The following is a 132,328-nucleotide window of genomic DNA, read 5'->3' as shown; positions in this document are numbered from 1 at the left end:
ACAGGAAATGTGAATTATTATGTGGATTATAAATAATGGTAATTACAAACTTTAAAGCCATTTTAAAACTCAAATACAGTATAAGTTTGCATTTTCTGCTGGAAAAATCTGATCAACAAAATAGTGATCAAATTAAGATCCTACATCTGTATGCACCTTTTATGTTGAGGTGAAAAAAGGAACATGTAATTGTGGAAATGTCTAGCTATTTAAAGCTGTTTCAGTCATTTGTTGTAGTTAATTTGATGGAACTGTTTGATAGAGATGTGTCTGTTGTGGGTGAGTGATCATTCTAGACACTCTGTATCAGAGGGATCTGGTGATGTGGCTGCAACCATTAACCATAGTTTTCTCTTTCTCTCTTTGTAGGATCCCTCCCTCCCAGAAGGCAAGTCTCCTATCTCCCAGCACGCAGCCACCCTACAACAACAAGGGAATGGGTTTGTGGGAGTTGATGAGGCAGACCCCTCTATCTTCACCCTACATCACACGGATACAGGTACCCGTGGCAGCAATTCCCCCTATACAGTCACTGCCTTGGATGAGAACATCACCACAGATGCAGAAGACAGACCACAACATGACATCATCAACCTGGACTCCACCGGCCCCTCCCCCAGTTTCCAAAGGAAAGGCTCTGACCAGAAGAGCCCATCCCAGTCTGGTCACCCTGACCCCAGTGTGCTCTTGGAGGAGAACCTGTTGCCTCCTGCAGGGTCAGCAGTGGAGCAGGGAAGGATTAGTAGTGGCTCTCACACACAGAAGGGCCAGGGGAACAGTGAGGGGGTCGGACAGGCTGGTTCTGATCACACAGGCTTGCTGACAGTGGCACCCAGTGAGGGTGATGTCATAGTCGGATCTGACAACAAGATTTACAGGCTCCTGAGTGGCCCTCCAGGGCCAGTTGGCCCTCCAGGAGAACAAGTAAGAATCTCTTAGGGACCGTTTTTAGAGTTAGAAATGCTCATAGAGATATTTGTTTTCAAAACTCAGATCCTTTAAATATCACCAGGACTTACACGCCACATAGAATCAAAGTCAGTGATTTCATAAAACCAAAGTGATTTTCTGAACACATGATTTTACAGAGACAGGTAGCAGAATAAACTGACATATCAGTGCGTGTCTTAGAATAGAGAATAGTCATCCATTTGTTCCTCATGGGAAGTACTGTATGTCTTCACGGGTTTATTCAGCTATGGTTTTCTTGTAAAACAATGATATCTTTGTCTCTATTGGAAAATGAAAACATCAGTGGTTTAATAACTGTCTTTAATTTGAATTCAAATATTCCCCACTGCAGCTCACTTAATGCAAAAAAACCTCCCTTTAATCTTTTGATTTTTTATTGCTTATAAGTACAGGTTACGGAAATACTGTACAAACGCTGTGGTTAAATCTACCCATATGACATGGACACAGACTGATTCATATGCATTCTACAAAATTACAGGAGAGAAAATAAACATCTCAAAAAGATGTGGCAGTAATATGCTACTGCAGACCAAAATGTACACTTTGCCACTCTGTTGCATCATCTTTAAGTTCTATTGCCAAACTGTGATCTTTGCCTGTTGTTCCAGTATCTTTATAACTTCCTGTAAATATCTGTCCCTATGTTCACCACATTTTCATGTTTACAGGGATGTGCTGGCAAAGAAGGCTATATTGGGTTCAAGGGAGACATGGTAAGGGAATAGATAGATCACTGGTGAAATAATTGTTTTTAAAATGTTTCAGTAATGCTGCTGAATGATGAGTAAACCCCAAATGACTTATGGATGTCATTTTTTTGGTAAGTACAGTATGTGAATTAGTTTTTTCAGTGTGTGTGTTGGTTCTATACAGATTAAGGATCTTAATTTCAGCCCTTTTTCTACAGCAGTAAAATAATCCTGCAGCAACAGGAAATTTGAATTATTATGTGGATTATAATTAATTAAGATTTTTGTAGGGGTTGATACGTTTTTCATAAGGGAACATTGTCTGAAGTTTCAAAGTGGAAATTACAAACTTCAGAAGCCTTTTTGAACCTCAAATACACAGTTTTATATTTCCTGCATTGCAGAACAGTTCTGCAACAGGGTGATCAAATTAAGATGCTACATCTGTGTACCTGTTGGGACTTGTACTTTGTTGATCACAGTGGTGTAAAGTACTAAAGTAAAAAATACTTTAAAGTTCTACTTAAGTCGTTTTTTGGGGTGTCTGTACATTACTTTATTATTTATATATTTGAAAACTTTTACTTTTACTTCACTAGTTACCTAAGGAAAATAATGTACTTTTTACTCCATACATTTTACCTGACACCCAAAAGTACTCATTACATTTTGCATGGCTAGCAGGACAGGAAAATGGTCCAATTCACGCACTTATCAAGAGAACACCCCATGTCATCTCTACTGCCTCTGATCTGGCGGACTCACTAAACACAAATGCTTTGTTTGTAAATTATGTCTGAGTGTTGGTGTGTGCCCCTGGCTATCCATAAAAAAATATATAAAAGAAAATTATGCCGTCGGGTTTGTTTAACATAAGGAATTTTAAATGATTTATACGTTTACTTTCAATACTTAAGTATATTTTAGCAATTACATTGACTTTTGATACTTAAGTACATTTAAAACCAAACACTATTAGACTTTTTCTCCAATAGTATTTCACTGTGTGACTTTCACTTTTACTTGAGTAATAATCTATTAAAGGTATCTTTACTTTTGCTCAAGTATTACAATTGGGTACTTTTTCCACCACTGGTTGACCATCACTCACTGTCATAGACTGCTCTCTTATCTCTGCTTTCCTAGGGATCTCAGGGTGTCAGAGGGCAGGAGGGCAGGAGAGGTGAGACAGGCCTCCCAGGTCCTCCAGGCCTACCCACCCTCTACCTGTGGAGGAACTCCCAGGAGGATTGGACTGACTTCAGGGTGAGATTCGTTCTGTCTGTCCAGTGTCCACCCATATCACAGCAGCCTGCCTAGGAGTATTATAAAACTTATTGTAACAATGCAGTTTTTGTGTATGTGCTGTGTTGTCAAAGAATAACTTGATCTCCCAGTTCACCTGGCTATGCTTTTGGAGGCTATACAGTAGAGCAGCAGCCACCACCGCCCACTGCCTCGGTTCAAATCAAATCAAATCAAATTGTATTTGTCGCATGCGCCGGATACAACAGATATATTACTGTGAAATGCTTACATACAAGCCCTTAACCAACAATGCAGTTCAAGAAATAGAGTTAATAAAATATTTACTAAATAAACTAAAGTTAAAATAAAAATAAAATCAATCAAAAAGTAACATAAGAAATGTACATAACAATAACAGGGGGTACCAGTACTGAGTCAATGTGCAGGGGTACAGGTCGGTCGAGGTCATTTGTAAAGTGACTATGCATAGAAAATAATCAGCGAGTAGCAGCAGTGTAAAAACAAAGGAGGGGGGGCTTGGGCTTGGGGGTAGAAGCTGTTAAGGAGCCTTTTTGGACGTAGACTTGGCGCTCCGGTACCGCTTGCCGTGCAGTAGCAGAGAGAACGGTCAATAACTGGGGTGAATGGAGTCTTTGACATTTTTTCGGGACTTCCTCTGACACCACCATATACTGTAGGTCCTGGATGTCAGGAAGCTTGGCCCCAGTGATGTACTGGGCCGTTTGCACTACCCTCTGTAGCGCCTTACGGTCAGATGCCGAGCAGTTGCCATACCAGGCAGTGATGCAACTGGCCAAGACGCTCTCGATGGTGCAGCTGTAGAACTTTTTGAGGATCTGAGGACCCATTTCAAATCTTTTCAGTCTCCTGGGGGGGAGGTGTTGTCATGCCTCTTCACAACTGTCTTGGTGTGTTTGGACCAGTATAGTTTGTTGGTGATGTGGACACCAAGGAACTTGAAACTCTCGACCCGCTCCACTTCAGTCCCATCGATGTTAACGGGGGCCTGTTCGGTCCTCCTTTGTCTTGCTCACATTGAGAGAGAGGTTGTTGTCCTGGCACCACACTGCCAGGTCTCTGACCTTGTAGGCTGTCTCATCATTATCGGTGATCAGACCTACCATTGTTGTGTCGTCAGCAGATTGAATGATGGTGTTGGAGTCGTGCTTGGCCACACAGTTGTGGGTGAACAGGGAGTACAGGAGGGGGCTAAGCATTCACCCCTGAGGGGCCCCGTGTTGAGGATCAGCGTGGCAGATGTGTTGTTACCTACACTTACCACCTGGGGGCGGCCCATCAGGAAGACCAGGATCCAGTTGCAGAGGGAGGTGTTTAGTCCCAGGGTCCTTAGTTTAGTGATGAGCTTTGAGGGCACTATGCTGTTGAACACAGAGCTGTTGTCAATGAACAGCATTCTCACATAGGTGCTCCTTTTGTCCAGGTGGGAAAGGGCAGCGTGGAGTGCAATTGAGATTGTGTGATCTGTGGATCTGTTGGGGCAGTATGCGAATTGGAGTGGGTCTAGGGTTTCTGGGATGATGGTGTTGATGTGAGTCATGACCAGCCTTTCAAAGCACTTCATGGCTACAGACGTGAGTACCACGGGGCGGTAATCATTTAGGCAGGTTACCTTCACTTTCTTGGGCATAGGGACTATGGTGGTCTGTTTGAAATTACAGACTCGGCCAGGGAGAGATTGAAAATGTCAGTAAAGACACTTGCCAGTTGGTCAGCGCATGCTTTGAATACACGTCCTTGTAATCCGTCTGACCCTGTGGCTTTGTAAATGTTGACCTGTTTAAAGGTCTTGCTCACATCGGCTACAGAGAGCGTGATCACACAAATAAACCAAATCATTTTTATTTTGATAAACATTTGGTTTTCAGTGTTTGAATAGTGTGGATCTGACAGTGAAATGCTTTTGTGGGTGATGGTGTGTTTGCTCTGTGTCTTTTCCCTACAACATTTATCACTCCAGATTTGATATCTTCTATACAATATTTAGTCGCAAAGGTTCAGTTTGATGACATTATTTACATCAAATAATTCAATGCTTTGTTTCTTGAATTAAGTTGATTGCTGCAATTTTGTAAGTGCATCAGCGTGGCAGATAAGTTACTGGAAGTATATTTTAAGGATCAATGAATTTGTGACACAGCATAAAAGTTGTATCTTATCATACACACATACACAAGACTAGTATGGATTTTATACACAAGAGCCACCTGTATCTCATATTCAAATGGATACGTTGTATTCAAACTTTACTTTCTCGAGTCGTGTTTATCTCCCACATAAACATCTTGATGTGTGATTAGATTAGGCAAGGGCATATTTTTCCATATGTAATGAAAATGTAAACCTAGGCAGGTTTTTATAGACTCAAGGCCCTCTGTGATCCTTTGGGGGTAAAACCTGCTTCCATTTCAAGGCTGGCTTGTTTAGTCCTTTCCCCCAGTGTTTTCTAGCTACAGCCTTATAGCCTGTTTGGATGGCCACAGCTGAATGAGACTGAAGCAGGTCTCCAGCTCCATCAGGAACACTCTGATGTAGCTAACTACAGTAATGAGGCTTGATGTGTCAGCGGAGGGAGTATTGTAACTGAAACGGCCAGTAGGATGCAACGGTCAGCCCATCTGCTCTGGATTCCCCCTCTCTCTCCAGTGATTAAAGGCCCTGAGCTGTGTGAATGGTCTACAGTGTTGCTGGCAGCTGGGAGCACACTGGTGGCTCTGACAGCCTATTAACCCCCCACTCACCCTCAGTTTAGCTAGGCCAGTCTATGGAGACCCAGGTTTAGGGGAGGTCCAGGCCTCTCATCCTTTCTGAGCTTCACCTTAACTGGGCATGCAAGGCAAGCCTTCTGCCCTGGGGAGCAGAACCTGAACCGGAGCTCTGGGCCAAGACAAACATTACCCAAGCGGTGGCAGCTAAGGCGGTTTCATATAACCAGCGGCCCTATGTGTAATTCTGTGGGAGTCAGTTGCCTCTAACTTCCCCAGCCCACAGCGTACAGTGACAGCATGCTCTGTGCCAATGCCACATCCCTTATCTACCATCTGAGCAAGCAGAGAGACTGCATGGGGCTCTCAACACTTTGCCCTTATTTCATTTGGCTGCATCTCAATGTAACGACCTTAAGTGTTACAAGAAATTATGGTTGAGATTTGACCTTGAGCAAACAGTTGCGTGTTTCCCTCTCAGCAGTATCTGGGTGAAGTAGCTGGCAGTTATTCCATATAATGTAATCGGGTTGCAGTAGAGCCTGTATGAGCCCAAATCTACCTTGGAGCTTAACACATCTGTTCTCTGTAAAAAAAAAAAAACTACATTACCGTTCCTGCCATTATATACAGGACAGCAGAGTCTGCATTACAATGTAGTTTTAACACGCTGTTGTTAGCTAGACATGGGGAAGTTGTGTTATTGTCGTAAGACAGGTTTCGTTCCCATGATGTAACTACTCTCCGTCCTATATTATGCCAATGACTTCTGCTTGTTTTTTCCAGCGATCATCCTTCTTCCATTTGCTGCGTGCAGGCTGGCCTGTAAGTATCACAACTCAGCGATGTGTGCCAACTGCACTACAGTGGGTCAAAGATGCTGTGTGTGCCTGAGTGTGTTACTGATGGACCTCTTCCTATTAAATCCTCAGACAGAACAGGGACCTACTGGACCGATAGGGGAAATGGGCAAACCTGGCCTACCAGTGAGTGATATATCCATTTACTGTACACTAATCACAAATAAACTATGGTCATATGCCCTTGCATGAATTTATCAATGCAAAGACATTCATGTAAGTGTAGGTGACGTTGGGCTAATAACTGAAAGGTTGCTGGTTCGAATACCTGAGCCAGGGAGAAAAACCTGTCGATGTTTCACTGTACCTATCCGGTGTATGTGACAATAAAACATGTTTTTATTTTTTTCTGCAGGGCATTCCTGGAGATCCTGGACACAGACGAATGCCAGGACACAGGGGAGACATGGTAATCTTAACAATACAACTAGCAACTTGTTATACAAATGTTCTCCTAGTGGTTAATGCACATTCAAGGCTCAGTATTGTCTACCATCTGAGATCTCCTAGTCTTCTCTGAAGTTTTATTCTAAGCAGCTAAATGTATGAATCATGCCTGGTGTTATGTCTGTGCCAGGGTAACCCTGGGCCGAAGGGTGTGTCAGGTCGAGGAGGGACCTGGGGCAGAGATGGTGAGCATGGCCTGGATGGACAGCCAGGGCCACCGGGATTGCCTGGGCTTCAGGTAACACCAAAGACATTCACAAACATTATTTACAGTCAATCTATACATTTTAACTGAGTAAAATCAACTCATACAATACAAGATTTTATTAGAATGAAACAAGAAAGAAAGTATGGACCTCTATAACTGTAATGGCATGGCGGTGGTTTCTATTTCAGGGTCCTACAGGCTATAAGGGAGAGAATGCTCCTCCAGGGGAGAGAGGAGATGAGGTGAGAATACCAGTGTAAGGTACACTGTATGGAAAAATGCCAGATTAGTGCAGGGAAGTGGCTGTCAAACAAGCACCCTTCTCCAAACTGTGCCTATGGTCAGATCTCACAGTTCATACACTATACCGAGTCAGTGGAAACAACCAGCATGACTGTAGGTACAGGAGCTTTTCCTGACCACAGAACCTGGAAAACCATCCGACAGGCTCTAGTAATAAGCAGTCATCATCTAGAGTCTGTTAGTTACTGTGATCTATTCCCCTTTTATGATGATGACCGATTCCACATTTGTGTGTGAAGCTGCCTGGATCCCAAACATGCCACCAGTCACCAGCTGGTGGCATTAGGGGACACCACAAACCCCATGGTTATACATGTTGGTTTATAGCAGGGGTCTTCAACCCTGTTCCTGGAGAGCTGGCCTCTTGTAGGTTTTCACTCCAAACCGAGTTGTAACTAAACTGGTTCAGTTTATCAACCAGATAATTATTAGGACTAGGTGTTCTAGATTAGGGTTGCAGAGAAAACCTACAGGACGGTAGCTCTCCAGGAAAAGGGCTGAAGAGCCCTGGTTTATAGTAACATCACTGGCATGTCTCCTGTGTCTCTCTCCTCACTGAACTACAGGGTTTCACTGGCAAGACAGGTCCATGTGGAGACAGAGGGAAGACTGGAGAGAAGGTAACTTTTTAAATATCAAAATTGCTACTCTTTAAACCTTTTTTATTCTTAAAGTGGGAAGTAGGCTGATGTTGTTCTGCACATGTCCACAAAGTGTTATTGCACTGCTCTCTAGTGGATGGAAACATCAATGGCTGCTTTGCTCAACACCAGACCTGGTTTATTTTCAACTCATCCAAGCCTGTTTGGAACATGCTTGTATTTTTTTTGCACTTTCACTATCAAGGGCACACTTAGAATATTTGTATATATTATATTAAATATATGAATTCACTTTTCACGATCATCATCATCTGTAGCCTATGCTTATTAATGTAGTTTTCCCCAAGTGTAGACATATTTCTTGCTATGTTCTCCAGGGTTCTAAAGGAGAGCCAGGGGAACCAGGTTCTGTTGGCCCACTTGTGAGTAGAACACTTTTATCCTCTGGCCCTAATTCAGCTCTCAAATGCTGATAAGTGCTGATGTTTTGACTGTACTGTGGGTAATACAGATGTGGTTTATTAAGCTTGTGCATCATACAATAGCTATTTTAATTTCAGGGGCCGGTTGGTAAAAGAGGAGTCCAAGGATTTTCAGGGTCACTTGGGCCTCAGGTAAGACTTTGAATAACAATCAATAATCCTAATGGAACACAACTGTGTTACAATCCATGCAGCCACACTATTTGATGGTGGGGTGTTCTAGATCAGTGGTTTCCAACTCCAGTCCTCCAGTACCCTCAACAGCACACATGTTTGTTGTTGCTCTGAACAAAAAACAACTGGTGCAGGTGTCCCTATCTCTTCTGTTTTTCAGGGTGATTCTGGGTATGATGGCGCCCAAGGTCCATTTGGGCCAATGGTGAGTGTAGGAGTATCATGCAAGCTCTTACGGTTACTATCACATCTACCTACTTTACTGCTGCAGTCAGAACGCACTTGACAAATCAGTGCAGACGTACCACTTGCACAGGAAAACAATGGACGTTGTTTTTTTTGTGTTTGCCTATTCACATATGTACTGTATGTGCCCAAACAGGGGGCTCCAGGTGTTACTGGTATGATTGGAGCACAGGGGGTGAACGGCTCAAGGGTCAGTATACTGTATTTACCAATGCATAGTGGGCAGTGGATTGATGATTGATTGGCACAGACCAAAATTGTGTAGCTGGTCTGCACTCAAAATGGAGATTCAAGGTTTCTATTTCATTCAGGAGTGGGTAGATCAACAAACATTTTGGCCTAAGCCTTCAACAGTGTCATCCTCCTAAGGTGAGATTCTTTAGTGTGAGCTCATTACAGGTAATGACCAACAGGTGCATTCATGTGTGCTCTCCTGGAACAGACACACATTTTTTATTTCACCAGTCAAGTCCGTTAAGCTCCAATTCTTATTTTCAATGACAGCTTTATTCAGGGGTAGAACGACAGATTTTTACCTTGTCAGCTCAGGGATTCGACCTTGCAAACTCTCAATTACTAGTCCAACGCTCTAACCACTAGGCTACCTGCCGCCCCTCAATAAGCCATCTCAATATACAATACATAATCTAATATTGAAACAAGTAACTTTCTTTAATGCATTGGAAAAATAATGTCTATAAATAGTTACAGGAAAATAGGAATTAACATTAGAAGCTAGGTTCAGAACACCCCTGCAACAAGCAGCAGTAGTCACAAAAAAGGCACCAAATCCAACTCCACATTAAGTCCACCTGGGTGTAGTGTGCGTAATGTGAAAATCCAAAAGGACTCTCTCTGCAGGAAAGTTCTTTCAATATTGCCACCTCTACGTGTAGCCCAAACCTTTTCTATACCAATACACTGTCAGTTCTATGGCCCACTTCCATAAAATGTCTGGCAACAGGAGAGTGCGGACCAGCTACACAATTTTGGAATTCTATTGCATTTTGGTCAACGCACCTGAGCGCAGTGCTCACAACAACTTTGATTGACATAGACTGCATGGTATTTCATTTTATTTGACAATTAATGAAAAACAGCCATGTACAGTAACAGTCATCCTGTGTAAGGGTTTGTCCTTCTGCTGTGTTCCTCACAGGGAGAAGCAGGGCCAGATGGACCAGTTGGCCGTAAAGGGCCTCCAGTATGTGTCTTTGTTATATTCCTGTCATCGAGACTTCCTTTTTTCTTTCAGATATTTGTTCAAACTGAACTGTCATTCTTTTGTGCACTGTTTTTCTCATAGGGTCCCATAGGATTGTCAGGACAGAGAGGCTCTCCTGCACTTCGAGGAATCCAAGTAAGCAGGGGAGGAGTTGGCCCCCACACCAGACAATTTTAGTCCTTGAGGCCCACATTATTAGACAGATAAAGATAATTTTGCGCAAAAATAAAACTAATTATAAAGGCCCACTAGGCTAAACATTTGTGATGGAAAAATAAAAATATCACAATATTATTTGTTGACGATATTATATTGATATTTGACTCCAAGTATAAATTTGTAAAAAAAAAAAAAAAAAGTATATATATTTGTTTCTGTAGGTAGCATTAGCTAGCGCCAGTCGGCTGTACCTACGCCAAAATTCCAGTATATCAAAAGCTTGTTCTCCATTGTCTTTTCGCACTGAACACAAATACAAACTCAACATGTAAAGTGTTGGTCCCATGTTTCATGAGCTAAAATAAAAGATCCCAGACATTTTCCACACACACAAAAAGCTTATTTCTCTCAAAGTTTGTGCACACATGTGTTTACATCCCTGTTAGTGAGCATTTCTCCTTTGCCAAGATATTCCATCCACCTGACAGGTGTGGAATATTATATCACAACACAATGCTACAGATGTCTCAAGTTTTGAGGGAGCATGCAATGGCATGCTTACTGCAGGAATGTCCACCAGAGCTGCTGCTGCTGCCAGAGAATTTAATGTTAATTTCTCTACCATAATCCGCCTCCAACGTAGTTTTAGAGAATTTGGCAGTATGTCCAACCAGCCACACAACTGCAGACCACATGTATGGCATCATGTGGGAGAGTGGTTTGCTGATGTCAATATTGTGAAAAGAGTGCCCCATGGTGGCGGTGGGGTTATGGTATGGGCATAAGCTATGGACAATGAACACGATTGCACTTTTTTTTCTCCTCTTTTTTTTCTGAATTTTACCCTCTTTTTCTCCCCAATTTCGTGGTTACCAATTGTTAGTAGTTACTATCTTGTCTCATCGCTACAACGGGCTCGGGAGAGACGAAGGTCGAAAGCCATGCGTCCTCCAAAATACAACCCAACCAAGCCGCACTGCTTCTTAACACAGCGCGCATCCAAACCGGAAGCCAGCCGCACCAATGTGTCGGAGGAAACACTGTGCACCTGGCGACCTTGTCAGCGTGCACTGCGCCCGGGCCGCCACAGGAGTTGCTAATGCGCGATGAGACAAGGATTTCCCTACTCGCCAAACCCTCCCTAACCCGGACGACGTTAGGCCAATTGTGCGTCGCCCCATGGACCTCCCGGTCGCGGCCGGCTGCGACAGAGCCTGGGCTCGAACCCAAAGTCTCAGCACAGCTAGCACTGCGTCACCCGGGAGGCCTCACAATTGCACTTTATCAATTGTAGTTTGAGTGCACAGAGATACCATGACAAGATTCTGAGGCCCATTGTTGTGCCATTTATCCGCCGTCATCTCATGTTTCAGCATGATAATGCACGGCCCCATGTCACAAGGGTCTGTACACAATTCCTAGAAGCTGAAAATGTACCAGTTCTTCCAATGTCACACCTTGAACATATTTGAGATGCTCTGGATCGACGTGTATGACAGCGTGTTCCAGTTCCCACCAATATCCAGCAACTTTGTACAGCCATTGAAGAGGTGTGGGACAACATTCCACAGGCCACAATCAACAGCCTGATCAACTCTATGTGAGGGAGAACTGTCACGCTGCATGTGGCAAATGGTGGTCACACCAGATACTGACCGGTTTTCTGATCCATGCCCCTACCTTTTTTTAAAGGTATCTGGGACCAACAGATGCACATTTGTATTCCCAGTTATGTAAAATCCATAGATTAGGGACAAATGTATTTATTTAAATTGACTGATTTCCTTATATGAACTATGACTCAGTAAAAAAATTAATTGGTTGCATGTTGCGTTTATATTTTTGTTCAGTATAAATAGTGAGCCAACATATTTTTCGCAATAAATATTGTATCGGCACCTAAGTATCGTGATATTATCAGATTATGAGGTCCCTGGCAAATCCCAGGTCTACTAAAAATGGACCAGCCCATCTGTCATTTGCCTGAAATTCCAGATGGCCAGTCCGCCACTGCAAGTAAGATATGCCAGCTAATTTGCACAACAAATACACAGGCTCTGTGGTTATAATATTCCACTTGATCCTTATGCGTTTTGATATACTGTGGCAGCAAAATTGGTGAAATTATATGATTATAGATACTCATTTTCAGTTCATACAATAATAGCACTGGTGGAAATCTCAATGTTCTTGCCAGCTACAGTAGATCTAGGAGATGACTTGTTTTCCTGGTATTCTCTCAGTAAATGTCCAGTTGAGTTTGGGGCTACCTGTTTAGTTTTTGGCATGGTCTAGTCCTAATGACTGCTCCTGCACACCAAACGCTGGCTCCTGGCAAGCAGAGCAGACAATGGGGCTCTCCCTGAAGCCTAGTAAGACAGTGGTGTAGATATGAAAACCTACTTTTTAAATATCCATCTCCTGGCTAGTCTCAGTCTAGTGAAATATTAGCCATATCCAGATGGCCTCATAACCATGTGATTCAGATCCTGGCACAGGCCGTATAATCATATTGTTCATTATTGCAATCATACTGTATGATGACTTAGATGTACTTTATGACCTATTAATAAACAGGCTCTGACATACACAATGTGTATGCATACAACTGGTCTACTTGCATATAGCCTCATCATACGTCAACATTTTATTTTGCTGAAACAGTATTGAATGTTCTCATTTATTTTGTTGTCAGGGACATCCAGGGATGTATGGTCTTCCAGGTCAAAAAGGTGACATAGTAAGTTTAGTCACGTTCATCTTCTGTTTAATAAAATTCATCTCTTGTCAAAACCCACATAGGCCCAGTCATAAATCAACCCCTGCCTCTATCCCCTAGACACTTGCTGATGGCACCTGGTAGGAGTTGGTTTAGTCTATTTGATTATGTTTGTCTATTTCTGATTCTCTAAAGGGTGAAGTCGGGCCAATGGGCATGAAGGGTTTATCAGGCCTTGAAGGGCCCATGGTGAGTTCTTTGTGGATGAGCTGCACATTACTCTACATTTTTATTTGGATAGACATGTGGCTGCAAACACGTTTTGGGTTAAACATAAACAGCATTCTGCATGGCATAATCAACATGCCAACATAGACTATTGTGAAAACTGCTTCTAAAAGCTGTTTTAAAACTGGGTCATCAGAATAAAAAAGGTTTATTCGCCAGCTTTGTTGTTTGACTTATGGCCTCACTGCAGCAATACAGTTCTTTAAAATCACAAATCTCCATGTGTCTTGCATCTCAGAGCTGACTGGCTTTTATACAGAAACATATGAGTTGACTTCTCACTCATTTTACAACTCTGCCAGCTGGTATTTCACTCACATGTTTTAGCTCCTGGTTTTAGTTCAAGCTCTAAAACAACAGAAATGGAAAACATATTTTGGATATGGCAATCTGTTTTACAGGGGTTTCCTTATTGGGATGAGGGCATACCTATATTTACCCTTAACATGGTATATAGTAAAAGGGTCCCCACTTAATCTCACCAAACAATGGGCCTGACATCCGATCTCGCTAGATACCCTGGGATACACTGTAGTGTAGAGAATCTAAATCATCTGTGTGACTTTATGAGTTAAACAAATCCACGCCACTGTCTCTCTACCTCCTCTCCTCTCTCTGACGAAGTATCTGTCTGTCTTTTAGGGGACTGCTGGAATTCCAGGTCTGAAGGGGGCTCCAGGTGGCACAGTAAGATGTATATAATTATTCTCTTGTTTATTAAACAGGAGTGACATCTTTAGAGAGGAGTGAGGCTCTATTCTATGAATCCTATCTGAGCAGATCTGACTTTTCCTATAGGGCTTCAGAGGACTAGATGGAGACAAAGGAGATGCTGGATCCAAAGGAGACAGGGTAGAGACTTGATTATGGGTTTGGATGCAGTAGTACAAGAATCATGACTATCACAAAGGCCATGTTCATGAAGATCTCGTTAAAATAAAAATGAAAAGCTTCATATTATATGGTGTTTTGATACCATTAGTATTTTTTTCCTCAGGGTTCTGTTGGTGCATCAGGGATCCTAGGCCGTCAGGGTGAGAGGGGTCAGAGTGGCCTCTCAGGCCTTCCTGGTGTCAGAGGTCAGGCTGGCCCCCAAGGCATTCCGGTAAACATCAGGATGACACCTGCTATTCACAGCCTTTATTACTGTAACATACATTAATAACACTCCTCATCTTCCTACTGTACCTCTTCTGCTGTTACATACTGATACATGATTCATGTAAAATGTATGAAGGATTATGTTGGATACCTGTAGTTTGTGTTTATGAAATGGCACGGCTCATTTGAACCTTTGATGAGAGGGCTCTGATCCCTTTCTCTCCCATGCAGGGTGAAGACGGAGAGGTAGGCCTCCAGGGAGTGGTTGGAAAGGAGGGGTCAAAGGTCAGCAGAGTTTATCACTGTCTGGTGGAGTGATTACAACACACTAGACTTAGACTTAGAATTACTTTATTTTTCCTGAGGGAACTTCATGTCCTGAGGGAACAACTAGAGCTCTTCTGTTAGACCTCTCCTTTGTTCTAGTCTACATGCAGCTGCATTCAATGAGCCAATATTGAATGGCCAGCTTCCCAAAGATGTCAAAGTCTTATAACCTGAGTTTCAATACAATACAATATAATACTGACAGAGTTATGTCATGCCATATTCTTGTATCACATGCCATAATACAGACTCAAAATCTTAATTTTGAATGTCTCTCTTTGTTTCCACCTAAGGGCCACAGGGGAACTCCAGGCCATAATGGGAAATCAGGACCTAAAGGACCCAGGGTAACTGTCTCCTCAAATACAGTGTTTCCCAACTCCAGTCCTCGAGTACCCCCAATAGTAATAATTTTAGTTGTAGCCCCTGATAAAGTCACCTGATTCAACTCATTGAGGGCTCAATGATTAGTTGACAAGTTGAATGAGGTATGCTTGTTCGGGGCTACAACAGAAATGTGGGGTACTGGAGGACTGGAGTTTGGAAACACTGCTGTAATAGATCCTATTTGTAGATACATTACTATACCCTCTGCTGGTAGATGTTGTTGGGACTGGGGGAATAATCACATTCTCCCTCTGATATCTTCTATTTCCAGGGTCGTACTGGACAGCCTGGTCTTTTTGGTATACCTGGAATCCTGGTAAGAGAACAGTATTCATTCTCATATGAGTATTACTTGACAGACAATCCTTGATGGATAATGTAGCTATAGTAACAATCAGCTGTCCTTGTTGTGTGTGGTATGTATGCCAGACGTGTTTGTGTCTATGTCTGTGTGTTATGTTGCAGGGTTTTAGAGGCCTCATTGGGACTGAGGGTGCAGAAGGAAAGCCTGGTACACAGGTTCCCATTTTATAACTTTTAATTTTTTAAATATCACTTATTAGAATTTTCTACTGACTCCTTATTGTCTATTGTGCATTGTCAATGCAGTTCCTTGAACAGGTACTAACCCAGCGGTTTCAATCATTATTGATAAGTAGGTTTCAGGATAAGTTGATAAGTAGGTTTCAGGATAAGTTCTGTGTACAGATAGATAGATAGATAGATAGATAGATAGATAGATAGATAGATAGATAGATAGATAGATAGATAGATAGATAGATAGATAGATAGATAGTAGGATCTTAATTTGTTCATTCTTTTGTTGCAGAGAACTTTCCTGCACAACAGGAAATGCAAAATTGTAGTGTATTTGAGTTTTAAAATGTCCACTTTGAAATGTCAGACTTGATTTGCCCCTACAAAAATGTCCATTAATTATAATCCACATAATAATTCAAATTTCCCTTTGCTGCAGGATTATTTTCCTGCTGTAGAAAACTGACTAAAATTAAGATCCTACATCTGTACAGAAAATAAATGTATGGCATGATAAAAACAATATGTGTAATGTTTGTGTTGTTGTGTGTGATTGTAGGGTGAGCTTGGTTCTTCTGGTATTCCTGGAACTAAAGGACACAGAGTGAGTCAAACCCCTTTAACCAATCAGCTCTAAACAAGTAAAAGTCAACAGTAAAAAGAAAAGAAACACAAATGGCTCAATCATTGCTGAACTCTCATAAACCATATCAATAAAGAGAGGTGTGATTGGTTGTTTTTCAGATGATCCTCCTTAGACACAGATATAACAGCTTGCCTGTGGGCCTGTGGTGGCTATTGCTGTCCCAGCTCTCCTGTTTATATGAGCACCTACATGTCAGACAGATAAGACTAGATAGTGTACCAGTAAAGAGGTTTACAAGGCCCTGATCATCCCCAGGGGTTTGTAGGCTCAGTCAGTCAGTGTCTTTGTAAGACACATTCAACATGGCACAGCCAGGGATGATCTGAGGTCCTCAACACTGCTTTGTAAAGTCTTGATACGTGATGCTGGTAGGGCACATTGAATTGGGGTATACATTTGTTGCTACAGTACATGGTCGTATATTCACGAGTCAATGTGTGTTTAACCTCTCTGTCATAAATCCAGGGATTTTCAGGTCTGGGGGGAGCACCAGGACGAGCAGGTCCCCCAGGTGCTCAGGTATGTCCAACAATAAATGTCGCTCACCTATCATTGCTGGACCTGCACATTCTGTCACCCTCCTCAACCTACCCATTCTTACCCTTTATGTTTATATATATTTCATGATTTCAACAGGGTCCTCCAGGAAAGTCTGGACAAGACGTCAGTCCTGGGCCACCTGGTGATAGGGTGAGTACTGTAGGCCAAGAGCCTCTGTCTCAAACCGAAATATTACAGACATTTCTCGTTAATGAGTCTCTCTGTTCTCTAGGGCTTCACAGGGAAAGATGGCGTGGAGGGTCGCCAGGGGCCAGTGGGCATGTATGTAAGTGTTGCCTGTCCAACCCCAACAAGGTGTTAGAGTGGGCTAGTGGCCATAACCAGTCTACATTTAATTTATCTTAATGTGTTTAGAAAAGTATTTTTATAATCCCGCTGTGAGAGTTCATGCTCTGTAGGTGTTACTGTAATCTGTTCTTTTTTCTAAGAAAAGTGTAAAAGATAGATGTTTAAACCAATTATTATCATCTTAGTGCAGTGGTACCTACTACTGCCAACAACCAACTTTGTGTGGAACAACCAACTGTAACCGTAACTGTGAAAACCCATTCCTTGTACAGGGCTACCCAGGAGCAGTGGGTTTAACTGGGAGACCTGGTCATTTTGGAGAGAGGGTAAGAAAATACCCCATACAGTTCAACCACATGTTAGTGTTAGTATAGTTGTTGATTTCATTGAATGCCACCTGTCTGTCTGTCTAACCTCAGGGGGAACCTGGTGTGAGAGGTCCCGCTGGTATCCCTGGGAAGAGTGGACCACCAGTGAGTACACTGTACTGACACTCACATTATGGAAAGAATAGTGTAAACTAATATTGGTGGAAATATTAAACATTGATACCTTTTATTACCACGTTGATGTTTTTGATCTGTCCTATAGGGGTTAAAGGGATCTCATGGAGAGAGAGGGCCGGCTGGACCTCAGGTAAGGAAGCTCACTCTTTAAGACCATTTGACTAATACAGACTAGCTTTAGACACACTGGATGAGGTTTCCCCCTGGGGTTACAGCCTGACTCTGCCATGATGTTTTTCTGGTTTATCCACCTCAGGGTCGTCAAGGAGACAATGGACTCAATGGCATACAGGGGTCACCAGTGAGTAGCACTTTTAAATCATGTCCTTGTCCTCTTGTTTGGTTAGATGGCACTTTGATGATTTGGTCATTTTGTTTTCTAGAGACAGATTAAGTTATGAGGTCCATGGTTGGCTGATGTGAATGTACTATGGTCCATATTTGTCTTCTGGTTGAATCAGAAGATAATAAAAAAATAGGTTTTTATTGTTACATACATCAGATAGGTGCAATGCAATGTGTTTTTTACAGGGGCAGCCCTGGAGCAAATTAAGGTTAAGTGCCTTGCTCAAGGGCACTGGTATTCGAATCAGTGACATTTTGTTTACTGGCCCAACGCTTTAACCGCTATGTACCTGGTTTTAGGGTCCTCCAGGCCTACCAGGGCCAGAGGGCAGGACAGGAAAGCCAGGCCCCCCAGGAAGCCAGGGGCCTCTGGGGCCTCAGGTGCTAGCCGGACCCACCGGGTTTCCAGTGAGTGGGTACTTTTCATCTTTCTCATTGTTTCATTCCAATAAAAAAATGGCATCAGAGGCCTATCTGTATATTAGTATTATATTAGTATATTATATTATATTTGTATTATTATATATTCTGTTGATTAAATATTTTAATGAACATTACAGATATTAACATGTATTATCAATACATGTATAGTCACTCTTGAGTCTGATAATGTATTTTATCTACTGTATCCAGGGCACTCCTGGGATAGATGGAGTAACGGGGCAGGTTGGAGAAAATGGAGTGCAGGTGAGTTCAATGCCAGCCCTAGCTCTTGTCTTTTTCTATTTTCCAATGATAGATTGAAAGGAATAAGCATAAATCATGACAGTCAGTAATGCATTGAGTGATGTACTGTACTGTTGTGTCTGTTTAGGGAGCAGCAGGGCCTGTTGGGGACAGTGGGCCATCTGGACTGGATGGACAGCAGGTGTGTGTCTGTTCTTAGACAGTCGTATACCCATCCACCTCCATTAGGACTGATGTTGTGTTTTTTTGCTATTTCTTGTTTTCATGGTGTAAAGTGTGGTATATCATACAATACCTTTGCAATAGTGCTATCATGGCTGACATTGATGACCCTGTACTGTATTCTCCTGCCTCCCAGGGTCCCCCAGGAACAGTTGGTGAGGAGGGGCCATCTGGCAGGAAGGGGAAACCGGTCAGTGACATCATCACAATAGGATTTCCTCCCCTTTTCAGTAGTTCAGTTCAAATGTGTTAATTAGATCGCTCACTACTCTATCCCCACCTCTCTGACTCCATCTATGTTGCTGTGAGACAGGGAGCTCCAGGTCCCTTTGGAAAGGCAGGGCCGAATGGACTACAGGGGGAGCCAGGGCCACAGGGCTCCCAGGGGATACAGGGTGAGCCTGGGCCAAGGGGCAAAGAGGTCAGTTGTATTACCCTTTCTACCAAGCTCATCTACAGACACAGGCTGTCATCATTATCAGCTTGGGATGTGGTTTCATGGTTTTCTGTGATTGTCTGTTGCAGGGAGAGATGGGAGGTTTCGGCAACAGAGGATATCCTGGTCCTAAAGGACAAAAGGTAATGGAATTAACAGGATAAAGAAGGCCTACTTAATATATGCTTTATGTGTGGTTCTATATGTATGATACAATGCCTGTTAAGATTTTCAGAAGTCTTTGAAAAATGTTTTCTTGCTCCTCTGCCATACAAATCCCAATCTGATACTTTCCATATTGTTGTTTTTCCCCTCCAGGGGGACATAGGACCTCGTGGATTTTCTTGGTCGGAGGGGCCCCCAGGAGCTCTTGGGGACAATGGGAAAAGAGGAGTGAAGGGAGAGAAGGGCTACGTAGGACTACGAGTGAGTGACTGATAAGGTGTATTCTATACTAATGTTTGATGGTTTAATAGAGGTGATGTGTGTGTGTGTGACATGTAGATTTGGCGCTTCAACGGTGTTCTGTTTCTGTTCATCAGGGCCAGGTGGGGTTGATGGGGGAAGCTGGACCATCGGGCTTGTCTGGACTGGAAGTAGGTTTGAAGTAGACTGGAGTGTATTGATAGTTAGAACATCTGTTATTACTCAGTAATGGCAATGTCTCTAATGGCTTTGTCGAATACTCTGCCTCACAACCTGTTATTGTTCCAGGGTGTTCCAGGACCTTTTGGATTGGCTGGGGCTGATGGACCACAAGGGCAGAAGGTACAGTATGATGATGAAATTCTCTAATCACAATCGGGACAAAGATGCCATATAGCTGTACAGTAACATGGAGTTGTAATTTCTCTAGGGGGACAAAGGCCCTTATGGTATGGCTGGGAACCCTGGAAACTCAGGCCTTAAGGTATGTATTGCCAGCAAAATGGTTGTTCATTTTCATGTATGAATTATAGAGAGTAATGTAACTGTAGGCTTGATTGGTTTTATTGAGCTGTTGTCTTCTAATGACAGGGGATGTCAGGCATCAGTGGAGTGAATGGTGACATGGGGAAACATGGACCAAAGGTACCTAGTATCCAAATCTGCCAATTTATATTGATAAGATTGTAATTCAAACCATATGCACAGCATCATTGATTGCACTTGCATGGTCAATTTCTGTCATAATTCAATTTTGTTGGTTTATCGTAGGGAGTGCGGGGAGGCATGGGGAGACAGGGAGAGATTGGTCCAAAGGGTTTCCCGGGACTTAAGGGGCCCAAAGACGAGCCTGGAGATAAAGGAGAACCAGGAGAGCAGGTGAGGCTGATTGATATCTTTCTTTCTAGAGAACATCTAAATTGTTCATTAAGATGACGGTCTGAATGTCTCTGTCGGGTCCAGGGGCCAGAGGGTCTTCCAGGCGACAGGGGGCCCCAAGCGTCTCCTGGATTGAAGGTAGGAACACAGACACGTGAACTGTGGTGTTGATATGTCTTTGGCAACATGACATAAGTTGGTAAACATTTTGGTTGATGTTTTTTTTTACTCATCCCTACTCTTAGGGTTTGCCTGGTGAGGTGGGGCCTCAGGGAACTGTTGGCCCACCAGGACCTTTGGTAAGTGCTACAATAACGTTTTAGACCTTATATACAAATGAAACACACATATTCCAATATCTTCACCAGAAATAAATGTCTACTGATGACGTTTTAGGATAAGTCAACATTACCTTTTTGCTCTTCAGGGACCAAAAGGTCAAACAGGCCCTGAGGGGAGACTAGGCCAGAAAGGTCAAAAGGTCAGGTTAAGCTTCACCTTTCACCTGTCTTTACATCTACATATTTAGTACTCTGTCCCATTCTCACATCCTACCTGTATCAAAGGCCATATCATAATGTCCACTTAGTGTAGTATGTGATTGTAGGTCTTTCTTTTTGTCAGGGTTATGATGGTCGAAATGGGTATCCAGGAAAGACCGGACACATTGGAAGGAGGGTGAGAATTACACCATTGCTTATTCAGTCTCTTTTTCATATGGTAAAAATGTATCGTTCCAACTAATATGGATCTTGATTCTTCATTTGATTCTAAAAGCTTTTTTTGTTTCCATGTAAGGGGAATAGAGGAAAAACTGGAAGCAAAGGCTTAGGTGGAGAGAGAGGAGAAAAGGTCAGTAATCACTATTGACCGTGAGAAACTCTGGCCCGATTTTGCATTCGCCATAACATACCGTATAATGTTTCTTCACCTTGATAATATTTTGCAGGGGTGAGAGTTTGTGTAAGGTCAATGGGGCATCAGATTTTAATCAGGATTTGACCTTTCTTTGGCCTACAGGGAAAGAGGGGAGATTTTGGTTCAACCGGGCCTCCAGGAAGACAAGGGCCTTATGTAAGTTATTTGATCTGTTTTGGAAAGGCTGTGTGCACTTTTCAATGCCAGGAGGATTAGCTGTATAACTCAATCACTGGGTCCCCAAAACTCAGCAAATAACGTCCCTTGTTTCTCTCAAAGGGGACACCTGGCTTACAAGGAGAGAAGGGTCTAATGGGTGGACCAGGTATAGAGGTAAGACCTTGACTGAAGCCTCAACAGGATTATGATATGATTGAAGAAGTACAGCACTTTGAGCTCATTTTATGTGACACTAATTTATTTCCCCTAAATTTACAGGGAGAGAAGGGGAAGATGGGATTAACAGGTCCTCCTGGGGGTCAGGGGTTGAAGGTACTTTTGAGCTCATTTATCCCAAGAAGCGTATTACACTTGAGTCAGATGTACTAAAAATGTTAATGTAGATTCACTATGGATGCATTTTGCCTCCATCATTCCCATGTTCATATCCCTATACATTTCCTGTATGTAATAATGGACCCAGTTCCATTATGTATTGAGTCAGTTGAGTGTCTGTTTCAGGGGACACAAGGCCCTTTGGGTCAGACAGGGAGGGCTGGCCTAAAAGGAGAACAAGTAAGATGCACCTTCTAGTATCTGTCCGTCTAGTGTGTTCTGACTCAGTGTTCTGTTAAGTATTCATCATTAATCGTGGCATTGCTATTGAGTTGTATTAACAGTGATTTATGTGTTCTGTCTTTGTAGGGAGACATTGGTCCTCATGGGGAATGGGGGACCCCAGGTCTACCTGGACTGCCTGTAAGTTGTCCTTTTTCAGAAATATGGTACTGTTATTACCCATGTATTTCTGAAAATATAGTAAACATACTTTTACAGGAAAAAAGTAAATGCTAATGTGATGAATTTTCTCTTTCTATAGGGTTTGTTTGGAGAAAAGGTATGTGTATAACAATTCTCTAAATACAAATACACACATTTGTTCGGTTTTTATGCATACCTTTGTGTCTTGTCAATTAATTATTTGGAGATTGGGGGATTGACTGAGGGCACTGACTAAATTTGCCTAATTGTCAGGGTCTAAAAGGATTTGCTGGAACAGCAGGTCCTGTTGGAGTGAGAGGCCTGCCTGTGAGTATGACCCTACTCACATCACAAAACATTACAGTAGCAGACACTTTACATCTGTTTAATGAAATCAAAATAATTCCTGACCCAATCTGGCAACCCAGGGCAATGAGATTAATTTAGATATTGTGTTTGTTTTTCCTTATTTATGTCAGGGCCTCCCTGGACCTCCTGGCCCCCCTGGAACCTCTCTGAATCTCTCTCTGGCACAACTCAAGGCAAGTCGTTGGTAATCTATCCAAGCACATACAAATACTTCCATTTTGAAACTAAAGCCATTTCAGCAAATTTAGCCATAACTATTTTTATTACAACACTTCCTTGTTTCACCCCCTGTCTGATCAGGACCTCATGTACCTGTCAGACAAGCCCAACTACCTCCTGATCCAGACTCTGCTGGATTTATTGCACCAAGAACTGCACTTGCTCATAGATCCACCAGACGGCACCAAAGAACACCCGGCTACCACCTGCTTGGAGCTCTGGCTCTCCCAGCCCAACTTCACTAACGGTATGGGCTTCTTCCACAATGTGAAGACTTCTCTGTTATATGCTAATACCACAATATTGGTATCAGATATTTCAAAGCATCTTAAATGTACAATATGCATATTGGATTTGTGTGGGAGCGGTTGTACAGCAGCAGAGAGATGGAACCCTGCTCAGTTTCTGATGTAAAGGTTGTTACATGTTCCAGGGATGTATTACATTGATCCTAACCAAGGCAGCCCAGCTGATGCCCTTCTGGTGTACTGTGACTTCACTGCAGCACCAAAGACCTGTCTGTCTCCGCTCCAGCCTCAGGTACTTGCACACACACTTCTGGCTCTGGGACCCACTGAACCATAGATCTTATATAATATGGTAATAACATATGCTAAATGTTTGTAATAACATATGAAATACATTCGAACTTCAGGTGCCAGTAAAAGCATGGCTGAAGGATTCTGGGACAAATAACTCCTTTCATTGGTTGAGTTCAAAGGAAAAAGGCTTTCAGGTAAGCCTCAAATCCAATCATGATTCTCAAATCGAATCAAATCAAAGTTTATTTGTCATATGCAAAGGATACATGTGGTGTACACAGTACAATGAAATGCTTTTGTGTTTCTGGTTTGATTTCCTTCCTTCCATGCCCTCTCCCAGTTTGAGTATCTAGGACCCGACGTGGTGCAGATGAGATTCCTGAGGTTGAACAGCAGGCTCACCAGTCAGAACATCACCTACTCCTGCCAGCCTGGGAACATACAGGGACCAGGCGAAAGAGAGGTGAAGTTCCTGGCAGACACACAAAGACAGAGTTACCTGGGGACATTACAAGATTGTGTGGTATGTTTTTACACTACCCTATAATGATTACCATGTACTGTATTAGATTATGGTGGTGGTGGTGGTGGTGGTGGTGAGGAGGGAAGGCTGTTGAGAGATGGTGAAGAGAGTCACTTCAATACTTAATGTCCTTTGTGTTTCTCTTGTCAGCCCTCTGAGGAGCTGCATTCCGGAGGCCGTCGTGAGGCGGTGTTCCAGTTTGAGAGTGAGGACTTGGATCTGCTTCCCCTGAGAGATCTGGCAGTGTTCGGCAGCAGTGACCTCACACAGGAGTTTGGATTCACTGTTGGGCCTGTGTGCTTCAGCTAAAGGAAGAGAGACACTCTCTAAGGACTGATAAAAGCAGAGACAACAATGAGACAACCACCAGCCAGTGGGGGGAAATGACCCAGAGAAACAGATACAGAGAAAGACATCAGCATCTCTCCTCTTCTCATGACATTCTTGTTTATTGCTAAGACAAAGTAGACGTACCAACCAACAGGAAAAAGTGTCTCTTCTCTATCCAAAGGTTGACCAGTTACACATATGAACTGGTTAGTCTATCCATTTTCAGAGGCCAGTGATATTCTTGAGAGAAATTATCTTTGTATTTTTGTTTACACTGATTTCACTGGTGATATTGAAACATGCTTATTTATGTAATTGGTTTAAATGACCAAGGTTTCTTTAAATGCTAAAGGTTGCTATAATTATTTTTTCACGTTACCCATACTTAATTCAGGTATGTTCTTGATGAAGAGCACTGTGGTTTACACATTAACCTTCACTGCTGCAATTTAACAATGTGTCCCAAATTGGAGACATAGCTAAAATCTCTATTTTATGAGCTCCGTGCTCACTCTTATATACACACTATACCCTTACATCTGCAGTTAGAAACTAAGAAACATTCCAATATTGATCCCTTGGTTTTGACTATTATTAGGAACTATGACAATGAATTCTGTCTGGTGATAATATTGTATGCATTATTGCATCACCTGATAGATGCAGTAACCTAATCACCATTTCTACCATTTGTGAAATTGTGATGTTTTGATTTCTGTTGATACAGAGGAACAATGCAGTACTGTAAAAAAAATAATGTGTTTTTACATTTTTTCTTCAGTTTCATCTTTGTTTCAAGATATGTATTTAATTGTGTGATTTACTTAATTTATATGCTGGCCATTTTCTTTGTTGTTTTTCTTTTTAAGTTTGAATAAATAGCAATCATTCATATTCTCATGTTTTGTATTGTGCCCCCGAGATAATAGTACTTTTGTTGTTAGACGGAAATGTATGAATAAATGAAGGGACTGTACTAATTCATTCCTAATGAATTGGTATTGTCATATGGAATATTACACATTTACATTTATTGAGCACCCAAACCATTTGAAAATAAGCTATTTTATTTTCAGTAAAACTTGAAACAATTGAAAACGATGTGATTTGACTAGATTCGAATGAAAATTAACTACTGATGTTTCATTAAAAGTAATCGGACGAAGTGTTGATTTGAGAGAAAGGCGTGTATTTACAATGTATCATCCTCAGATTTGTATCAACGAATGTATTTTGTTGCTTCCGCTCTGTTCGGTCAGGTTACTTTTTCTAGCACTGAGCGCGTGGCATGTATAAATATTGCATTGCTGCTCTTGGGTAGAGAATTGTTCTCTTCAAGGTATGCAATCATTTTAAACGAACACTTGCCGTTTTCCTGTTAGACATGCTCATCGTTTGTAGTAAATTAACTTTACTCGTGTAACTGCTTGTTTTTAGGCTGTAGGCCTCGTAATGCCTCGGCCTATAGTCGCTTTGTGAATCGGTCAAGCTTCGCTCAAGATCCAGGACATTGGAATTGTGAGCTCTGAAGAGCACGAGATACCATACACTGTTGAATAAAAGGTAAAGTACATTTATTTCTAAATTCAACGTCTTATTTTAGTATACGTTTTGATTGTGTTAGCTTGCACATTGTTTTTGTTAGCGAGGATGTTTTCAGTCGTAATTATCAGGGGCGTATTCATTACGCAGATTCTGTTGGATAACGTTTCTTAAACGGAACGAAACGGGGAGGGACCTGCCTGAATTTGTCCAATAGAAACTCTTGTTTTGCTCCCGTTTGGTTCTTACACGGTAAACGGTTTCCGTAATGAATACATCCCAGCTGTTGCGAGTAGACATAGTCTCCTCTAGCTAGCAGATTGTAACGGGCTAATGTGACGCTCCAGTAGCGGTTACAGGATAGGTACTGTTTGGAGAAGCACAGAGCATTTTCGACCAGCCTTTTTTGGGGCCAAACATGTATCTTCTAAAATTCCCGTGTCCAGTTGCAAGTGGTTTGTTTGAATTTATAAAATGCTCCGATATTAAAATACATGTTTTGTGCCAAGTGCTCCAACAATGTGTACGCAGCCATCTTGTCTAATTCAAATGTTCTCATTGATCAAAACAACCGTGTCATCATGGCATGCAGCACTTTGGGGTGGTCATCCACCTGTCTCAATGAGGGGATTTGATTAATCTGAACCGTGTATGCGTTTTGCACCGGGTGAAAGTTGATTGCGTTCATTTTGGAACCGGGCTGCTCCCTGGCATGAACAAGGTGCACTGTTCAAAGCCCACAGTCTGCTCCGCACAAACGTGACGTAATGAGTAGTATTTTGTGTTTTCTCATGCAAAAGTGATTTGCTTTTGAAAAGAAACACTTGATCTGCCTTCCCAATGAATGGATGTTCCCCAATGCTGAAAGGGGGCCCGAGTGAAAAAAAGTTTGGGAACCAGTGGAGGCTGCTGAGGGGAACGAGGTGGCTGTTGATTTCAGCGCACATATGGGTGCACACAGTGTTGAGAACCAGCTGAGCACTCGTTTATGTCCGGATTACGAAATGTATACAACACACCACTAAAGCTATAGAATACAGGTAAACTAAGCCTAACTACAGTAATAGATGCATGAAGAGTGTGTCCCTACGCCAAACAGTACCTACCCTGAGCATCACATTAGCCTGTGACAATTTATTTTTTGTATTTATTTATTTTACCTTTATTTAACCAGGTAGGCAAGTTGAGAACAAGTTCTCATTTACAATTGCGACCTGGCCAAGATAAAGCAAAGCAGTTCGACAGATACAACGACACAGAGTTACACATGGAGTAAAACAAACATACAGTCAATAATACAGTATAAACAAGTCTATATACAATGTGAGCAAATGAGGTGAGAAGGGAGGTAAAGGCAAAAAAGGCCATGGTGGCAAGGTAAATACAATATAGCAAGTAAAACACTGGAATGGTAGTTTTGCAATGGAAGAATGTGCAAAGTAGAAATAAAAATAATGGGGAGCTAAATAAATAAATAAATTAAATACAGTTGGGAAAGAGGTAGTTGTTTGGGCTAAATTATAGGTGGGCTATGTACAGGTGCAGTAATCTGTGAGCTGCTCTGACAGTTGGTGCTTAAAGCTAGTGAGGGAGATAAGTGTTTCCAGTTTCAGAGATTTTTGTAGTTCGTTCCAGTCATTGGCAGCAGAGAACTGGAAAGAGAGGCGGCCAAAGAAATAATTGGTTTTGGGGGTGACTAGAGAGATAATCTGACAATCTGCTAGCTACCTCTCGTCAGCTGGCATACAGTATCTTAAAAGTCATTTCTTTATTTTCAAAGCTAATTTGACCTGTTTGGGAACAAATGTAAGCAATATTTTCAATAGTTAGGTCAATTGGCAGGCTGCAAATAAGGAAAGACCGTGACAATAATGTAAATATAACAATAATATATGCCATTTAGCGGACATTTTTATCCAAAGCGTCTTACCAAAGCGTTGTGACATTTTACGTATGGGTGGTCCCGGAAATCAAACCCGCTACCCTGACATTACAAGTGCCATGCTCTACCAACTGAGCAAAAAAGGACCAGTCAAGTACTAACTAACCATAATTGGCTGTGATTGACAGGAATATTTTCAAACATGTCATTATTATCAATAAAAGGTTTGTAAATGAAACTGCATTGCTTTGTTTTCAAGAATATTATGCTTTATTTGTCAATTGAAACAATCATAATTGTATGCTATATCCTACAAACATTTAGTCCTATTTATGTGTCCTCAATATTGAAAGTCATTTGGTCTAATAAAGCACAGTTCTCTACAGTTGAGTTTGTATAATTAGAGAAGGGAGTTTGTGTTGCCTCTGCTGTCATTTCTAATTTGCAGCCTACTTTCCTCCTCTAGCATAGAGTCTATGACTTCACTGTGGGGTAGGCTGGAGACATGCACTCACCATCAAGGAAGGAATTTGTGTCTTTAACCTTCACTGGAAGTGGCAACTATAACAACAAACAGTGGAGAAGACAGTCCTGCTGGAGGGTGAGTGAGTGCTGAAGGAAGTCAACCAACCTACTTATCTTAATCACAAACTCTGATCTGATGACTTACTATGTATGCTTTGCAGTTGATTGATAGGCTATACTATATATCCCACTGAATGTTTTATACCGCAAATATAGCATGACATTTGTAATGGTTTACTAACTTGAATGGAAAAAATGCCCCGAGACACAATTATCATCATATCCATAATATCATGTGATTGTCACTCCAACAGAAAATGACTAGCTCAGACCTGTCACTGTCAATCTGTGGAGATATGACACCAGGATGGTGATGTTTATCCGAAGAATATGACAATGCAGTGCCTCTGTATAGTACGTAGCAGCATGGTACTGACAGTTGATCAGACATGTTGCACTGTGTGACATACAGTGGTTCTTCTGGATTTCTTTCTTCGTGTGACTCTCTCCTGACAGACAAGCTGGTGCAATCAATTGTAGCTGAGTTTTGGTGTTATTTACTCTGCTTACTGCTTTGTCATTTTCTAATTCATCCAATTTGCACCCATTTCTCCACAGAAATGGAAACAGTTATCCAGATTGCAGCGCAACCTCATCCTCTTCACCGTGGCTCTCATGTTAGTTTGTGGGATTGCCACTTACCCCACTGTCACAGAACACTTCAGAGGTAAGGCCAGCAAAAAAATCTAATTGTTATGGTGGTGGGGACTCTGTTTTTGAGGCACCAGAGACTGAACATCCTTCCCTATGTACCTCCCAGGCCTTACTGTTGTTGTGAAGGAAGATGAGGGCCATGTTCTGAAACTGGTCATCCCTGAGGTCCTACCTGAGTCGGATAAACAGAACCAACCACTAGTACCAGAGCCACCTTCAGAGGTTGGTACATTCCACTCCTCTAATACTAAAGCTAGCCTTTGGCTGTGAGAGATATGTGCAGTGATACATTCAGTAAGCAGTGTTTTTGAAGCATTTCCCTTAACATGTCTTGTCCTTCAGAAGCAGAAGAGGCCACCCCACAAGCGGGGGCCACCCGGCCTGCAGAACCGTCTGCAAAAGAAAGGCACCGGGGCAGCCATCCAGGTGGAGGAGAATCCAATTCAAGAAGCAAAGAAAGCTGACAAAGAAAAGGGAGAGAAGCCACTTGTTAAGTAAGACTAGTCTCTAATCAGAGGAGATGACTAATGGATAATGAAAGTCAATTTATCTCTGATACATAAGCCTTTATTGCATGCATGGGTTAGGGAAGCGATGGTGAGGAGTACTCTGAATAGAAACTAAAACTCTGTTCCAAACATATAAACATGTTTTCTGGTCTTCTCATCTTGACCGGCACCTATGTGTGTTTAATAGGCGTGGGGCCTTGATTGAGGCTGACCAAGCCACTGAAGGAGGAACTGCCAAGGAAGCAGAGAACAAGGTGGCAGTCCCAGCGGTTGAGCAAGGGGACCATTCACACGAGCCAGGTCTGTACTGTGTGTGTGTGTGTGTGTGTGTGCAAACCCTCCATAGCCCACCCTTCATGACCATTAACAAGAGTTTGATAGAGGGCAACTAGTGCTTTGAGAGGAAATGTGCATGGTCTGAAAGAGATTTAGTTATTTGAAATAGAAGTCATTAATTTACAATTCTTTAGATGGTAGTTAATTATCTTGGCGTGTGTGTTTCAGAATTCGATAGGCTTGAGGCAGTACGAGATGCTTTCAGACATGCGTGGAAGGGATACAAAGAGTTTGCCTGGGGCCAAGATGAGCTGAGGCCCATCTCTAAGTCTTATGGAGAGTGGTTTGGCCTGGGCTTGACCCTGATTGATGCACTGGACACCATGTGGATCCTCAACCTCAGAGAAGGTACTTCAGTGTTTCCCCTAGGATTTTTTTACAGCAGCGATGGCAAAGTTAGATGTTTTTAAAGCTAATTTCCTGCAATTCTACACATTTTGCCATGGAGCAGAGAGAACATTTGACCATTTTAAAGCTAATTTCCTGCAATTCTACACATTTTGCCATGGGGCTGACAGAAATGTGATCAAAGATATGTATCTCCATTATCTTTTCAACATACTTTATATCTGGTTTTAGTCGTTTTAAGTTGACACTGATTTTTTTTACGACCCCTAAAATTACCCCTCCCCCCCAAAATAAAATATATACAGTATATTATTATTTAAATCATATATTACAGTATATTACATTATAATTATATACCGTATATTATTATATAAATAGTTTATTTAATTTGGCAGCGCCACTGCTGAATGCATATAGGGAAAATGCTACTTATATTCATGATCCAACTCTTCTTTGTATCTGCTATATCATAGAGTTTACATGGAGTTAGACCACTAAAGTTGTGGTTGGTCTCTTTTGGACAGAGTTTGAGGAGGCTAAGACCTGGGTGTCAACGGAGCTCTCCTTCAATAAGAACGTTGATGTGAACCTTTTTGAGAGCACCATCCGTATCCTGGGCGGCTTGCTGAGCACTTACCATCTGACTGGAGACGCTCTGTTCCTGGACAAGGCTGTGAGTCACATGCAGACAAAGCGACATGCAGACAGAGAGACATGCAGACAGAGAGCTGGCTGTTACTGTTACTGCTGCTGGGCCTCTGACATTTCCTCTTCCACTCCTTCTGCCTCTGAGACCTTTTCATGGGATACTGCTAGGTCTTATGAGTTCTTTCGTGAAATAACTTGTTTTTCTGTGGGAGGGGGTCTGGCTAGGGAATGATATTGATATTGTTCTGTTGTTCTTTTGATGACCTTGCAGAAAGATATAGGAACGAGGTTAATGCCTGCCTTCAACACCCCGTCCAAGATCCCCTACTCAGATGTGAACATTGGGAAGGGTACGGCCCACCCCCCTCGATGGACGTCGGACAGCACTGTTGCTGAGGTCACCAGCATCCAGCTAGAGTTTAGGGAGCTGAGTCGCCTCACTCAGGACACACGCTACCGGGTAATATTCACAAGCAATGTTCTAGTGAAAGGACTCAATTAATGTCAGCCTTCTGGACAACGTTTGATTCCACAGAACTTTATCAATAATCTCTGACAACACTTTAAGATAGAATCCTTAGTTGCTACATCAATTTCTGGACTTATAGATTAATGATGTATACGTAATTTGATTATTGAAAAAGATAACTTATAAATGTCTTACTTATTATTCCATCAGAACCCCCAAATATAAGCTTGTTTTACTCCAATGTTTGTACATAAAGAAGTAAACAAACACTGTATATCCTCAACATGATTAAAACAATTTTCCTTGCATCCATAGCTCTGTCTATGAATTTGAGTGGTTACATTTACCTAGGTGCATTCCTCAGCTTTGTACCAAAACAGAAGCAGGGTGACTGCTTCGTTAGTGATTCATTTACGGATTCTAGCTTTAACTTACATATCCCCCCCCCCCCCCCCCACCTCCTTTCTCATCCAGGCTGCAGTGGATAAGGTCATGCAAAAAGTCCACAAGCTGGAAGGGAAGCAGGACGGCCTCGTCCCCATGTTCATCAACACCAACAGCGGCCAGTTCACCCATCTGGGGGTCTTCACCCTGGGCGCACGAGCAGATAGCTACTACGAATACCTCCTTAAACAGTGGATACAGGGAGGCCAGAAAGAGACAGAGTGAGTTGGAGTGGGTTTTCTAAACACTTTTCCTGTCTACTTTTCTCGAGGCTGTCATGGGGTTGAGGCTGACACTAATTCACAGAGTCAGGTCTAGCCACTAGATTCCTACTCATCTTGTCTAGGCTCCCTGCTAAGTACTGGAGGCAGGCAGCAGAGTTGTCGCTGTTTTAGCTTGCTGTCATGGTTGACAGTCCTAAGCTTGATCTCCTCAGCTCCCTTGATGTAACTGACATGACTTAAACAGCCCATCTCTCTGTTACCTGCAATTCTGTGTGGATGTGGCTGAATGGCTGTATGCCGTATCAGGCTGTGCACAAGACTATTCATGACTGTCTGGTAATATTTGCTTAACTTCATGCACAACTAGGTCTTCAGAGCTACTTTATAAAACATTTATCCTCTGTTGGAACAGCTCTCACAGACCCAGTGCAGCTTGAGGACTTTGATGCTTGAGGACAGATTTGGTTCTTGTGCTATGTTTAAAGTACTTGTTTGAAATTGTATTTTTATTTCATTGGCTCAGTGCTCTATCAGTTGGCGTTGACACTAGATTCTATGGGACACTTATCAAACAATAATAGTAAAAGTACCATTCAGCTGATGTTTCTCAGTATTTGTACAGTTATTAGCCATATTCCTTTGTCAAGCCAGTAGTGTTTTTATACAGAGCAGTACACATGGACTGGTGGAGGTACTGGTCCAAGTGTTTGGCTGTAATGCTGTGTCTGTACGTGTGTTTGGCTGTAATGCTGTGTCTGTACGTGTGTTTGGCTGTAATGCTGTGTCTGTATGTGTGTTTGGCTGTAACCTTGCTTGACAACAAGGTTGATGAAATCCGAGCAAGGGTAGCATTCCAGAGGGACATCAGAGACTGTAACGTTCTTTGCTTCACGGAAACGTGGCTTACTGGAGAGACGCAATCCGAAGCGGTGCAGCCAACAGGTTTCTCCACGCATCGCGCAGACAGGAAAAAACATCTTTCTGGTAAAAAGAGGGGCGGGGGCGTATGCCTTATGACTAACGTGACATGGTGCGATGAAAGAAACATACAGGAACTCAAATCCTTCTGTTCACCTGATTTAGAATTCCTCACAATCAAATGTAGACCGCATTATCTACCAAGAGAATTCTCTTCGATTATAATCACAGCCGTATATATCCCCCCCCAAGCAGACACATCGATGGCTCTGAACGAACTTTATTTAACTCTCTGCAAACTGGAAACAATTTATCCGGAGGCTGCATTCATTGTAGCTGGGGATTTTAACAAGGCTAATCTGAAAACAAGACTCCCCAAATTTTATCAGCATATCGATTGCGCAACCAGGGGAGGAAAGACCTTGGACCATTGTTACTCTAACTTCCGCGACGCATATAAGGCCCTGCCCCGCCCCCCTTTCGGAAAAGCTGACCACGACTCCATTTTGTTGATCCCTGCCTACAGACAGAAACTAAAACAAGAGGCTCCCACGCTGAGGTCTGTCCAACGCTGGTCCGACCAAGCTGACTCCACACTCCAAGACTGCTTCCATCACGTGGACTGGGAGATGTTTCGTATTGCGTCAGATAACAACATTGACGAATACGCTGATTCGGTGTGCGAGTTCATTAGAACGTGCGTTGAAGATGTCGTTCCCATAGCAACGATTAAAACATTCCCTAACCAGAAACCGTGGATTGATGGCAGCATTCGTGTGAAACTGAAAGCGAGAACCACTGCTTTTAATCAGGGCAAGGTGTCTGGTAACATGACCGAATACAAACAGTGCAGCTATTCCCTCCGCAAGGCTATCAAACAAGCTAAGCGCCAGTACAGAGACAAAGTAGAATCTCAATTCAACGGCTCAGACACAAGAGGCATGTGGCAGGGTCTACAGTCAATCACGGACTACAGGAAGAAACCCAGCCCAGTCACGGACCAGGATGTCTTGCTCCCAGGCAGACTAAATAACTTTTTTGCCCGCTTTGAGGACAATACAGTGCCACTGACACGGCCTGCAACGAAAACATGCGGTCTCTCCTTCACTGCAGCCGAGGTGAGTAAGACATTTAAACGTGTTAACCCTCGCAAGGCTGCAGGCCCAGATGGCATCCCCAGCCGCGCCCTCAGAGCATGCGCAGACCAGCTGGCCGGTGTGTTTACGGACATATTCAATCAATCCCTATACCAGTCTGCTGTTCCCACATGCTTCAAGAGGGCCACCATTGTTCCTGTTCCCAAGAAAGCTAAGGTAACTGAGCTAAATGACTACCGCCCCGTAGCACTCACATCCGTCATCATGAAGTGCTTTGAGAGACTAGTCAAGGACCATATCACCTCCACCCTACCTGACACCCTAGACCCACTCCAATTTGCTTACCGCCCTAATAGGTCCACAGACGATGCAATCTCAACCACACTGCACACTGCCCTAACCCATCTGGACAAGAGGAATACCTATGTGAGAATGCTGTTCATCGACTACAGCTCGGCATTCAACACCATAGTACCCTCCAAGCTCGTCATCAAGCTCGAGACCCTGGGTCTCGACCCCGCCCTGTGCAACTGGGTACTGGACTTCCTGACGGGCCGCCCCCAGGTGGTGAGGGTAGGCAACAACATCTCCTCCCCGCTGATCCTCAACACTGGGGCCCCACAAGGTTGCGTTCTGAGCCCTCTCCTGTACTCCCTGTTCACCCACGACTGCGTGGCCACGCACGCCTCCAACTCAATCATCAAGTTTGCGGACGACACAACAGTGGTAGGCTTGATTACCAACAACGATGAGACGGCCTACAGGGAGGAGGTGAGGGCCCTCGGAGTGTGGTGTCAGGAAAACAACCTCACACTCAACGTCAACAAAACTAAGGAGATGATTGTGGACTTCAGGAAACAGCAGAGGGAACACCCCCCTATCCACATCGATGGAACAGTAGTGGAGAGGGTAGCAAGTTTTAAGTTCCTCGGCATACACATCACAGACAAACTGAATTGGTCCACTCACACAGACAGCATCGTGAAGAAGGCGCAGCAGCGCCTCTTCAACCTCAGGAGGCTGAAGAAATTCGGCTTGTCACCAAAAGCACTCACAAACTTCTACAGATGCACAATCGAGAGCATCCTGGCGGGCTGTATCACCGCCTGGTATGGCAACTGCACCGCCCTCAACCGTAAGGCTCTCCAGAGGGTAGTGAGGTCTGCACAACGCATCACCGGGGGCAAACTACCTGCCCTCCAGGACACCTACACCACCCGATGTCACAGGAAGGCCATAAAGATCATCAAGGACATCAACCACCCGAGCCACTGCCTGTTCACCCCGCTATCATCCAGAAGGCGAGGTCAGTACAGGTGCATCAAAGCTGGGACCGAGAGACTGAAAAACAGCTTCTATCTCAAGGCCATCAGACTGTTAAACAGCCACCACTAACACTGAGTGGCTGCTGCCAACACACTGACACTGACTCAACTCCAGCCACTTTAATAATGGGAATTGATGGGAAATGATGTAAATATATCACTAGCCACTTTAAACAATGCTACCTTATATAAATGTTACTTACCCTACATTATTCATCTCATACGCATACGTATATACTGTACTCTATATCATCGACGGTATCCTTATGTAATACATGTATCACTAGCCACTTTATACTATACTATGCCACTTGGTTTACATACTCATCTCATTTGTACATACTGTACCCGATACCATCTACTGTATCTTGCCTATGCTGCTCTGTATCATCACTCATTCATATATCCTTATGTACATATTCTTTATCCCCTTACACTGTGTACAAGACAGTAGTTTTGGAATTGTTAGTTAGATTACTTGTTATTACTGCATTGTCGGAACTAGAAGCACAAGCATTTCGCTACACTCGCATTAACATCTGCTAACCATGTGTATGTGACAAATGAAATTTGATTTGATTTGATGCTGTGTCTGTACGTGTGTTTGGCTGTAATGCTGTGTCTGTACGTGTGTTTGGCTGTAATGCTGTGTCTGTACGTGTGTTTGGCTGTAATGCTGTGTCTGTACGTGTGTTTGGCTGTAATGCTGTGTCTGTACGTGTGTTTGGCTGTAATGCTGTGTCTGTACGTGTGTTTGGCTGTAATGCTGTGTCTGTACGTGTGTTTGGCTGTAATGCTGTGTCTGTACGTGTGTTTGGCTGTAATGCTGTGTCTGTACGTGTGTTTGGCTGTAATGCTGTGTCTGTACGTGTGTTTGGCTGTAATGCTGTGTCTGTACGTGTGTTTGGCTGTAATGCTGTGTCTGTACGTGTGTTTGGCTGTAATGCTGTGTCTGTACGTGTGTTTGGCTGTAATGCTGTGTCTGTACGTGTGTTTGGCTGTAATGCTGTGTCTGTACGTGTGTTTGGCTGTAATGCTGTGTCTGTACGTGTGTTTGGCTGTAATGCTGTGTCTGTACGTGTGTTTGGCTGTAATGCTGTGTCTGTACGTGTGTTTGGCTGTAATGCTGTGTCTGTACGTGTGTTTGGCTGTAATGCTGTGTCTGTACGTGTGTTTGGCTGTAATGCTGTGTCTGTACGTGTGTTTGGCTGTAATGCTGTGTCTGTGCGTGTTTTTGGCTGTAATGCTGTGTCTGTACGTGTGTTTGGCTGTAATGCTGTGTCTGTGCGTGTTTTTGGCTGTAATGCTGTGTCTGTACGTGTGTTTGGCTGTGTCTGTACGTGTGTTTGGCTGTAATGCTGTGTCTGTGCGTGTTTTTGGCTGTAATGCTGTGTCTGTACGTGTGTTTGGCTGTGTCTGTACGTGTGTTTGGCTGTAATGCTGTGTCTGTACGTGTGTTTGGCTGTAATGCTGTGTCTGTACGTGTGTTTGGCTGTAATGCTGTGTCTGTACGTGTGTTTGGCTGTAATGCTGTGTCTGTACGTGTGTTTGGCTGTAATGCTGTGTCTGTACGTGTGTTTGGCTGTAATGCTGTGTCTGTACGTGTGTTTGGCTGTAATGCTGTGTCTGTACGTGTGTTTGGCTGTAATGCTGTGTCTGTACGTGTGTTTGGCTGTAATGCTGTGTCTGTACGTGTGTTTGGCTGTAATGCTGTGTCTGTACGTGTGTTTGGCTGTAATGCTGTGTCTGTACGTGTGTTTGGCTGTAATGCTGTGTCTGTGCGTGTGTTTGGCTGTAATGCTGTGTCTGTGCGTGTGTTTGGCTGTAATGCTGTGTCTGTATGTGTGTTTGGCTGTAATGCTGTGTCTGTACGTGTGTTTGGCTATAATGCTGTGTCTGTGCGTGTGTTCTCCAGTGTTTGGCTTGTAATGCTGTCTGTGCATGTGTTTGGCTGTAATGCTGTGTCTGTACGTGTGTTTGGCTGTAATGCTGTGTCTGTGCGTGTGTTTGGCTGTAATGCTGTGTCTGTGCGTGTGTTTGGCTGTAATGCTGTGTCTGTGCGTGTGTTTGGCTGTAATTCTGTGTCTGTGCGTGTGTTTGGCTGTAATGCTGTGTCTGTGCGTGTGTTTGGCTGTAATGCTGTGTCTGTACGTGTTTTTGGCTGTAATGCTGTGTCTGTACGTGTGTTCTCCAGTGCTTGGCTGTAAAGCTGTGTCTGTGCGTGTGTTTGGCTATAATGCTGTGTCTGTACGTGTGTTTGCCTGTAATGCTGTGTCTGTACGTGTGTTTGCCTGTAATGCTGTGTCTGTACGTGTGTTTTCCAGTGCTTGGCTGTAAAGCTGTGACTGTGTTCTTCAGATTGCTGGAGGATTACCTGCAGGCCCTAGAGGGAGTGAAGAAGAACCTGCTTAAGAAGTCATCTCCTAACAGTCTGACCTTCGTAGGGGAGCTGTCCCATGGTCAGTTCAGCCCCAAAATGGTTAGTATACGAACTATGCACACCAGATGAGTGTGGGTGAAAGAGCTGATGTTTTCTCTAAATCAACAGAACCTCAAGATTTTCTTTGAGGGAGGTTTGCACCCTGTTTAAGGTTGGGCATTTGAAGCCCAGTTTCACCCAATACTTAAATATTATCGCTTTGATGAGTCAAGCAAGGCTGTCAACCCCTAACCAGCTGTAGTTCCAGTCTTTTCCATTAAAAGATTGTGGGCTCTATTCTGCAACATGGACATTCTATTGCTCCACTGACTCCCCAACCCTGTATGTCAGGACCACCTCGTGTGTTTCCTCCCTGGGACCCTGGCTCTAGGGGCCCACCACGGCCTGCCAGCCGACCACATGGAGCTGGCCAAGCAGCTGATGGAGACCTGCTACCAGATGTATGCCCAGATGGAGACTGGCTTGAGCCCTGAGATCGTCCACTTCAACATGCACGAGGGAAGCATCAGAGATGTAGACGTCAAGGTGGGTATACAGGGGTGTGCACTTACCCTGCAGAGATATTATTAAACAATATACTACTGAAGTATAGTTGGGTTTCTGACCCTTTTATTTTACTGCTGTGAAATCTTTCATGGATATGGTCAATTTCCTATGTGATTGTTTCTTGTGTGTGTCTATCTGTCCTCTTCTCAGCTTGCAGACAGACACAACCTCCTTCGCCCTGAGACGGTGGAGAGCTTGTTTTATCTGTACAGGTTCACTAAGGACAGGAAGTACAGAGACTGGGGCTGGGAGATCCTCCAGAACTTCAACAAGTACACCAAGGTGAGAGAACACAGTCACTACCCAGCCTAGACTACTGTTAGTAAATTAACCAGCCTGGTCTCAGATCTGTTTGACGTGACAAGGACCATAGGAGTTGGCAAGACGGCACAAACTGATCTGAAACCAGGCTACAGAGAAATGCAATGAGATATTCAGTCTGTGGTTATTGAGTGAGTATTTCCCCAGAGATTACAGATCCTTCTCTTCTAGCGTGTGTTATATTGGTCTGTCTCCCTTCAGGTTTCTACTGGTGGCTACACATCCATCAACAACGTCCGGGACCCAGAGTACCCCAGCCCCCGGGACAAGATGGAGAGTTTCTTCCTGGGGGAGACTCTCAAGTACTTCTACCTGCTGTTCTCAGATGACCCGGAGCTGGTCAGTCTGGACAAGTATGTGTTCAACACAGAGGCCCACCCCCTGCCCATCTGGCCTTCTGCTGAGTGAGCGATACACCAGCCAAGTCAACGGGATACATGCACTACCGTTCAGAAGTCTGGGGTCACTTAGAAATGTCCTTGTTTTAAGGAAAAGCTTTTTTTGTCCATTTAAATTAACATCAAATTGATCAGAAATACAGTGTAGACATTGTTAATGTTGTAAATGACTATTGTAGCTGGAAACGGCCAATTTATTTTTATGGAATATCTACATTTTTTATTTTTATTTCACCTTTATTTAACCAGGTAGGCTAGTTGAGAACAAGTTCTCATTTACAACTGCGACCTGGCCAAGATAAAGCATAGCAGTGTGAACAGACAACAACAGAGTTCCACATGGAGTAAACAATAAACAAGTCAATAACACAGTAGAAAAAAATAGAGTCTATTTACATTGTGTGCAAAAGGCATGAGGTAGGCAAATAATTACAATTTAGCAGATTAACACTGGTGTGATAAATTATCAGATGGTAATGTGCAGGTAGAGATACTGGTGTGCAAAAGAGCAGAAAAGTAAATAAATAAAAACAGTATGGGGATGAGGTAGGTAAATTGGGTGGGCTATTTACAGATGGACTATGTACAGCTGCATAGGTGTACAACAGTGAAGAGGCGACTCCGGGATGAAGGCCTTTATAGGCAGAGTTGCAAAGAAAAAGACGTATCTCAGACTGGCCAATAAAAATAAAAGATTAAGATGGGCAAAAGAACACAGACACTGGACAGAGGACCTCCTCCTAGTAGGCCAGCATCCCGGAGTTGCCTCTTCACTGTTGCCGTTAAGACTGGTGTTTTGCGGGTACTATTTAATGAAGCTGCCAGTTGAGGACTTGAGGCGTCTATTTCTCAAACTAGACACTCTAATGTACTTGTCCTCTTGCTCAGTTGTGCAACGGGGCCTCCCACTCCTCTTTCTTTTCTGGTTAGAGCCAGTTTGCGCTGTTCTGTGAAGATGGTAGTAGTACACAGCGTTGTGTTAGATCTTCAGTTTCTTGGCAGTTTCTCGCATGGAATAGCCTTCATTTCTCAGAACAAGAATGGACTGATGAGTTTCAGAAAGTGTTTTGTTTCTGGCCATTTTGCGCCTGTAATCGAACCAGGAATGCTCAACTAGTCTAAAGAAGGCCAGGTTTATTGCTTCTTTTAATAAGCACAACATTTTTATAGCTGTGCTAACATAATTGCATAAGAGTTTTTTTTAAACTTGGCACGTTGTGTTAGCTAATCCATTGGAACACAGGAGTGATGGTTGCTGATAATGGGCCTCTGTACACTTATGTAGATATTTCATAAAGAATCAGCCATTTCCAGCTACAATAGTAATTTACAACATTAACAATGTCTACACTGTACTTCTGATCAATTTGTTATTTTAATGGACAAAAAAATGTGCTGTTATTTAAAAAAAAAAAAAAAAACAAGGACATTTCTAAGTGACCCCAACCTTTTGAACAGTAGTGTAGATACAGAAATACATCACAGCTCAGGGCTTGGCTAACACCAAGATATCTCATTGCTCATTTTGATATATCTGTGACTCAAGTTTGGGTTGGTTTACCCTCTCCCAACTCCAAAACTCTGCAAATTTAAAATAAAAAGGCTGTAATTCATTGTTCGTTAAATGATTGTAATAGCCATGGTGGAATGACAGCAGTGCTAGGGTGAGATAGAGGCACGGTAGCCTTGATATTTATTTAAAATGTTCTCTGTTCTCACCACATTGCTGGTGCGGAGTCTGTCTGTCCTCTGATAATGGGTTGTTTACTCTGAAGGAAGAGTGGAAATCATGAGCCAGCCAACCTGTGTAGTTGGCTCATTGTGGTTATTTCATCCACCAACACTAGAGAATGGGATGAGTGTGACTGAACTCCAAGCTGTCTTAGGCAGAAGCCCAAGAGGAAGTGGAGGTGACACATTAATGGGCTTTACAGGAAATGACATAGCATTGGGATGAAACTTCCTGTGTCATGTCACTCTCCAGTTTCTCAATCACATTCTTAAGAAATTATTTATATAAAAAAATATTTAATGTTAAAATCATGTCAGGCATAGAACAATCTAGTTTACTTGCATACTGTGCACCTTTTTGTGTATGGGGACAACAAGCACTTATTGTTGAATTTCCTTGAGTTTGACTGACTGCTGCTATTATCTTTAAAGAATGTCAGTTTTCCTATTTTTTTCCTTATCATTTGTCATCATTCCTGTTGTATGGCATCAAATTAGGGCAAGCTAGTGTGAACACTTGGGTAGTTTAGTTATACAAATATATTTGTGAGATTAAGCTGAATTTAGTCCATATAATTTGAATTGATTTGTAGTGTGTTATACTATATCTGGATAGACTGAATTGTAAATGTGGATTATGCCACAAACTGGAGTAGCAGTAGAACTGGTCCTGGTTTCCTAATAGCATGTTAAGTTCGTTAAAACCATAGGATCCTAACGATGAATTTAGCCTTAACATGCTTTTGGGAAAAAGGGCCCTGGGCTGTAGATCCTATACTTCACCATCATTCCTCTAAATAGCTATATTGAATGTTATGATGTACACTTTCACTCAGATTCTATTGAGACCAAACTCAACATCTTAAGTGTGAAATGTAGTTTTCTTCCCTATTTCAATGTTCAGCTCTCCCCTCCTTTAGTGTTGTTTCACTTGTGCCTTCAACGTTGCTCTGGACAACATTATGAAACTCTTTGGACATATTCATGTTTTGTTATTGAAATGTACATAGTTGATGTGAATAGTTGTGCAAATATGTGTATTTGTTACATAATCATGGTGTGATTTTGAAATAAGGAAGGTCATTTTACAACCATTTGCTGGGTATACTTCCATAACTCTCACTGTGTATAGACTTACAGTATATATCATGAAACTAAGGGCTCTGCTTCCGATCCCTTTTTCACATCTCTGATCAGTTAATATACTGCTGCTCATTTCTGATTCCTTTTTTTTAAATCCTTCAGCTGGATCCTAAACTTTTCTACACCAAAGATATCCTAGTTATTAAAATAACTGGAATCTGGAATTATTCTACATTCATCATTCTGTTAAGAATGACAATAAGCCATTTCCCTATTTTATAACAATGTAAATGAAATGCTATTGGGAGATTTTGATACAGCATCTGAAGTCAGCTGCTGCCTGATCTCTGCTAACCAAGGTCAGAGATATTGTCAGGGCTGGATTCAATCCGTATCGTGGAAGATCCGTCTTATAGCACAATAGAAATTTAAAGGCAATGTTACCATATTCGTGGAGACCGCATTCACGTAATCGCTGCATGTCGGCTCAATCACAAATGACCTTTACATTTTAGCACGAATCTGCCACGATATGGATTAAATCCAGCTGCTCTGACTCACTCAGCCCACAAGCTGTGGAGAACTTTTATTTCAAACCACTAATACCATATGAAATAAGCCTACCCAACTGGAACCTCAAGGGAAAATAAGGCCTAGATTAAATCAGATTGTGTTAACCGGCGATAGCTGATGTTTTGGCATGTCCGAGGTGTCAAATTGGTGAGCAGTTGCCTTGATCATTCACAAAGCCACACCCGTCCTACTCCTGTTAGAAATTCAGACCGAGAAAGTGTAGGCTATAAAGAAACACTCCAATTGAAAATCATTCAACAAAATTAGGATTTTTAGCAGCCTGTTGGAGGTGTAGATTACATCTCACATGCCTGTGTTTCAACTTGTAAACAAGGCTGTATGGGCTTTCACTTAATGCGACGTCCGATTTAGGCAATGCCAGGAGCCGCTTGTGGATTTGACAGCTCTAGTGCAGTTCCACCTGACACCACCAAGACAACACCTATGCTGATGTCAACCAAAGCGGATCTGATTTAATCATTTTTATTGCAATATTGTAGACATTTGCAATCAATATCAAATTGGTGAGAATCTGCATTTCAATGAAACTATGCGCCTGTGTCATTTGCAATACTGTGTATTTTGGGATACCTTGTTATGACCCTGCAACATCAGTGACTCAGCTGGAAAGTAGTACACCCATGTCGACTGAACTGTTTTTCAACTTGGGAATGAATATGCTAAACCAAGAGCTGGGGGCTAATGGGACCAGTGTTTGGTTCTGGGTCTACAAAACTGTCTAAATCATGAACTTACAAAATGTGCCACAATGTCACTTGGTTTACAATAAAACTATGGACCTGCTTTAAATTTGTATAAATGTCAAGATTAAAATACTTTATTGAACAACCTTTTACAACTGTCAATCATTAAAATCCACGTTGAAGGCATTTCCTCTCCTCCATTTTCACCCACTGAGCGATGGTGTCGGACTCCATCTTACGGGCCTTTATAACTGATGCCGGATCAGCATCATTGGCCTCTCTGGGAAATAACATTAGCATTGAAATGCAGCCATTCCCATGTGGTGATACTGTATAAGAGACTAATATTATAGCACAAATAATTGTATACTGTGTGAATTTACAGTAGTTGAGTGGAAGAAAGTCAAGTGAAATTTCTAATCATAAATTCTCTCACCTCAGGTCCAAATGGTGAGCCCCCTCTGAGATGTTGATTGCAATCAGTGATGAGCTCAAGGACTTTCTCACCTACAGAACATTAATCTTACAAGTGAGACAGACTGAATGTATCACTGGTTATGTTTAGACAGGCAGCCAATTATGATAATTGTTTGCACTTATTGGTCTTTTGACCAATCAGATAAGAAAAAGATCTGATGTGATTGGTCAAAAGACCAACTAGTTGCAAAAATATCAGAATTAGGCTGCCTGTGTAAACACAGCCACTGATGAATAGCATTTAAAATGTGAGGGTTTAGAAAAGTAGCATTCAAATACATTTGATTCAGATTAGAGGTCGACTGATGATTTTTCAACGCCGATACCGATTATTGGAAGACCAAAAAAGTCTATACCGATTATAATCTGCCAATTTTTTTTATTTTATTTATAATAATGACAATTACAACAATACTGAATTAACACTTATTTTAACATAATATAATACATAAATTTAGCCTCAAATAAATAATGCAAAAACAAAGTGTTGGCGAAGAAAGTAATATGTGCCATGTAAAAAAGCTAACAATTAAGTTCCTTGCTCAGAACATGAGAAAGTTGGTGGTTACTTTTAACATGAGACTTCAATATTCCAAGGTAAGAGGTTTTAGGTTGAAGTTAATATAGTATTTATAGGACTATTTGTATTTCATATACCTTTGACTATTGAATGTTCTTATAGGCACTATAGTATTGCCAGTGTAACAGTATAGCTTCCGTCCCCCTGGGCTCGAACCAGGAACACATCGACAACAGCCACACTCGAAGCATCGTTACTCATCGCTCCACAAAAGCAGCGCAAGGGGAATAACTGCTCCAAATCTAAAAGCGAGTGACGTTTGAAACGGTATTAGCGCACACCCAGCTAACTAGCTAGCTAGTTCACATTGGTTACACCAGCCATTAGGCTGATAGGCTTGAAGTCATAAACAGCGCTGTGCTTGTGAAGAGCTGCTGACAAAACACACAAAAGTTATGTTTGAATGAATGAGGACGGGCCTGCTGCTGCTCAGTCAGACTGCTCTATCAAATCAGACTTAATTATAACATAATAACACACAGAAATACGAGCTTTTGGTCATTCATATGGTCGAATCCGGAAACTATCATTTCGAAAACAAAACGTTTATTATTTCAGTGAAATACGGAACCATTCGGTATTTTATCTAACGGGTGGCATCCCTAAGTCTAAATATTCTTGTTACATTGTACAACCTTCAATGTTATGTCATAATTACATAAAATTCTTGCAAATTAGTTCGCAGGCAGCCCAAACTGTTGCATATACCCTGACTCTGCGTGCAATGAACGCAAGAGAAATTACAATTTCACCTGGTTAATATTGCCTGCTAAACTGGATTAGTAGTTATAACTAGTGATTATGATTAATTGTTTTTATAAGATAAGTTTAATGCTAGCTAGCAATTTACCTTGCTGCATTCGCGTAACAGGCAGGCTACTCGTGGAGTGCAATGGTTAGAGCGTTGGACTAGTTAACTGTACGGTTGCAAGATTGAATCCCCTGAGCTGACAAGGTGAAAATCTGTCGTTCTGCCCCTGAACAAGGCAGTTAACCCACCGTTCCTAAACCGTTATTGAAAATAAGAATTTGTTCTTAACTGACTTGCCTAGTTAAATAAAGGTTTTAATGACGGTTAAATAAAGGTTTTAATCGGAAATCGGCGCCCCAAAAAAATCGGCCATTCCGATTAATCGGTAGACCTATAATTCAGATCTTACCCCTCCATTTGCCCATGGGTCCAGATCTCCATTGGAGAAAATGATGTTGCTGGCTGTGGAGAGGGCTGATCGAGACAACCAGAAACATAAAGAACAAAACATCACTGAGGAAACTATGGAAATATCAAGCAGAGAAGGGTGGCCCTAGAGAGAAGTGGCCCTGTATGGCTACATTGATAGAGCTTGTAATGCCAGGATTGTATGGTTTGATTCCCGCTGGGGCCACTCATACAACAAATGTATGCATGCATAATTAAGTCACTTTGGATAAAAGCATCTGCTAAATGGTAATAAGGGTTCAAGAAACAAGCCCTGTGTACTGTATGGGAATTTCAGATGAGCAGAGCAGCACACTAACAAAGTCAATTATTTAAGGTGTACATAGTTAGCATCTGTAGCTGTGGTGATTAGGGGGGCAGCTCTTACCATCACCCCAAAACTGGGTTTTGAGCCAGCCAGGTCGGGGGATCACCCCCCAGCGCTTGGAGCAGTATTGTTCCCTCTGTTTCTCAGTGAAGGGCATAAGAGGGAACATGTCACTTACATTGTTGCTCTCAAAGCACATCTCAATCTCTGTGCAGGCCTGAAAGAGAAGACATCAGTCTTTGTGAAAACATTTCCAGAATTATTCCATTTTCAGTAGCTCTGCTTAGTTTTCCAACTTGATGAGCAAAGAACAAATGGTAATAGCTTGGTGATGTATACTGTACCTGGTAGTCCCAGGCCAGGCTATTGAAGCCCAGTCCACAGCCAGTTGGGTCAGCACATTCCACATACAGGGTGTAGAGGTCAAAGCAGGTCAGATCTCCTGTAGAGTTGTACACTATTCCTGTAGATTTGGCATTACGTCAACAACATATTACAACATGCCAGTTGCTGGTAGACCTAACATTGCATCTTCATATGGAAATATGAGCACCTGCTATACAGAGCATCAATAATAAAGGGATTTCTGGGTTGATTGGGAACATGGTTTATAATGATTCTGCCTGAGGAGCAGCTGGGGGATGTGTAGGTGGAGCACCCTCTAGTGGAAACTGATATGAAATGCCTCAATGATACAAAAGTCAACTGGCAGAACCCCAGGACTCATGGAGAACTCACTGGGCAGCACTCTCACCTACTTACCTGCAGTGTCTTTTAGGGCATGCAGCAAATCAGCTCCACCCAACATGGTGTCACAAGCCACCTACAAGCACAGAGTTCTCTTCTTAGTTCATCACAAACATAGTATGGGTTGAACAGCATAGAAGAGGTGAAATCCCAGAGTTGTTATCTGTGAGCAACAGTACCTTGACTGGGTTGGCAGGCATGCTACCCATGAAGTGGGTGCTGTAGGGGTAGTCCAGCATGGCCATGAGTGTGAAGGCATTACGTAAGAGCCCATTCAGCTGGTGGATGTCCTTATATGAGGATGGAGTCTTGCACAGGGAGAACGCTGACTGGATACGGCCATAGTCTGATGTCGGACAAACATGCAAAGGAGACGACGAGCATTACTGTAATGATGGAAAATCACAGTGCTTTTACAGTGACATACAACCCTATACGTATCAGTGATGACAGTAATACTTTGTAAAGGCACATTCAAATGATGAACCCATTTCTACGGAGGCTTATCAAATTCTATTTGTTACATGTGCCAAATACAACAGGTGTAGTAGTCCTTACAGTGAAATGCTCACTTACAAGCGCTTAACCAACAATGCAGTTAAGAAAAAAATATGTGTTAAGTAAAACATAAGAAATAAAAATAAAAGTAACAAATCATTTCAAGAGCAGCAGTAAAATAACAATAGCCCATCTAAAGCATATTAAGTCGTGCCACAGAAAAGCTAGCTTTTCAGCAGCGCAAGTAGAGACACTTCAGGCTGAGGAGTGAGTTTCACAGATCCCTATTTGCTACACATGCAGACTTTACCTTCTATTTGAGCCAAGTCTTGCAGCCTCTGGAACGCCCCTCTTACAGCATCCCTACACTCTGGGGCATAGTTCTCAAAATCCTACACACACACACACACACACACACGCACACACACACGCACACACACAATTTGGTAATGTTAACAGAGAAATGTAAAAATCAAGAATGTAGAAAATGCAGAAAACCTAGAACGTTGGTCACTACAATCAAGGGACAAAATAGACCAGCTAATGTGAGACTATCTACTGTAAATCTGAACTTACGGATGTGACATCCTGGAAAAACTGTTTTGATTCCCCCATCCCTGCAGTAGACAGGATGGGAGCGCTGGCAGCCAGAGCCCCTGCTACAATGTTTGGGTACCTCAGTCTCATGTAGACTGACAAGATTCCTCCATAACTGAAGGCGAGAGAGAGAAGACAACCTTTGTATGAGAGACTGGCCTCTTATCTCTACTGAAGTTGATGATGTCATTGTCTCATTGAGATTCTGTCTGATACTTTGGAAGAACAGAATTGGGAATCAATTGGATATGTAAAGAAAATATTATGCCTTCATTGTGGGAAAATACATTTGGAACCGCAATTATTTTTTATCTAAAAGCATAGAGTTTGCTTTGTAACATTTTTCATGAAACAAATTGGAACTTGCATTTAGCTACAAATAATACAAATGACAGATTTCAGATCACTGAAACCAATACTGAAATCATTCAATAGACATTTGGTTTCCAATTGCCTGTAATAAAGCTCTTACCTTCCACCAAAGACAATGACTGGACATGCGGAGGCTCCTAGCTGCTGTTTCAGTTCTGTGATCATGATAGCATAGTCTGCTAGGGCCTGTTCTACCGTCAGTAACCCAACCTCTGGGATGTTGAACGAGTCCTGGCCAAATGGGAGTGATTTGCCATAGTATCTCTGTGGAGAGAAAAGTGGAACATGAATCAAACATTCAAGGTAACTGTATGCATCATGTTATAGCTAAAAGCTCTACTTGAGTGTTTGACTGCCCTGTTCAAGGACATTATGTAGTCTGGTATGAAAACAACCATAACAGAGAACTGATCTGAGCCTAGTGTCTGTATCCATAAAGAGTCTCAAAGTAGGAGTGCTGATCTAGGATCTGTCCATACAATATTATCCTAGATCAGCAATCCTACTGAGACACTTTGTGGATACGAGGCCAGCCTATTTCTGTGATACGGTTGAGTAACTTCCCCAGTTCTGTCATGATCACAAGCTTCAACATGAACATGTGACACATTATGGCCTCTTCTTACATGCTCAGCAAATATGACCAGGGCTCTTTGCTGTGCTGCCAGCTCTGTGATGAATCCAGAGTTCAGGGCAAACTCCCAGATGTCTCCCTCATTTCCCGTGTAGAAGAAGATGGGCCCAGAACCTCTCTTCCAGTACTCATCTAGAAGGACACAGAGTATGGCAACAGTCAAAAGTGAGCATGCAAGTTGGACTGAATAAGAGAGACCAGCACAAAGTGTGCAAAATAGCAATGGATGTTCACCTGTGATTAGGTACCGTTGCTCATAGGTTCCATTGCCCATACTGTTGAAGTTGAAGTGGTCCATTATTTGGGGAAAGTATTTCTCTTTAAACTGGGGTTTTGGGTCAGTGCTGTACCCATGATTCTTGACCTAAAAATAATGTAAAAGCATGAAATGTTCGGAGAAACAAACCTGATATGCCTATAATGTAACATCTGAGATCATAAACATGCTAGAGTGAATGAAATATCAGCAGTCTCTCTAGTCTTAGCCATTATGAACAGTCTTAGCCATAACTATGAACACGTGTACTACGAATATAATTTGGTAACTATGAACATCGTTTAAGAAATGCAATGGTTGCTCTTGCATAACATAACTATAGTTAGCTAGACATACTACCAGCCATGAAACAGACATGAGTAAACCCCAGTAACAGTGAACACTTGAACGTCTGGGTAAAAAGATTACCTGAAAACGGCTGTGTGTAAGCCCCTGCGTCTCAGAGTAGAGGGAGAGCAAGACAACAACGCAAATAAAACCCCAATTTGTCATATTCAAAAGGCTGTTGGTGAAAGCTTCTGTAAATAACTGTTTCGAAATGTTAATTGTATAAATCACATGACATAGCTTCCTCACAGCTGATTTTGTTTATTGACCTCTGAACCCAGGCAACGTTTTGGCCATGTGCATAGTGGAAGTTGTAGTTCTTTCAATCGACTCAGCTGTGAAGTCCTAAAAGACACTAGAGGGGAAAAACTACTAAATATTGTTGGTAAAGGCATCGCATTATGGAATCTAGAGCATCAGCTTCTCATGGGGAATAAAATACAATATAACTGTTGACTAATTTGTGTAATTCATTAGATATTAATATTGAGTATGAAAACTCTACTAATAACATTCAATATCAAGTTGGAGGCATGTCTTGATTGTTTCTCTCTCTCTCACACACACACACACACACAAACGCACACACACAAACGCACACACACATGTACTCTTACTCTCGCTCACTTTTTGTTTCTCTGTATCAGATATCATCACCTGAGTTTGATTGTACTTGTATGGTTTCTGAGTCCATATTGTTCAACTACAACAGACTGGATTTTGTAGACCAAACTTATATCTTGAAATTAAGAACTGTAAGACTTTGTATACTTTACAAGATGGGGCTACTAACTCCAGTCAATTGATATTCAGACAGCAAAGACCACGGAAGAAATCAAGACACACATTGGTATCTTTTATTATAGAAAGTTTTTTGTTTTTTTTTACAGATTGACAGTCAGGTAGTGGAAGAAAAATACATTTTATGCAAATTGAAACTTTGCAGGAAGGTAACATTTTATCACAGATACTACAGCCTTGGGTTTGAATGAAACAAATTGAGAACTTATACCATTCACAGCATCTCACAAAGCATCAGGCGAGGACACACTATAGAAACAGGACACCCCACAGTCTTCCTTTTTACATCGAGTAAAAAAAATCATCCAACATTCATCCAAATAATCATCTGTGGATTATTCTGTATCACAGAAACAGTCAATAAATAATAATTGTAGAACTCCTCAATATTTCTGTTATTATTTATCTGTAAGGGCTTAAAACATCTCTTATATGTATGTTGTTTGTATAAACCTTTCAGATCTCTTCCTCAGTGATACAGTGTAAAATATATGTTTAGTATGTTTTACTGTGGATCATTGTGAAACCTCTTAACCAAGTGGAATTCTTAAGATTTAAGATTTCTGAAACAAAATCCTGCTTACAAAGGAAATGCATATTCATATTTACATTGAAACAAAACCAGCCAAAGGCTCAAACAATTGGAGGGAAATAATCATTTAGAATAACATCTTGACCATTTCTTGAACGACTAAAATTAACAAGGGACACATAGAATCAAGCCTGTTCTATTAACTGTCAATCTCCAAGCTGGCGTTATACTGTACATTACCTTACCATTCCCCCAACACATATAAACGCAGCGCCACACAGACACATACAGACAATCCAATCAAGAGGCTTATGCTGCATTGATCCAAGAACTACTTATAACTCTAGTACTTTATTTAGCAGATTCTTGCTTTTGGTCATAGGACCTGTTTGAAATGTGAACATGGAAACTGCGTACTGTAATAAGATCATTTATTCTTACAGCATCCCTGACCACAGCTGAGAAAAATACAACTATTTTTTATGACCGTTTGCTCTGTCAGCAAATAAATGCAATGTTCTTGAATATTTAACAACACTCAAAACACAAATTGAAATAACACTGGATTTAAGATTTAAAAAATATAAACAAGAGCTTGAGGAAAAATCTGGCGAAAATGAAAAGGCAAAATTTCTAAACAAATAAATACCCAGTGTACATCTGAATAACTCAGTATACTGCAGACAAAAGCACTACATATAAAAATAAACAAAGCTACAGTATCCCTACAAGTTTCACCTTTGCCCCGACTATGGCCTGACACCTTGGATCCCACATTTCTGTAAGCAGGCGGAAGAAAAGGAATAAATAAGACATGAATAAATAATAAGTGAAGGAATAAAACATAGGAAATTCTTACTGTTAGTACAAAAGCATATAAAAAGAGCTTTGGGTCAAATCAGTCCATAGCTCTGTCTTTTTGTTTTGTTTTCTCAAGAGTGCCTTTTCATACAAAAATATCCATCAGTCCATTTGGCAAAGCAATGCAAACTCTCTACTTGAACTGGTCGGGGATATGTCCCATCTGAGACTGCATGCTGCTGGTTGGTGGACTTGAGATGCCCTCCGACCAGTCAGACATGTTAGAATGCGGGGATGAGCTGGACCATTGGTCGGGAGACCCGGGGGAGGGGGTCAGAAAGGGGTGGTCGGGGACTTGTAGCTGGTGGTTGGGGGTGTTGTCCATGGGGCCGGAGTAGCTGTGCTGGGAGGGAGGGGTGAGGTACTGGGTGCTGGGCAGGTTCTGGCTCATGATCTGGGTCTCCTGGGGCAGGATGGTGTGGATGGGTATGGAGCCCTGGTTCCCTGTGCCCTGCTGGATCTCTGAGCCACTCAGCTCGGTGCTGATGAAGTTCTGGTTGCTGGCATGGCCACTGCTGCCAGTGCTAGAGTTCTGGTGCTGAAGCTGGATGCTCTGTTGCTGCTGTTGGAGCTGTTGTTGTAGGTTCTGTTGGTGCTGCATCTGCATCTGCTGTTGGACCTGCTGCATGGGGTGCGGCTGCGAGGCCAGCCGGGTGTTCTGCAGGCCCTGGTAGCTCAACATCTGGGACAGGCTGGTGGTGGGAAGCCCGGTGTGGAGAGAGGTCATCATGCCGTGCTGCCCGCCTCCCTGGTGCAGACTGCCCTGCCCCCCGACAGGACCAACCCTCATGGGGTTGAACTGTCCGGACTGGCCCATGCTGGCGTGCATCCTGGAGAGCCAATCACACTGGCCATTCATGCCCACAGAGCCGTTGGAGCCTGACAACGGAAGGTGAGTGAGACGGGGCGGAAGCGGGTCAAACTGCATGCGCGCTAGCTCCTGCTTGTTGGGCATACCCATGTGGTTGACCCCCATATGGGGGTCGGACATCCCCTGGAGGTGGTTGAGTGACATGGACGGGGACTGCTGGAAGGGGGACGTCATCATGGAAGGGGACGCCACGTCAGAGATATACCCGTGTGGAGACTCCAGGGAGTCCACGGGGGACAGAACAGCTGAGCTGTCCAACAGACCTCCTCCCTTCCCATCCTGGGAGGTTTTCTTCTTGTTCTTCATGTCCTTGCCGTCCTTGTAGCCGATGCCCTTGGCGCTGTGCTTGCGGGCCTTCTTGCTCTGGACTAAGGGCTTCATGCTGCCCAAGTAGCTGTTGGGGGAGCAGAGAGAGGGCGACAGAGTGGTGCCCATGGAGCCTCCGTGGCTGTGCATGGGCGGGCTGCGGACCAGGTTGTACTCGTCCATGAGACGGACAATGTCGTGGTGCATCCTCTCTTGCGCTATGTCTCGGGGCAGCCGGTCCATGTGATCAGTTATCTCGCGGTTAGCAAAGTGCTCCAGCAGGACCTTGGCCGTCTCGTAGCTTCCTTCCCTGGCAGCAAGGAACAGAGGGGTCTCCTCCTGAGGCAGACACACAGACACACAGAGAGAAATGTGTTTACAGTGGACCACAGAAGAGACAGCTCTCTCTTGCTAAAGATATTTTATCTCAGTGACAATAACCTGTATGAATAAAGCTTAAATGTTAAAGGAATGTAGCTTACAGAAATATTGTATTATTTTATGTTCCATCAGGCAGCAAAGATTCCTTACCTTGTTGTTCTGCATGTCCTTGTTGGCTCCATTCTTCAGTAGTACGGTAGCTGCTTCAACGTTGTTCACTGCTGCTGCCCAGTGCAGAGCAGATTTGCCTGGTGAGAGCGAGGCAGGCAGAAAAACACGTTCAGTACACAACCCATGCCTGTCTAAAATGACCTAAAGAAACCTGACTATAACAATTTTCAACCTCCACGTTATTTCTAAGTAAGAAAGCATTTTGTAAAAGGACATGGACTTTATCTTATATTCTGCCCATTTCCAATGACAAATTCCTTGTTTGATTTAATTAATGGATTGAATGTGCTTCACCTCTAGCTCTGATTGAAAGAATACGATGAGACCATGAAGCCCATAGAGATTCAGCATTGAGATATGAGCCCTACCAAAGTCATCAATAGTGTTGACGTCAGCATGGCAGTTGATGAGCTCCTCCACCATGCCCTCCACTGCCAGGCGAGCTGCCAGGATCAGAGGGGTGGTGCCATCGTGCATGCGGGCATCCAGGTCTGTGGCACGATTCCGGATCAAAATCTACAAAAATATACAATGAGTTGGTTAACCTTGTATGACAGGATTACCCAACTTGAGGCCCGCTGTGGTTTTAATTGGACCAACAAGTTTTCTGAGCAAAAAAATGAAGTCTGTAAAAACACCAGGAAATCAGTGATTTTAATTTTGTTCCCAAGTATTCCCACGCATAATAGAGATAAACATGATCATATACAAATACAAGGAAATCTTGAAATTATTATGTTTTATTCAAATAATGTATCTGTTTGGGCTTCTTGCTGTCAATTTGCAATCCACAAATTATTAGTAATTATGTTCCGGCCCCCCGACCATCTGCTCTAGAAATCTAGTTGATGATCCCTGTCGTATGAGATTATCTTTAGAGACACTAAGGAAGCAAGGGCACATTACCAATCCAATACAGTTGGTCTCTTTGCTACACAAGAACAAAAATGTATCTGACCCCATACCTGGAAGACACCCTGCGCATCAGCGGCCACGGCAGCATGTAACGGGGTCTTGCCCATGTTGTCCTGGATGTTGGCATCTGCACTGGCCTCCAGAAGACGCTTGGCAGCATCAGAGCGGGCGTAGCGGGCAGCGAGATGAAGGGCGGTCTCCCCTGTGCGGTCTGTCTGACTGTGGAGGTTAGCACCCTGGTAAATGAAATCACTGATCACGTTGGCAGAGGCGTCTTCCTCCTCCTCGCTGTTACCTGTTTCCAGACCTCCACCGCTACAGGAGGCGATCATCAGGGGGGTGAAGCCATCTGGAGGGAGAGGAGAGAGGGAGGGAGAGACCATACTTTAGTACCAGGGGAGTTGACCACACCTCAGCATTGACAGTCCAGTGCACTAGCGCAGGGTCAGCATAAGACAAAACAAAGCAACAAACAAATCGAATGAGGATTTGATGCTTTTGCCTTGGTGAATCATCACAGCTCTCTTTTCGATAACGGATTCTGATCAAGCCAGGCATTGGGGAGCTGCAGGAAGACACAGAGCTTTGGTAAACCTAGGCAGATGGAAAACTGAGCATTATCATCTCTGAGAGGAGGCTCAGACAGTCGACTTGGATGGGTTTCTCCTCTTCAAAAGAATAGCAAGCCCCCAGATCTCACAGATTTGGTTGATTCAGGCTCATTGATTGGTGAAGGAGAGAAACAGTCTGTGTGTTGTGCTCTACTGTTGAAGAGTGCCTTACTTTAGATTTCTTAAACACTCTTCAGGGGGTTTGGCTTTCAATAAAAGCGTGTTCTTTATTTTTGTTCTGTTATTGGTTTTATTAATAAAGCATATGACAAGAAAGACCCATTAATGGTCCAATGATGAATGTAAGCATTAATCTGGAAGGGAGTTTTCCCCTGGGCTCAGGGCTTCTAGCTGCATGCTTTGATCTGGATCCCCTTACCCTGAGGACACAAGGCTTTAGCTACTCCCACACACATGCTCTCTCTGTCTCTCCCCCTTGCTATTGCTCACTCAGATAAGGTGTAAACCAAACAGCTAATATTTGAGGAGGCAGAAAAATACCTTAAAACATGATGTTAAGACAGTTTTGTTTAACTTCTTTACAAAGCAAGATGTTAGGTAATACAATGAAATAGGAATAACTATGTTAATTACTTAATTGAATGAGTAATTAAAAGTATGAGTTATGCTAATATGTGAATCATTATAAAATAATTGTTTATCTTTTTATCTAAATGTACCCTGCCACTTCCAATGACTCATAATTACGTACACCTCTCATCTTTCTAAATCTACACCAGTATTGATAACTGAAATGTGCTGTTCAAAAAATATTTAGACTTGACCTGTGCACTGCAGCTGGGGCAGAATTCACCAATTCCACATAAACATTTTACAAGTCCTACACACCAGGCAACTGATTAAATGGTACAATATTCTACAAGTTAAATGGTCAAACATTCTGTATTCACCACAAATATTGTCATGTCATTTCATGACATTTAATAATAAATGTCAGAAGGGAAATAGGAGGGGTATGAAGTTCACCGTTAAAATCAGTCCTAATTTCCCTAACAACGAACCGAGCGGTTGTGTACACACCTGGTCCCCGTACGTTGACGTCCATGCAGTCGTTCTCGATCTCGCCCTGAGGGGGTGTGGGGGCGATGGAGGGGATACGGAGATCAGCCGCGTCCAGGTGCTGCTGGGTCCACTGGCGGTGGTCTGTCTGGCCGTCCAGGTCCAGTATCGCCTGCTCCTCAAACTGCTGGAACCAGATCAGGGGCAGATGGACAGTCAATTAGCTCAAACCGCAACCAAAGCATTTCAGCTCAAAGCTATTTGCAACCTAACGTTTAACTAACCAACTTTTACTTACTAAAATGCTGACATTCAGGACAATAAAACCAAAAACCAACACAAAGGAGACTATGTTTTCTATATCTAAACATTGGTGATTATTAAATTAAAGCTAATTAAATAGCCTATGTAAATGCACAAATATTTAAACAAAAACTTGAATCTAGTGATATTTGAAGACTATTATCAATGATGATAAAGAGAAAATCCCTGACTGAAGATCTTTTCTTATTATTTCTCTATAGGTATTTCTTTATAAATCCATGTTCTACTCTTATTCCCGCCTTTCTCTCCAAATGCCAGTATGTGATGTAGTTATCCTCCTTACCCTAAAGCGCTTGGCGTCCGAAGGCTCCTCTTCTCCCCATTCATTCTGGTTGTCGTCCATCAGTGATATGTCCGAGAGGTTTTTCAGTGGCCTGTGATCAGAGAGAAATCCCATTGAAAATCCTGATACAGCAAAAGTGAGCTAGCTAACTATCCCAGCTGAGCACTCTTTCTCAGTGGTAGTGCACCAACACCGAAATAAAAGCATTGATTGCCCCCCCCCCCCAACCCCTATCGCTCCGATAAGTCAATTAATGCGCCCGTTACCTATACCTGATGTATTATTATCATGAATGATCCAAACAAACCCTGTCCCCCCTCTTTCTCATCGCCAGCTACATCACTTCACCGTTCCACACCCTGCTATGACCAAACCCACGACAAACAAACCCTGTCCCCCCTCTTTCTCATCGCCAGCTACATCACTCAGTCCCATAGACTCTCTTCACCGTTCCACACCCTGCTATGACCAAACCCACGACAAACAAACCCTGTCCCCCCTCTTTCTCATCGCCAGCTACATCACTCAGTCCCATAGACTCTCTTCACCGTTCCACACCCTGCTATGACCAAACCCACGACAAACAAACTGGCAAAACAATGTGGTGGCGCATGGAAACCTGGGACACTTACTTCAATCCCACTGAATCCTCCCCCACCGGCTCCCTCCTCTTCTTCTTGTTGGGCTCACTGATCTTGAAGCCCTCCGGGAACCACAACTGGCCGTGCTCGCGACGACGCTTCCGTGAGGCGACCATCCCCACACCCACGAAAGCCAGGAGGGCCAGCCCAGCCAGGACTGCGTAGATGGGGTAAAGCTCAGACGGAGGCTGGGGGTCAACCTCACCTGGAGGGGGAAAGGACAACATAGTAAGGGGGACAGCGGCGCAGCCTGAGAACCCAGCCAGGCAGGCAGGCGCTGGGTTGGTCTGAGGAGGACTGATAGTCCAGCTCCTCTAGTCTAGAAAAACCCCTCCTGGAGCCCAGTATTCCACGGCCAGAGCTACAACAGGAATGATGAGCGCCGTTTGTAAAACAAGGTTGTTCCTATTCTGTAATAATCAGAATTGCTAACCACTTTTCATCAAATAGAGCTAGAGATAAAAAAAAAAATCTAAAACCACCACCACCTCCTCTCCCCTCTCAGCCCAGGGTACCAGGAGACAACTCTACCATTTCTACTTTAAGGGGAAAAAAGGGAGGGATTAATGAACTTCAAATTACTGCACGCGCTTTAAGCTGTAAAGACTAAGGATTTATTAGGATTTTCAAGATAACAAAGACTCCCAACTTCTAGCACACTCCCGATCAATTTTTCTTCTCTTTTTTTTTACTAACGATTTTGAAATGATAAACTCTCCCGACCCAAACCCTTAGAGATGCATAAAGTCCTGGTATTACATTCAGAAAGCTGAAGGTTGCAGCAGCCTTACACTGTGGGATGAAGTGTGTGTGTGTGTGTGTGTGTGTGTGTGTGTGTGTGTGTGTGTGTGTGTGTGTGTGTGTGTGTGTGTGTGTGTGTGTGTGTGTGTGTGTGTGTGTGTGTGTGTTAGAATGGTATGTGGATTGGGTAGGGGGCTGGATGAGTTGATTTACGGCAATTAACCATTTTGGAGCCTGAAGCCATTGGATTTACACACAGACTGCTGCATTGATTGTTTAGTCCATGTGATTCACTAGTACATTTGTTCCATTGTTGAATGAAATACACACTCAAAGAACACCATATCACCCTTTTGTGGTGTTGGAGGGTTAAGACCTAGGGGATGAATACCTTCTGTGTGTGTGTGTGTGTGTGTGTGTGTGTGTGTGTGTGTGTGTGTGTGTGTGTGTGTGTGTGTGTGTGTGTGTGTGTGTGTGTGTGTGTGTGTGTGTGTGTGTGTGTGTGTGTGTAGGGCTGAGGTATGATTAAAGGGGCATTTTAGGGGTGCAAACCTTGGGTGTTGCAGCAGTACCCTGTTAGTGACTGTTAGCATGGAAGAAGATAGAAACTCACTGTGAACAGCCTCTATGATGTAGGGAATATTGAGGTTTCCACTGGAGGCCAGGGCCCCCAGGAAGGCTGCTACATCAGTGGCACTCTGGAAGCACTCTGTGGACTGCTGAAAGCACTGGCGGTTGTCAATCTCCAGGTACACTATGGAGCTGTGGAGGACAGAGTCATATTATACACATTAGACCTGATCTAAAGCCCAGAGAGAAGGTTGTAGAGCACAATAGTTTCAGTTCACAGAACAAACAGAAGTTCTTAGAAAGCCAGACACTGATATATTTGTTATATAATCATCTATTGTGATGGAAAACTAATGATATGGAAGGCCAGTTTTCTTACCACAACAAATAGCTTAGTCCTTGCTTGACTTTCACATTTTAGATTCATGACAATGTGAGGTTTGCATGAAAATTCAGCTGAAATCCAGATTCAGAGGATCGTTTCCAGAACATTTCTCTAATCCTTACCCTTTGATCAGCATGGGGTCCAGCTCCCTGCGTCTGCGGCTGTTTTCACTGGCTATAGTATACAGGCTATTCCTCATGGAGCTGAGCATGGTGCCAGGGATCTCTGTCCAACCCACTGAGCGCTTTATGTTGTGTTTGTTCAGCTCCTGCTCACTGCCGTAGTACGGGTAGATCATCATCTCTCCCTTGGAGTCCTGCCGGAACACCACGTTAGTGTGGAGTACGCGGCTCAGCTCGCGCAGGAAGCCAAGCGAGTTGTTCCGGAGCTGGTCGGGCATGATGTGGACCAAGATGACCAGACGGCCCACCGCCAGCTTCTCTGGCATGTTGTTGGCACAGTCCAGACCATCCCACTCACACTCAGCGTTGTTGCAGCCCTGGTCACAGTGGCCGTCCGCATAGTGGTCTTTACAGTACTGGTCGTACAGAGGGCTGGAGAGACAAGAGATTAGAGTATCATTCAGTATGACTTTTAATGGAATGTATAATGATGAAAGAAAAGCTTGTATCTCTGCTCAGCCTTTATTCATCCTCTATTCTCTACAGCATTAGCTGAATCAGGTGAGTTATAGAATGTCTGGAGCTGAACCCTGCATAACCAGTAGCTCTCCATGTGGACTGGCCTCGCCTTAGCTACTATTCAGTGTTTAGACCCTGATGACACTCACTTGCACTGGCCCTCCAGGTTCTGACAGTCAAAGCCATCGTAGAGACAGCCGGCGTTGTTGCACTGCTCGTCACACTTCCCGTCGTTGAAGTAGCGCCAGCACTGCAGGGACATCGTGCAGTTCTTCCACGGGTCGTTGAAGTTGAGCGAGCAGTCGCCCCCGTCCCAGCCACATGCGTGGTTGTTACACAAGGTATCACAGAACTTGTTCCCCTTTCTTTCCTCACACTGGGGGATCTCACAGCTCACCTCCACCTCTGGCGGGGGCGTGATGTCACGGCCGAACCCACCCAGGAAGCTGTAGTCCAGGATGTGACATAGCAGGCCGTTGAAGTTGGTGGGGCATACGCAGTGGTAGTATGGAGCTTCTGAGCTGTACTCACAGGTTCCCCCGTTGTAGCAGGGGTTGGTGTTACAGGGGCTGTCTGTAGGGTATTCACACTCTGGCCCCGTGAACGAGGAGGGACAGAGACACTTGGGGCTCTTGTGTCCGGAGATGCAGGTGCCACCATTACGACAGTGGAGACTCCCACAGGAGTGGGCATCGTACTCACAGGTAGAGCCAGTGTAGCCCTGTAGAGGGGAAGGAGAGCAAATGTGTCAATCTAATACTACTAGTACTACTATTACAGTACATTTAATGAATGACAACACAGTGTAATACATCTGCTCAATGTCTTTATATACAGTATGCGTCTTGTATGCAGTATAATATGCCAGCAGCCTTAGTTGTGTGTGAACTTACAGGTGGACACTTGCAGATGAAGCCGTGAGGAGTGTTGCTGGCTACGGCACATGTCCCTCCGTTACGACAGGGTTTGCTCTTACAGCCGTCAAACACTGTGTCACAACGCTGGCCTGTAGGGTCACAGAGAGATATAGTTACATCAAGGACTGAATCCCCTTATCAATAAGCCAATCACAGGTTAACATTTAATGCCATATAGAGTAAATAATTCCAGTTGAAGTCGGAAGATTACATACAATTAGGTTGGAGTCATTAAAACTCATTTTTAAACCACTCAAACTATAGTTTTGTCAAGTCGGTTAAGACATCTACTTTGTGCATGACACAAGTAATTTTTCCAACAAATGTTTACAGACAGATTATTCCACTTATAATATCAGAATTCCGGTAGCTGTGGATCAATTTCAAGGCCAAACTTCAAACTCAGTGCTTCTTTGCTTGACATCATGGAAAAATCAAAAGAAATCATCCAAGACCTCAGAAAAAACATTGTAGACCACAAGTCTGGTTCATACTTGGGAGCAATTTCCAAACGCCTGAAGGTACCACATTCATCTGTACAAACAATAGTACACAAGTATAAACACCATGGGACCACTCAGCCATCATACCGCTCAGGAAGGAGACGAGTTCTGTCTCCTAGAAATGAACCTACTTTGGTGTGAAAAATGCAAATCAATCCCAGAACAACAGCAAAGGACCTTGTGAAGATGCTGGAGGAAACAGGTGCAAAAGTATCTATATCCACAGTAAAACGAGTCCTATGTCAACATAACCTAAATGGCCGCTCAGCAAGGAAGAAGCCACTGCTCCAAAACCGCCATAAAAAGCCAGACTACGGTTTGCAACTACACATGGGGACAAAGATCATACTTTTTGGAGAAATGTCCTCTGGTCTGATGAAATAAAAATAGAACTGTTTGGCCATAATGACCAACATTATGTTTGGAGGAAAAAGGGGGAGGCTTGCAAACCGAAGAACACCATCCCAACCGTAAAGCACGGGGGTGGCAGCATCATGTTGTGGGGGTGCTTTGTTGCAGGAGGGACTGGTGCACTTCACAAAATAGACGGCCATCATGAGGGAGGAAAATGATATGAATATATTGAAGCAACATCTCAAGACATCTGTCAGGAAGTTAAAGCTTGGTCGCAAATGGGTCTTCCAAATGGACAATGGCCCCAAGCATACTTCCAAAGTTGTGGCAAAATGGATTAAGGACAACAACGTCAAGGTATTGGAGTGGCCATCACAAAGCCCTGACCTCAATCCTATAGAAAATGTGTGGTCAGAACTGAAAAAGCGCGTGCGACCAAGGAGGCCTACAAACCTGACTCAGTTACACCAGCTCTGTCAGGAGGAAGGAGACAAAATTCACCAAACTTATTGTGGGAAGATTGTGGAAGGCTACCCGAAATGTTTGACCCAAGTTAAACAATTTAAAGGCAATGCTACCAAATACTAGTTGAGTGTATGTAAATGTCTGACCCACACGGAATGTGATGAAAGAAATAAAAGCTGAAATAAATCAGCTGTCAGAGCAGTTTACCGATCACTGCACCTGTACACAGCCCATCGGTAAATATCCCACCCAACTACCTCATCCCCATATTGTTTTTATTTTTGCTCTTTTGCACCCCAGTATCTCTACTCGCACATCATCATCGGCGCATCTATCACTCCAGTGTTAATGCTAAATTGTAATTATTTTGCCACTATGGCCTATTGATTGCCTTAACTCCCTAATCTACATTTGTACACACTGTATATCGATTTTTCTTGTTCTATTGTGTTATTGACTGTTTTTGTCACACTCCTTTGCTTTATCTTGGCCAGGTCGCAGTTGTAAATGAGAACTTGTTCTCAACTAGCCTACCCGGTTAAATAAAGCTGAAATAAAATAAATATATAATAAATAAATATACTATTATTCTAACATTTCACATTCTTAAAATAAAGGGTTGATCCTAACTGACCTAAGACAGGGAATTTTTACTAGGATTAAATGTCAGGAATTGTGAAAAACTGAGTTTAAATGTATTTGGCTAAGGTGTATGTAAACTTCCGGCTCATCTCTATCTTCTGGTGCTATATACTATCGAAAAACAGTGACGAGGTGTTATATATATTTTTTTACTGTTGGGATTTCTCCTGCAAGTCCAATGATTTGTCTCGAAAAAGACAGAAAAATGTCAGACTAAATTAACTTAGTTTGTTCTTGCTTTCCCAAATAAACCCCATGAAATAATTGGAATTGACATGAAACTAAACCCAACCCCACTCCCAAGTCACTCTCCAGCCAACATGTCTGATGGTTATATATGTTACCTGTGTATCCGGTACGGCAATCACAGCGGTAGTTGTTGGTGAGCTGGACGCAATTGTGTGTCCCGCGGGTGTCACATGGGTTGGACAGGCACTCGTTGACGTCCCCCTCACAGCGCTCCCCTACGTAGCCGGCGGGACAGATACAGTGGTAACCTCCCACCCTGTCCACACACTTCCCCTTGTTGAAGCACTTGGGCTCGTTGGTGACGGGGTCTGTGAAGGGGTTGCAGTCGTCTATGTTGATCTCACAGTGAACGCCTGCGAGGTAGAGGACGGGCGGGAGAGAGCAGAGGAACAGTCAGCCTCTTCTAAAGCACTCAGCTGGGACACCACCACATGGGATCAAGAAGGTTGGATGTACTTACTACCTGTACTTGTTCAATACATCTTTTCATTTACCGTTTCAAAATGTTTCTCTTGTTTGTTTCTATAAAACCTTTTTGGCTACATTCATTTCACCAGTACTTTAGCTGACCAACAAGACACACTCCCTTCATGTCCGGGAGAGAAATCAATCCCGTATTTGACGGGGACGAGAGTTTCGGACATGTGCTGGACGCTGTTAAGCCCTAATTAATGAAGTGTGGTGGATTGAGAGCGAGAGCGAGTGAGAGAGAGAGAGCGGAGAGGAACAGTGGAGACCGGGGGGAGAGAGGAATAGATGGAGAGAGAGTGGGAGGCTGGAGAGGAGCACAGAAAGAGGGATAGAGAGAAAGAGGTGGGTGGTGTGGAAGAGTGTGTGGAGGTGGGTGGCAGGGCCCTGACCTTGGGTTCCCCTGGGACAGGAGCATTTGTAGGTATTGATCAGGTCAATGCAGGTGCCTCCGTTCTGGCACGGCTGGGAGAAACACTCATTGATCTCATTGGAGCAGTTGGTGCCGACGTATCCCGGCACACACTAGGAGAGGAGAAGGAAAAGATAAATCAATGAGTGACATGAAACAAGGCTGTTTCTGTTTACCTGGTTGTTTTGCCAGTTTTCTGCACAGGACAGCAAATCCTCTCTCATCAGAGATCTACATAAATGAACAGTTTGTGAGTCTGTTAATAAACAACCTTTTGTCATCAGTTTGGATACAGAGTTTGATAGGACTTTTTTTTTAGAAAGAACACCCACACACTCATTTATTTTCTGATTTAAATCATTCAATGGAAAGTGAGCATGACTGACAATGTTTCTACAAGACCAAGACCAGGAAACACACACTTTTTTGGCCACATGAATCATTGTTCGGTCTAGGTATCATTTCTACATTAGGCTACATTTGTTATGCATTTCACCCAGCACCTGTGAAAAATTGGATTCAATTAAATTTGATGTAACTTAATTAGGACAATTCTTACCAATCGGATGTAATGTGCATTAGTGACAGTGCTGTGTTCCTAGTGAGCAGCCTACCTTGCAGGAGTACCCTCCTAGAAAGTCAGTGCAGGTGGCTCCGCTCTGACAGGGGTTGGGGATGCACTCATCCACCTGCTCCTCACAGTAGCTGCCTGTGTAACCTGCCTGGCAGTGGCAGTAGTGGGTGTTCCCCGCATCCAGACACTGGCCTGAGTTACGACACAGAGCAATTACCTCCACACCTGGAGGGCAGAGAGATGGGGAGAGGAAGAGAGGGGAGATCAGTATGTAGTCTGTGTTTTGTTAGTGGTGTGAAATTAATTGCATAGTGATGATTGAGGCTAACACAAACACACACACCTCAAACACACACACACCTCATACATGCAGAAGGACAGACACACAAACATCCTCCTTCACACCCCCAGTGTTACCTCTCTGTTTGGCTGCCACCTCGCAGGAGACGCTTGGCACATCACAGTAGAGCCCTGTCCAGCCAGTCTGGCACTCACAGCTGTAAGTAGTGCCAGTCTGCCAACAGGTGCCCCCGTTCTGACATGGGGACGAGTCACACCAGCGTACCAGATTCTGAGGAGACACACACACCATAGACAGTTAGCTGACAGGGGGACATGTTTCTGTAAGTAAGCATGTACACTGTTGTTTCACAGATACAAACATTACCCACTGGGCACAGACATAAATTCAATGTCTATTTCACGTTGGTTCATCGTAATTTCATTGAAATGACATGGAATCAACTTTGATTCAACCAGTGTGTGCCCAGTGGGCTGTAGCTTATAGCTACAGTTATTTATACCACCTTTATTTAGCCAAGTACATGATCCATAAAAGCACATTTTACTTGACAATAACAACCTGGTATATAGCCTACAGTTAGTCTACTGTAAAGTCAGCGTGACTGGGCCTATACTGTACCTGGCAGTTGAGTCCAGTGTAGCCCTGGGGACAGATGCACTTGTAGGTGCCATAGCTGTCCTGGCAGGTGCCTCCGTTCAGGCAGGGTCTGGAGTCACACTCGTTGATGTCGTGTTGGCAGTAGCTGCCAGTGAAGCCAGGTGGGCACAGGCAGGTGTAGGTGTTGATGCCGTCCACACACGTCCCACCGTTGAAACAAGAGCTGTTAAACAAAACATCCACAAAGCAATACCAGACGTGTCATTCAAAAAACAAATTCAAGTCCAATTAGTGAAATGAATTGAGAGTGAATATCCTGGGCTATAATGGGATATTTGAGTCATTCAACTGTCTGCCACAGGGGGCAGAAGTGGACAAGAGAAAGTAGTTTGGAGATGCATTCATCGTTTGTGACAGAGACGCAACAGGCCACGTGAGGATAGAGAAATCCAAACTAAATAGGAATTCAAGCTCCCTTTACCTCTCAGTGCAGTCGGGTGTGTTGTTCTCACAGTGTATCCCACTGAAGCCAGGTGGGCAGGTGCAGGTGTAGCTGTTGACACAGTCTGTACAGTTGGCTCCATTCTTACATGGGTTACTGTCACACTCGTTGATGTCCTCCTCACACTTAGTGCCACGGAAACCAAGCAGGCAGGTGCACGCAAAGTTGTCCACCTCGTCCCGACAGAATCCTCCATTGCTGCAGGGGTCTATGGGGGAAGAGAGCGGGGAGATAGGTTAGCTTATAACTTAGCAGACTGGCTGCAACTCAATAGTCTTGACTAGCTTCCTTTCCTTATGTTTTACTGACATGAAAGAACATGACAGGATTTATAGAGATGTGGTGGCCTTTCACCTATCTGTCATGAAATAAAAGAGACAGGGGGCCACTTTAGAGTATTGAGACACGACCACTGTCTCATTTTAACCTGTTTTTATGATGAAGTCTTGAAGATGATAGGAGACTTACTGGGTTTACAGTCGTCAATGTTGGTCTCACAGTTGCGGCCAGCATAACCGGCCTTGCAGCCACAGCGGTAGTTGCCTTTGGTGTTCTCACAGGTGGCCCCATTGAGACAGGGGTTCTTTACACACTCGTTAATGTCCACTTCACAGGTCTGTCCTAGAGAGGGTAGAGGAAAGGAGAGAGTGGAGAGGTTTACTACACAGCACTGAGATCCTTTGCCCATTTTCATAATTTTATATAGACATATTTGGTATGATAACATACAGATAACCTAATACAGATAACGTACATATACTGCCTTCAGAATGTATTCATACCCCTTGACTTGTTGCATTTTGTTGTGTTACAGACAGAATTCAAAATGGATTAAATCGATTTTATTTCACCCATCTACACACAATACCCCGTAATGACAAAGTGAAAACATGTTTTTAAAAATTGTTGCAAATTTATAAAAAATGAAATACTGAAATATCTAATCTACATAAGTATTCACACCCCTTAGTCAACACTTTATAGAAGCACCTTTGGCGGTGATTACAGCTCTACATCTTTTTGGGATTGTACAGTATCTGCCCATTATTATTTTTTTAATTCGTCAAGCTCTGTCAAGTTGATTGTTGATCATTGCTAGACACCCATTTCATGTCTTGACATAGATCTTCAAGCAGATTTAAGTCAAAACTGTGACTAGGCCACTCAGGAACATTCAATGTCGTCTTGGTAAGCAACTCCAGTGTATAATTGGCCTTGTGTTTGAGGTTATTGTCCTGCTGAAATGCGAAATTGTCTCCCAGTGACTGTTAGAAAGCAGACTGAACCAGGTTTTCCTCTAGGATTTTGCCTGTGCTTATAGCTGTATTGTGGGTTTTTTTATCCTAAAAAACTCCCTAGTCCTTGCCGATGAAAAGTATTCCCATAACATGATGCAGCCACCACCATGTTTGAACATATGAAGAATGTTACTCAGTGATGTGTTGTGTTGGATTTGCACCCAAACATAAAGCATTGTGTTCAGGACATAACATTCATTTCTTTGCCATATTTTTTGCAGTTTTACTTTAGTGCCTTATTGCAAACAGGATGCATGTTTTGGAATATTTTTTATCCTGTACAGGCTTCCTTCTTTTCAATCTGTCATTTAGGTTAGTGATGTGGAGTAACTACAGTGTTGTTGATCCATCCACAGATTTCTCTCATCACAGCCATTAAACTCTGTAAGTGATTTAAAGTCACCATTGGTGTTTTAAAGTCACCATCCCTGAGCAGTTTCCTTCTGAAAAACCTCTCTGGTCTTTGTGGTAGAATCTGTGCTCAAAATGCACTACTCGATTGAAGACCCTTACAGATTGTATGTTGTGTGAAGGACATTGACCTCATCCCGTCAGTTGAGGATGCCTGGTCTTTCTTTAAAAGTAACTTCCTCACCATTTTAGATAAGCATGCTCCGTTCAAAAAATGCAGAACTAAGAACAGATATAGCCCCTGGTTCACTCCAGACCTGACTGCCCTCGACCAGCACAAAAACATCTTGTGGCGGACTGCAATAACATCGAATAGTCCCCGCGATATGCAACTGTTCAGGGAAGTCAGGAACCAATACACACAGTCAGTCAGGAAAGCTAAAGCCAACTTCTTCAGGCAGAAGTTTGCATCCTGTAGCTCCAACTCCAAAAAGTTCTGGGACACTGTGAAGTCCATGGAGAACAAGAGCACCTCCTCCCAACTGCCCACTGCACTGAGGCTAGGTAACACGGTCACCACCGATAAATCCATGATTATCGAAAACTTCAACAAGAATTTCTCAACGGCTGGCCATGCCTTCCGCCTGGCTACTCCAACCTCGGCCAACAGCCCCCCCCCCCCCCCCCCCCCCCCCCCCCCCGCAGCTACTCGCCCAAGCCTCTCCAGGTTCTCCTTTACCCAAATCCAGATAGCAGATGTTCTGAAAGAGCTGCAAAACCTGGACCCGTACAAATCAGCTGGGCTTGACAATCTGGACCCTCTATTCCTGAAACTATCCGCCGCCATTGTCGCAACCCCTATTACCAGCCTGTTCAACCTCTCTTTCATATCGTCTGAGATCCCCAAGGATTGGAAAGCCGCCGCAGTCATCCCCCTCTTCAAAGGGGGCGACACCCTGGACCCAAACTGTTACAGACCTATATCCATCCTGCCCTGCCTATCTAAGGTCTTCGAAAGCCAAGTCAACAAACAGGTCACTGACCATCTCGAATCCCACCGTACCTTCTCCGCTGTGCAATCTGGTTTCCGAGCCGGTCACGGGTGTACCTCAGCCACGCTCAAGGTACTAAACGATATCATAACCGCCATCGATAAGTACTGTCGACAGTACTGTGCAGCCGTCTTCATAGACCTTGCCAAGGCTTTCGACTCTGTCAATCACCGTATTCTTATCGGCAGACTCAGTAGCCTCGGTTTTTCGGATGACTGCCTTGCCTGGTTCACCAATTACTTTGCAGACAGAGTTCAGTGTGTCAAATCGGAGGGCATGCTGTCCGGTCCTCTGGCAGTCTCTATGGGGGTGCCACAGGGTTCAATTCTCGGGCCGACTCTTTTCTCTGTATGTATCAATGATGTTTCTCATGCTGCGGGCGATTCCCTGATCCACCTCTACGCAGACGACACCATTCTATATACTTCCGGCCCGTCCTTGGACACTGTGCTATCTAACCTCCAAACGAGCTTCAATGCCATACAGCACTCCTTCCGTGGCCTCCAACTGCTCTTAAACGCTAGTAAAACCAAATGCATGCTTTTCAACCGTTCGCTGCCTGCACCCGCACGCCTGACCAGCATCACCACCCTGGATGGTTCCGACCTTGAATATGTGGACATCTATAAGTACCTAGGTGTCTGGCTAGACTCTAAACTCTCCTTCCAGACCCATATCAAACATCTCCAATCGAAAATCAAATCAAGAGTCGGCTTTCTATTCCGCAACAAAGCCTCCTTCACTCACGCCGCCAAACTTACCCTAGTAAAACTGACTATCCTACCGATCCTCGACTTCGGCGATGTCATCTACAAAATTGCTTCCAACACTCTACTCAGCAAACTGGATGCAGTTTATCACAGTGCCATCCGTTTTGTCACTAAAGCACCTTATACCACCCACCACTGCGACTTGTATGCTCTAGTCGGCTGGCCCTCGCTACATATTTGTCGCCAGACCCACTGGCTCCAGGTCATCTACAAGTCCATGCTAGGTAAAGCTCCGCCTTATCTCAGTTCACTGGTTACGATGGCAACACCCATCCGTAGCACGCGCTCCAGCAGGTGTATCTCACTGATCATCCCTAAAGCCAACACCTCATTTGGCCGCCTTTCGTTCCAGTTCTTTGCTGCCTGTGACTGGAACGAATTGCAAAAATCGCTGAAGTTGGAGACTTTTATCTCCCTCACCAACTTCAAACATCTGCTATCTGAGCAGCTAACCGATCGCTGCAGCTGTACATAGTCTATTGGTAAATAGCCCACCCATTTTCACCTACCTCATCCCCATACTGTTTTTATTTATTTATTTTTCTGCTCTTTTGCACACCAATACACATAACCATCTGATCATTTATCACTCCAGTGTTAATCTGCATAATTGTAATTATTCGCCTACCTTCTCATGCCTTTTGCACACAATGTATATAGATTCCCCTTTTTTCTACTGTGTTATTGACTTGTTAATTGTTTACTCCATGTGTAACTCTGTGTTGTCTGTTCACACTGCTATGCCTTATCTTGGCCAGGTCGCAGTTGTAAATGAGAACTTGTTCTCAACTAGCCTACCTGGTTAAATAAAGGTGTTCTCAACTAGCCTACCTGGTTAAATAAAGGTGTTCTCAACTAGCCTACCTGGTTAAATAAAGGTGTTCTCAACTAGCCTACCTGGTTAAATAAAGGTGTTCTCAACTAGCCTACCTGGTTAAATAAAGGTGAAATAAAAATGTAAAACAATTTTAAAAAAGAGATGGGGTAGTCATTCAAAAATCCTGTTAACCACTAGTATTGAACTTATTGACTCAAGACATTTCAGCAATAGTTTTTTTGTTGTTGTAATTACCAAGATTTTCTACAAGCAAAATTCCACTTTAACATTATGGGGTATTGTGTGTAGATCAGTGACACAAAATCTCAATTGAATAGATGTTTTATTCAGGATGTAACACAACAAAATGTGGAAAGGGTAAAGGGCTGGGAAAACTTTCTGAAGGCACTGTACATGCATAGGAATTACATATCATCTACTGTAAATATATTGCTCGCTCACCTTGCCAGCCCTCTGGACACACACAGGAGAAGCTCTCGTAGTCTTCAGACTCCTGACACTCACCTCCGTTCTTGCAGGGCTTGGGGCTGCAGGGTGCCAGCAGGGTCTCACAGTTCTCACCTATCACACACACACACACACATTTTTAGATAATGGACATGAGCTGTTCAATATTATTGTTCTCATATTATTATCGTGTCTAATATTATTGTTTTCAGAACCAGAGTATCATAACTGGAAGTAGTGGGTGTCTGGATACTGGATAGATCGCCCTACATAGATAATGCTTTTATTGGACATTTAAATACACACTTCATTCAAGAGGCTTCTTGCCCACAGTGAAAAGGTCTGTGAGTGTTAGAGAGCAGAGCTGTTTGGGCCCACGGAGACATTTCCCTATCTGTCTGTTTCCACGACACCCAGCACGGACAGGAAGCAGGCTGGAGTTTCCTGCTATTGTCAAGGCATTTGCTGTTCTGTGAGACAGGAAGTCTGCAAACAGGAAATGTGACAAGCAGCTGGGCCGTTCAGTTCCCACCCCTCCGTCACACAACCAGAGTCACTATTATTCCAGCTCTCAACGCAGGGTGGAATTTTCCAAAAAGAAAACTCAGGGAATAGATAAAAAGGTTGCCCAAAGGCAGTCAGTCCATCATTATCTGTTTTTCAAATAATACGAGGGAGGAATGGATGTGAGGACTTCTTAAAAATATTTCCCTGTACTGTTATCAGGGACACAACGTCAACACAACAGATGCTGGAGTTTTAGCCAAGAGGAAGTCTTGCTGCTGGACATTCATTGACAGCTTGGTCTTCCGGAGCAAGTTTTTCCTGTATGTCTAATGCCTTAGAGAAGCTAGAACAAGGAAATACCAAATCATTACGCTTAGATAGACAATCAGACATATATTTCACAATAGCCAAATATGTTCATACCGGTATATGGCAGTAGGCAGTTGCACTTGTACGCAGAGACATCATCGATGCAGGTCCCTTGGTTCAAGCAGGGATTGGAGGCACATTCGTTAATGTTGGTCTGACAGCTTGGACCTGGAATCAAAAGGTCAAGAAGTTATCAAGCACATGAGTTTGAGTTAAGAGTTAGGGTCAAATAGATCAAAACAATACAAAATGTATTGATGGTGGGAGTGCAATCTCGAGGACCATACACACGGACACACACACACACACTTACTCACCAGTGAAGCCGATTCTGCAGGAGCAGACATATCCGCTCGTCATATCCTTGCAGGTGCCTCCGTTCATGCAGGGGTTGGACTCACACTCGTTGTTGTTGATGTCACAGTTCTTGCCACTCCAGCCATTGTCACACAGACAGTTGTAACTAAGGAAAAGATGGGAAAGCTCAATATCAGAGTAACAGACACTAAATTCCACTTTGAGTCCTCAAATCCACAGCTTTTATGAATACTTAGGAATTTACTGTAGATATATTCATACCATACATGTAAGGAAGATTTCTAGATTTAAACGAGACACAACTTAGTGATTTCCTTGGCATTGAAACAGATGAGAAAGACAGACTCACCCATTGACTTTGTCCTGACAGTGGCCATGGATACACGGGTTGCTAAGGCACTCATTGATCTGGGAGAAGCAGGTGGTGTCATGGTAACCCTCTGGACACAGACAGGTGAAGCTGTTGATGCCATCGATGCAGGTGCCACCGTTGTGACACGGGTGTAGGGCACATTCGTCAAGGTTGATGTTGCACATGGTCCCTGTGAACCAGAACCCATTAAGATGTTTACTTCTCTGACCTCTCGTACAGTAGTGTCTCAACTTTATAGCACAAGGAACATTTACAGTGTCTTAATGGGTCATCGGGCCACCACGAGCCAGAACAGATTCAATGCACCTTGGCATAGATTCTACAAGTCTGGAACTCTATAGGGGGGATGCGACACCATTCTTCCACCATAAATTCCAACATTTGGTGTTTTGCTGATGGTGATGGAAACGCTGTCTTAGGTGGCTCCAGAATCTCCCATAAGTGTTCAATTGGGTTAAGATCTGGTGACTGAGACAGCCATAGCATATGGTTTACATCGTTTTCATACTCATAAAATCATTCAGTGACCCCTCGTGCCCTGTGGACAGGGGAATTGTCATCGTATGGGGTAATAGCCATGGTAGCCTGCCCAGGATTTTCATACATGACCCTAAGCATGATGGGATGTTAACTGCTTAATTAACTCAGGAATAGGGTTGCACATTTTGGGGAATATTCAGAGGTGGAAACTTTCCGTGGGAATTAACGGGAATATATGGGAATTAACGGAAATACATTCAAATTAATATTAATACCATTTAAATGTAGATGTTTTTTGATTGGATATATTTACCATATCATATGGAGACAGAAACATAAACATTTAACCTTATCATAAGTAATTGCAAATGATTAAATCCTTCCAATATACATTTTTAAAAACTATTTAGTTATGAATTGAACTTTAATTAAATGAGTTGACTCTTCACATGGGATGATTTCACTGTACATCAAAAGAAAGGGAATATTGAATGATCCCCAACGATCCATCACAACACATAAAAATGTTTTCAACATAAATCTGTAAAATGATAGTCTAGAAACTAAAGCTTTGGTTGTCTTCCTCTCAGGCTTCCATGTCTTCTCCCTGGACCTCCTCAATGTCCACCTCTTGAACATCAGACTCTGAGGCCTCATCTTCACTGTCACTTTCCAACCTTGTTGAGGATGGCTCGTTGTCAGGCTCAAAAAGCCTCAAATTTGCCCGGATGGGGACCAACTTTTCAACCCTTGTATTGGTAAGCCTGTTGTGTGCTTTGGTGTGTGTGTTCCCAAACAAGGACCAGTTGCGCTCTGAGGCGGCTGATGTTGGTGGGATTTGGAGGATGGAGGCAACAGGGGAAAGAGCCACAGATCCAAAGTCCATTCCACCAGGTGGCTGATGAGATATGTCGGCACGACTGCCATATTGCAGCTCCATCCTAAAGCCCTTGCTTGGAAGTGCACTTCGCCAGACAGCCAAGAACCTTTCCCTCATCCAGGCCAAGGTGGCGAGACAGGGTAGTGATGACACCATAGGCCTTGTTGATCTCTGCACCAGACAGGATGCTCTTGCCAGCATACTTGGTGTCCAACATGTACGCTGTGGTGTGTATGGGCTTCAGGCTGAAGTCTTCAAGCTTTTTGATGTATTTCAGGACTGCAGTTTCCTCTTCTTGGAGCAACAGTGAAGTGGGCAGGGCAGTATGGATTTCTTCTCTTACATCTGCAAGCAGAGTCTGAACACAGACAGGATGGCATTGTCTCCCTCAATACATGCAATGGCTACTGCTATAGGTTTCAGGTTGCTTACCACTCTCTCCCAAAATACATCATCCAGGAGGATCCTCTTTGATGGGGCTGTCCATATCGGCAGACTGTGATATCGCCATTTCTTGGAGAGACTCCTTCCCCTCCAGGAGACTGTCAAACATGATGACAACACCACCCCAATGGGTGTTGCTGGGCAGCTTCAATGTGGTGCTCTTATTCTTCTCACTTTGCTTGGTGAGGTAGATTGCTGCTGTAACTTGATGACCCTTCACATACCAAACCATTTCCTTGGCTCTCTTGTAGAGTGTATCCATTGTTTTCAGTGCCATGATGTCCTTGAGGAGCAGATTCAATGCATGAGAAGCATAGCCAATGGGTGTGATGTGAGGGTAGGACTCCTCCACTTTAACCCAGCAGCCTTCCTGTTCGCAGCATTGTCTGTCACCGGGTGCAAATACCTTCGGTGGTCCAAGGTCATTGATGACTGCCTTCAGCTCATCTGCAATGTAGAGACCGGTGTGTCTGTTGTCCCTTGTGTCTGTGCTTTTGTAGAATACTGGTTGAGGGGTGGAGATGATGTAGTTAATTATTCCTTGCCCACAAACATTCGACCACCCATCAGAGATGATTGCAATACAGTCTGCTTTCTCTATGATTTGCTTGACCTTCACTTGAACTCTGTTGAACTCTGCATCCAGCAAATGAGTAGATAAAGCATGTTGTCTGGTTGGATGGTGTATGCTGGGTGAAGAAATCTATTCCAATAAACATTGCATGTGAGAATCAGAGGTGAACCAGTTGCATACACAGCTCGAGCAAGACATTCATCAGCATTTCTCTGACTATGTTCCTCCATTGAGTCAAAAAACTTCTGATTCCAGGAGGACCATGAACTGTTGCTATCGATAAGGTGTCTGATTAATCATTTTCACATCGAATAGAAGTAGAGGGACTTTTGTCGGAGGTTGCTTGTTGTGAGCAGTGAGGGAACTTCATGCACTTTGCCAGATAATTCTGCATCTTTGTTGCATTCTTCACATATGATTTGGCACATTATTTGCAAATGTACACCGCTTTTCCTTCTACATTAGCTGCAGTGAAATGTCTCCACATCAGATAGTGCCCGTGGAATTTTCCTGTAAAAATTAGATTTTTTATTTTTTTATATATATATATATATATATATATACAATTCCATGTACAGATAAATAGTTAAGCAGTCAGATTAAACAACTCCTTTGTAAGATAAATGTTTTAAAATGAAACATGTTTGGAAACAGGTGAATTAACACTCCTCAGTTAGCAGGCTCAAGCAAGCTAAAATCCACATGGTAGCAAAAACTAACTAGCAGTTAAGTTAGAAATTATTAAACACACTTTGCTGTACGCTGCTATTTACTAGTTAACAAAAAATCATGTATGTCATTAAATATATTCACCCCACCCAGTATTGTAATCAAAACTTACCAGAAAGCATGTAGTCCTTGGCTCAGACAGTGTAGTAGTGTGGGCTCAATAGCATCTCATTAGTGTGCAAGATCTTGAGAATCAGCTGTACATGTGATGGAAGAATGCACTGTGCATGCAGAGGGTTGCAATTCCATTGAATTGAGGATAGTTTAACCAAAATATGCCACAAGACCTAGAATTGCCTTATGTGTATCCCACAAAAAAGGTTCACTGTTATAAGCTAACTTTTTTGATGAATTTAAGCTAAATTCCCCAAATTCCCGGGCTTAACTTCCCATGGACATTTCCCTGAAAGTTTCTGATCTTTTGCAACCCTTGTCAGGAACCACACCTGTGTGGAAGCACCAGCTTTGAATATACTTTATATCCCTCATTTACTCAAGAGTTTCCATTATTTTCAGTTTGTCAATTACCTGTACAAATGAATAACACTATGGTTAGAACTTATGAAACTTTGAACATAATATCATGTAGTAATCTTTGGAGTTGGTCACAATCCATGAAGATATCATTTTGAAGTAAAACACAAAGCCCAACCCGTACTACACCAGACAATGGACCATACAATGGGCTCTATATCCCCACAGTAAATGTATCCACCTAGAGAAACATGGGATTTTTAAGTCCGGTTTTGTTGGCCACTTGAAATGACGCCGCCATTCAGCGGGTGCCACGCATAACATAAAGAGAGGCCATTTAGCCCTAAAGCATGGACCAACTTCCTCCCCCTTTTAAAATATCAACTTTCAGGAATCTTTCAGGGGATCTTTCCTCCAGTGAAATCCCGGGTGAGTGTTGGTCCTTTCAGAGCCTGGTGAGAGAGGCCAGCTTGTGTGTCTAGGCAACAGGTTGGAGGAGGGGGGGGTCTGGAAAGTGACACGGCCACAGAAGGCCTTAAAAGGAGTGCATTCGCTTACCATCTGTCATCTCTCTCCCTCTTCCACCCCTCCACCCTACCCTCTATGCTCTTGTTTGTCCTGCCTTCACCTGAGAGGTCTGAATAGGAGAGGTAGGAGTACCCCCTTCAAATCTCAACCTCGGTAGCCACAGTCAGACAAACTGGTCCCCTACAGTATCTACTTACCGCTGTAGCCGGGCTCGCAGGCACACTCGTAGCCATTGATCTTGTCGAGGCATGTCCCGTAGTCACATGGCTTGCTCTTGCAGTCGTCCAGGTTGACTTCACAGTTTATACCTAGAAGCAAAGAAATTAGCATCAAAGTTTCTATAGTAACATTTTCACAGATTAAAGTAAGTCTGTGTGTCGAGGACAGTTTCGAGCTTAGAGAAGTCTTTTAGTGTGTGTGTGCTCATGTGTGTGCATGCGTGCGTGCGTCTGACCTGCGGTGCCCATGGGGCAGGTGCAGATGTAGGAGTTCTCGCGGTCCTGGCAGATGCCTCCGTTCCGACAGGGCTGACTCAGACACTCGTTAATGTTGGTCTCACACAGCCGGCCCGTGTAACCAAGGCGACAGTAGCAGGTGAAGGAGGCCAGGCCATCCTTACAAGTACCATAGTGACAGGGGTCCGAGAAACACTCATTGATGTCGGTCTCACAGTGTTGCCCCGTGTAACCTGGTAGAAAGACATGGAGTTTGTCACTTTAGTCTAATTTCTCTCCATTCTATTCAGGAGCCAGAAAACATTCAATAAGTTTTAGTTTATTTTGAAATCTATGTTTGTTGTTTTGTTGTTGTTTTTATGCTCCTGCTAGTATCACTGCTCTTTATTAAGCTTACATATCAGCCCCAAGGCCTTCATCAGATCTTTTGTGAGTGTTTTTAATTTGCACATTGCTCCACCCACATCTGTTCAATGTATTGAACGGGATTGGAGTCGAGGGAAAATAAACGTGTGTTACCAAATATAACAAGGTTCTGTTTTTATACCTTCAGTGCATTCACAGGTGTACTTATTGGGGCCATCTGTGCACTTGGCGCCATTCTTGCAAGGCGTGCTGGAGCACTCATCAATATCTATCTGGCAAAGGTTCCCAGCAAATCCTGGAAAAACAAGAAGATGTAGGGAGTGAGTGAGTGTGTGTGTGGTTCATTAGAGGGATCTTACCAAGCCCAAACTATGCCCACTCTATCCCTGGAAGCCTACATACATTATGATGAAAGCCCTCAATGACAGAGATGGCTGCATATGAATCAAAATGCCTGCCGTACTACAAGCTTACTGTGTTCTTTCCTTCTATTCCTTTTCACCACTGCTCCCAAAAGGGGGGGGGGCTTCCAAGGCCTCATGACCAGGGGTGAAAGACAAAGGGGGGACTGTCTGCTCAATGTAATGCAAAGCCGAGCCAGTTGCCTCTTTTGTCCCCCAAAACTTTTCCATCACAATGTGCATTATCCCATCCTGCTCTGCCCACTTTCCCCGCCCGCTTCTCCCACCAGGGTTAGCTTGACCTCTGAACTCAGCTATTCAAATCCCTCATCATTTAAAATCAACCAGCAGGCTCCCTTATTTTCTCTAGTCATTCTAATCTCTGTTTTTATTTCTTCTTCCAACTTCTGTCGCAGGAACGTACAGTGTTCAGTAGTCACACATTTGAATTCTACGTGGTAAAAAGAAGGATTCTATCTGATAAAGAACACACAGGTGGTCTAAGCCAAACTGCCAGCCAGACACCAGTTGTCACTAATCCAAATAGGAAGTGGCTACATGGCTATCTGTTAGCTCTGCTCCATTCACAACACAGGGTCCTTTCAATTTTCACTGTCCATCCATGCTAACGCTAATATTACCTCACACACACCTCCCAGAGCCAAAGAGGGGATTTAGCCCGGGCTTCTGGAATCACACATTTCAAAAGGGACGAGTGGGGTTTCCATGGAGATGATGTGTACAGAAATTAAAGGAGAGAGGACCATACCCTACTCCGGCCTGGGTTTACACAGGAACAAATTTACATCACAAGCAGGCAATGGGGACCCCAAAATCCCCCGCCTCTACCCCATAACCCCTCTAGAGCATAACCGTCTGTGCGTCTCAGTCCCCTCCCGTACCCCAACACCCCCTCCCACTTTCACTACTGTCTCATTCAGGCCTCTCTCCTGCCCCCCTTACCCCATCCCCATCCCATAGATATGGGGGCTTTTCAACAGCTAAGCTCTAGTGTTCTCTGCTGTACTGCTCTACTGTTAACTGCACTTTCTCAACACAAGGAGCCTCCTGCCTTTCTCTCTGAGCTTTTTTTGATCAGAACCAACTGAGTACTGCCCTATTTTCCATCAGAATTACTTCCACCTCAATAGCCCTGCTGAAAGAATGAAAACAAAAACAAATTTTAGAGGCTGAGAAACCTTGTTCAGTGTCGGTCAGCCTCACGTTCTTCTATCAGAGCATTCCTGTGCTAACAAAACCCTCAATGCCTCTCGTCACATGCTGTAGTCCAACCCTAATGGAATCCCTATAGAAATACCTCATGAAATCATCTAGATTCTACATGCACCAAATCACTACACACAAAACTCAAACCTCACCACAACAGCTTCTACAACTACACAGAAATGTAATACATGAAAACACAACACTATTTCATCTGATATTCTTAGTTAGACGTTATCTCCTTAATTCTCTCTCAAATAACGTTATTGTGGCTAGCTACATCCAAACCAAGTTTAAGTGCACACTCATCAGAGTAAAACCTTGTTCTAAGTGAAAACTTTGTCAAGCCCTTCCTTATGGATTTTCCTCCTCGTCGGGCGCTGGCCTGCTAAAGCCTGCCTGAGGGCAGGGATTAGAGTCTGCCTCCCGCGCCCATCCAGTCCAGGGGGGTGATCGACCCCCCTCAGACCGCCGCAGCGTCCCGGGGCTCACCTGTGGGGCACTGGCAGTGGAAGGTGTTGATCTTGTCGATACATTTCCCATTGTTCAGGCAGGGGTTGTTGGCGCACTCGTCAGTATTGATCTGGCAGAACAGTCCCTCATAGCCTGTAGCCAATTAGCAAGGGAAACAAGACACAGGGCCAGTTAGTTAGTTAGTTAACCATGAGATTTGTATAGTAACATTGACCGTGCCTGACTTTAAAGATATAAGTTTAGATTGCAGCCATCCTTTGATCAAAATGGTGTCTTTACCTGGCATACAGATGCAGTGGAAACCTCCTATCTGGTCCAGGCACGTGGCTTCGTTCTGGCAGGGGTTGGAGAGGCACTCGTTGACGTCGTGTTCACATCGAGCTCCAGAGAAGCCGGGCTGACACTTACACTGGAACGAACCCTTGGTGTTCAGGCACTTCCCTCCATGCTCACAGGGGTTGCCACCTAGACACACAAAGAGACATGGAGTGAATCTTAACAAACATGTTACAGGGTGTGCTCCTTCACAATGCTGTGTAGTGGTTGCTACCTGTCTGCCTCTCTGCTGTGTACGGGTTGCTACCTGTCTGCCTCTCTGCTGTGTAGGGGTTGCTACCTGTCTACCTCTCTGCTGTGTAGGGGTTGCTACCTGTCTGCCTCTCTGCTGTGTAGGGGTTGCTACCTGTCTGCCTCTCTGCTATGTAGTGGTTTCAAAATGTCTGCCTCTCTGCTGTGTAGGGGTTGCTACCTGTCTACCTCTCTGCTGTGTAGTGGTTGCTACCTGTCTGCCTCTCTGCTGTGTAGTGGTTGCTACCTGTCTGCCTCTCTGCTGTGTACGGGTTGCTACCTGTCTGCCTCTCTGCTGTGTAGGGGTTGCTACCTGTCTACCTCTCTGCTGTGTAGTGGTTTCAACCTGTCTACCTCTCTGCTGTGTAGGGGTTGCTACCTGTCTACCTATCTGCTGTGTAGGGGTTTAGACCTGTCTACCTCTCTGCTGTGTAGTGGTTTCAACCTGTCTGCCTCTCTGCTCATGGCCCTCCTGCTACTTGGACCCTATCGGGCTGATTTCTACCGGCCTCCCCTCAACCCCTGTCAGCCCTGGCCCATGAGTGGGTTTCTGATCTCTGAGGTCGAGGAAATCACATTTCTAGTTCTTGACTAACCAAGCATAACGAAGCCTATGAAGAATAAAGCCAATTCCTATATTAATCTAATGTGTGTTTCTGAAAGCATCCCTCAGTGGTCTGAGCTTAGTTACCTAGTGAGCATTCGTCAACATCCTGGTCACAAGCGGCGCCAATGTAGCCAAGGGGACAGGTGCAGATGGCCTTGCCATTGACGGGGTTGGTGTCACAGTTAGAGCCTTTCTGACAGGGGTTACTAATACAGGCGTCATCCAGGTGACACAACAGACCTGGCACAGCACAAATAAAACAGGAGATGTTGATAGGCGTAACAGTTATTTACTTCGTTAGTTATTTATTTAGTTATTGTTTTTCAACCTTATAATAACTAGCTATAGTAAATACAGTGAAAATATATGCTGCTGGCACTGTAAAAGGAAAGGCTACCAATTTAGTATCACTGTTGTAAACACACGAGATTCAGCATAAAATGGTGGGAGATATACAAGTATAAAAAGCTCAGGGTCAGAACAACTAAAAAACAAGGAGAAATGCAGAAGACCAAAGTGCTTTGGCTGACCTGTGCGACCATGGGGACACTCGCAGAAGAAGGACGCCACTCGGTCATGGCAGATGGCACCCTGATAGCAGGCGGCATTGGCACAGTCGTCAATATTCTCCCCACAGTCATCGCCCGTCCACCCGTTGACACAGACACACTGGTAGGCACTGTAGATGTTGTGGCACGTTCCACCGTTCTGGCACGCGTTGGGCATCAGTTGGCACTCGTCAACGTCCTCTGTACAGAACTGGCCTATAGGGGAGAACAAGGAGGAAATGCACTTGTCAACAGCGCACCGTGCACCCAAATGGGTCAACGAGAGCCAATGAGAGCCAATTAATAATAATGAAAAGAAAGGGGACTTCCACTGTGGAGTTCAGAGTAGGGTCAAAGTTATCCCATAAAGACTGATGCAGGGTGATACAGTATATGTTTGTATTCACCTCATGATCTAGGTTAGGATTGGGGGTTAGTAATCTGATCCTAGATCTGTATTCATGAGCAACTTCTACCAGGAGTGTAGAGAAGAGTGGGTGGGTGAGGCATACTGTATGGTTGGTTACCTGTGAATTCTGGTTTGCATTGGCAGTTATAGGTGTTAACCCCGTCCACGCAGGTTCCTCCATTGCGACACTCGTGTCCTGGACAGTCGTCAATGTTAGTGTCACAGTTCTGACCCGAGAAACCTGGAGAGGACAGGACATCATGTTAAATACACACATATTACACACTGTTGTTTGTCATCTCAACAGAAGTGATCATGTTAGATTTGCATGAATAAAGAGGGAATATCAAGGAAGCCTATTGGATATCTAAATATGTGTGTCTCTTTGGAACATTCTCTTTGATTCTCCTAGTTGAAAAAATGCCTGGTTGGTTTCTTTCAAAACAAGGGAAGTGAAACTCTTTTACAGTTAATGTGGTCAACGGCCTCCTTCTTCAGAGGGTAATGAATGGCAGCGGTGGCAACCCTCCTTGAGTATGTGGCAGTCAGAAAAACAGCCAGCCACACCACAGCTACCCTTCCTGCCCTGGCATTACACAACACACCACCACACTATTGTTTGGCTCCCTGACTGCAGAAGAAAAAGACAGGGACATTTAATAGGCAATACTGACAATTTTGTGGAAGTAGAATCTGAGCACCATTGGATTGTTGACAATTAGAGTACTTGTCTTGATTCATAATATAAATGATTTTTCTTTGGTACTGAAGTTACTGTGAGAACCGTCCAAAATAGTGTGTAAGGCACAAAGACAGTGGTATGGCGCTTGCTAGGAGCTCAGTGGAGGTCTGTCTATCCCAGCCTGGCTATAGAGCAGGGTGGAAGTGGTGACGTGATGGGTGGGGAGCAGGGAGAGGGGAGAGAAGATGACAAGTCCTGGTAACCTATAGGACTAGCAGGCTCTACTTTGCTGTGAGAATGTTGTCTCTCCGCCATTTCCTCACAATAAGGCCCAATGCTTTCCTGTTCACACACACACGCACACGCATACGCACACAGCACTGTGGAGCCACTACAAACAGCTCTCACACACAAAGCACTATGGAGCCACTGTACACACAGTTTCTTCCTCCTGCACTCACATCATGACCAGCCACTAGACAACAGAGAACAGTACTGCTAGTTTAATTCACAGTGGTTTTGGATGTTTGACTGAGTCAAGATGGCTTGAAGTGGGTAGACTGGCGGAGAAAACACTTAGCTGCCCCTAAGTGGAAACGGATTGCACAAGTTGAAAGTTCGTACAGGATCAAATCCTAACTTTATATAATCTCACATAACTGAAACTTTTTCATAGTTGAATAGACTGATTGTAAATGGTTCGGGATACAAGCGCCTGCTAAATGACTAAAATGTCATGTAAATGTAGGCTTCTGCTCATAGTGGATCAGACGGGACCACATTAAACCGAGCAGTACCTGGCACACAGGAGCATTCGTAGGTGGTGTCTCCCTTCTGGACGCAGGTGGCCCCGTTGTGGCAGGGGGAGGGGTTGCACGGTAGGTAGCGGGTATCGCAGTGCTTGCCTGTGTACTCTTGGGGACACTGGCAGCGGTAGGTGCCCACCTCGTTCACACACACCCCTCCGTTCTGGCAGGGCAAGGGGCTCTGGGCACATTCATTGACATCCTGCTTGCAGGTCTGACCGTAGAAGAAGGGGGTGCAGGAACAGATGTAGTGGGACTCGAAGGGGGTGCAATGCCCGCCGTTGGCACAGGGGTTAGAGGCACAGGGGTCTGCCTGCTGGCACTGCTTACCTGGAGGAGACAGACACTCATCTTGTAAATAAAGGATGAAACATTTAATAAATTCACGATTGTAACTTTATTTACATTAGGGCTCTCACAATACAATATTATGGCGATACTTAGGTGCCGATACAATATGTATTGCGATTCTCACAATTTTATATGTATTGCGATTTGATACTGTGGTTTTATTGCGATTTGATGTTCCAAACACATTGCTCACCATATGTCTGCTACAGACAGACAAGAGCCATGAGAAAACAAGGTTTGATCAGTTATGGAAATAAAAATGCTGAAAACAAATTTGCTCCCTATTTCAAAAAAAGATGGAGAACAAGCTACAAAGGACAACTACTGGAATTTTGGTGCAGGTACAGCCAACTAGCACAAAAATTATATTGCGATATTGTCAAAACGATTCGATGCAATTTATCGTCAAAAATAATATCCTGAGATGTAACTGTATCGATTTTTTCACTCATCACTAATTTAATGTACAGTCATGGCCAAAAGTTTTGAGAATGACACAAATATTAATTTCCACAAAGTTTGCTGCTTCAGTGTCATTAGATAATTTTGTCAGATGTTACTATGGAATACTGAAGCATCATTACAAGCAATTTAATAAGTGTCAAAGGCGTTTTATTGACAATTACATGAAGTTGATGCAAAGAGTCAATATTTGCAGTGTTGACCCTTTTTTTCAAGTTGGAAAAAATTTGTCAGAATTTGTGGGTTTTTGTTTGTCCACCGCCTCTTGAGGATTGACCACAAGTTCTCAATGGAATTAAGGTCTGGGCCATGGACCAACATATCGATGTTTTGTTCCCCGAGCCACTTAGTTATCACTTTTGCCTTATGGCAAGGTGCTCCATGATGCTGGAAAAGGCATTGTTCATCACCAAACTGGTCCTGGATGGTTGGGAGAAGATGCTCTCGGAGGATGTGTTGGTACCATTCTTTATTCATGGCTGTATTCTTAGGCAAAATTGTGAGTGAGCCCACTCCATTGGCTGAGATGCTTTACTGTTGGCATAACACAGGACTGCTGGTAGCGCTCACCTTGTCTTCCCCCGGACAAGCTTTTTTTTCCAGATGCCCCAAACAATCGGAAAGGGGATTCATCAGAGAAAATGACTTTACCCCAGTCCTCAGCAGTCCAATCCCTGTACCTTTTGCAGAATATCAGTCTGTCCCTGATGTTTTTCCTGGAGAGAATTGGCTTCTTTGCTGTCCTCCTTGACACCAGGCCATCCTACAAAAGTCTTCGCCTCACTGTGCATGCAGATGCACTCACACCTGCTTGCTGCCATTCCTGAGCAAGCTCTGTATTGGTGGTGCCTCGATCCCGCAGCTGAATCAACTTTGGGAGATGGTCCTGGCGCTTGCTGGACTTTCTTGGGCGCCCTGAAGCCTTCTTCACAACAATTGAACCGCTCTCCTTGAAGTTCTTGATGATCCGATAAATGGTTGATTTAGGTGCAAACTTATTGGCAACAATATCCTTGCATGTGAAGCTTTTTTGTGCAAAGCAATGATGACGGCACATGTTTCCTTGCAGGTAACCATGATTGACAGAGGAGAACAATGATTCCAAGCACCACCCTCCTTTTGAAGCTTCCAGTCTGTTATTCGAACTCAATCAGCATAACAGAGTGATCTCCAGCCTTGTCCTCGTCAACACTCACACCTGTGTTAACGAGAGAATCACTGACATGATGTCAGTTGGTCCTTTTGTGGCAGGGCTGAAATGCAGTGGAAATGTTTTTTTTGGGGATTCAGTTCATTTGCATGGCAAATAGGGACATTGCAATTAATTGCAATTCATCTGATCACTCTTCATAACATTCTGGAGTATATGCAAATTGCCATCATACAAACTGAGGCAGCAGACTTTGTGAAAATGTATATTTGTGTCATTCTCAAAACTTTTGGCCACGACTGTACATACATAGCTACTTGTATTTTAAGGAAAATAATGCCCTATGGTTAGTTGTAACCATGGTCAGTTTAAAATTTTCAATGAACAGAAGACCAGTTAGTAATGCTATTTGTCACTACTAGAGTATGCAGTTTTTCCCTCCGGTATTCTGACTACAGTGTGAGTAGTAAATATGACAGTGTTCACCTGACCAGCCAGGGGGACATCTACACTTGTACTCTCTGAGGTTGACCAGATCGCAGGTGCCACCGTTCCGGCAGGGAGAGCTGAGACAAGCGTTGTCGATTGGCGTCAGACACAGGCGGTCCGTGAAGCCCGGTTGGCAAGAACACGTGGAGTCCACTGAGTTCCCACGGGGTACCGTGTGACACGAGCCACCATTTTTACACGGAGAGGAGATGCAAGGGTCCCGGTGCTGACACTGGCTCCCTACAAATCCATCCCGACACCTTGAGAGAGAGAGAGAGAGAGAGAGAGAGAGAGAGAGAGAGAGAGGAGAGAGAGAGAGAGGAGAGAGAGAGAGAGCGAGAGAGAGGGGGCAGGATGTGTCAGCATTAATGGTTTAGGGAAAGTTGTATTCAACAGGTGAGGACTGACAACAACAAAAAACTTTCTTTTTTTTTCAAGTTAACACGAGTCAAGCATGTGTGGCTATTGCAATGTCACCTGTCTTTATCTGTTTTAGTAGATATAAGATGTGGGAAAGCAGGAATGGTGAAAGCAAAATAACTAGTTGGCTTCCACTTTACTGCTTTCACCTGTTTTCAGAGGTCAGTGCAAACAAGGACAGGAAGCCACTTTAGGCAATTGAGATTTCCCTACTGTGTGCTCATCAATATACATCTCCAGCAGCCTGGGAAACAGCCTCAGCCTGATACTAACTAAGTAAGTAAGTAAAGAACTAACTAGTCCCTGCTCACTGTGAAAGACACCCAGAGGGCTCAGACAGGAGGATGCTGTCTCTCTTTCTGTCCTGACCACTGTTTTAACAACACGGCAACATAGCCATGAGAACTATGCAGAAAAACCGCACATTTGCCTTTTCACTATCGTCCTCTCAGACAATGAGTTCGGCCATAAACCACAGCAACTCCAGGACATGGGGGGCAGGGGGTGGGACTGCAAACGGTTCCCAGAGTGGAGAGGGGGAGAGAGAGGAGGAGGCGCGGGAGGGAGAAAGAGAGAGAGAGAGAGAGAGAGAGAGAGCGAGAAAGAGGAAGAAAGGGAGAGTGGGTGGGGGCTGTCAGGTCAGTGGGATGGATTCACACATTTACTATTACAATGAGATGGCTTGGAGAGTCCCCAGAGGCTAAGCAAAGTACACTCCCATCCAAGGGCCACACAGCGTGCACACACACACACACACGCACGTGCGCACTGCACATACACACACACACACACTCACACAATCACACAGGTGGCCAGAGAGGTTAGTGGGGTCAGTGAGGTGATCAGGGAGGTTACCAACTGTTCAACAGATCAGTCATGTCAGAGTCAGCTGAAAGAGATAACCCACCACCTTCAGTTTGGAACCTCACTGCTTCAACATGCTCCTATTTGTCATCCAGAGGGTTTCTGTACTGCTTCCCAAAGGGCTGAAGGGTGGGGGTTGGTCATTATGGATAGACTAACTCCATTCATCAATAGTACACAATAGCATTGAGCTGGACACTGACAATAATGGTAATCCAGTCTCATTTTTTGACATAAAAAGTTGTCCACCATGGCGCCAATCAACAGCTCTTAGCAAGAAATATGCTCCACTCCACTCCTTTGTTTCAGTGCTCTAAGGACAAGGCAGTGTCTATACCATTCTTTAAACTCAGAGTTAACATCATGGATACTTAAAAGCAGTGTGCCCCCACCTCAACTCTCTCTCTCTCTCTCTCTCTCTCTCTCTCTGAGACAAGGGACACAGAGCGAGCACTGTAAACTCTATCATGAACCACACAGACACTTTTGATATCAGTCATTCTCCTAGCGAAGCTTTCGCTAATTCCTTGTCAATTCCCCCAAGGCAAAACATGAAAACAATACCAAACATTCCCAAACAAGCTAAGTCCTTCCTATTGGAGGTTGTTGCGTTTTTGTTTTATAGTTGCAACTAGGATTGCATTTATTTAAATATATAATACCTGTTGATTACAGCTACTGTGTGTCACTGATTACATAGTGTTACGCCTCAGCAACATTTTAATATAGTTCAAAGTTCTCACTCCAAAATACCATGATATAGTTGTCTATTACTATTAGCCCTGGGGGGCTGGCTAAATCACATCCCCAAACATTCCCAGGGGGCCGTTGGATGTGTGAGCGAGAAGACTGAGGGCCTGGGGCCAAGCAGAGGCCCCTGTGGGGACAGACATGTGTTTAGACAGGGTTTCTCTCTCACAGGATTAGGGTGACAAGGGAAAGAAAACATCACATGCTAGGCTGGGCGCTAGCTACACAAACATTAAGGATCCGATGGCATGTCACTCTGCTTTAATAATGCTAGGCTGAGCAACCTTTCCAGACACTGGGATAAACCATGGAATCACCCCTCTTTGGTTACAATGAGCATGTTTGTTAGGATGTTTTTTTCTCCAGAGATAGAAAAGGCCATCTACCAAAGTCTAGGACTTAGGACTATTCTAAATCACTCATCTAAACATGGTCCCGTTTATTTTGCTGTGGAGAGAAGAATTCATCCTCAGTTCATCCTTATTCTCTATAGTTTTTATTCTGCTTTCATTTTTCAGATAATTCACATAATTTGCTATCTTTTTTGAATTATGACAGAGATGTATAAGAATGCAGAAGCATTCCGCCAGGCAGCAATGCAATGCAATTCTGTGTCACGATCGTCGTCAAGGAAATGACCGGACCAAGGTGCAGCGTGGTAAGCGTACATTATTTTATTTTAAATGTCGCCAACAAAAACAATAAACAACAAAACGAACGTGAAGCTCTGTAAGGCTATACATGCCACTAACAAAGGCAACAACCCACAAATGAGAAAAGGAAAAAAGGCTGCCTAAGTATGATTCCCAATCAGAGACAACGATAGACAGCTGTCCCTGATTGAGAATCATACCCGGCCAAAAACAAAGAACAAGAAAGCATAGACTTTCCCACCAGAGTCATACCCTGACCAAACAAACATAGAGAATAAAAGGATCTCTACGGTCAGGGCGTGACAACCCGGGTCTCCCATAAAGGGGGACAGAGCAGACACAGTGGGTGCCTGGTTCTGGGGTTGTGAGGCTGGGCATGCGTTGCTCTCTGGGCCATCGTTCCCAAAAGGCTGCAGTCAAGGAGCAGGTGCGCATGTTAATGAGGAGACGGCAGCTGCTGCCTAACCACCGCTCACTCACCCCTCCCTCCCTCCACCCCTGTTTCTGCGCCCTCTGTGCCCATCTTCTTCCCTCCGTACCTCCATCCCCCGTCCCCAGGGGAATAGCTAGAGCCTGGGCTGCGGGTGTCTGAATGCCCCCCTACTCCCCAGCCCTGGAGGGGGATAGGATGAGAGGCCCCATTGTTTCTCCTCCCCATTCAGACCTGACCACAGGCAGGCCAGGAGCCTCCAAGTTGAGAGTGTGCATTGAGCTGTTAAACCTTCTCCTTTCTGTTCCTTCTTCCCTCCGTCCTGCTCTCCTTTCTATCTGGCTCATCCCTGCTCTCTCTCACACTCACTTTTTCTGGTCCTTCATTCGGCCTTCCCTCTCACTCACACCTCCTTCATGAATCTTCTTCTCTCTCTCTCTCTCTCTCTCTCTCTCTCTCTCTCTCTCTCTCTTTCTCTCTTTTTTCATGGCATCCATAGGGTTGTCTGGTTTTGTAAGCCACCATATTAGGATTTATGAGTCTCTCTCAACTGGGTCTTTGCTCCAAAGTCCTCAAAGTCTGAGTCTGTTTGTTACTTTTCAATGTTCAACCATGTTGGGGGGGGAGACAAGTGAAAGAGGATCCTAGAAGTGGAATTTTAAAAACAAACCCGAAACACACTTGAAAGACGCAAAGAGACAAACAAAAGCTGTCTGAAAAAAAGGAAATTGGAACTGGTTTTGGAGGGGGGACTGAGGAGGTTGCTGTTTGGAAGGAATGTTGGTGTTTACTATAAAAAAGCTTTCCCTTGTCTCCTGAATCTCTTGACTGCAGTCCTCAATGGAGGCTTCTGGCAACCTCACTTTACAGGGCTCCACAAAACCTCACACCAGGTTTGAAACGGGGCCCAGACCTGCGCGTTCACACAAACATAGTAACGTCTCTCACACATGCACACACACACACACACACACACACACACACACACACACACACACACACACACACACACACACACACACACACACACACACACACACACACACACACACACACACACACACACACACACACACACACACACACACACAGAGGCCTAGAGAGCTGCCGTTTCTTACAACACAGCCCCGTCTCACACTGGGGCTTCAAAGACAAATACATAAAGCACCCTCTCCCCTGCCTCGGTCCACGTGGCCCCGCTGCTCAAACACACTGTAGCATTGGCGTTTGCACAGAGTAAACGTCAACGCGCGCTATCCAAGAATGCTAAAAGTTCTCTCTTTAACTTTACGCTGTCAGCACAAAATACATTTTACAGGACACACAAGGCTAACCGTCTTAATGCCTCACACAGACTATAAAAGGGCAAAACAAAAGACACTCAACTAACTCTTTTATGGAGTCTTTAGTTTGCACCACTCAGAACAAACAGTGAAAGGCAGCTGCTGCTGCTACAACAGACTCCTGGCTGCGTCATCTAGAGCTCACTAATCTCGACAGCAGGTAAACTTTCTGCTCGAAAGTTAAATAAAGAAGAGCTGAAAAGAGGAGAGGAATCAGAAGCTGTTCAAATATCAGGTGTGCGGCGTGCCTGAGTGATGTTGCATAACAGGAGAACAGGAGGATCTCTAGTCAGGCTGATGCTGTTGTTGTTATCCTTTCACTGTTGTGCCTCCCTCCCTCTGTGCCCCAGTAGCCTCCATTGTCCTGCTGGGATTTATTATCTTCCTGGCCACCAGTAGCCCGTGGCAACAGATCTCTCTCTGTGTGTGTGTGTGTGTCATTGATGCAGTGTGCATCAGGCGGCTCAGGATCAGCCCAGGCCGGCAGCAGATGTTGTCCTGACACCTGACCTCGGGAGCAGACACCACTCTGGGGGTTTCCCCACTGTTGGGCCAATCTGCCATCTGTCACACTCTGAAGTCGCTATGCACAGAAAGGCACTGCGGCTTTGAAGACAGACGGGCACGCAGGCGTACACATGCACACACAGGCGTACAAACACACACACACAGAGGCGTACAGGCTCCAGTCTCCCACTTGCCTGCTGTTGTGGCCTACCTCTGGACCTATCAGGGCTGTGCTTTGTTTCAATAGATCCTATGACAGCCATGAAGCCCCTCTATGTTACCCATTCTACAGTATCGTACTGTAGTTTCTCTAGAGGGGAAAACAGACCAAGTAGACGAATGGTAATTAGCAGAGAGTGGCTGTCCTATCGCATCTGAACCCCGAACATCAGTCGTCACTTTCTATTCATTTCCTGACTATTCTACATGTTGAATGCTTGAATCGCCAACCTGGTCGACCCCCAACAGGTGATGTACTGCGCAAGGAGGATGTTTTGGTTGGTCTGTCGGTGGTGTAAGAGAAAAGGAACACTTAAACTGTTCTAATTTAATTTCATAACAACACCACATATTACTTGAACCTCTTCTTTTTCAGATTTCAACACAGTGTACTGAGTAAGTGACAAACTGTTCCATTTTGGGCCTCGAACTAATCAAGTGATTAGAAGTCTCTCCTTTATATGCCTCCACTTCTTTCTCTTTCTGGCACTAAACTGCCTTCAGCCTGGAGTCAAACTGTGCCAGGAACACTCTATTCCCCTGCATCACTTCTCTCCACTCTCTTTTCCAGGCTGTTTGGTGTCTGTGCCTCTGCTAAAGTATCCTTTCGTCTTCTCTGATCTGTTTAAAAGCACTCCCTGGGGCCTGCTTTTGTACTGTGCCTCAGCCTCTCTCTCTAATCGTGCACATGAGAGCTGACCTTCCCAGCCCAAATCTGTTATTGTTTATTAGAGGCCTGTTTATTTGGCCGCTCCCACAGGGACAGGGATACAACATAGAGCAGAGGCAGAAGGGGGACAGAGGAGGCAGGAGGACAACAAGGGAGGCAATAGGAGGACAGGGGAGGTAGGTGAGACGAGGAGGATGAGGAAAGGGAGGCAGGAGGATTACAGGGGAGGCAGGAGGAAAAGGCAGGAGGAAAACAGGGGAGATAGGAGTTGGGGAGGCAGGATGAGGACAGTGGAGGAAGGAGGAAGACAATGGAGACCGGAGGTGGACAGAGGAGGCAGGAAGAAGACATGGGAGGCAGGAGGAGGACAGGGGAGGCAAAGGGGAGGACAGAGGAGGCAAGAGAAGGACAGTAGAGGCAGGAGGACAGTAGAGCAGGAGGATATTGGGGAGGCAGGAGGAAGAGTGGAGGCAGGATGAGGACTGTGGAGGCAATAGGAGAACAAGGGAGGCAGGAGGTGGACAGTGGAGGCAGGAGAAGAACAGGGGAAGCAGGAGGAGGTCAGGGGAGGCAGGAGGAGGTCAGGGGAGGCAGGCCTCTGGGACTTCTGACTCATAGCTACCTTCTCCTAGTGACTGGTAGTGCTCACGAGCCAAAAGTGGTCCCTGAAAATTGCATACTACGTTATAAGTGTGCTGATATGTGCACCATGTCATTGCCCTCTCTCTCTCGCATTGCTGTGGGTGCATCATGTGTATCTTGCCAGCTGTCACCCATATGGCAAAAGGCTGAAGCTCATTGGTTGAACTCGAATCGCTAGGGGGCTGGCCCAGGTCGGGGGAAACATTTGGGAATGGCGCAGCACAGCTTCCAGAAAAACAATTGCTTTCAAACTAGGGATTTCATGGCTAATTAGGGGTAAGACAGTACTTCTGCTCATAGATTTTGCATGTATGAAATACACATTGATACATCCAGTGCAAAGTGGGAGGTTTAAAAAATACATAGTAGTCGACAAAGTTCCACAGCATGTCTTTAAGTGCTTAAAGGTGGCTGAAGGTGTGTGACATGGAAGCAGACCATGAGGTAGTTACTGTACAGAGCACACTGAGCTAAGTGCTGTGTTTGGTTGAGTACTACCTATGAGAAAATGAAGTAATTCTAATGTATTTTGTGAAGTTTAGGTGATTTAAAAAAAAAACAGATGCCCTCGTTAGTTTAAACATGATTTCAGAATGTTTGTTGCTGTTTTTAAAACTTTAAAGGTCCTCATCACTCCATCCAGAAGAAAGCCATTCGTTTATGTTTTATGTTCTCTTTGTGGAAAGTATCCTGTGTGAGTATGTGTGTGAAAGATCATAGAACACCTGCCACTGTAAGGCACAAGTCTTCTGTTTAGAGTTGAATGGCAAAACCACAAGTAATCATGGGTATTATGGAGCGTGCTGCCTTGTGGGTAATGTAAGTCCCTTTCAGTTGTTCTGTTATGATCCAGACAGGTGGTCGGGTTCAAATACACCAACTGAGGAAATGTTCCTCTAAAATGTTCTATCCTGCCCTGCTACACATGCACAACTGAGTGGCTGTCACTCATATTAGCCGGTGATCAAAGTTTATGTGATTTTTCTTGGCATGTGTCACTCCTCCGGTACAAATATCTCTAATCCCCAACATCAAGTCACTACAATCAGTCAGAACAGAATAGAATAGTTAGAGGCTCAGCTCAGCCTCTCTTTCTTTCCACTGAGGTATGTGCTAAAGGGAAGCTGACTCCGCCCCCAGTGGCCCATGAAAGCACAGGGTAAAACCTTTAGAATTAAATCACTTTTTGGACCTGAATGCCAAAACGTTCAAGAGATAAAAGGTGCTGAAAGTTGACCCATTTTGCATACCCTTAACCATACCATGAGATATCCATGTCTTCATCACTGGAAAAGATCAACGGTTGAGATTGATACTTAAAAGCGTACAAACAGGGTTTTCAAACTATTTTATAATTTCAGGTGGGAAAAAATGACTTTTTTTTCAAGAAATAAACAAATCTTTTCCAGTGATGGTATGGTGGGGTTGTGCACAATGGGTCAACTTTCAGCACCTTTATCTCCTGAATGTTTTGGCATTCAGGTCCAAAAAGTCCCTTTATGACCACTTCTATGGAACGTGTTGTTTAAATCAAAAGGGATGCTGTCAAAAAGTGATTCAAAATGGATTTACCCCACAGGACCCCGTGTGATGATATGATCACATGCAATACAGCACCTTTTCTTTCCCCAGTCCTTTCCTATTTTCTGAATGAAAGGATGGGTGGTGGGGGGGACTAAGAGTCAGGGACTCATCTGCCCCGTAGCAAACAGAGGATGTATTCAAGCATTCCTGGCCGGAGACAAGGGACGCTTTCATTCATGATGTACTGTGGTCAGTCACCACCACACCACACATGCCAGGGAATTAATTGGCCTGCTTCTTATTTAACTTCAGTCAGAGAGAGTTTTAACACACATGTAGCTAGGCAATCTAGCTAGCTATTCTGAAGGGAATTCAATAAAGCCTGGACAGAAACTTGAGAGATTGATTATCTGAGGTTATATCAGTTCCAGGTCTTTGAATACAGTGCCTGCAGAATATAATCTGTCATAGAAGCCTCTGCCTCAGGCGCTAACTGGGCTGTTTCTGTCTGTCTGAAGGAAGGGTTGGTTACTGGCTGTTACTGAAGAATACTTATTTCATCAGCCAGGCTCATAGGCAGCGCTCCAATTACTGAAGCCTCAATTTAGCTGACATGCTCACAAGTTGGAGACGCTGCTGTGACATATTGGAGTGGCCGGAGGGAGACAGGCTGTTACTGCAGATAACCTATCTCATCAGGCAAAGTAGTGCACTACATAGAAAATACGGTTCATGGGTCCTGGTAAAAAGTAGTGCACTACATAGGAAATAGGGTCCATGGGACCTGGTCAAAAGGAGTGCACTACATAGGGATTAGGGTCCCATTTAGGACACACCTAGAGTGATTAGGTCTATCTACAGTACAGGACAGGTTGGTGAGTGACAGGCAGCCAGCCATATTGCCCAATATGCCCCAGCCCAGTTTCATCCATACCACATCACCTCTAAATCTTACCTCTCCAGTGAGGGACTAAGCCCTCGTTTGAAGTACAAGAGGTCACGTGAATCACTGCATCAATGGCCTGTCAAAAAAACTAAGTTGTTTTGAGCAGTCTTTTCTGTTTGCCTGCCGACTGACTGAGGTATGTGAACTCTGGGCATGGCAGCCCTCTCCGGACCATCGATCGCTCATCTCTCTGTCTGAGGCTCGGAGGCTAAGCCCCTTGATTCTAGCCATCCCAGATAGGGTTTCATATTTTCCAGGTATTTTACAAATGTTCCATCCCGAGAATAAATCACTTTTCTCCCGGGTAACACAGAATTTCTCGCCCAAACCAGAAGTGTCATTCTAACTCATAAATATTTCTGGATTTGATTAGAGCTTTGATCAACATGAAAATTCAGACCTGATGAGCCATACATTAAAGACATTTTATGAGACAAACCTAAAAAAGCCCAAATGATTGTGTTGTTATCCAATACATAGCCTCTGATATATAGACTAGTGCACATTATGCATAACAGAAAAACTTAAAATCCCAAAGATGCAGCTATGCTCTCCTGGGTAAATAAATGAAACATGCTAAGCTAATATTTTTGAGTGTGGACTGTATTACCGTACTGTATTATACTGTAGCATATGAGATGGAATTACGCACCTCGTTCAAACCATGCAGCTGGGAGAGAACATGTGATCCTAATGCAGGACACGCAGCCTACAAAGTTACAATTATTGACTAGCATTTTTTATATACAGTTGAAGTCAGAAATGTCCATTGCTCGTGTTTCTTGGCCCAAGCAAGTCTCTTCTTGTCATTGGTGTCCTTTAGTAGTGGTTTCTTTGCAGCAATTCAACTACGAATAAAAGAATAAGAGCACCTCCTCCCAGCTACCCACTGCACTGAGGATAGGAAACACTGTCACCACCGATAAATCCACGATAATTGAGAATTTCAATAAGCATTTTTATACGGCTGGCCATGCTTTCCACCTGGCCACCCCTACCCTAGTCAGCATCCCTGCACCCCCAAAAGCAACTTGCACTAGCCTCCCCTTTCTCCTTCAAATCCAGATAGCTGATGTTCAGAAAGAGCTGCAAAACCTGGACCCCTACTTCCTAAAATTGTCAGCCGAAATTGTTGCAGCCCCTATTACTAACCTGTTCAACCTCTCTTCCGTATCGTCTGAGATCCCCAACGATTGGAAAGCTGCCGCCGTCATCCCCCTTTTCAGAGGGGGAGACACTCTAGACCCAAACTGCTACAAACCTATATCTATCCTACCCTGCCTTTCTAAGGTCTTCGAAAGTCAAGTTAACAAACAGATCACTGAACATTTTGTATCCCGCCGTACCTTCTCCGCTATGCAATCTGGTTTCAGAGCTGGTCATGGGTGCACCTCAGCCACACTCAAGGTCCTAAACGATATCATAACCTCCATCGATAAGAATAAATACCGTGCAGCTGTATTCATAAACCTAGCCAAGGCTTTTGACTCTGTCAATCACCACATTCTTATCAGCAGACTCAACAGCCTTGGTTTCTCAAATGACTGCCTCGCCTGGTTCCCCAACTACTTCTCAGACAGAGTTCAGTGTGTCAAATCGGGGGGCCTGTTGTCCGGACCTCTGGAAATCTCTATGGGGGTGCCACAGGGTTCAATTCTTGGGCCAACTCTTTTCTCTGTATACATCAATGATGTCGCTCTTGCTGCTGGTGATTCTCTGATCCACCTCTACGCAGACGACACAATTCTGTATACTTCTGGCCTTTCTTTGGACACTGTGTTAACTAACCTCCAGACGAGCTTCAATGTCATACAACTCTCCTTCCATGGCCTCCAACTGCTCTTAAATGCAAGTAAAACTAAATGCATGCTCTTCAACCAATCGTTATCAGCACCTGCCCGCCCATCCAGCATCACTACTCTGGACGGTTCTGACTTAGAATATGTGGACATCTACAAATACCTATGTGTCTGGTTAGACTGTAAACTCTCCTTCCAGTCTCATATTAAGCATCTCCGATCCAAAATTAAATCTAGAATCGGCTTCATATTTCGCAACAAAGCATCCTTCACTCATGCTGCCAAACATACCCTCGTAAAACTGACTATCCTACCGATCCTTGACTTCGGCGATGTCATTTACAAAATAGCCTCCAACACTCTACTCAACAAATTGGATGCAGTCTATCACAGTGCCATCAGTTTTGTCTCCAAAGCCTCATATACTACCCACGACTGCGACATGTATGCTCTCGTTGGCTGGCCCTCGCTACATATTCGTCACCAAACCCACTAGCTCCAGGTCATCTATAAGTCTCTGCTAGGTAAAGCCCCACCTTATCTCAGATCACTGGTCACCATAACAGCACCCACCCGCAGCACGCGCTCCAGCAGGTATATTTCACTGGTCATCCCCAAAGCAAATTCCTCCTTTGGCCCGACTCTCCGTCCAGTTCTCTGCTGACAATGACTGGAACAAATTGCAAAAATCACTGAAGCTGGAGACTTATATCTCCCTCACTAACTTTAAGCACCAGCTGTCAGAGCAGCTAACAGATCACTGCATCTGTACATAGCCCATCCAACTACCTCATCCCCATACAGTATTTATTTTGTTTTGCTCCTTTGCACCCCAGTATCTCTACTAGCACATTCATCTTCTGCACATCTATCACTCCAGTGTTTAACTGCTAAATTGTAATTATTTTGCCACCATGGGCCTATTTATTGCCTTTACCTCCCTTATCTTACCTCATTTGCACACATTGTATAATAACTTTTTTTCTATTGTGTTATTGACTGTATGTTTGTTTATTCCATGTGTAACTCTTTGTTGTTTGTGTCGCACTGCTTTGCTTTATCTTGGCCAGGTCGCAGTTGTAAATGATAACTTGTTCTCAACTAGCCTACCTGGTTAAATACAGGTGAAATAAAAAAAATAAATTAAATGAAGGCCTGATTCACAAAGTCTCCTCTGAACAGTTGATGTTGAAATGTGTCTGTTACTTGAACTCAGTGAAACATTTATTTGTGTCACGCCCTGACCTTAGAGAGCCTTTTTATTTCTCTATTTGGTTAGGTCGGGGTGTCATTTGGGTGGGCATTCTAGTTTTTCTATTTCTTTGTTGGCCGGGTATGGTTCCCAATCAGAAGCAACTGTCTATCGTTGTCTCTGATTGGGGATCATACTTAGGCAGCCTTTTTCCACCTTTAGTTTGTGGGATCTTGTTTGTGTGTAGTTGATTCCTGCACTGCATGTAGCTTTACGTTTGTTTTTGTATTTTGTTTTTTCGGTGTTATTTAAATAAAAGTAAAATGTACGCCTACCACGCTGCACCTTGGTCCAATCCATCTCTAAACGATCGTGACAATTTGGGCTGTAATTTCTGAGGCTGGCAACTCTAATGAACTTATCCTCTGCAGCAGAGGTAACTCTGGGTATTCCTTTCCTGTGGCGGTCATCATGAGAGCCAGTTTCATCATAGCGCTTGATGATTTTTGCAACTGCACTTGAAGACATTTTCTAAGTTCTTGAAATGTTCCTCATTGACTGACCTTCATGTCTTAAAGTAATGATGGACGGTCATTTCTCTTTGCTTTTTTGTGCTGTTCTTGCCATAATATGGACTTGGTCTTTTATCAAATAGGCTATCTTCTGTATACCACCCCTACCTTGTCACAGCACAACTGATATGCTCAAATGCATTAAGAAGGAAAGAAATTCCACAAATTAACTTTTAACAAGGCACACCTGTCAATTGAAATGCATTCCAGGTGACTACCTCATGAAGCTGGTTCAGAGAATGCCAAGAGTGTGCAAAGCTGTCATCAAGGCAATGGGTGGCTACTTTGAAGAATCTCACATTTGTTTATCACTTTTTTAGTTGCCACATGATTTCATGTGTTATTTCATAGTTTTGATGTCTTCACTATTATTCTACAATGTAGAGAATAGTAAATATAAATAAAAACCCTTGAATCAGTAGGTGTGTCCAAACTTTTTGACCTTTACTGTATACAGTATATATCTTGAACATGATTATCTATTTTGGATGCAATTTGAATGGAATTGATGGAGAGAGAGAAAGACCGCGAAAGATTACTCACATTCACACTGATTTAAAGCAACGATTCGAGTGATTGGCTGCTTTAAAACTCAGCAGCTGCAATAAATAAAAATAAAAACATCTTTACAATTAAAAATTGAGGTGACCCCCCCCAAAAGCCAGATGGAGGTGTGTAAATTAGATGAGCATTCAGTTCATATATTACTGTAGCATAGGCTATGCTGCAGCAATGTAGGCCTACCTGTCACGAGAAAAAAAGCTACCATGATGAGATGATACATGCATTGTAAACTGCGCTCCGTATTGAGATGCACCGTATGTCCCGACCCTGAGTGTTGATGATTGATCATACAGAGAGCAGAAAGAAGGCCGTAGAGAATCAGATTTAGACATCACATATAATTTAGCAGTTTAATTTCAGGTCATACTGTTCATAGAAATAACTTATTCAAATTGACTGGTTTCTCGCAGTTAAATCCCACAGCCTCGCCAGGATCGTGGATCATATCTCGCTCTCTCCTAGCTCTGATTGGCCCTACACTGCACTACTTTCTGTTACTGTCATGTCATCCTGCTAGATGAAAGGCCTCCTTCAAGGCCTCAGAGATAAACTACCCTGGCCTGCCCTGATCCCGGTGGCTCTCATTCGCCAGTCCAGATATGGGGTTGGGCCGCGGTACTCATGGAATGTAAAGTAGGCATCCCTGCAGTACTATATAAAACTGAAGGATTGGATGGGACTTGACCTGGGAATCCCACTTGTCTTGACTTCAGAGTGACATGGTTTTATTTGAGGTGAAGGAACGTTGTAATCCTGTTAGGAATGGAAACATGGCAGTGGAAAGACACTTTCTGTCTGCTCAGGAGGGAGTTTCATGGAGACCATCATAGAATGTAGCTCATATCATTGAGTGGGTTAGACAGGCTGTAACACAGACAGACACCACCACACCCAACTCTCTCTCTGTGAGCATGTCATTAAACATCCAACATAAGGTCTTTGGTATACAGTAAAGCAGGGCGATATGGGGGAAAAATCCATATTGCGATAAATTGCTTGAATTGATGCGATAACGATAAATAGAACAACGTTTATAACATTAATGTGCCCCACAGTCTTTTACAATTATCCTTTAAACTACTACAATTAGTTTGATGGTTGTAGCTACCAACTGTCCCATTAACAATCACCCATATTAGAAATGTATTTAATTTCAAACTTCACGTTTCTCTAGCATAGGATACTTATTATAATGAACGATATCAGCCAAATGCCTGTGATAAGTGTATGGTCGGTATCGTCCCAGCTCTAGCCTAGAGTACCTCGTGGGTCGATGGGTCATTCATTACACCTAACTCATAACATGAAAAGGCATCATGTCAATTATCTGCAGAACCCATCTGGATGTGGTTAGTCCATCCAGGCATTCACTTATACTGTATTATTTTCCCACAACGCTCACAACATTTGTCAACAATTCAGTAGGACCTGCCACATAATTCTTCCATTTTGAAAAGACACTGGTGAGAAATGCATGTTGAAGATTAAATTGTTATGGAAAGAAACGAGCGCTGTTAACATTAGGCCACAGCATTAGTATTAGATCAATCTGATAGGGTGCACTTAGCTTACTCCGCCAAATGTTCCCGTTTCAGGCACTTTTTCACATCACTGCACTGTTTAAAGTTTGTCAAAACCCTGTTTAAAGGCCCAGTGCAGTCAAAAATAAGTTTCCTGTGTTTTATATCATATTGTACAACAGCTGAAATGAACATTGTAAAAGTGTGAAAACATTGGATCAGTGTCATTTCCTGATAGTTGCTGGTTGAAAATACGATCTACACAGGACCTTCTAATCAGCAGGTTTGCATGGGCGGGAGTTTCGGCTTTCCATGGTGACACCATGCGGTAAATTGGTTAATAGACCAATAAGAAAGAGAGTTTCAAGCCTTTTTGCCAATAACAGCTAGTTTTCAGTTTTCTCCCTCCCCACTCAGACCACTCCCAGACAGTCCTAGCAAAATTGGTTGAAAAAAAAATGTTGGGCTAAAAGCTATTTGTGCCCATTTTAATGGAAATCTTTTACAGCAAGCCACTTAATTGTTTCCCAGAAATTATTTGATATTGATATAAAAATGGCTGCATTGGGCCTTTAAAATTTGTCCAAACATACTGTATATCCATAAACAAACAGCATTTCCAGCAATGAACACTAGAGAAGACACAATCTCTGACCTCTGCCTGCACATTTCAGACACATTGTGGGATTGTCAACTCTTGTTACTACGTAATAATAATTTTAAAAATAAGCATATGTAACAGTATAAATTTAGACCGTCCCCTCGCCCATACCCGGGCGCGAACCAGGGACCTTCTGCACACATCAACAACAGTCACCCACGAAGCATCGTTACCCATCGCTCCACAAAAGCCGCGGCCCTTGCAGAGCAAGGGGAACTACTACTTCAAGGTCTCAGAGCAAGTGACGTCACTGATTGAAACGCTATTTAGCGCCCACGCTAACTAAGCTAGCCGTTTCACATCCGTTACACATAGTACACAAAATTAGGCATAGTAAAAAACTCCATCCCAAAAAACATGGTGCTCCATCACAATCTCCATGTTTAACTAAAAGAGTCTGAGGACAGTGAGAGGCACAATGATGGCTATGTGGCCCAACAAGAGGGTTCTGCCAGACAGAATTAAGATGTGGCCAAGAGCCAAAATGGCTGCCTGGGCATGCAGGAGCCAAGCGCCGATCCGGCCGGCCTGATTGAGCTGCCGCACCAGCCCAGCTTCACCACACTCCACTGCAGCTCAGTAAGACGACACTGGCACTCCAATGCCACGCTGGAAACAGAGCCAATGTTCAGGTAGCCTTAATGGAACAGGGGGTAAGAGGGTTCAGCGGACAATAGAAGTTCTATGTGTCGGTGATATAGAAGAGCTACTCAACACTTTGTATAGAACGGCTCATTTCACTTTCAAAAACAGTGAATAACAACAACAACATTAGAACAACCTGAGATATGCATTACAACTTGTTTACTAACTTCCAGTTTCCTTACGTGTCGGCTCCCAATTATGACACCATCCAGTCTAATTATACTCTACTGCCATCTGTCCTTTGAAATCTCTCAGAGAGAGAGAGAGAAAGCCCATTCAACATCAACAGGGGGACAAAACCCTTGAGCAGGGGGAGGACAGAGGGAGTAGGGGGTAGGACGGGGGGAGAGGCAGTAGGTCAGGGGGGAGCAGGGGGAGGACAGAGGGAGTAGGGGGTAGGACGGGGGCAGAGGCAGTAGGTCAGGGGGGAGCAGGGGGAGGACAGAGGGAGTAGGGGGTAGGACGGGGGGAGAGGCAGTAGGTCAGGGGGGAGTAGGGAGTAGGACAGAGGCCGCAGCCAGCACTCTGGGAAGCCTCACCCAGATTAGTCACAGAGAATTAATCTGACTGGAGAACAATGGCCACCGAGCTTCTAGCAAAGCCCAGCTGTCGCTCCGTGAAAGAAAAGAGAAACAAGATTTTGGGCCCAGAGTGGGTGTCTCGAACATAGACTTCTGCTGGAGAGGGAGCCTGCATGCAGTAGCAGTGGGCAAAACTGGGCAGGCCACGAGACACACAGACACAGCAACCCCCAGTGCAGTCCTCATCAATAAGCCTGGGTTGTGTTTGCATTCCAACAATAGGCATGTGCTGCTCTCTGAGAGAACTGAAAATGCAGTGAGCGGCCTATGGCGGGCCTCAGCTCAACACTATTTAACAACTTATCACAAAAAGTTATGTAATTCACTAAATGATCTCTGGAATGTATAATATGTGTTTATACAGGCTGCAGGTGTTTCCCTCTAGTCAAATAATGGGATTTGAAACTTACTTGCACTCTCCATTTCCATCAGCTGTGGCCTCACACCTCCCCAGTTTCAAACACAACTCCGTGGACATAGAGCATCTTAAACCTGCAAACAGAATGTGTCAACACAACAACAGCACAATCCAAGTATAAATACTCATGTCTTCTTTCTATTTTCACATTTGAGGAGAAGATTTTCACATACAGTCATTACATTAACAAAATAACACCAAAGTGCTTTGTTAACTAAGCCATGAGTAATAAATGACAGAACTATCCCTCATGACAGTGATTGTTATGGCCCAGGTGTGACTACAGCCATCTTGAAGTGCAGTTTGTGGTGAATGGGAATTGACACAACACTGGTAGGTGCATTCTTCTTCCCTTTTCAGCTGTCCCATCGAATGTACTATATTTGGGGAGTAACATAGCGCTGCGAAAACGGTTCTGTGTAACTCGACTCAAAACTGCCCCAATGGCCGAGGCTTGAGTTTTCATATTCCTGTGAAAAGTTATAGACTGAACACTGAACTTTCTGGCAAACGCGTCACGCACAGCGAACCGTATGTTGCAGCGTCTGTCTGGCACCAGGTTGGTCTGGCGCGAGCTGCGTCTGCGAGCCGAGAGTGCAACAGCTGTCTAGCGAGAGGCGCACGCACAATGAATACATCCACATGAAACGTATGGAGGAAATGGAAACAATAGCCATGTGCAAATAAAACCTACATAGAAAGTATACGTTGGAATGAGAATAAGTTATAACAGAGCAGTTATACATAAATCGTAATTGGTTATCAGTGCGTTGTGGGGGCTCAAATCACTGCAAATTAAGAAACTTTCTCACAATTGTGGGAGTCATGCATGAGACTACAACCAATATCAATATGTCTGATGTTGACAATGTGATGCCTGGCTATCTGTGAATACAAAGTAAACTTAAGATAGAAACAAAACGGAAGCTGAAGAAAAAATAAGCACAACTAAAGAGGCAGTTTTGCCAAGTATTTCTCTTATGTCAAGCCATCCTCAAAGAGAGAAGCTGCCTTTGAAAAAACGCTTGGAGATCGAATGCAACAAGTGCAACGTTCTGAGGTAGTTTTAAAAAATCAGGTTTGCGACTTCTTCCTATTTGTTCCTGTCAGCATTTACTTTGCAATAATACGAGCGTATGTAAGTGAATTCGTGGAAAACATCTCCGTAATAAGCTAAATGTATATGAATATTTACCCACTGTGTATCGAACCAAACATGGTTTAATATTATTATTGCGCTTACCTCGTGTTAGAACAATCAGCGACAACAGGAAAGTTAGTTTCACAAAGAAAGGATGCATTCCTTTTTTTCTGATTTAAAATTGATAAATAATTCCACCTGGAGTTATCATAGATCCTATTTTATTTTCCCCTTCGACAATTAAAAAAACGTAGAATTCATAATTTCATAGATCCAAAAAAGTAACCGTTTGCGGCGCGTCTCTGTGAACTCCGTAGTGTACATGCAATGTTGTCACTCCAGTTTCCAAGTTGTAAATGATTTGAGGGACTCAATTCTCAATTCCTCCATTCCCAATTCCACATCTAGGGGCGTTATCCTTCCGCGCCACAAAAGCCTTGTTCACATTGGCAGTTTGAAGTGACTCAATATTTGTTTTGTTTTTTAGAATCTGCTGTTTTTCCTACAATCTGAACAGCCAAAAAGCACATGGAATCAGATATGTAACAGACACATATATTATTTGAAATCATATAAAATACTGTATATGTGCTTGATTAAGCGTGCCTATTGCAATGGAACCAATAGAAAAGTTCAAAAAGTGGTTTGACATCAGATACACATTTGATTCCTGGCCATTGGACTTTTGTCTGAATGGTCAAATCTAATTGATTTGCTCTCAAGTGGTTTTTAGACTGTGATTTGGCATATTTTGTTGCTAGCTAGCTACTCTGTTGACAGTTTGTTGAGCTGTAGTGGTGAAGGCCTGTGTGGCTTAGTTGGTAGAGTGTGGCACAATGCCAGGGTTGTGGGTTTGATTCCAATGGGGGACCAGTTTGAACAAATACTAAAATGTATGCACTCACTACTGTTGATTGTTTGCAAACAAATTAGTGAATGTACTAAATAGCTAGCCAAAAAGGATAGGTTTTGAAAGTTGGATAATCTTCTCCTTTGTGGCTTTAAAGTGTTTTCACAGTATGACTTTGAGCATTCGAAGCAACTGGGATGTCCATGGCAGGCATTGTTGTCACCTTAGCTTGCTGCATAGCTTCTGAGTGGTCAAGTTCTTTTTGTGTGCCCTGGGTGAGCGGAGTTTGCTCATTTTAGACCATTCCATTGATCCTTAAGTGAAATCTACACCCACCCGACAAACTCCTCAAGGAATTATAGCCTACACGCACCCTATGTAAAGCCATCAAAATAACATATTTACAAACATTTTCTCCCTGCCATTTCTTGTTAAATTGTAGGCTATTGCAATCACTGACAAAACAACACATAAATGAAAGCCACAGTATGTAGAATTCCCAGTAAGCCTAGGCTACTTTCTATTAATGGAAACCTAAATATAACAGAATGAATCCTCAATTAAACCAGGTGAATTAAACCAATTAACCCCTAGTTTGGAAGAATATGTATGTTGTTTTATGTACTGTATGTCTTATGTCATAACCAAATGATGTAAAGGATAATCCTGCGTTCACAGGAAAATAATGTACGACGTGGAAGGTTGGAACTATCCTTCCACAGAGTTGCATTATTTTCCAAAGAAGGCATAGAGCCCTGAGTTGATTATCCTGTTTATACCATGGCTATAAATTAACATATTTGCCGCTAGAAATGTATTTATTTGTCAGTAGAAATGTGAAAACATCCACTGAAATAGCTAGCATGTTTACTAGCTAGCTGGATAGCTACAGTAGTTGCCTAACTGGTGCCTTACTGCTATTATAAATTGGTTACCAGGGCCTCCCGAGTGGGGCAGCGGTCTAAGACACTGCATCGCAATGCTAGAGTCATCACTACAGACCTGGGCTGTATCACAACCGGCTGTGATCTGGAGGCGCACAATTAGCACAGTGTCAGAGGAGGGTTTGGCCAGGGGGGCTTTACTTGGCTCATCATGCTCTTGTGGCGGGATGGGTGCCTGCAGGCTGACCTCGATCGTCAGTTGAAGGGCGTTTCCTCCAATGCATTGGTGCGGCTGGCTTCCGAGTTAAGCTGGCGGGTGTTAAGAAGCGTGGTTTGGCAGGTTTCAGAGGACACATGACTTGACCTTTGCCTCCTGAGCCCGTTGGGGAGTTGCAGCGATGAGACAAGATTGGGAAAAAAACAATGTACCAATGTAATAGAAGAGTAAAAATAAATGTTTTGTCATACCCGTGGTATACGGTTTGATATACCACAGCTTTCAGCCAATCAGCATTCAGGCTCGAACCACCCAGTTTATAAAACCAAATAAAGAATGTATTCCTTATATTGTTTATGTTTTTGTTGGTGGCCCACTCTTTGATTGTATGCACATCTTACAAATACAAATGTAGGCCTTAAAGAGCTCTTTAAGCAGCCCAAGTGAAGATGTACTGTAAATTCACACAACACACAACATTCTGTCTTGCAAACACTTGTGGGAAAATGTTCTAATCTACTCATCCCCATATGTTATATGCATTCCAGTTCCTTTGAACAGCTTCTAATGTAGAGCATCACAACCTTCTCTCAGGATGTAGGCCCATGCATGATTCAAATTTGTCATCTAGCATGAACCATGATAACAGATCTAATCCTCCATAGCTGATAAGTAAATGCTGACAGTAGGCCTGGAACTTAGGTAAGTACTTTCTGGTTGTGCTGAACCAGCAAAAACAGAGCAGGTCAGATTCAGAAATTGGTCCATTTTCCTGATCATTTTACAACTGCTAATCATCAAATAACATTTTATTGGTCATATGCACATGGTTAGCAGATGTTATTGCAAGTGTAGCGAAATGCTTGTGCTTCTAGTTCCGACAGTGCAGCAATATCTAACAAGTAATCTAACAATTCCACAACAACTACCTAATACACACAAATCTAAGTAAAGGGATGGAATAAGAATATGTACATATAAATATATGGATGAGCAATGACAGAGCGGCATAGGCAAGATGCAATAGATGGTATAAAATACAGTATATACATAAGGGATGAGTAATGTAATATATGTAAACATCATTATTAAAGTGGCATTAATACAGTTACTAGTGATCCATTTGTTAGAATGGCCAATGATTTCAAGTCTGTATGTAGGCAGCAGCCTCTCTTCTCTGTGTTAGTGATGGCTGTTTAAAAGTCTGATGGCCTCGAGATTTTTCAGTCTCTCTGTCCCAGCTTTGATGCACCTGTACTGACCTCGCCTTCTGGATGGTAGCGGGTGAACAGGCAGTGGCTCAGGTGGTTGTTGTCCTTAATGATCAAGTATAACCTTTGTGAGAATGTTTTAGTAGTTTAGGATGACTTTTAACATTGTGTCTTAGGCTGGTACTGTCACGACTTCCGCCGAAGTCGGTCCCTCTCCTTGTTCGGGCGGCGGTCGACATCACCGGTCTTCTAGCCATCGCCGATCCACCTTTCATTTTCCATTTGTTTTGTCTTGTCATCCCAAACACCTGGTTTCAATTCCATCATTACATGTTGTGTATTTAACCCTCTGTTCCCCCCCATGTCCTTGTCCGGAATTGTTTATTTGTAGTGCTTGTGCACGTTATGTTGATGTGTAATGGGTTTTGTTTACCCATTGATTTATTGTTCTGTTTACGGTGGTTTTGTTTATTAAACTGTGCTGTTGTAAATACGTTTTCTGCTCTCCTGTGCCTGACTTCTCTGCCGCCAGTACGCACCCCCTACAAAATTCAGGACCTAAACTTATGGAGTCAGCAGGAGCAGGTACCCCGGGTATAGGGGTGGAGGAGCGCGTCCGGGAGCACGAAGCAATGCTCCACCATCTTGGCACTGCCATGGACCTCGTTGTCCAGACAATGGACCGCTGGGAGAGACAGGGAGTTCTCCCTGCTCCTCCACCAGCACAACCGGGGTCTCCACTGCGCGCCCCTCCTTCTCCTGGACCCAGTGGGATTCGTCTCTCCCTTCCCCAGGAATACAATGGGACGGCTGTGAACGGCCAGAGGTTCCTGTCGCAGCTGGACTTATACCTGGCAACCGTCCACCTGGCTCCTTCGGGCCGTGAGAGGGTGTCCGCACTCGTCTCGTGCCTCACCGGGAAATCCCTGGAGTGGGCCAACTGCGTGTGGAGAGAGGGAGATGCGCCGTTGGACCAGTTTGAGGGGTTCACCCAGCCTTCGACCACCCGCCTGAGGGTAGAGCGGCGGGTGAATGCCCTCTTCCATCTGAGGCAGGGGACGAGGAGCGCCCAAGAGTTCGCCCTGGATTTTTGGACCCTGGCTGCCGGCGCGGGATGGAACAACAGGGCCCTGATCGACCATTATCGCTGCAGTCTGCGCGAGGACGTCCGCCGGGAGTTGGCCTGCAGAGACACCACCTTCACGTTCAACCAGCTGGTGGACCTGTCCATCCGGCTGGATAATCTACGTTCAGATCGGGGTCTGTTGGTTCCATCTCCCCGTAACCCCTCTCCGATACCCATGGAGCTGGGAGGGGTGGTGCGCAGGGAGACCGGAGGGGGTTCCAGCTCGTGCACCATCTGTGGCCGCAGAGGTCACACTGCCGGTCGGTGCCGGGTTGGTTCATCTGGGTAACGAGGCAGCAGGCAGGGCGCTCATGCCTCACCCCAGGTAAGCCGGCACCATTCTCAACCAGAGCCCTCTGTTGCACATATGTTTGTGTATGTCACTTTTCCTGAGTTTTCCCTGCATTCCCAGCATAAGGCGCTCGTCGATTCAGGCGCGGCTGGGAATTTTATTATAGATAGACTGTTCGCCCATCGTTTAGGGATCCCCATTGTTCCTGTGGCTGTGCCCTTCCCCGTTCACCACTTAGATAGTCAACCATTAGGGTCAGGGTTGATTAGGGGGGCCACCGCTCCTCTGGGCATGGTGACGCAGGGGGGTCTCAAGGAGAGAATTAGTCGCGTCCTTATTGACTCTCCTGCGTTTCCCTTGGTGCTAGGCCTACCCTGGTTAGCGTGTCATGACCCCACTGTTTCTTGGCCACAAAGGGCTCTCACAGGGTGGTCGCAGGAGTGCTCGGGGAGGTGTTTAGGGGTTTCCGTTGGTGCTACTACGGTGGAAAGTCCAGACCAGGTCTCCACCGTGTGCATTCCCCCTGAATATGCCAATTTGGCTCTCGCCTTCTCCAAAAAGAAGGCGACTCAATTACCACCCCATCGACGGGGCGATTGTGCGATAAATCTCCTGGTAGACGCTGCACTTCCCAGGAGTCACGTGTATCCCCTCTCACAGGCGGAGACGGAGGCTATATGTCTCAGAATCCCTGCGCCAGGGGTACATTCGGCTCTCCACTTCAACCACCTCCTCGAGTTTCTTTTTTGTGAAGAAAAAAGGAGGGAGGTCTGCGCCCGTGTATTGACTATCGGGGTCTGAACCAGATCACGGTGAGGTATGGTTACCCGCTACCATTACCACAGCGATTGAGTCGATGCACGGGGCGCACTTCTTCACCAAACTAGATCTCAGGAGCGCTTACAACCTGGTGCGTATCAGGGAGGGAGACGAGTGGAAGACAGCTTTCAGTACCACCTCAGGGCACTATGAGTACTTTGTCATGCCGACCGGGTTGATGAATGCGCCATCAGTCTTCCAAGCCTTTGTAGACGAGATTTTCAGGGACCTGCACGGGCAGGGTGTGGTGGTGTATATTGATGACATTCTGATATACTCCGCAACACGCACCAAGCATGTGTCCCTGGTGCGCAGTGTGCTTGGTCGCCTGAGCGTGACCTGTACATCAAGGCTGAGAAATGCCTGTTCCTCCAGCAGTCCGTCTCCTTCCTAGGGTATCGCATTTCCACCTCAGGGGTGGAGATGGAGAGTGACCGCATTTCAGCCATGCGGGTCCCTCTTTGGCGTTCATAGTGGAGGTGGACGCGTCCGAGGCTGGAATAGGAGCTGTGCTCTCTCAGCACTCGGGTACGCCACCGAAGCTCTGTTCCGGCTGTATGACACAGAGGAGCGACCCATGGATCCCACTCCCATACTCCCCGCCTCCTGCCTGGTGGCGCCGGTAGTATGGGAGCTGGATGCGGACATTGAGCAGGCGTTACGTGCAGAGCCTGCTCCCGTCCAGTGTCCCGCTGGGTGTCTGTACGTCCCGTCTGCTATTCGTGACCGGTTGATCGATTGGGCCCACACGTCACCCTCCTCTGGTCATCCTGGGATTGGTCGGACAGTGCGCTGTTTGAGCGGGAGGTACTGGTGGCCTACCTTTGCTATGGACATGAGGGTTTATGTTTCCTCCTGCTCGGTGTGTGCCCAGTGTAAGGCTCCTAGGCACCTGCCCAGAGGGAAGCTACACCTCTTACCCGCTTCACAACGGCCTTGGTCGCACCTGTCGGTGGATTTTCTTACCGATCTTCCCCCCTCACAGGGTAACACCGCGATCCTGGTCGTTGTGGATCGGTTCTCTAAGTCCTGTTGTCTCCTCCCTCTGCCCGGTTTCACCCCGAGAGTAATGGGCAGGTGGAGAGAGTAAACCAAGATGTGGGCAGGTTTCTGCGGTCCTATTGCCAGGACCGGCCGGGGGAGTGGGCAGTGTTCATGCCCTGGGCCGAGATGGCACAGAACACGCTTCGCCACTCCTACACTAACCTCTCTCACTTCCAGTGCGTACTGGGGTACCAACCGGTTCTGGCACCTTGGCATCAGAGTCAGGCCGAGGCTCCTGCGGTGGATAACTGGTTTAGGCGCGCTGAGGAGACATGAGAAGCTGCCCGTGTTCACCTTCAGCGGGCCGTGCTGCGCCAAAAAGAGAATGCAGACCGTCACCGCAGTGAGGCGGACCGGGTCTGGCTCTAGACCCGAAACCTGCCCCACCGTCTGCCCTGCCGGAAGCTAGGCCCGCGCTTTGTGGGGCCACTTAAAGTCCTGAGGAGAGTGAACGAGGTTTGTTATAGGTTACAGCTTCCCCCAGATTACCGTATTAACGCCTCGTTCCATGTGTCTCTCCTCAGGCCGGTGGTGGCTGGTCCGCTTCAGGAGTCTGAAGTGCGGGAGGTTCCTTCGCCCCCTCTGGACTTCGATGGGGCCCCGGCATACTCCGTTCGCGCCATACTGGATTCGAGGCGTCAGGCGAGGGGCCTTCAGTATCTCGTGGAGTGGGAGGGGTACGGTCCGGGGGAAAGGTGCTGGGTTCCGGTCGAGGACGTGTTGGACCCTTCAATGCTGCAGGAGTTCCACCGTCTTAGTCCTGATCACCCAGCGCCTCGCCCTCTGGATCGTCCCTGAGGCCGGTGTTGGCGCACTGCTGGAGCCGCGTGTCAAGGGGGTGTACTATCATGACTTCCGCCCGAAGTCAGTTCGGGTGGCGTTCGGCGGTCGACGTCATTGGTCTTCTAGCCATCGCCGATCCACCTTTCATTTTCCATTTATTTTGTCTTGTCTTCCAACACACCTGGTTTCAATTCCATCATGACATGTTGTGCATTTAACCCCCTGTTCCCCCCATGTCCTTGTCAGGAATTGTTTATTTGTAGTGCTTGTGCACGTTATGCTGGTGTGTAAACGTGTTTTGTTTACCCATTGATTTATTGTTCTTTGTAAATAATTTTTTTGCTCTCCTGCGCCTGACCTCTCTGCCGCCAGTATGCACCCCCTGCAGGTACGTGTATCCTAATGTTTCAGAGCACACAATTAGATTGTCAGTGCAAATGTCAACTCCCACTCACAAATACAATGAATTCATTTCAAAATTGTGCAATAATTAATTTGGGACTGGTACAAACATTTTCCAAGTATCACTAATCAGAGGGGTTGGGTTAAATGCAGAAGACACATTTCAATTGAATGCATTCAGTTGTACAACTGACTAGGTATACCCCTTTCCCTAATCGTAAAAAAAACAACAGAAGGGAACAGTTTTGCAACTGGTGGTTTCTATGCCTGCAGGACAGTGACTCATTTTTTTAGTGGTGAATCCATTTCTGTGTGACATTTAAAGGAGCTGCGTACATGCCAAACGGACCTCCAGGTAGAACAAAAGCCTGGAGTGTGGGAAGAGGAAGACTGAAGCAAACTTTGTGGCCCTGGGTCCTGAGAATGGAGAGAAGGGTTAGAGGAGTAGATCATGGAGAGAATGGCAAAGGAGTGAAAGGATGGGGGAGAAGATGATGAAGAGAAGGTTAAAGTGGTTGAGGAAGTAGTGATGTCCCACTCCAGTCTCCCTCTCACCTAATTTATCACCTGATTTACGTAACAAAAGGCACATCGCAATAGGTGGTCCAGGTATCCTCGTGACATGACACAAGTGGGAGGCGATGGGCCTTTCCTCTGTTATTCTTCATTGCTCCCTTATTGTTCCCAACTTCTTGAATGCATACTCCATGAAGTTTGCACATGCCTAAAAAATGATTTTGTCTAAAAAAAAACTTTAAGTGTGTTTACATTACAGTATTTATATGTGGGATATTGTTTTTCAACAGGAAAAGTTTTTTAAAAATTGCTGGAGTTTGACAAAAAAAACAGTTTTTCTAACTTTTTCAGAAAAACATAGACAAAAGTAATGTCAATTATATAATCAGCTATTGTTTTATGCCCAATGTAATAGGAGGAACATTTGTATTGTGTCACATCCCAAGGTTGAGTGTAAACAGGATTTGTGTTGCCTTCCTTCTCATTGTGTTTATCTGGACCATTTCAATGCCCCCCATCCCGGTAGCCATTATTGAAGACCATACATATGTAGGATATTAATTTGAGCCAGTTTGCAACAGCAGGTAAATAATCCTGCAGCAAAAGGAAATTTGAATTACTATGGGGTTGATAAAAATAAATATTAGGGCAAGTCAAGTCTGACATTTTAAAGTGGAAATTATAAACTTTAGAAGCTTTTTTAAATGTAAAATACACTACAAGTTTGCATTTCTTGCTGTGCAGGAACATTCTCAGTAACAAAAGAGCAATTAAATTAAGATGCTACAGCTGTAATGACACTTAGCAAATGGTTTTATCCAAAGCAATTTACAGTTCATTGAGTGCACGCATTTAAGTATATGTTACCCCTACGGGGATTGAAACCACAACCTTGGCATTGCTAAAGCCCCTCTCTTACCAAATCACACAGGACCAGCCTCACTGTATCAGCTCAAGCCACTGAAAACAGACAGGGTAGAATTTCACTATTTTGATTACTCCCTGGAAAATAATTGTGTTATCTACCTGTTAGTACCTGTCCTGGTAAAATGGTCTCTGTTAGCACTCCAAGGTGAGTTTATCACAGTTGGGAGGGGCTCTAGCTTCAGTTTGTTTTAGGTTGTGATTTAGTAGTGCTACTGCCTGAGCTATCACTGCATGCCCAAACATTGACATGGCAGAGTCACAGATCAGAGCTTCTTACTGGCCACTTGTCTAAACACACTTATTACAATGCTACTCACTTATTGCAATGGAAATATTAGACTGCTACAATATAAAGTGGTATAGTAGGTATATCAGATAAACCATAAAATTATTTTAATTCCTCCCAAAGCTGTCATTCAAGTATCTCTCTCTTATTAGTTGTTACTTAGACAAGTGTGTCTTTTCCTTAAACCAAGGCTCCATTCATCCCAATTCAACACTCCTAAACTAGTTCAATATGATCCATAACTCTAAATTTACTGTGTGTGTTGAGATGAAGTGTACAGCTAATCCAATCCACACCAGAGCATACAGCACTCTGAGCTGCAGAGAAACAGAGTAATTGTTTGTACCATGCCATGTGAAAACCAGAACCATCCCTCATCCTCCATCCACATGTTAATAGGACTGAGGGGGAGGGAGATGGCTTCAGAGGACATGTTGGGACGTGTCTATTTACTACAGCTTCGTAAAGATCTCAATGGTTGCCTCTTTTATGTATACTTCTATGTACTGTATTAGCATGCTGTACCATGGAATTTGTGGTTTGTCTTCAGAATATATCATTTCAGCACTGAAGTGGCACATCACCGCCACATCATGTTTGAATTCATTTTAAGTTGATAACATCTTAGCTCAATGTCTCAGTTCAAGGCAGTCCAAACAAATGTTAAAATGCGTAAATTCCTATTCCTTTGAACAATCACCTGATCAGTTTCCTCTTGTGACCATAGGCGCTGATATCCACACTAGCCCTGTTGTGTCAATGACTCTCACCTCTACGTCCCTGAGCTACCCTGTCACACCAAGAGGAAACACTTAAGTCTGTAGGGGCAGGAAAGCCAGGAGATCCTGTTGCCTCGGTAATACCACACAGAGTGAAACACCCCCCCACGCCAAACATCCAAATCTCAGCCCTACCAACCTTTTGTCCTGCTTCTTGTCTGGGGGACACTGGCGGTTAGGTTAGCCTGGTAATTAGCACATTGAGTGCACATAAACCTTCTGTAAGAGGCTCTGGGATCTTCTAATCACTTTAACATATGACTGTTATGTCACCTCCAGGCCACTGAGCTTTTTTTAAACATCCAATCGGAGAAAAGCAGAACGTCTAGTTGATCATCTTGTTTATAATAAAACAGGGAGTTACAGGCCAGGGACAGCTGAATCAGTGTAAGGGAGATAATCATTATGATTTATATCACATTCATTTATTTGGGAGCTATACCACCTCATGTACAATAGTACGACCCTAGGTAGTCTTGTCAAGGCAATCAGTCTTGACAAAAGTGTTCTGCTCCAATGTGGCCAATGGGTGCGTTCGAGTGGATCAATTTTGTCTAGTCGATGGTCACCGCCAATGTTCCCTCAATTTTTTAAAATCAAATTTAAGGTCTGTGAGTGCAAACTTGAACATTGTGAAAATTCTGTGCCACGTTTACTGTGAACACTGAGGCTGTACCCGCTTTAAGTTAGATTGAACAGTGGTCAAGTAGGCTACTGTGGCTATTTGATCATCATGTAGGCCTAACAGAGTGGTCTACCATCAAAAACAATGTAGAAAATGCATCTAATAACATATTTACATGGAAATAGCTGTTCTATCATCCAGCCTACAGTAGCAGCCAATGTGTGGTGTTCAATGTAGGCCTACATTCCATGAGACTTTTGAAAAAACATGCAGAGATTGACATTAACCTGTTTAATGCTGTTTGTCCTTCAGACAAGGAGGTGACGGAAAATATTGTTGTGTTGTTCGACGTACTTTACAAAATAAAATGCATAATTATTCCCATACCACTATTACAGAGAATCAGACGAATTATGCTACCCTCTGCCTATTGGCTACTTAGTTTATTCAAGCATGTCTCCAAATACAACACTGCCACTTTAAGACAAAGAAAAGCTCTTAACCTGACTCCTTTTATCAAAGATTTCTAGATGTACACGTTTTGTGCTATTGTAGGAAGCAATCACGCCCCCATCTCTGACTGCAAATGATCAATAACTTGGCTAATAACTCACAAACTAGCAAACAATATGAAGAAATGTACAATGTGCACACGTCGTTACATGTAGCTATTGCTTTGATCTCAAAACAAGCCCATCCACTCATGATTGTTGATGCTGTTAAAACAGTCCAGTTCAAAATAAATACACAGGTCCATATATGGCAATGGTCTATTTGCATATAGGCCTACTGCAGCTCTGATTGGTTATGACGCACTGGTCTGTGTAGAGTATGTGCCTTCGTGGCTTTTGTGCCTGTCAATGCAATAGAATCCTACTCTGCCTACAACAAAATCTCTTGCATAGTTCATTTTATTTCAATATGTTGCATTAAAAGTGGCTAATATTGCACTGATTCGATCACAATTCCCACATTAAAGGGAAACATTGATAGTGTTAACTAACGGTGAAAACTCTAGAAAGTTGAGTGAAGTTCAATCTCGTGCAAATATGCGCACCGGGGGAGCTGCACTCCCCTGCATGTGTGCAGTTTAGGGGGAACATTGTGGTTACCGCCGTTCAAAGTGTGTTGCATTATGGGGATAAAAAGTTGCATGCGCCGAATACAACAGGTGTAGACCTCAAATCAGATGGCCTGTTGTCCGGACCTCTGGCAGTCTCTATGGGGGTGCCACAGGGTTAAATTCTCGGGCCGACTCTCTTCTCTGTATACATCAATTGTCATGTATTGTCATATTATGTCTTGTTCCTGTTCTTTCTCTTCACCCTGTCTCCCTCTGCTGGTCGTATTAGGTTACCTTCTCTTCCCCTCCTTCCCCCAGCTGTTCCTTATCTTCTCTAACTACCTCGTTCACCCTTTTCCCACCTGTTCCCTTTTTCCCTCTGATTAGGTCTCTATTTCTCTCTCTGTTCCTGCTTCTGTCTTTGTCAGATTCTCGTTTGAGCTTCTCATGCCAGAACCAAACTATCGTCTCGTTTGCTTCAACCTTGTCCTGTCCTGTCGGAATCTGCCTGTTCATCTGAGTCTACGTGTGATCAGGTACCTCTGTCCTCTACAACCCAGCTAATCCCCTCTGCTGCTAGAAGGGGACTCTAACCCAGCTATTCTCCTCTGCTGCTAGAAGGGGAACTCTTCTGTGATATTCAGAAGGACTTTATGTTTCATTTGTCGCCCTCTCTGCGGGTTGTTTATGTTGCCATCATATACATTTGAAGAGGATCTATGTCTTACCTGTGTTTCGACATTAAAGAACTCTGTTTTTGTTAAACCGCTTTTGGGTCCTCACTCACGTGCATAACAGAAGAATCTGACCAAGAATGGACCCAGCGACTTCGGATCCTCTCCACTCAGCCGTCGAGATCCAGGGAGCGATGCTAGGCAGACACGAGCAGGAATTGTCTGCTGCTCGACATGCCGTTGAGACCCTGGCCGCCCAAGTCTCCAACCTCACAGAACAGATTCACCATCTCTGCCTCGATCCACCGGCCACTTCCAGGGCTTTCGAATCTCCGGAGCCCAGAATCAATAACCCGCCGTGTTACTCTGGGGAGCCCACTGAATGCCGCTCGTTCCTCACCCAGTGTGATATTGTGTTTTCTCTCCAGCCCAACACTTACTCCAGGAGCACAGCTCGTATCGCCTACGTCATATCTCTCCTTACTGGACGGGCTCGTGAGTGGGGCACGGCAATCTGGGAGGCAAGGGCTGAGTGTACTAACCAGTATCAGGACTTTAAGGAGGAGATGATACAGGTTTTTGATCGTTCTGTTTTTGGGGAGGAAGCTTCCAGGGTCCTGTCTTCCCTATGTCAAGGTAATCGATCCATAACAGACTACTCTATTGAGTTTCGCACTCTTGCTGCCTCCAGTGACTGGAACGAGCCGGCTTTGCTCGCTCGTTTTCTGGAGGGTCTCCGCGCGGAGGTAAAGGATGAGATTCTCTCCCGGGAGGTTCCTTCCAGCGTGGATTCCTTGATTGAACTCGCTATTCGCATAGAGCGACGGGTTGATCTTCGTCACCGAGCTCGTGGAAAGGAGCTCGCGTTCTCCGTTGCCCCCCTCTCCGCATCACTACCATCTTCCTCTGCCGGCTCGGGTGCTGAGCCTATGCAGCTGGGAGGTATCCGCATCTCGACTAAGGAGAGGGAACGGAGAATCACCAACCGCCTCTGTCTCTATTGCGGTTCCGCTGGTCATTTTGTCACTTCATGTCCAGTAAAAGCCAGAGCTCATCAGTAAGCGGAGGGCTACTGGTGAGCGCTACTACTCCTGTCTCTCCTTCAAGATCCTGCACTACCTTGTCGGTCCATCTACGCTGGACCGGTTCGTCAGCTTCCTGCAGTGCCTTGATAGACTCTGGGGCGGAGGGCTGTTTTATGGACGAGACCTGGGCTCGGGAACATGACATTCCTCTCAGACAGTTAAGGGAGCCCACGGCCTTGTTCGCTTTGGATGGTAGTCCTCTCCCCAGGATTCAGCGTGAGACGCTACCTTTAACCCTCACTGTCTCTGGTAATCATAGCGAAACCCTTTCTTTTTTAATTTTTCGTTCACCTTTTACACCTGTTGTTTTGGGCCATCCCTGGCTAGTTTGTCATAATCCTTCTATTAATTGGTCTAGTAATTCTATCCTCTCCTGGAACGTCTCTTGTCATGTGAAATGTTTAATGTCTGCTATCCCTCCTGTTTCCTCTGTCTCTTCTTCACAGGAGGAGCCTGGTGATTTGACAGGGGTGCCGGAGGAATATCACGATCTGCGCACGGTGTTCAGTCGGTCCAGGGCCACCTCTCTTCCTCCACACCGGTCGTATGATTGTAGTATTGATCTCCTTCCGGGAACCACTCCCCCCCGGGGTAGACTATACTCTCTGTCGGCTCCCGAACGTAAGGCTCTCGAAGATTATTTGTCTGTAGCTCTTGACGCCGGTACCATAGTCCCCTCCTCCTCTCCCGCCGGAGCGGGGTTTTTTTTTGTCAAGAAGAAGGACGGGTCTCTGCGCCCCTGCATAGATTATCGAGGGCTGAATGACATAACAGTGAAGAATCGTTATCCGCTTCCTCTTATGTCTTCAGCCTTCGAGATCCTGCAGGGAGCCAGGTTTTTCACTAAGTTGGACCTTCGTAACGCTTACCATCTCGTGCGCATCAGGGAGGGGGACGAGTGGAAGACGGCGTTTAACACTCCGTTAGGGCACTTTGAATACCGGGTTCTTCCTTTCGGCCTCGCTAACGCTCCAGCTGTCTTTCAGGCATTAGTCAATGACGTCCTGAGAGACATGCTGAACATCTTTGTTTTCGTTTACCTTGACGATATCCTGATTTTTTCACCGTCACTCCAGATTCATGTTCAGCACGTTCGACGTGTCCTCCAGCGCCTTTTAGAGAATTGTCTTTTTGTGAAGGCTGAGAAGTGTACTTTTCATGCCTCCTCCGTCACATTTCTCGGTTCTGTTATTTCCGCTGAAGGCATTAAGATGGATCCCGCTAAGGTCCAAGCTGTCATTGATTGGCCCGTCCCTAAGTCACGCGTCGAGCTGCAGCGCTTTCTCGGCTTCGCGAATTTCTATCGTCGTTTCATCCGTAATTTCGGTCAGGTGGCAGCTCCTCTCACAGCCCTTACTTCTGTCAAGACGTGCTTTAAGTGGTCCGTTTCCGCCCAGGGAGCTTTTGATCTCCTCAAGAATCGTTTTACATCCGCACCTATCCTTGTTACACCTGACGTCTCTAGACAGTTCGTTGTCGAGGTTGACGCGTCAGAGGTGGGCGTGGGAGCCATTCTTTCTCAGCGCTCCCTCTCTGACGACAAGGTCCACCCTTGCGCGTATTTTTCTCATCGCCTGTCGCCGTCGGAACGTAACTATGATGTGGGAAACCGCGAACTGCTCGCCATCCGCTTAGCCCTAGGCGAATGGCGACAGTGGTTGGAGGGGGCGACCGTTCCTTTTGTCGTTTGGACTGACCATAGGAACCTTGAGTACATCCGTTCTGCCAAACGACTTAATGCGCGTCAGGCTCGTTGGGCGCTGTTTTTCGCTCGTTTCGAGTTCGTGATTTCTTATCGTCCGGGCTCTAAGAACACCAAGCCTGATGCTTTATCTCGTCTCTTCAGTTCTTCAGTAGCCTCCACTGACCCCGAGGGGATTCTCCCTGAGGGGCGTGTTGTCGGGTTGACTGTCTGGGGAATTGAGAGGCAGGTAAAGCAAGCACTCACTCACACTCCGTCGCCGCGCGCTTGTCCTAGGAACCTTCTTTTCGTTCCCGTTCCTACTCGTCTGGCCGTTCTTCAGTGGGCTCACTCTGCCAAGTTAGCCGGCCACCCTGGCGTTCGGGGTACGCTTGCTTCCATTCGCCAGCGTTTTTGGTGGCCCACCCGGGAGCATGACAAGCGTCGTTTCGTGGCTGCTTGTTCGGTCTGCGCGCAGACTAAGTCCGGTAACTCCCCTCCTGCCGGCCGTCTCAGGCCGCTTCCCATTCCCTCTCGACCGTGGTCTCACATCGCCTTAGATTTTATCACCGGACTGCCTTCGTCAGCGGGGAAGACTGTTATTCTTACGGTTGTCGATAGGTTCTCTAAGGCGGCTCATTTTATTCCCCTTGCTAAGCTCCCTTCTGCTAAAGAAGCGGCACAAATCATCATCGAGAATGTTTTCAGAATTCATGGCCTTCCGTCAGACGTCGTTTCGGACAGGGGTCCGCAATTCACGTCTCAATTTTGGAGGGAGTTTTGCCGTTTGATTGGGGCTTCCGTCAGTCTCTCTTCCGGCTTTCACCCCCAGTCTAACGGTCAAGCAGAACGGGCCAATCAGACTATTGGTCGCATCTTACGCAGTCTTTCTTTTCGTAACCCTGCGTCTTGGTCAGAACAGCTCCCCTGGGCAGAATACGCCCACAACTCGCTTCCTTCGTCTGCGACCGGGCTATCTCCTTTTCAGAGTAGCCTCGGGTACCAGCCTCCGCTGTTCTCGTCTCAGTTCGCCGAGTCCAGCGTCCCCTCCGCTCAGGCTTTTGTCCAACGTTGCGAGCGCACCTGGAAGAGGGTCAGGTCTGCACTTTGCCGTTATAGGGCGCAGACTGTGAGAGCCGCTAATAAGCGTAGAACTAAGAGTCCTAGATATTGTCGCGGTCAGAGAGTTTGGCTCTCCACTCAGAACCTTCCCCTTAAGACAGCTTCTCGCAAGTTGACCCCGCGGTTCATTGGTCCGTTCCGTATTTCTCAGATCATTAATCCTGTCGCAGTGCGACTTCTTCTTCCGCGATATCTTTGTCGCGTCCACCCGGTCTTCCATGTCTCCTGTGTTAAGCCCGTTCTTCGCGCCCCCGCTCGTCTTCCCCCCCCCCCCCATCCTTGTCGAGGGCGCACCTATCTACAGGGTCCGTAAGATTTTGGACATGCGTCCTCGGGGCCGTGGTCATCAGTACCTAGTGGATTGGGAGGGGTACGGTCCTGAGGAAAGGAGTTGGGTTCCCTCTCGGGACGTGCTGGACCGTTCGCTGATCGATGATTTCCTCCGTTGCCGCCAGGTTTCCTCCTCGAGTGCGCCAGGAGGCGCTCGGTGAGTGGGGGGGTACTGTCATGTATTGTCATATTATGTCTTGTTCCTGTTCTTTCTCTTCACCCTGTCTCCCTCTGCTGGTCGTATTAGGTTACCTTCTCTTCCCCTCCTTCCCCCAGCTGTTCCTTATCTTCTCTAACTACCTCGTTCACCCTTTTCCCACCTGTTCCCTTTTTTCCCTCTGATTAGGTCTCTATTTCTCTCTCTGTTCCTGCTTCTGTCTTTGTCAGATTCTCGTTTGAGCTTCTCATGCCAGAACCAAACTATCGTCTCGTTTGCTTCAACCTTGTCCTGTCCTGTCGGAATCTGCCTGTTCATCTGAGTCTACGTGTGATCAGGTACCTCTGTCCTCTACAACCCAGCTAATCCCCTCTGCTGCTAGAAGGGGACTCTAACCCAGCTATTCTCCTCTGCTGCTAGAAGGGGAACTCTTCTGTGATATTCAGAAGGACTTTATGTTTCATTTGTCGCCCTCTCTGCGGGTTGTTTATGTTGCCATCATATACATTTGAAGAGGATCTATGTCTTACCTGTGTTTCGACATTAAAGAACTCTGTTTTTGTTAAACCGCTTTTGGGTCCTCACTCACGTGCATAACATCAATGATGTCGTTCTCGCTGCTGGTGATTCTTTGATCAACCTCTACGCAGACTGTATACCTCTGGCCCTTCTTTGGACACTGTGTTAACTAACCTCCAGATGAGCTTCAATGTCATACAACTCTCCTTTCGTGGCCTCCAACTGCTCATAAATGCAAGTAAAACTAAATGCATGCTCTTCAACTGATCGCTGCCCGCACCTGCGGTTCTGACTTACAATATGTGAACAACTACAAATATCTATGTGTCTGTTTAAACTCTCCTTCCAGACTCACATTAAACATCTCCAATCCAAAACTAAATCTAGAATCGCTTCATATTTCGCAACAAAGCATCCTTCACTCATGCTGCCAAACATACCCTCGTAAAACTGACCATCCTACCGATCCTCGACTTCGGCGATGTCATTTATAAAATAGCCTCCAACACTCTACTCAACAAATTGGATGCAGTCTATCACAGTGCCATCCGTTTGGTCACCAAAGTCCCATATACTACTCATCACTGCGACCTGTTTGCTCTCGTTGGCTGGCCCTCGCTTCATACTCGTCGCCAAACCCACTGGCTCCAGGTCATCTACAAGTCTCTGCTAGGTAAAGCCCCGCCTTATCTCAGCTCACTGCTCACCATAGCAGCACTAACAACACCTGCCTCTGATTGAGAACCATACTAGGCCGAAACAGAAACCAAACATAGAAAAACAAACATAGACTGCCCACCCCAACTCACGCCCCGACCATACTAAATAAAGACAAAACAAAGGAAATAAAGGTCAGAACGTGACAGTACCCCCCCCCCCCCCCCCCCCCCCAAAGGTGCGGACTCCGGCCGTAAAACCTAACCTATAGGGGAGGGTCTGGGTGGGCGTCTGTGCGAGGTGTCGTCAGAGCCGCCAGTCTGTCCTGAGCCGTCAGTCAGCCAGGAGCTGCCAGAGCCGTCAGTCAGCCAGGACCTGCCAGAGCCGTCGGTCAGCCAGGACCTGCCAGAGCCGTCAGCCAGCCAGGAGCTGCCAGAGCCGCCAGTCAGCCAGATGCCGCCAGAGCCGGCAGTCAGCCAGGAGCCGCCAGAGCCGCCAGTCAGCCAGGAGCCGCCAGAGCCGCCAGTCAGACAGGAGCCACCAGGGCCGCCAGTCAGCCAGGAGCTGCCAGTCAGCCAGGAGCTGCCAGAGCCGCCTGTCAGCCAGGAGCCGTCAGAGCCGCCATTCACCCAGGAGCCGCCAGAGCCGCCGGTCAGCCAGGACCTGCCAGAGCCGTCGGTCAGCCAGGACCTGCCAGAGCCGTCGGTCAGCCAGGACCTGCCAGAGCCGTCGGTCAGCCAGGAGCTGCCAGAGCCGTCAGCCAGCCAGGAGCTGCCAGAGCCGTCAGCCAGCCTAGAGCTGCCAGAGCCGTCAGCCAGCCAGGAGCTGCCAGAGCCATCAGTCAGCCAGGAGCCGCCAGAGTCGCCAGTCAGCCAGGAGCGGCCAGAGCCGTCAGCCAGCCAGAGCCATCAGTCAGCCAGGAGCCGCCAGAGCCGCCAGTCAGCCAGGAGCGGCCAGAGCCGTCAGCCAGCCAGGAGCTGCCAGAGCCGTCAGCCAGCCAAGAGCTGCCAGAGCCGTCAGCCAGCCAGGAGCCGCCAGAGCCGTCAGCCAGCCAGGAGCCGCCAGAGCCGCCTGTCAGCCAGGAGCCGCCAGTCAGCCAGGAGCCGCCAGAGCCGCCAGTCAGCTAGGAGCCGCCAGAGCCGTCAGCCAGCCAGGAGCTGCCAGAGCCGTCAGCCAGCCAGGAGCTGCCAAAGCCGTCAGCCAGCCAGGAGCTGCCAGAGCCGTCAGCCAGCCAGGAGCTACCAGAGCCGTCAGCCAGCCAAGAGCTGCCAGAGCCGCACCCGAGCCGCCGCCGTGAGAAAGGCCCACCCGGACCCTCCCCTTTTGATTAGGTTTTTGCGGCCGGAGTCCGCACCTTTGTGGGGGGGTACTGTTACGCCCTGACCTGAGTATTCTTTGTTTTCTTTATATATTTTGGTTAGGTCAGGGGTGATGTATGTATTTTTGTACTGTCTATGTGATGTTGCATGTTAGCACTCTGTTTCTATAGAGGTCCCGTTCTATAGCGGTCACGTTCATCTGGTTAGTTAGTTTGTTTTATTCTATTTCGTGTTTTTTTCCGTGTTCATTAAAGTATGCATTAACACCACGCTGCGCTTTGGTCCACTTCTTACGACGATCGTGACAGTCTCATTGTTGTCGGTGGTCAAACCTACCACTGTTGTGTCATCAGCAAACTTAATGATGGTGTTGGAGTCATGTTTGGCCATGCAGTCATGAGTGAACAGGGAGTACAGGAAGGGACTGAGCACGCACCCCTGAGGGGCCCCCATGTTGAGGATCAGCGTGACGGATGTGTTGTTACCTACCATTACCACCTGGGGGCGGCCCGTCAGGAAGTTCAGGATCCAGTTGCAGAGGGAAGTGTTTAGTTCCAGGTTCCTTAGCTTAGTGATGAGCTTTGAGCGCACTAGGGTGATGAACGTTGAGCTGTAGTGAATGAATAGCATTCTCACATAGGTGTTCATTTTGTACAGGTGGGAATGGGCAATGTGAAGTGCAATAGAGATTGCATAATCTGTGGATCTGTTGGTGCGGTATACAAATTGGAGTGGGTCTAGGGTTTCTGGGATAATTGTGTTGATGTGGGCCATGACCAGCCTTTCAAAGCATTTCATGGCTACAGATGTGAGTGCTACGGGTCGGTAGTCATTTAGGCAGGTTACCTTAGTGTTTTTGGGCACAGGGACTATGGTGGTCTGCTTGAAACATGTTGGTATTACAGACAGGGAGAGGTTGAAAATGTTGCCAGTTGGTCAGCGCATGCTCTGAGTATACGTCCTGATAATCCGTCTGGCCCTGAGGCCTTGTGAATGTTGACCTGTTAAAGGTCTTACTCACATCGGCTACGGAGAGCGTGATCACACAGTCGTCCAGAACAGTTGATGCTCTTGTGCATGTTTCAGTGTTACTTGCCTCGAAGCGAGCAAAGAAGTAATTTAGTTTGTCTGAGCAGAGGAACACGACTGTTGTCACTATCAGTGGAGGTTGCTGATGGGACGACGGCTCATAATAATGGCTTGAATTGAGTCAATGGAGTGGTGTCAAACAAACGAAAACTGCGTCTTTGATTTGTTTAATACCATTCCATTAATTCCATTCCAGACATTATTATGAGCCGTCCTCCTCTCAACAGCCCCCACTGGTCACTGTATATATGCAGTTCAGTGTGACTGACCTCTGACAAATTCAGGCGACATAAACAAAGTGTGTGGAAGACATAGCTGTCTTCCCGGCCTCTAGTAGAAAGGAACAACACAATCATGATGGATGGGTTACGAACCTCGTCCTCCTCTTCTGAGGAGGAGAAGCGAGAAGGATCGGAGGACCAAAACACAGCGTGGTAAGTGTCCATAATGTTTATTTTAAAACATAAACTGAACACTACGAAATACAAAACAATAAATGTGAAATGAACGAAACAGTCCCGTGTGGCGACAAACACTGACACGGAAGACAAACACCCACAACCCAAAACTGAAAGCCAGGCTACCTAAGTATGATTCTCAATCAGGGACAACAATTGACAGCTGACTCTGATTGAGAACCATACTAGGCCAAACTCAAAAACCAACATAAAAAAACAAACATAGACTGCCCACCCAACTCACGTCCTGACCATATTAAAACAAAGATAAAATAACAGAACTAAGGTCAGAACGTGACAGGATGTTTTAATCAAATATGTTTTTTTCCAGAAACCACAAAAGTGTTGTTTCTGAAGTCCTGATGAATTCATCATTTTGCATTATTGAGAAATACTGATTCCATGCAAAAAAGCCAAAGCAATGGATCATCAGTTTACTCTTTAAAAGTGTCATGCCTCTCTCTGGCTTAATCCCTTTTTGAAGACATTAGTTTCTGTATGCCTCTGTAACTGATGCTTGTGCAATATGTTCTTATGTCTCAGAGAATATCATTTTCCCACAAGTGTCCATCACATCTAAAACCCCCCACACCGAGCCAATACATGAAGCAGTCTATAACTGGGGATATGAAGCCTACATGATCATAGGACAAATGCACCAATGTATTGCAGTCTCATTATTTCCTGAGTGTATCAACCACAGATGAATGTATTCTACTCCTCTAGTATTGTTCTTATAAATGATTGCAGGAGATGGTTTACAAACTGTATTGATGGTTTTCAAGTTATACTGTCAAATGGCGTGAAAGGCTTGCCTGGATCCTTGGTTAGGTTGTGTGGGAAGGGGGTGACGTCTGGAAAAGAAGAAGTGTGATATGGGGTATGTTGCTACCAACCATTGATATTAGTCAAGCATTTTGAATTGTCTGTTGATTAGCCAGTTCAACAATGACAGTATTTCTAAACAACTTATGTATAACCAACACAGTCCGGATCGACTGCCACCCACCAACACTCACAATACTGAAAGGGACTGAACAAGACACTTAAAGTGTGGACTAAAATTTCCTACACCTAATCACAACTAATTAGGTTAATAGCTGGTTAACATGTAATTGGATGCATAAACACACATTTGTCACTTTTATGTTGGCCAACGCAGCTGCTTCCCAGTATTGTGCCCTGGGCACTCTAGCTACTGTAGGGAGACACAATGTACGGACAGGCCCACCGTGGGTCAACAGTAGTAGCTTACCCCAGTGCTGTGGAACCATGGGAGGTCCAGACCCCTCTCTAGCTGCTCTGATTCTGTTTTTGGCTGCGTAATCACAAACAGGAAGCCAGTGGGAGCCAGCTGCATAGGACCACTTCCTTCTTTTGTTTACTGGGGGATTGTATCAACCTCTGTGGCTCCTGGATGCTGTCATGTCGCACCATGCCTGCTGACCCATACAGTATTATACCCCTGCTTTTCTTTGTCCATCGCCACACTCTGTCTCTCTCCCTAAGCTCTTTGAAGACTCCTTGCCCTTCTCATTGAACTCGTGGCTTGGTTGAGCTTGGTTGAGGTTGAGGTTTAAGTTGGTATATGGCTGTTTCATCATGAACAATATGAACATTAGAATGTCTTGTCCAAGATAGTCACTACTCAGTGAGAAAGATGATTTGTCTTTCATCATAGGAATGTTCTGTAGAGTAGGCCTCTATAGCACTAATAAGTAGAAGAGTGCCACTCCCCCTGACCATGGTTCCCAGGCAGTGAGAACACCATTCCCTTTGTTACCTCAACAGTCAATAAACACTGGCACTTTATTCTCACAGCTCTCACCTCAGGATAGCAGCATTTTACCTCACAGTGTTCTTTCTACTGTAAGTTACAGCATCAGACCATAGCAATATGCCAAGTAATTGTTTTAATAATAAAGTTAAACCGTATTGCCTACTGTCTCTTTAGAAAATCAGAGATGATATAATATGTATTTCAATACACATATTTCAGATTCAGGTTTATTTAACATGCATTGTACATAAAGGATTCTGTGCCTGCTGAAGGAGTGTTCTCAAGGTTTTGACTTTCCCTGTGTTGGTGGGATCCACTCTTTCCGAGTCTCTGAAACCCCTCCCTTGAGCCCGAGCTGACAGATATACTGTATTTCGTGGAGTAAATGTTAGCTTCCCAACATCCCATTAAAGCCACCGTGTGAGGTGCAGCAAGAAAGAAGTAGTGAGTTCAGTGAGTTTGGAAACAATGTGGCCTTTCATCACGAGGGCTGCTTCTCCCCAGTCCATCTTTCCCTCTCTCTTTTCCTTTCACCCTCTCTCCCTTTTATTCTCTCTAGTTCTATCTCTTTCTCTCTCTAGTTCTAAAAAAGTCTATCTCTCTCTCCTCTGTCTTCCGCTGCGGTAGGTCTACAGTATCATGCAGGCATTCTATGTCTCACACCCATTGCTTGGGCCATGAGTGAAGAGGTCCTGTGATTTTTCAATTCCCAGGGTGGTTCTGCCAGAATGTTATTTTTTTTACTACTTAACTTCCCATTAAATGTATTAATAGATTGAGTACACATCCATCTCAGATTATGTCTAGTTCTCAACACTATACTCTGCACTGGTGACACCGGAGGAACTTTCTCTGAAACATAACTCATCTCCCTGAAGATTACCCAAGGATCTCCCACAAGATTACCCAAATTGGAAAATGAATGCATCATGTTTACATTATGGCCCCTGTGGAATTGTTCACCAGCCAATGAGCAAAGAAAACTGGTGATCCAGGATGGGCACACCAAAAGGCATGGTATGTGTCTGCCCATGCAGCTCAGTATTCTGTGTCATGATGAGGTAATTTACCAAACTATCAACATTCTGACCTATTGCATCACCTCCTCCAGAGTGGGCCAATCTGATTTCCTGTTAATGGCTTACTAATCAAACATTTATCCTATCATTACCTCAGGGTAAAATCTTGCATATATTTTCAACATCAACTTCTGCATTTACATACTACAGTAGAAGATGAGAGATCCTGAATTTGATATTCCTTCACAGCACCACCAGACTGAGAGAGAGGGACCTGCATTGCTCCCAAATAGGGTAGGCTATTTGAGACTTGAGAGGCTAAGGATCAGTGAGCAGCACGACAGGCTGGCTCCATGCCCTCTGGAATTATGGGTAAATATCTGAGGCCCAGTCATGGGAATGAAATACATGTCAAGTCGCAGAGCGCTGACAGTGACACTGGCTCCAACACAGCAAGGTCACCAATGTGCCTCAGTGTGAGTGAGGGACTTTCCCTCTTTCTTTCTTTTTCTTTCATTCTTTCATTCTTCCTTTTCTTTCTCTCTCAATGTCTTTCTTGTGAATGTAAATATCTACAGCAAAATAATCTACTTAAGACTGATGCACTCTGGTTGTTGTTGCAACATATAGTGTTACTCTAAGTGTGTTTTTACAAGAACAGTTGTGTATGCCTCAATAGAGCAAGTGAGAGACAGTGTGTGTGTAGCAATCTAATGATTGTTTGGGGAGAGGGAAGGTAGGGTGAGGAGGCTTAGTACTCAAATCAAATCAAATGTTATTTATCACATGCGCCACATACAACAGATGTTGACCTTACAGTGAAATGCTTACTTACAAGCCCTAAACAAGCCCTTAACCAACTTAACCAAATGAGTGGTGTGTAATGTCGGTATGTGAGAACTATGGTAGCATATGACACCCAGGTTTAGAAAGAGACTGGGAGATGTACATAACTTCCTGTCTTCCTGCAACACCACAAGAGACTAATAATCTAACCTTAGTCAGGGCAGATGAGATGATTGATAACCTCTCTAAAAACCTGGACACAACATGATATGCCTGTTTCATAACAATAGTCCTCCTGAAAGACAAAGGCCCAGAAGAGGTGCATGGTGGGAAATCCGCCTCATCCCCTCCTGGACCACATTTCCCAGCAGAATGTCACGCCCCAGTACAGTATACAGGAAGTTAGTGTTTTGATTTCCATAGCCCGGTTCTTTCACTTCTTGAGCTAAAAGTGCCTGTTATCATGTGGTCCTATTCTGTAGCTCACATAGAGGGACCGACCAGATCAACAATATTCCTTTTGTGACTTCATGAATGTTTGCCTTACTGTCCAATCTCTTTCTCTTTCTCTCTCTCTCTCTCTCTCTCTCTCTCTCTCTCTCTCTCTCTCTCTCTCTCTCTCTCTCTCTCTCTCTCTCTCTCTCTCTCTCTCTCTCTCTCTCTCTCAACAAGATGTTCCATGAAATAATATGGTACCATCACCTTAAAGTCCCCTTAAACATTCTCCTCTCACTGACTTCAGCTCCGTTCCTTGTGTCTTCCCTCATATGTCCTGAGTGATTAAAATGTGAAAACCAAAACAGTTATTTAAGGCAAGCTGCAGCTTTAGCCCATGCTGTTCACAGGGTGCTCAGATGTCCACCCCCTACTCTCTCCAAACAATGCCAAATTTAAGAGTCAACACATTTCAGACCTGCTTTGTTTGTGTCTGGCAGAGAGTGTTGTTATCAAAGTCCTATTCATGATATAAATACTTTTACACAGTGGGAAACACACAGAGCAACTGGGCGGAACTAATACTGCAACGACACCTGTGAGAAAGAAGTAGAGAAACAGAAGGTTGATTGCACCTTGGGAGTTATACCATGATTACACTCAAATGGGACTATTGTAAAACATAATCAACAGCCTAATAGTGCACATAGGTTAAGTTAAGTTTAAGTGCAGTGCAGTTCTTCAGTCTTAATTCCAAAACTTTATTTTGACTTGCTTTGGATATGTGCATGCTCCGATTTATTGCATGCATTCGCGACAATCCCATGTCAATCAATCAATCAATAAAATGTATTTATAAAGCCCTTTTTACATCAGCCAATGTCACAAAGTGCTATAGAGAAACCCAGCCTCAAACCCCCACAGCAAGCAATGCAGATAAGCTTTGCATAAGGAGTTGACTAAGCAGTTCACTATGTTCCATATGAATCCAAAAACAAGTATTCTTTCACATTTTCCAAAGCTTTAAATAAAATAATGTTGATTGATGTGTGATGAAAATGTTTGTCTGATATATGACTAAGATCTCAGATGTGGCTCCCTGCTGTATGGAGGTTTTCTCATGTCTTCCTTAATACTCAATCATGGCACGTTGCCATTTTAAACTAATCCCATCTCTGGTCTCTCTCTCGCACTCTCTCTCTCTCTGCTGTCTTGTTTAGTCTTTGTGGCGGCTGACTGTCTCCCTGTAGAGCGGTGATTGTGGTGCACCAAAAGACAGTGCACATCTAAGGACATATGCCTTTGTTTAGCTAACATCAGCAGTGCTCTGAGGATGCTCCCCCTTCTGATATGTGGTTGTGTTCACCTGTACTGTACTGTGGGTATTTAACTCATGCAATATATAGTAGGCTCCCCTGGGGTGAAGATTGTCATCAAATCAAATCAAAGTTTATTTGTCACGTGCGCCGAATACAACATGTGTAGACCTTACAGTGAAATGCTTACTTACAGGCTCTAACCAATGGTGTGAAGAAGAAAAAAAGGTGTGTGTGTGTGTGTGTGTATGTGTGTGTGTGTGTGTGTGTGTGTGTGTGTGTGTGGGTAAGTAAAGAAATAAAACAACAGTAAAAAGACATTTGAAAAAAGAGTAGCAAGCCTATATACAGACACCTATTAGTCAGGATTATTGAGGTAGAATGGTTAAAGCGACTATGCATATACTGTATGATGAACAGAGAGTAGCAGAAGCGTAAAAAAGAGGGGTTGGCGGGTGGTGGGACACAATGCAGATAGCCCGGTTAGCCAATGTGCGGGAGCACTGGTTGGTCGGGCCATTTAGGTAGTATGTACATGAATCTATAGTTAAAGTGACTATGCATATAAGATAAACAGAGAGTAGCAGCAGCATAAAAGAGGGTTTGGGGGGGCGAGACAATGCAAATAGTCCGGGTAACCATTTGGTTACCTGTTCAGGAGTCTTATGGCTTGGAGGTAAAAACTGTTGAGAAGCCTTTTTGTCCTAGACTTGGTACTCCGGTACCGCTTGCCATGCGGTAGTAGAGAGAACAGTCTATGACTGGGGTGGCTGGGGTCTTTGACAATTTTTAGGGCCTTTGTCTGACACCGCCTGGTGTAGAGGTCCTGGATGGTAGGCAGCTTTGCCCCAGTGATGTACTGGGCCGTACGCACTACCCTCTGAAGTGCCTTGCGGTCGGAGGCCGAGCAATTGCTGTACCAGGCAGTGATGCACCCGGTCAGGATGCTCTGATGTTGCAGCTGTAGAACCTTTTGAGGATCTCAGGATCCATGCCAAATCTTTTTAGTTTCCTGAGGGGGTATAGATTTTGTCGTGCCCTCTTCACGACTGTCTTGGGGTGTTTGGTCCAGTCTAGTTTGTTGTTGATGTGGACACCAAGGAATTTGAAGCTCTCAACCTGCTCCACTGCAGCCCCGTTGATGAGAATGGGGACGTGCTCGGTGCTCCTTTTCCTGTAGTCCACAATCATCACAGTATTACCGGGGAGGAAGGACTACCTTTGCATATGCCCAAGATGCTGCTTGATACAATGCCATCTCCATCCACTGTCCACTATAGTCTTTATGTATGTGTTATTTATGGCAAACAGAATATTTCATTTGGTACTGCTGTTTTATTCAGTCATTATGAACCCTTTTAAAGCCATTTTGTTTATGGTCCTTAAACAATGATCATTGTTTCATACTGTTTTGTTTTGTTAGTCCCACCTGAACTGACTAATTCTAGCTTGACATACCTCTGTTCAGAACATGGCATGTTCACACACACACACGGTGCCTCCTCCCTGTTGTGTTCCGTTCACAGCAGTTTCCCATCAGGCCAGAGGTGGAAATCACTTGTCCCTGTGCAAAAGGAAATGGCCTCAGATTCCCAGGCCAGGCGTGGGGCGGAGAATCAGTGTCGCCACAGAATGATGTTACACTCACTGTAGTACACTTTGATGCAGCAAAGGGATATTAGTAAGACTTGTCAGCTTTGGTTCCTAGGGCGGAAATGGGCTATAATGGGTAGAGTGATGACAAGTCTTTCCTAAAGCACTATGTGCTAATTTGGTTCTTGATTAAATGATAATAAACAATTAATACTGTACCTCATGCTCTCTGACTGTACTTTATGTAGTGCAAGCTGAGCAGAAAAGAGATTGAAGTCTCTCCCCACTGGGCTCAGATGTCAGTTTAACATCCATTTTTGATTTACATTTGGTTGAGTTAACAAGAATGTGAATTCAACATGAAATAAACAAAGAATTGCACCCTGTCATTGGATTTAGGTAAAACATTGGGGGAAGAAAATCGTAAATTCCCTGACGTAGATGACTTTTTGCAAATCCAATCAAGTTTTCCACATTGATTCAACATCCATCACATTGATATCAGTTTTTTTGTTTTTTAACCAGTGGGTCACTTATGAATTAAAAGTCCATTGACTATTTGAATCTAAAACCTTGATGTTTTGGCCGTGTATGTTTTACACGGAATGCTTCACTTTTTGCTTTCATTATTTATTTTTCTTGCACATTGACACAATGTCAGTTGAAACATTGTTGTTGAACCTCACTGATCAGTGTTGATGATAGTGTGTTGATACACCTTGATGTTTCTCTGAGATCTGGGTTTTCTCCTCTCACCCAGGACAGGTAACTGCTGACTTTACCTTTCTTTCTATCTCTGAGAGGATCAGACGGACTGCCATTTCTCTCACCTGACACCTGCCATCCTGTGTCATCTCAGCAAACGGTTTTCTCCTTAATTAATGCCCCATCACAAAGGGAAAGGCCTGGAGGGCACTAGGACTTTGTTTACTATCCAACAACCTGATATCTTTTCTTCTCTCTCTATCGGCACAGTTCCACTGGTTCAGCAAAACGACCACATTCCACATGCAGTCAGAAGCCTGGGAATAAGTTCTAGTGGTGAAATAATATTTACATTTCTATTTACAATTTTGTCTTCCCACAAACACAATTGTTTGCTGTCACCTCGCACAAATAGTTTTCTACTATTTTATGAAGCTATGGGAAAATGTGTGCTTTGGTTTTTATTGCTGCGTGTGCCATGTTGCAGTAGACCAGATTGAAGCCTTCACACTGTTTTGGTATACTTTCATTTGGCAGGTATAATAGAAGTAGATAGTGAACACAAAAGTTATATTTTAGTGAAGGAGAATAAATCATGCTTTTGTCAAGATCTCGCCGATCCCATGCAGCTGGGATAATTTTGTATGAACATGTTTATCCTTTAAACTATAAACACTGAACAGGATAAACTTTGCATAAAATACATTTGAGAAAAGAAGTGGCAGTTATTCTTTGAATATTGACTCAACAAATCCATGTTGGGAGTTGAGTAAGTCTGCGATTTGAAAGTTTCCTACAGTTACTTGACTGTTCAGCGGGAAAGATAGGCATATACACTTCGACAGGATCGCAAAGGCGTGAACCAGAGACTGTCAGTGAGTTGAGGGAGAATGTGGAGGAGAG

General features: G+C 44.4%; 5 protein-coding genes across 8 annotated transcripts; 3 read left to right on the top strand and 2 right to left on the bottom strand.

The window, feature by feature from the left end:
• The first annotated feature begins 14,700 nt into the window (after window positions 1-14,700).
• Window positions 14,701-23,113, top strand: LOC139412325 (collagen alpha-1(V) chain). Its single transcript, XM_071159161.1, has 37 exons — window positions 14,701-14,755; window positions 15,091-15,144; window positions 15,456-15,500; window positions 15,650-15,695; window positions 16,281-16,325; window positions 16,833-16,886; window positions 17,004-17,057; window positions 17,140-17,193; window positions 17,489-17,542; window positions 17,636-17,689; window positions 17,808-17,852; window positions 17,979-18,023; window positions 18,368-18,475; window positions 18,701-18,754; window positions 18,882-18,935; window positions 19,113-19,166; window positions 19,290-19,397; window positions 19,502-19,555; window positions 19,731-19,838; window positions 19,955-20,008; window positions 20,127-20,180; window positions 20,269-20,322; window positions 20,430-20,483; window positions 20,610-20,717; window positions 20,802-20,855; window positions 20,963-21,016; window positions 21,145-21,198; window positions 21,342-21,395; window positions 21,516-21,569; window positions 21,738-21,791; window positions 21,915-21,968; window positions 22,074-22,127; window positions 22,317-22,370; window positions 22,500-22,553; window positions 22,675-22,692; window positions 22,830-22,883; window positions 23,036-23,113. Exons 2-37 carry the CDS (start codon window positions 15,116-15,118, stop codon window positions 23,111-23,113), a joined length of 2,079 nt encoding a protein of 692 aa, XP_071015262.1. The 5' UTR covers window positions 14,701-14,755; window positions 15,091-15,115.
• A 116-nt stretch (window positions 23,114-23,229) lies between these two features.
• LOC139411961 (collagen alpha-1(II) chain-like) lies at window positions 23,230-25,379 on the top strand. Its single transcript, XM_071158729.1, has 5 exons — window positions 23,230-23,391; window positions 23,578-23,684; window positions 23,800-23,880; window positions 24,027-24,209; window positions 24,360-25,379. Exons 1-5 carry the CDS (start codon window positions 23,232-23,234, stop codon window positions 24,516-24,518), a joined length of 690 nt encoding a protein of 229 aa, XP_071014830.1. The 5' UTR covers window positions 23,230-23,231; the 3' UTR covers window positions 24,519-25,379.
• Window positions 25,380-25,714: 335 nt separating this feature from the next.
• On the top strand, window positions 25,715-39,920 carry LOC139410778 (mannosidase, alpha, class 1B, member 1b). Of its 3 annotated transcripts, XM_071156273.1 has the most exons (15): window positions 25,768-25,878; window positions 25,977-26,102; window positions 28,430-28,564; window positions 29,107-29,215; window positions 29,309-29,424; window positions 29,545-29,696; window positions 29,899-30,011; window positions 30,216-30,395; window positions 30,920-31,068; window positions 31,315-31,503; window positions 31,987-32,177; window positions 37,879-37,999; window positions 38,291-38,485; window positions 38,657-38,788; window positions 39,029-39,920. In XM_071156273.1, the coding sequence occupies exons 3-15, from the start codon at window positions 28,469-28,471 to the stop codon at window positions 39,233-39,235; spliced, it is 1,950 nt and encodes a 649-aa protein (XP_071012374.1). In that variant the 5' UTR covers window positions 25,768-25,878; window positions 25,977-26,102; window positions 28,430-28,468; the 3' UTR covers window positions 39,236-39,920. The 3 variants fall into 3 exon arrangements, with proteins under 3 accessions (XP_071012373.1, XP_071012374.1, XP_071012375.1); XM_071156272.1 differs by having other exon boundaries at window positions 25,715-26,102; XM_071156274.1 differs by lacking the exon at window positions 25,768-25,878 and having other exon boundaries at window positions 25,919-26,102; window positions 29,548-29,696; window positions 39,029-39,918.
• Window positions 39,921-43,422: 3,502 nt separating this feature from the next.
• LOC139410779 (dipeptidyl-peptidase 7) lies at window positions 43,423-49,641 on the bottom strand. Its single transcript, XM_071156275.1, has 13 exons — window positions 49,433-49,641; window positions 48,982-49,111; window positions 48,740-48,879; window positions 48,214-48,377; window positions 47,721-47,856; window positions 47,455-47,536; window positions 46,826-46,992; window positions 46,662-46,722; window positions 46,244-46,362; window positions 45,960-46,116; window positions 45,534-45,598; window positions 43,753-43,823; window positions 43,423-43,596 (listed from the first exon to the last, which is right to left on the bottom strand). The coding sequence occupies exons 1-13, from the start codon at window positions 49,514-49,516 to the stop codon at window positions 43,482-43,484; spliced, it is 1,491 nt and encodes a 496-aa protein (XP_071012376.1). The 5' UTR covers window positions 49,517-49,641; the 3' UTR covers window positions 43,423-43,481.
• Window positions 49,642-50,254: 613 nt separating this feature from the next.
• Window positions 50,255-103,234, bottom strand: LOC139410777 (neurogenic locus notch homolog protein 1-like). Of its 2 annotated transcripts, none has more exons than XM_071156269.1 (34): window positions 102,979-103,234; window positions 101,728-101,809; window positions 84,813-85,075; window positions 82,355-82,693; window positions 80,994-81,116; window positions 80,449-80,682; window positions 80,003-80,158; window positions 79,024-79,209; window positions 78,763-78,876; window positions 76,827-76,940; window positions 76,279-76,512; window positions 76,022-76,132; window positions 71,692-71,884; window positions 71,342-71,487; window positions 71,079-71,192; window positions 70,143-70,262; window positions 65,861-66,013; window positions 65,372-65,600; window positions 64,912-65,113; window positions 64,407-64,560; window positions 64,030-64,214; window positions 63,396-63,528; window positions 62,631-62,888; window positions 60,299-60,411; window positions 59,555-60,126; window positions 58,887-59,318; window positions 58,423-58,571; window positions 57,060-57,273; window positions 56,428-56,518; window positions 55,842-56,007; window positions 54,240-54,538; window positions 53,643-53,790; window positions 53,254-53,351; window positions 50,255-53,061 (listed from the first exon to the last, which is right to left on the bottom strand). In XM_071156269.1, exons 1-34 carry the CDS (start codon window positions 103,034-103,036, stop codon window positions 51,679-51,681), a joined length of 7,566 nt encoding a protein of 2,521 aa, XP_071012370.1. In that variant the 5' UTR covers window positions 103,037-103,234; the 3' UTR covers window positions 50,255-51,678. The 2 variants fall into 2 exon arrangements, with proteins under 2 accessions (XP_071012370.1, XP_071012371.1); XM_071156270.1 differs by having other exon boundaries at window positions 55,842-56,004; window positions 102,979-103,230.
• Window positions 103,235-132,328: the final 29,094 nt, after the last annotated feature.

This window comes from Oncorhynchus clarkii, chromosome 6, assembly GCF_045791955.1.
Source record: "Oncorhynchus clarkii lewisi isolate Uvic-CL-2024 chromosome 6, UVic_Ocla_1.0, whole genome shotgun sequence".
Taxonomy (NCBI): domain Eukaryota; kingdom Metazoa; phylum Chordata; class Actinopteri; order Salmoniformes; family Salmonidae; genus Oncorhynchus; species Oncorhynchus clarkii.
This window is presented reverse-complemented; position numbering and strand designations above follow the sequence as displayed.

What these genes read in the sequence shown, in the direction of transcription:
- LOC139412325 (XM_071159161.1), top strand. Translation starts at nt 15,116, where the DNA reads ATGGGAAATCAGGACCTAAAGGACCCAGG. An exon ending in GAGGGCCGGCTGGACCTCAG is followed by an intron (nt 17,853 to 17,978) that starts GTAAGGAAGCTC and finishes TATCCACCTCAG; the next exon opens with GGTCGTCAAGGAGACAATGG. An exon ending in TGGGTGGACCAGGTATAGAG is followed by an intron (nt 21,969 to 22,073) that starts GTAAGACCTTGA and finishes CTAAATTTACAG; the next exon opens with GGAGAGAAGGGGAAGATGGG.
- LOC139411961 (XM_071158729.1), top strand. Translation starts at nt 23,232, where the DNA reads ATGTACCTGTCAGACAAGCCCAACTACCTCCTGATCCAGACTCTGCTG. An exon ending in CCAGCCCAACTTCACTAACG is followed by an intron (nt 23,392 to 23,577) that starts GTATGGGCTTCT and finishes TACATGTTCCAG; the next exon opens with GGATGTATTACATTGATCCT. An exon ending in GGACATTACAAGATTGTGTG is followed by an intron (nt 24,210 to 24,359) that starts GTATGTTTTTAC and finishes TTCTCTTGTCAG; the next exon opens with CCCTCTGAGGAGCTGCATTC.
- LOC139410778 (XM_071156272.1), top strand. Translation starts at nt 28,469, where the DNA reads ATGCACTCACCATCAAGGAAGGAATTTGTGTCTTTAACCTTCACTGGA. An exon ending in GGACCATTCACACGAGCCAG is followed by an intron (nt 30,012 to 30,215) that starts GTCTGTACTGTG and finishes TGTGTGTTTCAG; the next exon opens with AATTCGATAGGCTTGAGGCA. An exon ending in GTCAGTTCAGCCCCAAAATG is followed by an intron (nt 38,000 to 38,290) that starts GTTAGTATACGA and finishes CCTGTATGTCAG; the next exon opens with GACCACCTCGTGTGTTTCCT.
- LOC139410779 (XM_071156275.1), bottom strand. Translation starts at nt 49,516, where the DNA reads ATGACAAATTGGGGTTTTATTTGCGTTGTTGTCTTGCTCTCCCTCTAC. An exon ending in GCAACGGTACCTAATCACAG is followed by an intron (nt 48,880 to 48,981) that starts GTGAACATCCAT and finishes GTGTCCTTCTAG; the next exon opens with ATGAGTACTGGAAGAGAGGT. An exon ending in TGGTCATATTTGCTGAGCAT is followed by an intron (nt 48,378 to 48,739) that starts GTAAGAAGAGGC and finishes TTCTCTCCACAG; the next exon opens with AGATACTATGGCAAATCACT.
- LOC139410777 (XM_071156269.1), bottom strand. Translation starts at nt 103,036, where the DNA reads ATGCATCCTTTCTTTGTGAAACTAACTTTCCTGTTGTCGCTGATTGTT. An exon ending in CGTCAACGTACGGGGACCAG is followed by an intron (nt 54,539 to 55,841) that starts GTGTGTACACAA and finishes CTCTCCCTCCAG; the next exon opens with ATGGCTTCACCCCCCTGATG. An exon ending in ATGCGCAGGGTGTCTTCCAG is followed by an intron (nt 53,791 to 54,239) that starts GTATGGGGTCAG and finishes ATATTTTTGTAG; the next exon opens with ATTTTGATCCGGAATCGTGC.